Source organism: Pelecanus crispus, chromosome 1 (genome assembly GCF_030463565.1).
Source record: "Pelecanus crispus isolate bPelCri1 chromosome 1, bPelCri1.pri, whole genome shotgun sequence".
Lineage (NCBI taxonomy): Eukaryota > Metazoa > Chordata > Aves > Pelecaniformes > Pelecanidae > Pelecanus > Pelecanus crispus.
Genome location: NC_134643.1, coordinates 57,015,753 through 57,153,415, shown reverse-complemented (window position 1 = coordinate 57,153,415; position 137,663 = coordinate 57,015,753). Strand labels below are relative to the sequence as shown.

Genomic DNA, 137,663 nt, shown 5'->3' with positions numbered 1-137,663 from the left:
GCAGCCAATCTACCCCTAGAGCCTGCATGCCGAGCAGGCTGGCATCCAAGCAGGGTTGCCCGCTGCCTGCAAACCACCCAGAAAGCTGATGAAATCTCCTTTTCTTCTACAAGGACAACGTTTCAACATAGAAACAGAGGATGGCTAGTGGGACATTGGCAGCAGGAGCACATCCACTACCTCCTCTACCGGCTCTGCCCCATGCTGGGGGACAGGCTACTCCAGCAGGGATGTGGAGGGGCTCAGCACCTCCCTCCTCTCACAATAACCCTTCTCCAGCAAACGCTAGCCCCAGACTTCCCACTCGTGCCCTTGCTTGAGGTGCAAAGGGGTGAAAAAGCAATCAGGGATGTGTCCTGAGAAAGAGGGGCTTTGGGCAGGCATCAGGGAAGGCTCATGAGCAGTATGAGGTCCTGCTCATGAGCAGGAGAGGTCCTTAACTAATAGCAGGGAAGGGGAGGGGGTGCCCAGCAGATCAGGTTTGCTTTTCACATGGCAGAGGACGAGGTTGAGTGAGAAGCTAAAGAAAACATGGTGGTGCAGATGTGCTGCCCCCTCGCATTGCCTCTGCATGGAGCAGCGTGCCACCTTCGGGACCATCACCTTCCTCCGGCCACCCTTCTCTGGGCGCATGCCGAGCTGCCTCTTCCCCTCTCCATCGGCAGACTGTGGGCTCTGTTTGCCCTTGGCTTCCGGAGAGTGGTCCTGGAGAGGATGTGCTCACCCTTTGATGTCTCTTTTTCCTGGATTAGAGAGGAGAGAGAGGGCTTTGCTACCAGACAGCTGGCTGCAGGCAGAGCTCGCTTGCCCACTTGGGAGCCTGCTGGCTCTTGAGCCAGCTTGTTTTGGCTTGATTCCTCCTTTGCGAGTGAGACCTGCTGAAGATGGCCCAATCCTATTAGCGTCAGGGATTTGCTTCAGGTTCCCTGTCATTAACCCAATGACATTTCACTGTGCAAGAAGCCTTTGTCTTTTGGGAGGCTAAAAATCAAGCACGCCGCTTTCCCCCGCGCAGGAATCATCCCTGCGCTGTGCCGGCACAAGCCGCGCTGCGGCAATTGGGAGTCACCTTGGTGTTCCCACCGGATACGGCATTTTCCTTCTGCCTCCCAAATCTCAGCCCGGGGACAAGGACAGATGCCACCAGCAGCAGGGCTCTGGTTGAAACAAGTCTTATGTTTGTCACCCAGGGACACCAGCCAGAGCTGTCGTGGCTTTGAGCCCCTTGGAAGGAAGGGTAAGAGCAGGCAGCGTCAGACCAAGGGGTCGTCCAGCCCTGGGAAGCATCTCTGACAGAGACCAAAGGGAGATGCTGAGGAGATAGTAAGAGGGCAAGTGTTTAATGAGACTTTCCCAGGCTGTCTCCTCTCCGCCAGAAGCCTGGGGCTGAAGGACTCCTGACCCAGGGGTTGTTTCTTGGGTTTGGTACGTCTCAAGGGTTTCTCCTTCCTGAACTTGTCCAGGCTTCCTTTGAACCCAAGTGAGTGCTCATCAGCTGCAATAGCCAGGGGTGTAAAGTCCCCGCTGCCGAGCCTCAGCCACCCGCTCCATCCCACTCCTCGTTGCTGTGCACTGGGTCAATGCAAAATATTCATTATACCTTCCTGAAACTCACTGTAAAATGGAATTTGCCTGCTGCCTTCTTGCCACCATTTCTAAAGACAGCAGAAGAGCCTCGGCACTGGAGCTGGATTGACCCTGTGCTTTGGAGATCCCACACCCCTCCTGTGCCCCCCCGTCTCATCAGGCAGCAAGGGACCGTCCCTCGACACGTGTGAGCACATCGCCTGCACAGCGTGCCAGGAGCTCACCTGCTCCCGTGCTGCCAGAGCATATGGCAACTGCAAGCTCATGGAGTGAGATTCAGTTTAAGCAAATATTTCTGGGTATAAAAAATCCTATATAAAGCAAGGAAGAGGGAAGGCTGGCACTGCTTGGTGCAGTCTGGAGATGAGAGCAGAGCAATTAAGTGAGCAGTTTTGAGCCAAAGCAAAGGGCATCATCCCCACCCTAAGGAGGCAAGGGACCAGGTGACGAGTAGCAGCAGAAACTCCCATGACCAGGGATGCAAAAGGATCAATGGAAAATCTTGGGGAAAAGAAAGGAAAGAACAGAAGGTGAGATACTGACTCCCAACAAATTATTTCTGAAGATCTATGTGAGGTTTGCAAAGTGCCAAGACCAGACAAGGGGCTCAGTAACAACTTACAGCTCCACAAAGGACAGTGTAAGAGGGAAAATGTGTAACAAGAGGAATAGGACTAAATTAAGAAGAACAGGAGACAACCTGAAACTTCAGACAGTGAGACGTATGTGGCTACAGGAGCATCTCAGGCTGGAGGAAGCCGAACATCATTAAAAAGCGTGCCAAAGCAGCAGAGCGGGCTCAGGGCGGGAGGATGTGACAGGTCTGCTCTCACTTCTGCAACCGCCCGAGCACGGCGACCGAGGCGGCTGGGGCACGTGCCCACGCACGTGGGATCCCGCTGGCGGGGTGTGGGACGGTGAAGCCTCGCCTGCGCCGGCTCACATATCGTGGGCAGGGAAGGTGTGCCACCCGGCAGGGAGAGCTGTGTTTGAGCCTCCCATGCCTTCTGCAGGGGAGGTGTTAATCCTCGCCCATTGCTCCTCTCAGAGGACTAGTTCATGGTCTAATAGCTGCTGCAAAGAGAGATGTCCCTGATGTCCCCCCAAATGGGGCTCTCAGTGATGGACATTCATCTCGTGACAAGAGCCCATGGACACCCCGTGCGATCACCCACTGGTGCCGGCGTTGGTCTCGCCCTTTTCTTTCTGTCCCCCATGCTGTGTTTCGGGATGTGCCGTCAGCCTTTTGCGGGCAGAGGATGATAACGCTCATGCCCTGGCTGGCAATGAGCTTAAATGCAAGGTTGGGGCTGCTGGAGCAAGGGGTGTAAATGCAGGGTTGCGGCTGCCCTGCTAATTTTTAAAGCTTGCCAGTATTTGTCACAACCAACGGAGGTAATTGCAAATGTGAGGAGAAAAATAAGCACTTGGCATCCACCAGCAATGAGTTTCCCTTCTACCGCCAGTGGCACAGAAAGCTCAGCAGTCTTGGGCCAGGTCTGAAATAGGTGTAAAAGCTCCCAGCCATCCTTTTTAAAGATGGAACAGTCGGCATGGTTGGAGCAGCTGGGGAAGGGGAGGCTGCTGCACGCCGAGCCAGGCTCTGGGAGAGGAGCTTGGCCAGAGGTTCCTTTCAACAGGGTCCTGCCTGGGAGGTGGGAAGGGGGAACCAGACCCTGGGCAGAGCAAAGCTGGCTGAGAAAGCAGTTCTCTGCCATGGCCCAGAGCTGCTGCGTTATCCCAGGCACATTGCTGAGCCCAGCACAGCCAGAAGCATCTCCTGATTTCTATTCCCTTGGCATTTAGGAGTCTGAGACAAGACCTTGGGCCCCTGACTCTGGGAGGCGTGGAGGATGCAGAACACTAAGCGTTTGGAAATATGGGAGCTCTCTTGCCCCAGTTTGCCCCTCTTGAGTGAAGGCTGGAGTCCCCGTTTCATGGGGAGGGCTGACAGGTCAGGGCTGCTCTACCTAAAGTATTTCCAACCCCAGACACCTGCACCATCCTGCAGCAGGGAAGTGGTACGTTCATCAGAGATGCCTCATAACAAAGGGCTCTTTGCAGGGGCAGGGGAGCGTGGAGCTCACGTTTAGGTGTTTAGCTCACGTTTCCAGGTTGTCCTTCAGCCCCAAACAAGAGTTTGCTGGCTGCATGGTGATGGTGGCCACCATGAGCCTGCCCTCAGCAGGCGGCAGGACCAGTGGGAGAAGGGGCGGCCTGGGACGGCGGCAGCGGGGAAATGTCATTGCAAAGACAAAAAAAGCTCGGTCTGAAAAATTAGCAACACCTGAGCGGCCCTTCTGCTGTCTTCCACATCATCGCCAGAGACATTTTCCCGTTGCACCGGCTTTACCTCAGGGGACGGATGCCTCCACGAGCCATGCTGCCCTCGCTGCCGCTCTTGTGCCATGCCCCCCTCCTCTGCCGTGTGAGGGGGCTCAGTGGCTTTAGAAATCGAAGGGGCTGGAGCCCCAAAAGCCCTGCCAGGTTTCCCACCCACACAGGTGCCCATAGAGCTCTCTCTTCAGTAGCAAGATGTGGGTTTCTAGTCCTCCGGCTCACAGAGAAAAGCCTCGCAAAAGTAAAACGAGCATAGCCTGGAGGCTTGGGAGCTGGAGAATAATAAGAAAAATCTCAACACTTTGCTTTTTTCCTTTTTTTTAAAATCTCACCATCTTTACACCAGTTTTTGGCATTCCACAGGCCTGGCTCCCACCTCGAGGTGCCCGAGGGTAGCACTGTGCCGGGGCCCCCCAAGATGGCTGCTGGTGGCCTGGGAGGACTTTGCAGTCTCCTCCTGCAGCAAAGATGCTTTCCCATCGGAGTGGGCGAGCCAGGCTGCCAGCACCCATCCCACCCTCCCTGCGCGTGGCAGGGGTCCTGGGTAGGCTGCTGGCCCCCCGCTCTTCATCCAACTCACACCAGGGGATGCACCCCCATCCACATGATGTGCCTGGAGCTGTGGCTCCTCTCCAGGACGTCTCCTGACAAGCTGGTCCCCCTCCCCTTGCCTATTCTTTGGGGTGGCCGTGCCACATGGCTCTGTGCAAGCACAGTGGGAGGACAGATCTGAGGAGACAGGAGGAAAATGAACGCCCTTAAATGTGGTGGAGGTTACTGCCTGGTTCTGTCAGCCATTTCCCCCCCCCCCCCCCCCCGCCAATCCAGCTTGTTTCCTGCTGCTTTTCTCTCTCTCTGGGTATAAGATGTCACAAGGATTAGGCCCAAATCTCCCCTGGGTGCTGCGGCTCGCCCCCTGCACATCTCTTGACCTCAACTCCACCTTGGAGGCTAGCTCTGTCCCCTCCAAACTGCAAAGGTAACCACAGTGGAAATCGCACCCTCGAAACGCCGGGCACAGGCAGACGTGGAGTTCCATTGTCAACCCTCATGAGCAAACCCTTTAAAATGCCCTGGCCCCAGGACCAGCTCGTGTAGCCGCTGGAAGAGGGATGCACTGCTCGCAGAGCCAGCTGGGCTGTGCCAGGGCAGCGGGGCTGGAGCAAGGGCAGAGGGAGATGCTCAGGCACAGCCCCAGCTCCAAACCCTCTGAGGTTTCCTGCACCTCCTGGGTGGAAGCAGGAAGTGTAGCCAGACGCTATCCCATGAAACATGGTGCCCAGGCAGGCTCACCTGAGCTGTGCCAGCACAAGGATCACGAGGCGTGCAAGAACACATAGCAGAGAGCACTGGGACTTGCAGCAGTGAGTGGCACCATGTCCCAGGAAGATCACCATCATTTTGGGGTCATTGATGTCAAATGCTGTTACAGCCTTGCTGGCAACAGATGCAAATCTTGTGGGCTCTCCTGGTGCACCTCATGCCCTTCTTGAAATGACTCAGTGGGGCCGTACTTGCCGCTGACACACCAGGGCCAGCGCTGCCTCCCTGAACCCACATGTCTGGACACTCCGGATGGACGTAGTTTTCCTGCTGCCCCCTTTTCCCTATGCATCCATCCGCCTTGGCATGCTGCCTCTGCCACTGTCAGGCTGGCCACCTTCCTCCCCGCCATCCAGCCCGTGCTGTCCTGACGTGCAAAAACTCTGCAGCAGGGCTGCCTTGCCACAGGGCTTTTAATGAGGAGTTAATTGCAGCTGACACTGCCTGAGTGGGGAAGATCTCTCCTGGGTCCCTGGATCCATGGCAGCACTTGGCTGGGATGGAGAACAAGAGGAGGGAGCATCAGTGCTGCCCATAAATGTGCTCCAAGACAGGCAGTGAGGGAGCAAGGGCTGCGACATCTTTATTCCCTCTTGACCCATTTAAAGCAAACGCCAGTGACTAAGGGAGCTGGCAGGAGGATAAAAATACCTCCCACATGTTCCCGAGGAGGTCAGGGACAGAAATAGGGGTGCCATCACCTCTCCAGAGAGTGGTTGGGATCACCCAGTATTTTGCAATCCCAAAGGTCGAGTCTCCTGGTACTTCTCACAACAAGCACGACCACACCGGGGGCTCAGAGCCTCCTGCCACGTGCGGTCCCAAGAGCCAGCTCCCTTGTGCCCTCCCTTTCCTTCCTTGGGGCTGGAGCAATTGGAAACTGCCCCCCAAAAGCGGTGGCTTTCCCTTATGGACAGCAGAAAAAGGAAAGCATCTTGCAAGGATATGTTCCCTGCAGACCCCGTTCACCGTGTTGATGCCAAAATGCCTCTCATCACACTGCTTGCCCCACTGGGGTCACATTCCTGCATGGGCTGTGGTGGCCGGAGGGATGGATCCTGGGGCCCTGCTCGCCTCCCTGGCCTGAGCTGCTCCAGGCGCTGTATTGCCATCTCATGGGAAAACGCACCCAAATTTCCTGCGCCTCTGTGCAGAGCTATTCTCAGCCCATCAGCGCCTTTCAGGAAGACACCCTGTGCTCTGCGTGGTGACCTTGTTCACTCAGGGAGGTGAGCCAGGCTGGCCCAGCTGCACAGTGCAGGGTGAGACCTGGTGGCCTGGGACTTGTCCTCTCCATTCCCCCAGCACCCACTGCCAAGCAGCAAGTGGGTGGGTGAGCTGGCTGTCAGCATGGGAGATGATGGCGGTGGGATGTGCGATGGAGTGATAAGCACAGGTCCCACGCCTTGGCCGAGAGCTGTCGTGGAAAAGGTGGTTGCTGGCTGTGCAGCAGGGTGGCTTGATACATCTTGCAAGGCTTGCTGCTGGATTGCTCCGCAGCCCTCAACTGACCGCTGGGTTGGGTCTGGAGACCAAGGGGGTCTCCCCAATGCCAGGCTGCTGAGGAGACCGGCCTGGACAAATAAGACCCTTCCAAACAACATGATTATGAACAGGGCACGGTGGCCACCAGTCCCAGATGGGAGCCTGCTACCTCCCTCCCTGTCCCTGTCCCACCATGCCTGACAAGGAGGGGCAGTCCTGGGCTGGTGGCAGGGCAAGGTCTGGGTTGGTGGTGGGGATCTGGTGGTGTTGCCTTCCTGGCCCCTCCATGTTGTCTTTTGCACTTGGAGTGGGCTCAGCACACCAGTGCTTTGCAGGCAAGATGCTGGAGACCAGCAACCGCACCTGGTATTTTATTCACTCTTCTTCAGATCATGCAGCCACCTGCTGCTTTATTAAACCTTGGAAAACATCTTCTGCAGGCAGCCACAATATAGAATGAACCTGGTTACTTAGCAAACCAAAAGGTGTTAAACCAAGAAAGCAGACTGCAGCAGATACCCTGGCCACTTGAATGCAACTAGCAGCTCATGGGGGAGGAAAACCCCGTGCAGGAGGATGCTGTGGCCTTCGGGCAGGCTGCCCAGGCTCCCGGACGGCAGCAGGTCTCCTCACATGGGGTAGCGCAGAGAGGTGTCACGGGGAGATATCAGCCGCTTTCCCTCCCTGGTGGGTGCAGAGCCCACCGGCTGGGCACAGGGATGATGGCCAGCGCAGAGCCGGGCATGGTGGCCGAGCCCCCTGGGTTCAAGAAGGCAGCACTCAGCCCTTGCGGGGTTTGTTAATAATTTGTCCATAAAAAGCTGGGGGCTTGGGGCAAAGGGCCAAGTTACAGCAAGGAGCTGGCAAGTTGAGGGTCTCCCCTGCTTCCCACTTGACACAGGCTCCCTGCCAGGAATGGAGAAGGTTTGTAAAGCAAAGAGAAAACAAGTCTCTCCTGCCTACAGCTTTCATGGACCGATATATCTCCAAAATCTAGGTGAGCGTTAGCAGGAGGCTGAGCGTTGAGGCAGAGGTTTGCAGGCACTGGCCGGTGGTGCAGCGTGCTGAGTGGGCACCGCCAGGAACCCAGATGGTGCTGCCCCTAAAGGACTTGCTTGCTTAATATCTCCACCCAGATGTTTCACCAGACTGTATGGGGTTCTTAATGCTAGTGAGGGTGTAAGTCAGTCTCCTGGAGCATCAGAGTTATTGGGAGAGCAGTATATGCTGAAATAGGCAGTCCTGTTACTAAATCTGTAATTCCAGCTCTCACTATATTTTCATCTTTCTAATAATAAGTGCAAATATAGTAAGGATGAATCACAGGCTACAGGCTTCAGGGTTTTTTTTCCCCCCTCCTTTCTCTGCAAATCTGTCATGTGGGGGAGAGGGGCTGGCGTAGAAAAGGAGCTCAGACCTGGGGGACATCCTGTCCCAGGCAATTCTAAACCCATCCCCTTGTGCCTCTGTGCGCTGTCAAACCCAGCCAGGAGCCAGCGGTCCCTCCTGCTCCCACAGCCTCCACCATTTCAGCCCACCAGCGTAACACTCCTGCCTGGGGATGTTTCCTTCCTGGCACACTCCCAGACCATTGCCCAAACCAGTGAACCTGTCCCATCCCCGTCTGCATCCCTGGGCTTGTACAGCCCCACATCTGGATTTGCCTGCAGGAATGTTTTGCTTTGTTGCAAGGACCTTTTGCAAATGTTAATGCTTTCCTTTCGCTGGAGAGCACTTCGGCTGATCTGCCAGAACACATTTCACACGCTTCTCCTAAAATTATGCCCTTTGCTTTTCCCAGCGTTCAAGCTGAAGCAGAGCCTGGCGTGCCGGCGGCATGTGGGGAGAGCAGCTCGATGGCTGTGCCCGGCTCTGGAGGCGGCGGAGCAAGGGGTTAAGCGCTGCCCAAGTGAGCATTCGCTCCCGCTCCCGGGGCAGAGGACTGGAGAGGTGGGAGGGCTGGGAAGTGCAGAGCCGGGGACCTGTGGGGTGAGAGCAGGGGTCTGTGCTGGACTTCATGGATGCCCTCAGTGGGGAGAGGAGGGTGGATCAGAAGCTTCCCTTGAAGCAAGACAGGTTTCAGCACTTTCCTTCCGCAGCGCACATAAACCCTAGTTCAAAGTACATCACAATTTAGGCACAAGCATTTTAGCTGCGGGTGGTTCTGGATTTGGGCTGAAAGCAAGGGGTGAGCTAAAGATAAGCTGCTCTTAACACCTTCCAGGCCAGCAGTTTCCCTTCCAGTTTCTCTCTGCTGGAGCCCACCCATACTGGGCTGTGCATACTCCCTGCACAGCCTTTAGCCATCTCCTGCATTGCCACCACCACTCTCCAGGCCGGGAGCGGGGACACGGGACGTCGTGCGAGAGGTGGTGAGCAGGGGGGTCCCACAGAAAATGACCCCCAGGGGCAAGGGAGTCTCTCCTGAGCATGGGGTCAGTGCCCAGTTGGTTGCGGTGGACACCCACCATCACAGGGAGGTGGCGTCTATGGGGCCCTTTCGCTGCTGCCCCCATGGCTGTTTGGCATTGGAGCAGGGATGGGGCTCCGGTGGGCAGGGGAGTGCTGGGGACAGCTCAGCAGGGCTCCAGAGGAACTGGCCTGGCACACACCCGGCTGCTCTCCAAGTCCCTGGAAAGGGCTCTCAACAGCCCCCTGACACAACGTGCCCAGGCACATGGGCATCCCCCCAGTGCAAAGCCCCCTGCACCCCCTGCATCCCCCCAGTCCCCTCCATCTCCTGCACCCCTGCATCCACTGCATCCCCCACCTCCTACCACGTCCCCCACATCCCTCTGCATCCCCCTACATCCCTCTGCATTGCCCTGCATCCCCTGACTCCCCTGTATCCTTTCATCCCTCATATCCCACCACAGTCTCTATAACCTCCCACATCCCCCGCATCCCCCCACCCCAGACATGTATGTGGGTTATGGGGAGCTTACAATTACCCCCCAACCACCCTAAACTGTAAATGAGGACATTCAGGGTTTACCCTCCACTGGCATGACTCCCCCCAAATATCCCTGTCGGGAAATGCCACGGGGGGATCCAGGTGCAGCCCTGCCACCGGCCCTCCCCGGCCGATGCCAGCAGTAAGCAGCTAGTCATGACTATCATCTCTGTGGTTAGAGCTGATTAAATACATCTTAAATGACTCACTGGGAAATTTGTATTACTCTTTTTAATAACTCATGGTGTCACTACAGGGCACGAAGTTTGCTTCGCTGAGTTTGTTTCCCTGTTTCCTTGTGGAGATAAATAATTGAGGAGCTGAATAGCAAACCAGAAACCCAGAGAGACCGTTACCAGGAATACGCTAGGAAACGTGTCACCCCAGCAGCATTTATAGATTTCATTTTGATATTAGCAGGGAGTGGGGGGGAGCAGAGACAAGAGGGAATTTGGCAGGAGGGGATTGAGGGGGGCAGGCCTGGGGGGCCGGGGGGGCTTGGGGGTGAGCTTGGGGCGGGGGGGGCGACAGGTCTTTCTTCCCCCTCATCCCAATCCACTGCTCCAGCCCTTTCTGCCTCCCCCCAATAGGATTGCCCAGCGTCAAAACGAAGTTCCCTCTCATTTGGAATGGGAAGTGCTTTCAGCATCTCCCACTGCAAATAAGCCAGGGCCACCCTCAGGGGAGGGCAATGATGGCCACGAGGGGCCAGCGAGGGTGACTGGCCATGGCCGCCCCTCCTATGCCCATCCTTTGCCCCTGCTCTGCTCCGGGGAAGGGGACTGGGCCCCATCTGCGAGGGCTGTGGTCCTTGGTGGACGCCCTTTGGGGTGCTCACCACGTCTCACCTCTGGGGATGCTCATGGAGAAGGCAAATCCCTTAGCTAGGGAAAACAGCATTAAAAAAAAAGAAAAATTATTCAAATACTTGAATTTACCCAATACCCAAATTTACCAGTGCTGTGTTTAAAGAACCTGCTTTAAAATCACCCTACCTTCATGAAGGAATTAACAGCCTTGTAAATTTTTACCGAAAATATTATTATTATCAAAGAGTAAGAATCGCAGGTTTTTTTGGAGGAAGAAGAAGGTGCTCTTTTGCATGTCACCCCCACTGTAAACTCCTATTTAAATTGCCATCCTGAGCTTGGTCTCAGCCACAGCTTTTGACTGCAGGTGCCTTCATCCCGGAGTTTTGCCACTCCGCGAAATGCCGGTGCTTCTCAAATCAGGAAGCTGCATCTGGGTAGCGGGACCCAGTCAGACTGCAACCCCCGTAGGGAAGGAAACGAGAAAAACATCTGCATCATTGAAACCTTTCAGGATGGGGAGGAGGGGGAGAAAAGGATGGGGGAATCTCCTGAAAAATCCCACCTGCTCTTCCCTGCCCGCAGCTCTCCTCCCAACATGCCTCCTGTGGCTGTCACCCAAACCCCCGTGCTCGCCCATCGATCCGGGCTCAGAATAGCTCCCGCCAGCAGCCGGCGAGCCGCAGCCGGCCGACACTGGAGCTTCTGGATGAAGGACATGGGGCCTCACCCCCATGGCACCCTGCTGCCGGTGACCCCCCCCCCCCCTACACCCCTCTGGCTGCACCCCGGGCTCCTAGCACAGCCCCATGCTCAGAAAAAGGGGGGAAAGGGGGAAATAACATAAAGCGGGTGGAAGAGAGGAGGATGCAACACAGGTTTGTAGCAGGGGGGGCTGTGCCATGCGCTCCAGCTCCAGCACTGGCCACCTCACCGCCTGGCTGATCCCTTTTGGGGGGGTCCAAAAGTGGACCCTGGCTTTTAGATGTCTTTCACATCCCATGTCCATGTCCACAGCCCTTGGGGAATGGCACGATGGGGCAGCCAACCTCCCGGCAGGAGGAGAGCCCTGCATCCCTGGAGGTGTCCCCGGCAGTGGGGGGGTCGGTCCCTGTCATGGCAGCGCCTTGGCAGGAGCGCAGAGGCTCTCCCCGCGCAATCTGCCTGTCGCCGACGATCACTTCAGGTGTCAGATGGGGTTAGTGTCACTCGGCAGGGCTCTCCCCCCCCACTTGCTAGCTGGGACTGGGACAAAGAGCGGGTTTAAAACAGCCCCACTTGCTGTGGAAAGGGAGGGGCAGTCACCCCCCGAAGTCCAGGGGATGTGCAGGTTTGCCCTGCGCCTGCTTTGGGGCCTCCTCTTGGAGCATCCCCTGAGCAAAGCCAGGCCGACGCCATGGCACGGGGCTGAGCATCCTCCTCCATGAGGCTGAGCATCCTCCCTGCCCGGCATGTCCCTGTCCCTGCATCCCCGGGGTGCAACGGGGGACAAATGCCCTGGCACCCTGAGAGTGTTCGGGGCAGCTGCTGGGGGCAGGAGGGGGGTTTCCCCTCACACCCCCCACATGCCCCCTGGCCCTGGGTGCACCCGCAGCATGGCAGGTGGCTCTGGAGGCAGGTGCCATCACCCCGGGGCTCAGGGAGGGAGCGGGGTGAAGGGTTTGGAGGGGTTTGGCTGCAGGTGGGTTTTCACCAGGGAGGAGAAGCTGAGGGCATCGCAGTCCCTGCCCGATCGCTTTGGTCCCCAAGGTAGGGTTTTGGGTGCTCCCCTGCAAACCCCGGGTTGGTGACCCTGCTCCGGGGTGCCGGGGAAAATGTGGGGCTGTCCCTTTACCTCCTGAAAACAGGGCAGCCCTTTCTGCCAGGGGAGCTGCTGCCCACTCACCACAGCCCCTCAGGTGGTTTTTGGCTGTCCCCCCTGCTTATACCCCTGGGAAACTGCTCGCCGAGCACGGCCAGCAAAGCGGGGAGCAGCGGGGGCGGCCCCAGGGGAGAGCATTGGCCCACGAAGGCGGCGAGGAAACCACCTCCGCACAGGGCACCTGGGCAGGCACTGTGCCCCCTCCCACCGCTCCCCCGGCACCCTAAAACACCTGGAGATGGGGTTGAAGAAGGCGACCAGTGCTGTGTCTCAGCATCTCCCCAGCGTGCCCGTGGACCAAAGCGATCCTGACACTAAGCAAAGGAAAGAGCGGCTGATTGAAGCTGAGTGGGTTTTTTTCTTCTTTTTTTTTTTTTTTAAATCTTTCCTTAAGTGCGAACACCATCTGGCTCCCCCAGCTCCGTCAGCGCTTCCAGTCCCCAGGCAGCTTCACTCTTCCTAATTAGTGTCATTAGGCAGTGGGTAGTGATTAGGGAAGGATGCTGATGAGTGGCATCAGGAAGACCGTGGTCCCCCGACAGCCTCGTGCAGGGGGCCAGGCAGCCTCTTCTTCCCAGCCCGGGGCCTTTTCCAGCCGGAGAGCTTAGCAGATAGCACGGTAGTTTCTTTTTTAGTAGAGGCTGACAGGGAGGAGATGGGGAAGGGAGGTGCTGGCTGGCAGGTCCGAGTCCCGGGGAGTCCCTGGGGATGCCTGACACCATCGGCTGCTCCCGGGAGCGGGGCGATGGTAGAGGTGCTCAGTGCTGCTGGGGGAAGGAGCAGCACCTCGCCGCATCCTGTTCTGCCTCTGGTCGTCCCACCACTCCGTGCCTGCTCTGCCCACAGGTGTCCCGCCACCCATGACCATTTCTCCTGGGCAGCCCAGAGGCCGTGGTGATGGGCCCCACAGCCAGATCCACCAACAGCTGTTTCTCGCAGGCAGCTCAGAGGCCATAGTGATGGGCTGCATGGCCGGACAGTGTCAGACCCAGCTGTCACCCTTCTGTCTGGCCAAAGCAGGTCTGGCCACCAGCCTGCCTGGCCCTCCCTGGCTCCCCTTAGCAGCATTTGGGCATTCACCCTCCCGTGCAGCTCCCCTGCAGCGCTGCAGCCATGCAGGCCGGCGTGCAGTGTCAGTGCCACCTCGTGGCAGGCACCCTGGGCCTGCTGGCCTCTCATCGTCACCCACGGCCTCCCACGGGTGTACCCCCGGGGATTGCAGGGGCATCCATGTGTCCCTCTACCATGGCTGACACTGGGAAGCGGGTGGTGGGGAAGGCTCCTGTGGAGCAGGATGAGGTCCATGCCCCATGAGTGGGTGATGGGGTGGCCATGCAGCCCCGGACTTCTTGCAGCAAGTGGGGGGATCGGAGGCTGTACCCAGAGACAGGCGGTCCCTGTTGGACGTTGGCCATCGGAGTATTGCTTCATGCATGCCATAAAATGGTGCCCACCTTACCCTGCTGCCCTGCCTGCTGTTAAGGTCCAGCACCCACAGAAAGCCCATGGAGGGGCAAGCTGGGTCTGTGGGGGGTGCTTTGGGCTGGAGCCTGTGGGTGAACTATCAGGAAATTCCTCCAGCAATGGGAGGAGAGAGGAGAAAGTGAAGGAGAAGGAGCCAGGCAGGGAGGCTGGCGGAGGAAAGCCGAGCACTTTGGAGGCTGGGGAGCCTGTGGGATCAAGGAGGGTTTGGCAGACATGACTGGAGGCTGCAGAAGAAGACCCTTGGCCAGGGTACCCCTGGTGCCTCCCCTCCCTGTGCCACCATGCTCTGTTGGCCAGCTGGCTCCTGCCTTTAGGACCAGGGATGAAAACCACCCCTCATCCCTAGGGACACCAAGGCTGCCTTTCTTTACCATCAGCTTTGTTGGTGGGACTTGCAGAACCTCAAATATCCCTGTGAGCTCCATCATAGGGGGTTCGGCGGGGTTGAAATGGCTAGGGATTCAACTGATGTGGTTTTGCAGCGAGGAGGGTTTTAAGCCCAGCTCTTTCCTCTTGTCCCGGGGTTTCCTCAGACTTTCCCCTGGTTCTCTCCGAAACCCTACACCCCTTCGGCCAGGTGAAGCCCGGCCCCACCAGCCTTTCTAGGCAGTTGTGCGGGCAGCGGGGCGGGCACCGGGCCAGGGAGGAAGCACAGCTCCTGCCTCGCAGGGGGAAGTGAGAAACTGCCGTGGAAAGTCAAAGACGGGCAACACCCCCCCTCCCCTCCCCAAAACCACTTGCCCCACTCCCCATGCCGTCAGCCAGCTCCCAGGGAGGCCATGGCAGGGATGGAGGTGGCCGGGCTAGGCTGGTCCCCAGCCAAGCAGGCGGCTGCGTGCAGGGGATCTGCTGGTGAAGCCGGTGCAGAGGGAGCCTCTCAGCTCAAGGCCCTGCTGTACCCCCCAGACCCCTAAACCCAGGGGAATGGGAACTCCACACAGACCCCTGAGTATGCACTGGCAATGGGTTCACTTTATTCTTTCATTTTTACAACCATATCTTTTGTGTCCTGCTGCCCTCCTTGCAGACAAGACTGAACCCCCTGCCCTGTACGCGAGGGCAGAGAAGTGTGAACAGAGGGAGTTGCAAATCTCCCCGAGGCCGGCAGGCTGGGCAGGAGGGGAGCACTGCCCCACCACGCTGGCAGTCAGGCAGGAAGGATGCGTGGAAGATGTCCCACATACCATTACAGAGAGGGGATCCGAGGGGCACTCCACAGTTGAGGAATCCAATGTGGATCAAAATGCCACTTCTGCAAACTGCAGATGCTGGCGACGTCCCATAGAAGAGACGCCTGGCTGAAGCTCTAGCAGAAATGAGAACAGAAGCCCTTACCTGAGCAGAAAGAGGGGCTTTTTCAACAAGATTTGTATGGGAGTTTCTTTTTCAAATCACCACGCCGGTCGGGGTGGGTGGCGCATCCGCAGGTCTGAGCTGCGGTGGTCACTGGGTGGGAAGCAGGAGAGGAGCCTGGCAGTCCTGCTCCTTTTCCCTCTCACCCCCATATCCCGTGAAGCATGTTGCTCTGCCTCCCATGAGCAGTCCTCCTTCCAGCGCCAAAACATCCCCTGGCCCAGCTTGGGCTCATTTCCCCACTCCAGATGCACAAAGGTTGCTCAAAGTCACTTCACGGGGCCAGGAGCATGGGGATGAGGAGATGCCTGACTCATGTCGTGCGATGGGCAGCATGGCTGCTGCGGGTAACGGGGAGCCTAGTGCTGGAGCCTCCACAGCTCCTGCCAGTGAGCCACGGGTGCCTGGAGCCCCAAGGGACAGTCGCTGGGCATGCGGACCTGCCCCTCCACCATCCTCAGCCCCAAGGCTGAGACGGGGATCCACCCCATCCTGGGTCATGTGGAGCATCAGCCAGATGAATGCTCACCTCCACCAGCATGTTTAGGTCTGGGAGTGGAGTTGAGGTGAGGAATTTGGGCCTTGGCACCTGTGGCAGCTCCTGTGGTTCCCCTTAAGGGACAGATGCCGCAAGCTCGGCTCCAGTGCCACGGCAGGGGAGAAGAGGGAGCGTCACCCTTCAGCAATAGCGCCTGGCCCTGCAGCCCCAGAGACAGCTCAGGCTTGGGTAGGGGGTCACCTCCCTGCCATCAGAGGGACCACTGGGTGACTCCACCATGAGCTGTGGCCCTTGGTGGCCCACTGGCACTTGGCAGCAGTGCTCCCATGCCTTGCTTGGCCACCGCTGCTCGGTTCCTGAAGCCTCCTGGGCAAGGAGGCCACCTCACCAAAGGAAGACCTCACCCGGACTGCCACCAAGATGGCACTTCATGCAAATAATGACCCCCCCGGCACTTCTAATTGCCTAACCACCCCCTCCAGCACCAGCTCTGGTGCACAGGCAAAGCCTTGAAGACACTCACATAAATTAAGTCATCCCGCCTACGCTCGCATCACTCCCTGCCTGGTTCTGCGCGGCGTGGCAACATCCATCACCAAGAGCCCTGTCATCCTAAGTGACACGCGGTATTTCTGCAGCCACCGTGAGCTGAAGTGACGGTTGTCTGGGGCCGTAATGACAAGCTCATGGAGCTGCTCTAGACCAGCAGTCTCCATTGCCTGCTCCTGGTCCTCCCTGACTTCAGTGATTGTAGGTCAGAGCAAAGACAGGTTTTTTTTCCCCCTCTTTCCTCCCTCACTCCCTGCTTGGGAAGACAGATTTGTTTCCCATCCCCTGGGTATCCAGCTGCAGAAGGGGTTCCCACAACTGCTGGTGGACACCTGCCACCACGTGAGAGTGCCCAGAGGGAGGAAAGACTTGGATATCACGGCGTGCAGAAGATGGGGGGGGCAGGACTGTGAATGGAGCAGATGCTGGATGAGCCTTGCTCCATATGGCCTCAAGCCTCCTTTTATTGAGGTCAGTAGCAAAAATTGAGCTAATGGCAGCAGTGTGGGACTTGATCCTAATGTAACTCCCCGCTTCCGTCTCCATTTTCCTTCCCCCCTCTCCTTCTGCCATTCCAGCCCCGTGTCCCCAGGAATCACTCATCCAGCAGCAAACCAGTCCTGGTGCAATGGCAGCCTTGCAAACAGCAGAGCAGCCCCTGCCACGCTCTGTCCTCACTGGCCATGTCTCCTCTGCCTTCTCTTAAGAGCATGGCTGTGGCAGCTGTTGGCAACTTGGCGTAACTTGGCATGATCCACTACGGCTTCCTCTAGCGCTTACAGATGTAACCTGGGACTCGGCACAAATGGGAAAGTGGAAAAGGGCAGTCATCTTAGATAGCTGATCTTGCTCGAGGCAAAACCCAGTCCTCAAACAGCTCATATCCATGCAAGGCTTTGCCCTCCCCGGTGACAGACTCTGGGCATCCGCAGGGAGCAACCGGAGCGCTCCAGCCCCATTCCCCCCGCCCTCAGGCTCTTTCCTCGCCGGTGCAGTTCTGGGTGGTTTTGGTGGTGACCAGGGCTGTGGCCCCCAGCTCGGTGGCGGGCAGCGGGAAGCTGTGGTTGCACTCCTCATGCCGGGGGTACACAGCGGAGAGCAGGACGATGTCGCCGTCAGCATCACCCTGGCAGCACGGCCTCCGCTTTGCCCCGGCTTTCCCGGGCAACCCTGGCATCTTCAGGCCTCCGTTGAGATGTGGACATGGGGCTGGGGTCACGGTAACATCTCCCTCTGGCACGGCAGGGTCCTGGCAGCCCGGGCTGGGCAGGGAGCTGGCAGCGTCCATGTTTGCTGGGAGGGGGCAAGAAAAGGGGGTTACGGGGCTCACAAAGTGGAGCCAGGCAGGTTCCCAGGGAGAGGCTCCCATCCCTGGGGACACACAGAGGGAAAAACAGAGCTGGAGCAGGAGGAGCCTGCAATGTCCCCAACTGCACCTCTCCTGCTGCAGAGCTCCTCCTGCTTACAACTGACGGGTTTTGTTCCCCCCTAAAAAACAATAGGGAAAGGCAGAAACTTGCACTTGCACTTCAAGCCCTCTCGTTAAACGCTGCCAGCGGCAAAGCAGCCCGGCCCTTGGTGGCTCGCCCTCCCCGACTGCCTCCTGCTTAAAAATAGACTTGTTTACACGCTTTGAGCACAGGCGCCTGCCACCGGCCCCAAGCCTCCTGCGACTTTCCATGCATCCAGTGCTGCAGTGGTGGGCTTGTCAGGGTGCAGCCCGGGGGGACGGGGGGGACAGGGACCAGGGCATGCGGCAGGGGAGCAGCAGAGGGGTGCCTCTGACGCTCTCCATCATAGCTGGACCTCTCTTGCCACTGGATTTCTCCCTCCTCTTTTGTTCTTGGTATTTTTCGCAGGCCTGTACGTCACAGGCTGTCACAGCCGCACTCGCTTTAGCGGAAAGGCCCCAGGTAATGTCCCCCCAGTCTGAGTCACCCGGCTGGCACCGCCGCCGGCGTGTAGGCAAGCTGGGGCGCGAGGACTGCCTGCCCCCGGCCCTGCCACCCCCCTGAGGGTGCCCCCCTGGACAGTGGGGCGGTGGGGGGTGCCAGCATCCCCCGGGGCAGTCCCTCATGGGGGTCCTGGGCAGCCATACCCCCTGCCCGGGGATGGGGAGGGGTGAAGCCAGGCGAGACTGTTTCTGAGATGAGCAGCCAGGGTTGAGTCAATGCTGGGATGGGGGTCCTCAGGGGGAGGAAATGGCCACCCAGCCCCCAGCTGATGCCCCAAAAAGATGGGCCATCATGAGGCATTGTGGCCTCACCTCCCACCTTGGAAATACCCTGCCAGGAAAAGCTCAGCCCCATCCCTCGCCCCCCAGCCCTATTTTTGATGCCTTTTGGGATGACCCCATGCGGTGCTCCAGTGTCCTGCCGATGGGGCTGGCCCTGACACAGTTGGGGTCTTCGGGGCACACGTTGGAGGGTGCCGGGCATCCCAAGCGGGAATAGCAAGCTGGGTGGTCAACATGGGACCCCCATTTGCAGCGTTGTGGGGAGAGGCTGCCTCTGGAGCTGTCCCCAGATGTCCACCGCTGCCCCCACGGCCCCCACTCCATCCATGGCCCTCTAGCTACCGCGGAAGAGGGAGAGGCTCTTCACCAGTGCTCTGTACGTGTCCCCCATGGAGAAGGGACAGTGCCAGCAGGTGCTTTACGCAAGCGAAGGCACAGGGAGACCCGGCAAAGGGAGAGATGGTTCAGCAGGATCGCGCTGGCAGTCAGGTGCAGGCGTGGGTTCCCAGGGGACGTGGGACACGGTCACTCAGGGGGCAGCTCAGCTGCCCCAAATGCCCTGGGGTGCCCGTGGAGCCCGTGGAGCCCATGTCGAGGTGTAGGAGCTGGCCTCAACAGGGATGTGCATCAGGGGAGCTGGTGGCAAGTGATCCCATCTGCCCCAGGGGTCCTCAGGGTGCTGTGACAGGGAGAGCAAGAGGTCCCCTACCTTCAGCCTCCTCGTCCGCCGCCTTCCTCTTCCTCCTCCACTTCCTCACCTTGCAGGCCAGGAAGCCCCAGAGGGCGGCCAGAGCCAGGACGAGCCCCACCACCACCGAGATCCCGAAGATCAGGAGGGTGCTGGGCAGGTCTACTGACAGGAGGGTGGGCACCAGGGTGGAGGTGGGCACCATGCGGGTGGGCTCTGCTGTGGGGTGAGGCGCCGGCAGTGTCAGGAGGGGGAGAGCTGGGGCAAGGGGAGGAGGACAGCAGTGTTACCCACCCATCTGTCCAGCCTCAGGGCTGCGGTGGTGGGGAAGGAGAGTGGGTCTTCACCGCTACCCACCCACCACCGCAACGAACTGTCCCCCTGCCTGATGGGACCCTCGTCCCACCCGCTGCCGTTCCTGGCTGGTGGGAGATGAGGGCATTCCGCTCTTCCCATGGTCACCCCTGGGGCAGGCAGTGACCCCTGCCCTGGGCTGGATCATCCCTCTTCTCCCTGCACCGCGCTCCCCTCACTGGAACTGGCTGCCCTCTTCCTCTCTCCTCCTCCTCCTCCCCCTCCTCCAGGTGAAGGCAGCGCTCCATCCTCCATCGCCATCCATAGGAGAAGGTCCCCTCTCCCTGCCCACTCCTGCCATGCCCCCAGACCCCTTGGCCCACCACCGCCCAGCCCCAGGGAGCTCAGTCCCCGGCCGCCCTCGTCCCCTTACTTGAGTTGTCCTTGAACAAGTCGGAGCACTTGACGCAAGACCTGGTCAGGAGGTCGAAGCACTGGGAGGAGAGGCAGGAGGAGGCAACAGCGGCTTTTCCTGATGCGGACATGGCGGAGTTGGAGTGAGAGCCCAGCTCCCGCATGGCGCAGTGGCGAAGGGGCCACCCGAGTGTGAAATCGCAGCACCCTGGGGCCTGTGTCAGAGGGAGATACAGTCTGTCAAGCTGCGTCGTCTCCCTTGGGACTTGAGATCGCTGCGCTTGCCCTGGGGCGGATCTTCACCGGGGAGGAGGAGAGCGAGCGCCCAAGCCCTACCCCTGCCTGCCCGTGCAATGCGCCCTCAAACTACCTCTCTCCTCCAAAATATGCTGCCAAAATCCCCACAGTCCCTGGTGTGCCCCAGCCATACAGTACCTTGTGCCCAGCGGCACGGCACCCCAGCTCGATGGTGTCACCTCCTCGGACCCCATCCCAGGGCCACGGATTCAGCTTGGATAGAAAAGGCAGCAAAGGACAGGAGGAGAAAAGAGTGCAGGGGCACAGAGGTTTCCCCTTTTCAAAGCTCCCACTGCCCCCAGGACACAGCCTGTTAGTGATTGCTGCGCAGGCAGGCCAACTGGTGTGTGTTCTCCACCTCCACTAATGATGGTGCTCTCCATCACCTTGCTCTCTCCATCCTCTCCATCCCAGACCCAGACCTATGGCAAGGACCCTTCCAGCCCCGTGGCACCATGTATCATTCTCCGGGATTCAGATCTATCTCTGTTCAGTAACTGCCCAGGGCATGGGCAAAGCAGGTCATCCCAAGCAAGTCTGGTCCCCATACCCTTGGAAGAGACTAAATAAACCCTTAATGGTCTTAGGTGTTCCTGATCAAGAGCAGGAGAAATGTCCTGATACTGTGTATGTCAGAATGTACTGGTACCCACACATCAAAGCCCAATGCTTGAGATCTGAAGTGGGTAAGTGATGGATTTCAGTGCCATAGGTGGCTCTTCTCCATCCTTACCAAACAAAAGTCACATCCCCTTTTTCTTCACCCCTTAGGAAAGGGACCAGCCACAGTTGCTGTCTTGGTCTCAGCTGAAGGAAGCAGCGCAGGAGACCTGCCCTAGCCAGAAGAGCCCTAATGGGGCTTTTACTGCTGGAGTCCCATCCTTGCAGCAGCTATGGCCTCTGGACTCTTTCTAGTGAGGTCTCTGCCACTCGCTGTCCTGGAGGGAGGCTGGGAGGGGAGGAGGAGAACAGCCAAAGGACGCTCTGGCTCAAGGTGACCAGACGTCCTCACTGGGCAACCGAGCTCCTCTGAGACAGGCCAGAGGACTTGGTCCCTGTATGTGCCTTCCCCTCTCCAATGGCTTTTGGGCAAGCGGAGCCCACAGCCTCTGCACCCCACCCCCCGAAGCCCCACGTGGGATGCAGGCACCAGCTCCCTGCGCTGGGTCGCAGCCCAGGCGGGGCTCTCCAGCACCCCATGCCCCACAGGGCAGGAACTGCCCTACGGCAGGGCCCTCCCAGCCCCGCGGCCGCATCTCCCTCCCTGCGGGCAGCACCCCCGGAGGGTGGCTTGCACCAGGGCAGTGCTGAAGCGGCCCCAGCACCGTCTCAGCCCTCCCCGCTGGGCATGCGGGGCTCCGGGCAAGTGAAAGTCCTGACCAAAACCGGTCGCTGCCCGCCGGTTCCACGCCTGACGCGATTTCACTTCCCTTTCCAGCCAGCGTGCCCAGCCGCTCGCTCCCTTGCCCCTCGCACACGTGCACACGCGCCTGGCTGCCGGGGAGCACCCTGCCTGGTTGCACTGCGCCGGCAGAGATGGCCGTGCCAAGCCTGGGGGGCTGCGGGTTCCTCCGAGGAGCTGTGAGAGCCCGGCCGCTATTCCTGAGCCTGTGACTCAGTTATTCCCCTTCTTTCTTAGTCAAAGTAAAACTCCCCAAGTCAGTGGGGGCACGCCAAGCACTTCCCTCTCTTGGCATGGCCCCGAGCTCTGAAGCTGCAAGCAGCCCGGCCAGCTCGGCACCCTCCACCTTGATGCTTGCGCTGAACAGGCTGCACTCGCCCCTGCACAGGTACCTACTGGGGGAGGACATCTCTCCATATCCCACCTCAACCATCTCCCTGCCTCTTGTGCACCCTGGGTGAGGAGCAGGGCTGTGGTGCAAGCACGGGAGCAGGAGGAGCATGCATCCAGTGGCAGGGTGCACCAGGAGCATCTCCGGGGGGGTCAGAAAAGCACAGCAGTGAGGGCTGAGGTGTCAGGAGAAAAAGCTCAGGCTCGTTCCAGGCCACATCTGAGCTCTACAGCGGAGAGTCCTGGGGAGGAGAGGGCGCCAGGAGCACTAGCTGTCCCTGGCAGGCAGCTCGCAGAAGTATAAGGGTAGGCACTAGCGAGCAGAAACCATCTTGCCTTGTGGACTGGTGGGGCTGGAGCCATGCACAGAAGCAGAGGACCCCCACAAAACAGCCAGTGCTCTGTCAGGACACCTGCCCCTGAAACAGCTCCCTGCTCCAAAGGCTTTGCTGTTCCTCTTGCCCCGGGGTGTTTCCACCTGCTGGTCTCCTTTTCCCAAAGGGGGATGCTCCTCTATCATCACCCTCTCACCTTCCCCCCTGAAATTGCCCCGCTGTGCTTCCCCCACGTCAATTGTCTCTTGGTGACCCCCAGCCCCTATTCCCGTGGGTCCCACTGTAGCACTGTCACACCCTGCCCCTCTCCCTTCCCTGCTTGGCTTAATGCAGGGGGGAGAGGGGGGAAGCGGAATGGGTCCTGGCATCTGCTGTACCACATTTACAGATTAACTCTGTGACCCCTCCAGTCAAATATATGCACCAGGGAAAGCCCAAACTGAGCTACCTACATGTTGCTTTTGACACAGAAGGTGAGGTTTACAATAGAGCTCAGGAGCTGATGGCTCCCGTTTCCGTACCTGGAGTGGAAACTTGAAGTTGCAAATGCATGGCAGGGAGCCTGGGGACAGCAGCTGTGATGTCCTCCTGCAAATAAAGTGCTCCCAGGTCCTGTTACGTGGAAGGATGTTGCAGCCTCATCGCTGTGATTGATCTTACCCTATTCCCTCCCATTTTCTAAGCCCTCTTTATCCCCCTCTACAGCTCTTTCATGCTCCCTTCCCGACCCATCTGCTTCCTCCTGGGCCAAGAAAACGATGTTTGAATTCACACATGATAACGCTTACTCACGGAGAAAAATCACCGCTGACTTCCCCAGCAGCACTCGCACGTGCGCCTGCTCACCAGCGTGGCCCAGGCTGCCCAGCCAGCTCAGGGCATCAGCCATCCCCCTCTTCATCTCCCCGATCTTCACCTTCCCTGCCCTTCGTAAGGGCTGTTGATCATTTTCGGAGCAGCAAAAGTTAAAGCTTGGTGAGTAGTTTCAACTGTTTGCATCTAAGACCTGAATACGCTTGATAATAGCACAAATGCATAATTAAAGAGCAGAAAAAATGACTCACTGGATAAGGAAATGTGCTTTTCTTATCTCCTCTGCAGAGGAACGAAAGCCCCAGGAACCTGGGACTCTGGTTAACTAAGTGCTTTTATTAAACAAATAAGCCTGCAAAGATATCAAATGAGCTATTTAAAAATTATGTCTTAATGCTGGAGTAAGAGAGCTTGATTTCTAGTGCTGTTTGCTCCAACCATGCACTGGGAGGGCCGGCTTCAGACAAGGTCGGCTGCTGGGATTCCCATGGAAAGCCCAGCAAGGAACAGGGCAGCGCCGGTGATCCCGGGAGCGGGGAGGAATGGCGGCATCCTGCGAGTGCTTGTGCACACATGAGCAACCAGACTCGTGTGAGCGGTTCCTCTGGTGTCAGGGGTGGGTGAAGTGACTCACGCACATGCTTGCAGAACCACCCGTAGCAGAAAATATCCACCGAAAGTTCACCTTGTGCTCGTGTGCGCCGGAAACCCAAAGGCTTGTCAATCAGAGAAGCCGTGAGGTGTTTATCAAGCAGACCCAGTTACCTTGGGAAAAACCTCTGACAGGATGCACCCGATGCCCTGGGAACTCCTCGGCACAGCTTGACATCTGCCCCGCATCCAGATGGTGCTTCTGGAAGGCTTTGGTTGCAGCCAACCCCCAAAGCGCGTTCGGCACCTCACCCCTGCGCCCCTTCCCAGCGCCTCTGTGCCAGCTGGTGGGAAGCACCCCCTCCTGAAAGGTCCCACTATGGCTCTCGGGAGCCAGTTTCTCAGGGCTCCAGCACAAACCTCCTCCTTTGGATCCACCAGGATGACCCAGCACGGCCCAGCCCCTCCTTTGCTCTGCCTTCTCAAAGCCAGCCAGGCTTAGGGACAAAATCCGGGAAGATTTTAGGAATAAGGTGGGAAAATGAAGGCTTCAAGAGATTCACCAACACCCTAAACCCGGACCCCTCCATAGGTGCTCTGCTTCTTACCAAGGATTTTTGTGGCACTGCATGGGGAGTTTGGTGTGGGGCAGCGCCCCGGTGGCACCTGCTCTGCTGAACATTGTCTCCTCCCCTTCTTGTTTAAAAGCTCCTGGAGCTGTGCTTGTCCATGAGGTTAAAGAAAAATGAGCAGGTGTCCTTAGCTACCTCTGCAAGGGGATTTGGACCTCTCCAGGGGTGATGCTGAGCACCTAAATTGGGCTTCTTCGGTGGGCTGCCCTTTGAAGACCCCTCCAGAGTTGCAGAGGGAGGGCGGTGGGTCGGCACTGCCTGGGCTCAAGCTCCCTCTGCCCATTCCCCTCCCTGCTCCAGAGAGCCCAAGAGGGACACAGCAGCACTGAGGACACAGGGGAACCACCCCCCTCCCCGATCCTGCCCTGGGGGAGCTGAGCCCTTGACCTCCCCTGCCAGGAGCAGGCAGTGGAGGGGAGCGAGGGGGGTTTCCAACCAGTGTCCTGGCTGCTCTTGCTGCTCTGCAGAGTGCGGTGGCACCCCCTTAGCGAGGCTTGAGTCCCTGGATGCTGCCCGGGCTCTCACAAGCCACGCCATGTCATGAGTGACACACCATTAGCTGAGCCCGGCTCTTCTGGCTGGACATCCCCGCAAGCAAATCCCCCGTCCCGCTCTGCCTGCAGCAGGGATGCTGTCCCCATCCCCACCCTAAGGATGGGTGGGAGCTCACACTGACCCCGTGGGTGGGTGGATGGAGGCCAGGTACCCCCCCAGCTTCACCTGCGGCTGGTTAGGGAGCATTCACGTGCCCTGGCAGTGCCGGGCAGCACCTCCAGCGCCGAAACAGAAACAAATGGCTGAAGGCGATGCACCGCCGTGCTGCAAACCTCCAAGCAGGTGGGTTCAGCTGGTTCAGGCATGCGTACGCTGGGGCAGAAACCTCCCTGGCACGCCAGGCTGAATGCAGAAACCTCCCCAGCGCTTGCAGCAGGGAGCCCCACTGCTGCGCTCCTGGGGCATGGAGGTCTCCAGCAGACAACTCCAGAGCCAAAAATGAAAGCTTGCTGAAGGTGAGGGGCTGTCTCCCTTTGAGCCCCCACCCTTTGCAGCTTGCTCCAGCAGCAACGGACAGGAAACTGGTTGGGTCAGCCTGGAAGTCAAAACTAAACTAAACAGCCCCGATTGCATTTTGCATAGTGCTTTGTTACAATGAACTACTTGCAGGAGAGCTGTAGCACCGACTCACTTACAGGAATGGTTTGGTGAATACACTTGAACAGGGCAACCTGAGAAAGTAGGAAGGTGCTTGCAAGCAACTCCAATGCAGAAGAAATTATGTTTGTCCTGATTGCACTCATTTGTTGCAGTTTACTCTGCTTCCTGCCATCCAATCACCCTTCTTCCCCGTACACAACTAACACCCCACTGCTCCCCACAATGGCAGCCCAGCCCCAGCACGGCTGCTCCACAGTCACACTCGTCAGCGCTGGCCACGGCAGCCATCCTAACGGAGATGCTAACAACCGGCAGCATGCCTGCATAACTTAAAGCACAGCTCAAACGGGGAACAGAACATACCAAAAACCCCCCCAAAACTCCTGTGGCACCTGCAGATTGCAGAAGTCTAGGCAGGAGTAAGGGTACAAGAGCCTGCATGGTTTCCAGTACTAACCACTGCTCCAGAAACAAGTTAGTTACCTGGCTTTTGTGGGTCCCTGAGCTGACTTTTGTGGCTGCCCTGCAGCTTCCCACCACCCCAGGCCCAGGCAGTGGTGGAAGGTGCAAGGCCAGCCTCCCTCACCCCCACCGCCGGGGAGCTCCAACTTTTCTGTTTGTCACCGCCAGACAATGCCCCGCGAGCGGCTGAGCCAAAGCAGTACAGGGATTTTGACTGTAGGCTGCTTGGCCGGTCAGATGCCAAACTCAAGCTGGTTTCAGCCCCGGAGCATTGAGAGGGGCTGCAGTGCTGCAGGAGGAATGAGCGGCACGTGTTTGGACATGAGTGCAGCCCCAATCCGGGATGAGAAGCAAGGAAGCGCGTTTCCGCTGAGCCGAAGCGGGCCCCGCGGCCGGCCGGCTGCCTCCGGCAGCGAGCTCGTCACTGCTGCGCTGTCGGCTGCGAGGCTGCAGCTGACAGCCTCCCCTCTCCTCCCTCTCCAGCCCAAGCACCTCCGTGCTGACAGCGTTTCATTAGTCTGCGGGGGCATCATCGTGCTTGCCAGTACCTCCACACCGTTCTCCGGCTTCTCACAGACCTTTGGGTACCAGCCTGGTGTAAAAAAGCTGGTTTAAATGCAGAATAACATTAGGAATTTCAATGACCGCATTAAGGATGTGATGTAGGAGAGAGCTGACAGGAGGATTTGGCTGGTGCCCCTCCTCTCCTGGCCGGCACCTGGGCACGACGCCTCAGCCATCCTGCCAAAACCTGGAGAAGCAACAGGGGAGCGATGCGCTGGGTGGGGAAGGAGAGGAAGGGAAGGGTGACGGGCTGCTGTGGGTGTAGAGCTGGGGAGGTGGAGAGGGACTGCCAGCACTCCTGTGCCGTGCTCACCCCCCGGCCTCCAAGGGACCCGTGGGCAAAGTCCATCGATTCCCTTTCAAAGGGAGGGTCCTCCCGACAGCTCACAGGGGCTCCCCCTGTAACAGCCCCACCGACTTCTGAGCCTTTGGGGCCTCAAAGGCTCTGGCTGAAAGAAGGATGGCTTGCAGCGGCACAGGCTGCCACAGGAAGGGAGATGCTGGGGGGGTGAGCAGTACTGCTGAGGCAGGCGGGCATAATCTCCCCTCCGAGATCCCTTTCCCCATTTCCTATCGCAGTGAGGGCACCCATAGGGGAGCGCTGCCACAGTCCACCGGGGAGGCTGCCCGTCCTCCCCTGGGGAATGTCTGGCCAGCACAGCTCCCTGGCTCACACTTGCCTTGCCCCTCCACGCTACACCCACGGAGGGCTGGACCACCTGAGGATGCAGGCAGGCTTCCGAGGGACCGTGTGGCAGCATAGCATCGCCCATCACCCAACCTAAACCCACACATTAGAGGCTGAGGGCAGATACAGCTTTATAGCCCCTAATAATCTCATCTCTAAGCTAGATAACTAGGACTGTAAATCCCTGGTGATAATCACAGACACCATGCCTGCAAGCTCTCCCCTGGCCCATTCACTTGGCTTGATGATGCTTTAAAGAGACATCTAATGAGGATAATCTGATTCAAATCCCCTCTGCTTTTGGGCAGCAGAGCAGTTCAGTCCCCCTCAAACCCCTTCTTCCTCCATGACTGTCTTTATTTCCCCTTCTCATATGAATCACTCCGGGGTTTCCTTTGCTTTTTGCATTACTGTTTTGATTCTTTGATATGACCACTGTGATCAAGATTCACTCCCTTTAGAACCTAATTAGCATGAAATCAGACTCACTTTTTACTCATAGTCTCATGGTAATAGAATGCTGGCCTATGCTTCAGCTCTCACTTCGGGTGCAAAGAACATTGCAGCCTGCTTAAAAAATTCCCTCTTTACCTGATTCAATCAGAACCACTTACGGGAGATCCGCACACATTTCAAGCTTGGCAAGAGAGTCAAGCTTTGGGAAGAGGGGAAGGTCTCAATCACACTCAGCTTTCAGCGCAGAGCAGATGGCAAACATACCGACTATATAATTTATAGGACACCATCACTACGTATTAGTCCCATGCAGTGGCTGAGCTCAGCCAAACCACGGCTCACGCACATGCAGAGGGGGCTCGTGCAGGTGATGCTCCACGTGCAACCTGGGCAAGAGGGAAGAGCCAGGTTCTGGAGAAAGCACATGCTTCACGTTTCATCTCCTTCATAACACAAAGCAGAGGACACAGTGCAGCAGCCCTGGCCCTGGAGGGGTTTTCTCTTCCCTGCAGGCCAGGAGAACGCTTCCCAGCCCGCAAACTTGTGTTCGAACTAGGTCAGTATTATGCAACATCTGTGCGCAAGCAACTCCCCTTCCCTTCCCCGGGAGCAGCTCATGCATGGCGGCACGATGGATGCCAGGCAGCCCAAGGCCAGGTGTTGGGGTTTCTGTGCACTTCTTCAGGGCCACCATGCCGTGCCAGCACGGCTTGGCGTGTAGGGCGCTGGGGGTCACGAAGCCCGAGGGGGACATGCACCACCACCGCAGTTCTATTTCCACAGTGCCTAAGCCTTCCTGCCCCTGCCTTTCACCTGGATGCCCACGCCTGCCGCTCAGCACAGCCAAGCAGCAATTCCAGGGAGGTGTGAAGGATCTGTAGGTGAGAACAGGAGGGAGAATTGCTCAGGATGGCCAAGTCAGGTTACAATGAAGGAGCAACAGGATGGAAAAGATCAAAAGGGAACAAGAGGTAATAAAAAAAAAAAAAAGCAAAAGCGAGGTGAAGGCAGCTCCAGCCCTGCCTCTAAGGAGCAGAGTTTTCAGCCCTTCTTTGCGTCGCTTAAAAGGAGCCTGGGCAGAGCCCTGGAGACAAGTGTGCGAGACCGAGACTACAGGTGCCCGGTGTGCCGGCAGAGAGTGACACTGTGCTATCCCAGGGCTTCCCCAGCTCCAATGCTTTTGATCCTCTGCGGCTTGGCATAACAGCACGAGGCACTGAGTCAACCCCTCAGTCCCACGGGGGAATGAGGATTAATTAGTTGATGCTGGCACATTGCTTTGAAGAGAGGTGCTCCACTGCAGCATGAGCCACAGGTTGTTACATACCGAGCTGAGTCAAACGCAGCCCTGGCTTCACATCTGTCACCTCTGGAAGAGCAAGAAAAGGAAACATAGCAGTGGCGGGGGGGAACTGAACGCTCACGCTGGGGCGATGCCAACACTGCTGTCAAACCTAGGAGAGCGGCCAGCACAGAGGTTCAGGAGAGCTTTGAGCTGACCGGTGCAGACAGCGACAGTGCCTCAAGGACTGCCGACCCTCGGCAAACACCCAAGGTGTTTCACCGACCCAAGCGCTGCGGCAACACAGGCAGCAGGGCAGGAGCGAGGCAGGCCCAGCCGCAGCACGGCACCGTCACCCCGTCACTGCGGGGTGGGCAGCCGGTGGGACCGGAGAGCTTCCATGGGAAGGCAGGAAAGGAAAATACGCCATGCTGCCAGAAAACAGGGGAAGCCTCCTTAACGTTTTTAATGCTAGCTGGGCTTTTTAGGTCTTTCCAAGCGCTCGCTAGCGTGCCTCTGCCTCGCTCCTGCATGTGGACTGCTCTAGAGCACGGGTGCTTCAGCTGGCCCTGGCACAGGTTGCTGTAGTGCGGAGAGGGTGGCAGGATCCGAAGGACAGAACAGCCTCTGAGCGCCAGGGCCAGGTTTCCCAAGGGGAGGTGGCTTCTCTCTTTGTTTTTGTCCTCGCCCCACCTCGGTGCTCCTTCCCGTGACGTGCAGAGCCCACGGGGCTCTCGCACCCAGCCCGCAGCTGCACCTGGGCCGGCGGCGAGGAGGCAGCCTGCGCGTATGTAAAACACGGGCTCTCTTTCACACACCACTGACTTCCTTCGGCAAAGGAGGTTGCAGGGTCGGGGGGGACAGGCACGGTGCCTTTCGTGGCTCCTCGCAAAACGCCCCACCACACAGCAAGCTCGAGGGGGACAAGGGCTGTCAGCATCATGGCATGCGTCAGCTCCCACAGAAGGAGCCCAGGGCAAGGGAAACATGTCCCAGCGTGGGCCAGGAGCCCATGCTACTCAGCTGCCAAGGAGTCTGAGCAAGTCACATCACTCCCAAGTCCCCTGCGCCGAACCTGTCTCGTGCACCGGTTCTTCACAGCCAAGACGGCCCCTCCTGTGCAGAGCTGACCCAAGGGGATGCCATCCTGCCTAGCATCACCACACCGTATTAATATTTAACAGTGAGGAAGAGATCCAGAGACTTTGATTTCTCCCACTGGCCAATTCAAGGATAATTGAACTGTGCAGGGAATTTCAGTGTTTCGGAGGGCGGTTTTGTTCCAGTTCACAACAAAACCCAATCATGCCACAGCGCCTTATGAGAAGGATCGCAGCCCAGTTTCAGGCAGCCTCCCTGCCTGCACCAAACACAGCCGATCTCAGGAGATACCTGGCAGGCAGGTCCCACCAAACCCTCCTCCCCTAGAACTCAGGTAAAAATCAAACTCTGCTAATTATGAAAAAAATGGTTTCTTCTGGATGTTTCTACCCACTTCCAGATTTGTGACCCAAACAAATGTCAGTTCGCCCTCATCACACCCCTCCAGCAGAGGCAGCTCCCCCTGTAGAGGCAGAGCAATTGAGGCATGGTGAATTTTAACACACGTGCCTAGGGTCATGCGAGAAATTGGCCACAGAGGCAAAACGAGCTCAGCGTTTCTGGCTCCCAGCTCTGGGCTGTGCCAGCTATTGCTTTCTCTTGCATATCAATCACTTTTCCCCACCAGTGAAGGACAGCTGGTCACTGAATGGAAAGTGGCAGTTGTTCAGCAGCCCACAGCAACACTGCACACCAGCTTAGGGTGGGAAGTGGAGAACACTCAGCGTGCAGCAGAGACTGCCAGGGGATCTGGGCCAGCTGAATGAAGACAGAGCAGCTGGAATCTGGCCAGAGCAAAGCCCAGTGCTCCTGCAAAATCAAGACAAGTTAAAAGCCCCACCAGAGAAAGCGTCTCCCTTGCTTTTGCCAGTAGAGCAGGTACCTCTGCCACAGCTCCGCAGGTCAGCTCCAGGCAGCAGAGAAGTCCCTTCTTGTCCGCTGCTGCTGTGGACAGTGGTCACGATCAGAGCTACCAAGCGGCTCTTACAGTGTGACCACAGCTGCTGACCTACCCAGCCAGCCCCATCAAACTACAAGTCTTGGCAAGCAGAGACACACAGTTTTAACCAGTCCCCAAAGCAAATATTAGAGGCAGCCTTGAATCTAAACCTCTACCACCAGTTTCAAGGTTTGGAGGGACAGATGAATCCCCAGGGCTGGATTTATCTCTGATCTTTGTTCCAGGACAGTGAGACCTTTTATTATAGGCACCGTACTGGTACACAGACTTTCTCTCCTGTTAGCATAGACCGAGCATATCATGTCTTATCACGCTTAAAAGTTGGTTTGATTTAACTGCTGGTGTGGCAAAGGCAGCAAAAAAACCCCTTCCCTTGGAAAACCCGGGCTAGCAGAGAGCTATAATCCCAACAGGTAATGCCAACCAAGCTGTTTTGTGCTGAAATCTCTCACAGAGCACCTCCGTGAGCAGCTCAGCTAGCAGGCTGAGGATACAAAATCTTCAAGTGATTGGGCTGAAGGCAAAATCCTGTGGGTGAGCCTGCCATAGCAGAAGAGACCCTATTACAGCATCATTTAGTTCCACCCAAAAAAAAAAAAAAAAAGCGCTGCATGACCAAAGCTTACACCAGTGCAACTGGTGCAAGGTCTTCTATACTAATTAAGCTGATTTTACACTAATTTTGCTGACATAGCTGACAAACAAAAACACATCCACAAACTGAAACAGTCAAACCAGCAACGCTCATGGGTACGGGTACTTTTGCCACAGAGAAGGGGATTTCTTTCTGTAAATCTCCGCAGGGACAGGGAACTGGGGCAGAGAGAGGAAGAGAAAGCAAGTAACTCCAAAACATTTCTGTTAGTTTAGATTTCAGCCAGCTTGGCAAGCTCTTTCATGATGTTTAAACACAACAGAACGTGAATCACTAGCTTTAATTCATCTTCAGGCCTTCCGTGCCTCTGATCCCAATCCAAGTACTACTTTCACAAGACCTTTATCAAACATTAGCCCTGGCTACTCCATCCAGATGAAAGATATCCTCAGCTGCCTTGTCTTCTCTGGTAGGGGCAGCGTTATGGCCTATCTAAACCAATAGCTGACAGTTCCTAGAGGTATTTACATAGTTGAAGCTGTAGCTTTAGATGTGTCCCAACTACTTTCAGTTGTAAAACATGATGGACCTTAGACACAGTGTCATAGTCTTAGATATGCTCCACTTCCCCTGCCAGTTCTAGTAAAGACTTTTTCCTAAGAGTAAGAAAAATATTTGCCCCAAGGTGAAGAGAGATGCTGCTCTTAAGGAACTAGTTTTTCTTTCGTTACCAGCTGGGATTCGGCCACCTGTAGGAAGTACAAACAGCATCTTTCTTCTTTGAAAGTAGTAGAAGGAAAGAAATACTGCATCTGAAACATAGCAGTGGAAAAAAACCCGTTTGAAGGTTCAGGAATGCACAGTAGCACGTGTGGGTTGCTACAAAGCATTCTGGGTGAACCAAAGAAAGTTTCATTTTCACCAGTTAAGAAAGCACAGCGAAATTACTCGAGGCCGAAGGGATTTTACCCGAGTCCAATAGTTATTAGAGGCAACTGGAGAACGACGTAGGAGACGGAAGAGTCTCCTTACCTTACAGCAGTTGTGGAGGACACGAAAGAATGGCTCATTTCATGCCGCAGCCCTTCCTTCCCTCCCCCCAGCTGCACCTGCACATCAAGAGCAAATCGAAACCAGTCTATTCTAAACCATGGTCTCATTTATTTTGAGGGACCCAAAGCGAGAGCGAGGCTGAGACAGCATAACCAACACAGAAACTTGTTTCTCAGCGTGATTGCTCCTCTCTGGTGGCAAAGTCCTGGCTAGTACCTTCAGGATCACAAAGCTAGCTGAAAGTAGGGCACGCCCATTGAGCTCCCAATCCTTCTACATGGCTACGAGAGTTTGCACATGTCTTTCTCCTTTGGGTTTTAGCCAGAGTCCAGCCCTTTTGGGCACCATAACACAGCTGAATGCTTTAGCTCCTTTTGTTCCAGCTGACAAACAACCTAGCCCTCCCCCGCCAGCAACAATACAACTGGAGCTAGGATTTGTGTGTCCTCTGAGCAAGGATACAGGCTTTGTGCCTTGCTGAGCTGTCTTTGCAAGGACTGCCAATGCTCACAGCTGATTAAGCCTGCAGTGCTGCTTTCTGCTTTTTCCTGCTCACAGACAGATGTCAGAAACAAGCTAAGCGAAACAGCACACGCAGTTAGAGCTCTGCACCTAGGAACATTAAAGCAGACTATTAGGGATTAAATAAATTAAACCAGAGGGGAGCTTAACACATCCTCTCTAGGCTTCATTTCTACCTGGCATGCAATTCTGGGTAAGAAACATCCCAGCGTTTCAAGAAACACTCCGTTCCGGAAGGAAGGTGGCTCAACTCAGTATGCAGGAAGGATTGTAATCTGGAAAGCTTTTGCCACCACCACGTGGCTGAAACAGTGAGTGCAGCCCACCAACTAACAAAAGTTCAAACAGCCAGCAAGGACCACCAGCCTTGCTGCCAGGGCAAACTGGGGCAGGTGGTCGTAGGTTTCAGAGCCTGTGCCACATACCTAAACAAAGAGCATACAACTAATTATTAAATAGCATACATTTTATTAAGTTAAAACTCCAAAACACACTACTGATTTGCAGTAAGAATAAGGCATGAATTACTATTGCTTAGATCCTTTTAGTTAAGGGACTATACACAGCATACACCAAATTTTCGAGAGACATGTATTTTCTCTATGTTGCTGTAGTCCAGTCTGCTGTATTTCATCTCTGGTCAGCTCCAAAGGCTGGGCTGTTAGGGTTATCCTGGGCTTGATAGACTAGGGTTGCCTGTTATCCTGGGCTTGATAGATGAAGCCTTTTTCTTTAAAACTCTAAGAGAAAGCTAAAGTGCTAGATTATCTTCTTCAGTCCCTTCCTCCCCAATTAGGTGTCAGGCATGGAAATACTGAGCCCTTCACTGGGAAGATGCTCACACAGCTGGGTCATTAACTGCCAACTGCAGTCTATCAAGAAGCTGCAGGACAGCCTTCCTTCCCCATTATTCTCTTGGTGGGGAGACAAAACCTGGCAGCGAGGTTTCACATTAGTCCAAGGTGCTGTATTTCATCTGAAAGGAAGCAGGGGCCTGCTGCCTCTTTTCTGGTACTTTGGGGACACAGAAACTAAGATACTCAACCGTGACATGCAGCATTTGGGATAGTGGCCTGTTCTTCTGATATTCTCTCAGTAAAACATGTAGCTCCTGGCCACTGGCAAAGTGGGTGAAACTCAGACTTAATCAGGAAATGGGATTCAGATGTAATAATGGATAGGAATCCCCAATTCAAACTCCCCTTCCCCCAGCACCTATACACTATCCACTGAACAGGAATCAAGCTTTTCTTGAGAGATTAGCAATGAAGAACAGCTCTGGATGAGTGGTCATGACAAGTCAGGCAAAAAAGCTTCCCAATGTGATTCCAACTGCAGCAGCTTGAATGCCTGAAGTGAAAAAAGCTGATGAATGTGGCTGAATTCTCACAATGAGAAGCTAGTCATCAGCAGAGTTCCTCATCAGTGAGCTGAAGGACAAGGCAGAAACTCCTGGTACGTGACCAGCACAGATCTGTAACATCCGGAGAAGTCGCTGAGCAGTGGCAACTCGTATCCCTTCCAACTGGAAACAAAATGGAGAAATTATTTAATCAATAGAAAAGCAGTGCTAAGCTATGACAAAAGAAAGAACTGGAGCAGGCATTAAGTATGGTTCGGAGCGGCTAGCTACCAAAAACCCCAAACAGGCCCATTTACTCCCCTAATACTAAGGAAGGTACAGTGTCATCAGCTGAAAACCCCGAAGGCCTTGCCAAAGGCACAGATATTACCTGCTGGCAGGGAAGCAGTCCCTGAGGGTGGAATGATAAGTACATGGAAAAGTGAAGTGTGCTACTGCTGAATGCCAAACTCTCCCTCCAGCTTTTCAGACCAAGCAGGTAATTGGAAAGAGTGGCGTATCAGATGGCAAAACAGTCTGTGAAGCAACAAAGCCTGGCTAACAGGAAGAATTACGTGGGCAAGAGAGTCACATGGCAAGTAACAGCTCAGGGGCTCCCAGGAAGAGAAAATGCCTCAGGGAACAAGCGTACCAAGGCTTTGCATATCAGAGAAGTCTTTGTTAATTTAGTCTTGGCTTCCTGAAGAAGCAGGTAATCTAGAAGACTCATTTCAAGGACAGTCAGACTCCTGTACCTCTACTGTTCTTGTAGAAAGAGTCTGGTCTCTGACACGCAAGACAGCAGCGTATGTACGTATATTTATTGCTAATGTAATGATGTTCCTAAGGATCAGAGAGCAGTGGAATTCACAAATCCCTTCAGACACCAAATAAGCACCTTACCTCCAGCTCACACAACAGCACAGGACTGCAGTAGACTTTTCCCAGTTTCCAGATGGCATTCATCTCTACGCTGCAGTAATTCACCCTGCCAACTACAGAAAAAGTTTTCCCACATTACAAGCCCCATAATCAACATTCAGCGAAGAAAAGTACGGGGAAATTCCACATCCACAAAATGATACAGAGCTAATTTTGAGAGCACCACAGAAAGTAAGGCAACAGTGAGCAGTACAAACAGAATGGTACGAGATTTGTGACAGAATTAGCACAGAAGTTGTTCATAATACTGACAGCAGGAATAGTATCGCCACATTACTGAGTACTGCAACATTAACATTCTGGATAAGGGATCAGTACACTATCAGCAGGGGCAGAATCTTCTACTCATTAATCAGAAGCCCTCCTGCCTCATGTGGTATCACAGGGTGATGTCTCCAAGGACTTCACTCTATCAGGAGAGCCATAGCACAAAACAATGCCACGACTCTTCTCCACCCCAGAATTAGGCCTCCGGACCCCCAAATTCCAGGGACATAGCACCTCTGTTCCAACAGTGAGCAGTATAGGCTGGCCCCTCCAGTTTCTCAGAGCTGAAGTAGGGAGGGTATGCAGGGAAGCACCCCCTCTGCTTTTTTGGGCGGGGGGCCAGGAAGAGAGATTAAAGGCACAACGGAGCCAGACAGCACACAGCATGGATACCAATCTTGTATTAAAACTATACTTAATAGTTCAGTAGCTCATCCATTTAGATTCATTTTATTACCACAGTATCACATGCTTCTTACTGCTCATTAAGATTATCATTAAGAGAGATCTGCAAGAGCAGATAGAACAGACTTCTGCAGTGCCACAGGAAAAAAAAAAAAATCAATAACACGAATCATATTCAGGGATTAGGGACACAGAAGAGAGGTCTGGCTGGCAAAAACAAAAAGGGAGAGCAAGTGAGCATGAGAGAAGAGAACTGTGTTTTGTCTAAGAAAATAAAAAAAGGGATATCAGTTCAGATACAATTTAAACAAAGCTTTTGACAAAGCCGCTTGTTTGTTTTGTTTCAAGTTAAGTCACTGCCCTGTTTTAAGGAAAGCAACAGTGATTTGTGCTGCTTGGAGAGGAGGAAGGCGGCAGATGCCATACGTACCCCCAGTGACAAGAAAGCACACTTTCCCCAGGAAGAAGCTGGCATCCACATGAGCTAGGGAAGCTTCGACATTCTTCAGGCTGTCAGAAAAGCACAGACAATCCAGTTGGACAGGGAGGTAAAACCAGTGCAGAATAAGGACAAAGGGAATAACTTTCAGAAGCACAATTAGAAAACCAGTGATGTTAACATCTGCTGATCTGTGAGCCAGCAGAGTTATGCTCTATGCTAAAAGCATGGCAGCAGAGACCTCTGCAATACCCACAGCTGTTTAATAATCCATAATATATCCTTTTTACCCAAGACTCAACAGTTAGACTTAGTCCGAGTGGTGTCCTCCATGATTTGCAGACACTAAGCATTGGAATTCATTAACATCCAACGAGACTTCAGCACTACTTCAGCTCTTTCAGAAGAGCTAGCCCACACATCTCTGCAGCACCATCTGTGCTGTAAGTATGCAGCTGGGCCTGTCATTTTTGGTAAATGAGAGCCCAGGATCATCAGTCACAAGTTAAGTAAGTAATAAAATGCTGACTTTTGTGCCTTAGCAAGTCTTTAGTTATGGCCTGGGGACACAAAATCATTTCTACAAAGATGAACACAAGATGAAAGAAAAGGGATCAATCCCTGCAGATCTTTCTCTTTTGCCTAGAGACATCTGCAGTGCTGATCCCACTTGACTAGCAGTATCAGTGAACTAGGGACACAGACACAGCAACTGGCTGGTTATCAGGCAGCACTGCCCAGCGCGCACCAGCCAGCTGCACATTACAGAACTTAACACCACCACCATCATTCCCATCTAATTTTACAGACAGCATCTTTCCAAAGCGCAGTTCATATCATCCCATGTCTGGATCCAGGAATAAATTCTGCCTTCTCTGCTATGGCAATTTAGCGCACAACAGGCATGTTATTGGACAGAGCGGTTCAGTCCTAATCCATTGCTGGAGGCCAGAAAACCACTCATGTACTACTGAGCTCTCCCACCACAGCAAGTCTTGGGTTTGAAATCCACTATTCAGTGATTCTGACACAGTAAAAAAATGTAGATTTAGCCATTGATCCAAGAAAGAATATCTGTTCCCCCTCTCATATTTTTGCCCTTCTTTTACCTGTATCTGTTCTTGATGTCAATGATAAACGCAATCAGATCTATCCTGGGCCGAAGGTGATCCCTCTCTGAAGGTAAGGGGAGGGATGTAGCAAGGTGACTACAAGAAAGATAATAAAGGTGCTGGTTTAACCGAATAGCTTGGCAATGCAGTATCCACTTAACCATAACCACATAACCATTGCAGTTCACCATGTAGCAAGTTACCAGGAAGCTCGGTAATTACTAAATACGTGGGCACTGAAGAGACACTGTGATTCTTTAAGTGGTATTCTCATATCTTAGGCCTACTCATAGTTGCTGACAGCCACGATGATACTTGCTAGACAAGGTTGTTTATAATGGGAAACTTATTAGAGCATAACAAGACTCACAGAAACATCTTCTCCGCACAGATCTGTATGGCAGTCATTTTATTTAATTGTGAAGAATAGTCCTTTCTAACAAAGTGAACCCCAATGCTTTACTGGTGTATTTTGCTGCCAAGTTTCAGTTAAAAAGTGTCAGTGCTTTCCTGTCACATTCCAGAGATACTGCTCATACACAGGAGAGGCTACCTTCTCAGGTGTCTATGTTACAGAAAGGTGTGTTGTATTCACAAAACCTTAAGCCAGAAATTTATCACTAGTATAAATTTATAGATGAAGTTATAACTCAGAAGAGCTTCTATTACACCATTACCCCCCTTTTTATCCCTTTCACTGTGTCAGGAGTTACTAGGTTAGTTTAGCCATCCCTTCTACATAATACCACCACTGCTGATACAGCTGTTGGAAGAAGAATTACAGGATGGAAATTTTTTGTGTCTCTTCCCACTACAAAAAAAAACCCAAATAAAAACAAAAAACAAACAAACAAAACAGGCTTCAGGAGCGTATATCTGGGCCTTCCACAGGGAAGAATATTAGCAGCACCATATTTTTGGAAGGTCACCTGAATGAAAGGTTGGACCAACAAAAATCCCAGTCTCTCTCAAAATCCACTTCCTCTCTGGAAGCCAAGAGAGAAACACTGATTTTGGTCTCCTTGGGGAATATGACTTCTAGTAATTATATCTTAAGGACTTAACAGTTTTCCTTGGCAGCCACAGACCACAGGACACATTCCCTTCTATTAATCATATGCAGTTTGTAGTTTTGTCTGCCAGTCCCCCAAAAAAGGTGTTTTGTTTCCTATAAATAAGGAAGGCATGATTTAACAAAAACATTCTGAAACTAACACAAGACATGAGCAAAGTGTGCTTGAAAGACACACTGCAACACAAACAAGCTTATAAATTTAAGGTGAAACTTAGAGAGAAGCTGTGGTGAAAGGACATCAGATCTCATTGTTGGGGGGTGGGGTAGACCAAAAAAGCCTCCATGATTTGGAATTCTACTATATTTAAACCAACATCACTAGATGATATCAGCAGCTTCCAGATATGTGCTACAGAAGCCTTTTTTTTTTTTTTCCCCTAGGGGTAAGAGACACAAAAACCCCAGCCCTGCAATTCTTCTCCTAACAGCTGTATCTGGCAGGTATGCTTGCCAGACAAGATACTATATTTCTTTGTAATGTGTATAATCCCAAAGCAACAGAGTGGGAAAAAACTGTCATGGACTTCTGCTTCCTCATGGACTTCTACTTCCCTAGTGATACTAGAGCAGGGACTTATCATGCTCTGTAGTAGAGCATAAGTTTCCATGCCTTTGGGTAGTTACCCAGCTGTAGTACCAGTAGCCATCTAGCTATGGCACTCCACAGCTCAGCAGATGCTGCAGGATTTGCATAGAAAATTGGGTAATTAATTTACTGTTAGTTAGCACAAACATCCAAGATGCCAAGATCAGAGCAGTACAGTTGCTCTAATTGGCTAGTAGAACATTAGCCTGGGTTTGCCTTTACTCCGTAGCCTTGGATTACAGCAGCGAAATAACACAAACACCTTCTGAAGGGCTAACTAAACTCATTTAGTCTTGGCAAGAGAGCTGTCAAGGACATTATATCATAAAAAAGTTAGTTAATCAAGCTTTTAAGACAGGACTTGTCATACAGCTAAAGTCAAAATTCCAAATGCATCTTAATAGCTTGAGGAGGAAAAGCACATGCATGCATATAAACCAGAAAACAGCTATGAAGAGCACCAAAAGTAATGGACATCTTTCAGGAAAACTTGTTTGCTTTCAAGTAGTTACAAGCATTGTACTTGTCCCAGTTCATCACAGGACGTTTAATTCCTGTATAAGTCTCTCTCCCAGGAGGGGAAAAAAAAAAAAAAATCTGTGCTCCTCTCATACCCTTGCACTTTATTAATCAAACACCTGTGCAACGCGCAAAGTGCAATGGTATGTGCATAGCGAGCGTGCAGAACGTGAGAATTATTTCCAGTCCTATATCTAATCACGCACAAACTGCTTGCCCCGGACACAGAGCGGTTTGCCTTCTGCAGATGCCAGCCGCATCTGTGCAGCAGTGCGCTCTGGCGTTCACAAGAGCAAGTGGCTTCTTTGAAATGAACGCCCCGCAGTTCCAGCTACCGCCACTTGGGTCGAAGCCGCACTTCTAAGCGATTTCGGTGCGTGCATTTCTGAAGCAGCAGCTTTGCGTCAAATCGCATGCCAGCCGCTGCTTTGGCTCCATCTCTTGGACAAAGTGGCAGAGGGCCCCTGTACGGACCCGCGGGCGGCGCATCCCCCTCCCCACCACTCACATACTGATCGTGAAGTTCTTCTTCTCTCGGAGGATCGCCTCCGCCAGCTTCTGCTGGAGGCCTTCGTCCGAACCCACCAGCTGCGCGGACAGGAGGGAAAAGCAGGGTGAGAGGCCGGCCCGGCCCCGCGGCCCGGGCCCCGCTCCCCGCCACCGCGCCGGGAACCCCGCGCCCACCGGCCCCGGGGGGCGGGGCCAGCCCCCGCGGCCGCATTTGCATATGGCAGCCAGGCGGCCTATCCCCGCGGGGGGCGGGGCCGGCGCGGCCGTTGCTGCCGAGGCGCGGCCGTTGCCCCTGAAGCGCGGCCCGCGGAGGGTGCGGGACAGGCGGACGCCGACCGCAGGGCCAGGCCCCGGCAAGGGCCGGCGGGGGCGAGGGGCGGCGAGGCGCCGCCGAGCCTACCAGGAAGACGGCGGAGTTGAGCGCCGGGAGCTTGTCGAAGGGCCGCACCACTGCCATCTTCGCGGGACACAGCACCGCCCGCCCGCCGGCATTCAAACCGCCGCCATGCCACGCGTCGCGCTGACGTAGCGCGTCGGGGGCGGGGCCTGAGGGGAGGGGCGGGGCTGCCGCCGCGCTTGCGCGTTGGGCCCGCCGGGAAGCGGGCGGGGGGGGTGCAGCGGCCTCGGCCCCCTCCTACCCCCCCGGGCACCCCCCCCCCCTCGCCCCCCGGGCCGGCCGGCCTCTGCCCAACCCGGCGCTCCCCTGCCCGCGATCCAGGCAGGGAGGAGCCCCTGCAGAAGCACTGCAGTTATGGATGTAGGCTGAGCTTTTCTCACTGCAAGGTCAGAGCGGGAGGATGACATGCAGTGGTGTAAAGCCCTCGGAGGTGCGATGTCTCCTCGGTGGCCTGTGGTCCGCCTTGCTGCATCTCTTGCGTTTTGCCTCGTCCCTGGGTTCGGCTCCAGGTCGGTGTGGAGGAGGGTCCAGGAACCCCTCAGCTGCCCTGGGGCTGGCTCTCCCTGCCCCTTCAAGCGAGGCACCTGGGCTGTGGACGTGCCAGGGCGAGGAGGAAGGCCGCAGGAGGACGAAGACACGTCTCCCCCTCGAGCCGGAGAGGAGAGGCGGAGGGGAGAGAGGGGGGGTTTAATATAAACTGGTATCACATGGCTGCTGTGGCTTTTTTGATCTTGACAAAGACAGACGGTTCCGCTCGTTGCCAGCACGAGACAAATTACAGGTGAAGCAGAAGAGATTATAGGATATTTCTGGTTGTTGTTGAGTTTGTCGGGGGGAAGGGAGGACGAATCCAGGGCAGACGTGTCCTAAAGATGGGAGGCAGGTGGATGCGGTAAATAACGAGCCAGCTCCCCGCTCGGCGGGGCATAGAGAGCAATTTGGACAGCCTTGCTTTTGGGCTGCTGAGGGTGTAGAAATACACTAAAAGCTGCAGAACCCACCTAAAAGATGTTTCTCCTCTTTCATCCCCCTGCTACTCCCTGTTGCCTGCTCTCCAGCCCTGCAGAAGGACCTGGATGACTTCAGTGCCCGTTTGGGGACATGCTTGCTGTCCCCTCTGTCGCTGCAGGCTTCTGGTGACACAGGTGCCTGTTGAGGTTCAGCGTGTCCAGATGAGCTACCACCGATCCCACAGTTATTTTTCTTTGTCCCCAGCAGGTTTCTTGGCTGTCCCTCGGCAGAATTCCCTCCGCAGGGCTGACCCCCACCTTCCCATGGGGACACAGAGATTCACCTCACTCCCTTCTCCGCGTGGCCCACCTTCATTGTGCCCTTTCGCCGGGGGGGTGCTGCCCTCTTAGCCCCTTACTAACAAAGGACCCTTGGGTTCACCGCCCACCTGAGGGTGGCTCGGAGGCAGGCAGTGGTAGTGCTGATGGTCCCTGCCTGAAAGTCCAGGCTTTGGCACAGTCAATTTCTTCTTGGGATGCAAAGCCGTTGCCTGACAGCTGGCACGGTGAGCTGTGCCAGGCAGATTCACTTTGCTTTCCTTCCTCTTTGAAATGCAGGCAGGGATGCTCCGCAGGGGGATGCAAAGCCTGCAGAGCAAGCTCAGCTCTGTGGGGAACCAGGGGAGAGAACAGGAGTCAACATCCTGCACCCTTGCTGGCTATTTACCCATGGGCCAAGGGGTGTAAACCAGATCCAATGTCAAAGGGTAGCATTTAAAAACTGTTTTTCATGGTAGAGGATGGCATAAGGAGGTGGAGACTCAGGCTGGCAACATGCCTGCAGCACTTGTCTAGATCTGTAGCTCGGCAGGGAGAGGAGGGGAGAGGGATGAGACGCGCTTGATGCTGGAGGCTGGGGTGTATTTACTTATCACTGTGTGGCTATGTCAGGCTGTTTCACCTCTCTCTGCCCTGTTTCCAGTTTGCAAAGCGGGAATAATGAATCGATCTCTGCTTCCGAGCGGTGCAGGAGAGCTGAAGCAGGGGTGTCAGTGCACTGGCCCCTGGTGCAGGCAGAAGGGCAAGAGCAGGGCATGATATGGAAGGGGAGAGCTCCTGATTTCACTCTGTGGGCCACTGTACATTGCTCTGGTAGCACAAACCATTCAAAAAATTAGTAGAAGTGTAATGTAGCCCCTGTGAAGATGCTCTGGTGCTGTCAATGAAGGCAATTAGCGTCAGTGAGACTTGGCCTGGCCATCACCAGTGCTTCCTGGGAATGGTGCAATCACTTTTGCAGCAGGACAGCAGTGGCCACTGCAAAACATACTGTACAACAAACATTGCCCTTGGATATCCTTGGCCAATTTGCTGTGTGCTTCATCCACCGAGTTGGTGACTGAATCTCAGGATATTTTCTCTCTGATTTCTCTCTCGGTTGTCCCTGAGCAGCCAGAGGAGCAAAGGAGACAGGCTTTGGAGATGGTCTCGGGAGCAGCGCTGACCCCAGCATGGTCCCAGTTGTCTCAGCACCCGCTCCCAGACCTCTTGGCAGTGGTGGCTTCATCCCAGCCCTGTTCAGCACGAGTTTTGTGAGATGTTGCCTGGCCATGCGTTGCTGGCTCCAGGCTGACCTCTTGCAGTGCTGCCCGGGAAATGCGCAGAATACAAACTCATGTGTATTTGATTGCGCTTGTTCTCTCACCAATAGACAAAAATTATATCATTTGCAGCAAATGCAAATTATTAGGGAAACTAAATGACATTTCCACATATGTTGCTGGCAACTTCAGCTTCCTTTGGCAAAGGCTCTCTCCAGCTATTGTTAGACCTAAAATCAGTCAGCTTTTCCCATCCTGCTCTTTAATTTAACTCACCATACACATTTCCTTAGCTTTTTGATCAACTTGGCAAAGCTTCTCAAATGGGTTTCCTTATTTGAAGCTGCAGTAGCACCCAGAAGGTAGGTTACTCTGCTTTCCCACTGGAGTATCCGACTGATGTCCTGCCATGCATCCAGGGTGCCTTCTGCATCCTGCAGCAACTCCCTCACCTCCGGCAGCTGAGCAGGAAAGTATCTCTGTGACTCTTGCTGGAGTTTTGTCCTCTACTGTGGACCTTGCAGGAGGCTGGTTTGATAAAGTCCATCTTCTCCCATGCCTCTACCTACCTTGGGAGAGTAGTATTTGGGGGATTGGGATTGCCTTAAAGACAGGCAGAGACTTGTGTCTGATCATCTCAGAAGATGCTGGTAAAAGCCTAAAGGACACTAAAGAACAGCGAGGAAACTTGTTAGGAAAAACTGGAATAACAATCAGGCTTGGGATTAAGCTGAGCTCAGTATGTCATTCATGCTGTGATTTATGGGCACGTTACAAGCAGAAAGTGTGTGCTTGAGGTTGCCCAACCACCTCCTCTTTCTCCAGCCAGGGCTTTTGTCTGAGAAGGGTTTCATGATTTCTGCTCTGGCTGGGTGGCCCTCTCACGTCAAACCTGACCCCACGCTCACCTTCTTCATGCAGGTGAATTTGTGGCTGCCTAGAGATATGGAGGGAGTTGGAGGCTTGGTGGTGGGCAGCTATCTTGGGGTGAACAGCTTCAGGCAGCTCATGTGTGCACAGCCGCTCAGAGGCTTCCTTCAAGCCAGGTGGAAGGGGCTGGAAGCCCCCCAGGCACTGGGCAGGATGATATGCATGCGCTTATGCCTGGAAGATGCTGAGTGGCACACAGCAGCCTTATTTGTAGTGAAAGCTGAACTGCAGCTGAAGCATTTCCATGTGGTTCGAGCTGTACGCAGCACATCAATGCCTGGAGCCGTCTCGATGCCGCAGCTCTTGTTGGAAACCAAAGGATGTGACAGCACCTAAGAGCCCTGTCGCAGGCAGCAAGCAGCTGCCGTGGTGTCAGAGGCAGCAGGTCTGCAAGCATATCCCAGCTCTGGCAGCACGAAGCCTGGTGCTCATTTCCTGCTGCCTCCAAGGGTGCTTCAAACTCAGCTGGGGGCGGTTCTGGTTGAAGCAAGCGAGGCTGCCATGTCATGGCTTGCACAAGCCCAGCGGTGTGGCGGTGGCTGTGGAAAGGTGATCCCCATTCCTCGCCGTGCCGTCTCCCAGTGCTTGCATGGCAGGGAAGTGAGCCAGGGAAAGTAAATGACCCCATGAGACAAAACTGTTGCTGTTCTGGAGTTTTGGCTGCATGAGCAGCATGCTAGCATTAAGCCTGAGCTTAAACCCGGGGAGAAGTTGCAGCCTGATGGCCACACACTGGCTCTGGTGTCCCCCTGGGGTGACCTATGACAGAGAGCTGGGGTGGTTGGCTGGGGATTGGGGGGGATCTTACACGTTTTGGCATGATGCCCTTGAGGACGTCCGGTCCAACAGGCCCTACCGGGGTGGCCTGTGGCTCCAGCACTGACCGGTCTCCTGGAGAAATGAATAGTCTCCCACCTTGTGCCAGCCACCACTGATCTCCTTCTCATTTTCTTTGCATACCTGGAAAGTGGTTTCCCTTCTGTCCTCTGAAATGTACTGTCTTTGCCTGCTCTTAGGGTTTGCTCTGGGAACACAATAAACAATATCCTTTCAATGTTATTTTTAAAAATCTGTTTGGCTTTTGGGATGTCCAAACCGCATGTTTCTCTCCCAGTACAGTCAAAACCGTGAGGCTTGTGTTTTCCTCCCTCTGCAGTGGGTTTAGTGAAGCAGTTACTGTGCTGATGGTCCAGGTAGGTATCATGGCTGAGCTTCAGTGAGGTTAAAATTAAGGCACGATTGCAGGCTCCTCTCTGGAGGCACATGGCAATCATCTGGAGTGCCCACCTTGCTGGAGCAAACCAAGAAGCAGCTAGCTAATGATAATGGATCTGATCCTCCATGCACATATCCTGCTATGAACCAGGGGATCGCAAGCCTATACTCCATGCTTTGAAACTATTACAAAGTTACATCAAGCAGAAGTGGGGCTCGGGAGGACAAAAGGAGGATGAGGAGGAAATCACGGAGCATGCCAGCCAGCTCCCACGGCTCCCAGTGTCTCTGTGCTGATGGATGAAACCCCGGCACAGACCAGGTGACAGACCCCTTGGGAGCATTATCTTTGGAGCCCACAAGCGCACGTGGGCTCTGTCACCATCCACAGGTTGGCTTGGGGAGGGGACAAACCCATTTGTGCCTGAAATGCAATCTACTGGGAAGCCAAACCTCGCACCTTGCAGCTCCTGGGGCATAGGCATGTAGCGGGCGAAAATTCGGGGCTCAGACAGTTTGGTGGATATTATTAGCCCTGCAAGCCTTTACAACCACCCCGCAGGGTGCACCTGCAGGGCTGTAGGTGTCAGAGACGAAGTGGGCAGGGCTGGAGAGTGCAAGCAGGAGAGCAGGCAGCTCTCAGGGCTGGAGCCAGTTGTTTGATTGATTTTGTTAAAACATTTTTGCGTTAAGCGACTTCTGGGTCATGGTGAAAATTTCCCTGTGTACAAAAATAACCCAATGAAAAAAACAAAACTGTTTGGTTGATCCTATTTCTGTGCTGCTGAAAAGCTGAAAATGTTTTAACAAAACCTCTTCCGTCAGCAGCAGCAATGACAGAGACAGGTATGGATTCAGGAAACAAGGTATTTCACTGAAAGCAAAAATAGTACTTCAGACAGCAACGGTTTTCTGTTTTCTGCTGTAAGATACTTTCAGTCAAAGTGTTGATTATTTTGTTTTTGCATAAAACCCCTAAAGGGAATACTAACCTCCCTCCCCTTTCCACCTCTCCCTCTCTCTGCCTCTGTCTCGCTGCCAGCAAGCCACCAGCCCCCAGAGCCTGGGGTGGGTGCACAGGTAAATCTGTGGAGCCTTAAAATCCCATAAATCTCCATCAGCCCAAGCTCACAGATGTCTCCCCCAGCATTTCTCCTCCTCCCCAGCCCCATCCTCCCTTCTCAGCCCGTCGGGGAGCCGGTCCCCCGGCGCTGCAGCCCGGGCTGGGGATGATGCGGGAGGAGGGAGAGCATCCCTTGGCCGCCTCTCCCGTGGCTCTCGCCCGGGTACCATGTGCAGCTGAGCTCGGGAGGCCCGTTGCCATAACGACCGCTGCTAAAATGCCCCCCCCCGCCCCCGGTGCGGGGATGCAATTGGTTGCAGAGGGTCCCTCCTTCGGGGTGGGGGGGGTGGGGGGGAAGGCTGACAGTGGGGTGCCCTGGGGAGGCTGGAGGGGGGCTGAGGCTGCCGGGGGGGCGATGGGGGAAGCCCCCAGGAGCCCCGGTGGGAAATGAGGCCGTGCTGCCGGCTGCCTGTCATCCCTGCGTGCTCCCGCCATCCCTCCCTCCCGCCCCGCGACTCTTGCCTCTCGCTGTGGCCCAGCTTTCCAGGAGCGGGGTCCCTTCTCCCCGGCACTGCCTGCCTGGGGAAGGAACCTGACTCATCCCGGCCAGGCCCCGGCAGATGCCGGAGGGAGCAGCTTCGTCCCCTCGCCCTGCGCCCGTAGAAGGAGGTAGGTGGCACGTTGCAGGGCAGGTAGCAGGTGCTTGTCGGGTCGGGGATGCGATGCATGGGAGTGGGGTCGTGTCCGGGTCCCCAGCCATCGGCAGCTCCTTGCCCCAAGCTGCAAGCTGCACCGGGGTGCACAGTCCTGGGGGGATCTTTTGTGGTTGGGGTGAGCCCGTTGCTGTTAACACTGCAACCTGGTTTGTGCTCCTGACCATGCACACAGGAGGGGTTTGTGCCCCAAGTCAGCTGTGTCCTGGCACTCTGCACGGGCACCACTCCTGCCTGGTCACGGCTGTGTGTCTGTGTCTCCTGCAAACCCCCTCTCCCTGCTCCTGGCCTCCCCCGAGCAGTTTCTGCCCTGTCACTTGCAGCGTGCCCCCCGGGGTGCTCATCACAAGTGTACCCAGGGCACCTTGGGGGGCAGTGGGAGGTGGCACGGGGCATCCGGGGGTGACATTGAAGGAGAGCGGCTAGGGTGACACGTGTAGCATAGGTTTATAAAGGGTCAGTCAGCTTACCTCTATGAGATGCTGTCTCAACTGAAAAACCAGGGACTCTTTCGTGTCTTTGGGGGGACCCAGATGTCCTACTGCAAAATGGGGTGCTGAGATCAACCAGTCCAGCAAGGGTTAAAGCACATTTAATATCTGCAGAGCTGCTCTGGAAAGCTGGCATCCTTGAATAAAACTCCCTCTTTTCAGCATTTGCAGCCAAAATCTGCTCACCCACCTGACGACAGCAATTGCTTCACCAGGCCAGCCCTGCAGAGGCTGAGAGGGGGGCTCTGACACCTTGCCCAGCGCTTGGCTTGGCCATGGCGAGGACCCTTCGCTGGGGGGGCAGAGACGGGCAAGTGGTGAGGGGACGCGGCATGAGGTGAGGGCTGCATAGCAAGTAGACAGAAGAATAGGCTGCTGGCAAGGAGCTGGGAAATCCTGGCTCTGCTAGTCATGGAGAACTGGGAAGTCTGTGGGGCTGCTTTTTATTGTAGTGCTTTTTGGATGGCAGCTTCACTCCCAGGTTTGGAAAGCAGATGATCAAGGAAGGAAATGAGGTTGCTGGTTTTCCTCCTGTCACCCTAGGGGGTCCAACCTGGAGTCACCTTCCCAGGCTCCCTAACCCTGCCCATTGCTGTCACCAGCTGGGGACGGGTATCAGCTGCTGGGGCACCTCTGGAGAAGGTGTTTGCAGCAGCTTTGGCCCCCCAGCCTGGCTGCGGCAGCAGCTGGGGGTTGCAGGGGGTGCACAGGAGCTACTTTTGCAGAGCACATAGAAAAGCTGTGCTGAAGGGCCTCTGGCCAAAGCTGGACCTCAGACCCAACTCGTCAGGGAGGAGGATTCGTGCCTAATTCTTTCCACAGTCTCTCAGGACGAGTTGAGCGAGGGAAACCCCACAGCAAGCTCCCTGCTCCCCACAACACATCTGCTACATTATTGCATGCTGGGGCAGGGGGGATTTCTCCAATGCTGGCAGTTTCTTGCTTATGTTAACAAGAATTGCAGCTCATTTCAGACCTAACCCTCTGAAAAAAAAGGTGTTATTCAGAGGGTAGAGATGAACATCATGCTTCCTGCTGCTAAGTCTCGGAGTGAGCAGGCAGGGACGTGCTCTCCTGCTGCAAGAGGTGTCCAGCAGATAAATGCTGCTGGGTACATTGGAATCAACTGATGGCTGTGGTATTAAAAAAAAGCTCAAAAAAGCCCAGCCTCTGGTGTGGGAAAGGGCAGCAGCCTTACTAGCCCAGAGTGGGGAAGAGGATGAGGATGCTCAAAGCTCTCCCCAGCCTCCCTTTAACTGCCCCATGCAAGGGAGGCCAGGGACACGTGGTTATTATCAGAGGGGTGACTCGGGGGACAGTCACAGGTGGCAGCTTCCAGGTGTCTGGAAAAGCAGGAGCTTGACACGGGCACAGCTCTGCCCCAGCTGTGTCCCCACTGAAGTCAAGGGGCATTTCATCACCCCCACTGAGGGGCGAGGGTTTTGGAAAGCCTCCCTTCAGGATTGCTTTTGTGCCTGAGCCTGGCACCATTGTGTTTTTCCAAGCCTGAGGGTCCCCAGCCTAATCCACCGAAGCCTGTGACAAGTGGCATGCTCACCGTGCAAAACCCAGCAGCCCTGCCACCTGGGGCAGGCCGTAGCTCTGCTTTTTTGGGGGGGAACGCTTCTTGATCCCCTTTTCTGCCCCTGCATGACCCACACCCTGGCAGGTGTTTCGGTAAGAGCAGGCAGCTGGGAGTCAGACAAGTTGGGCACTGCTGCGGGTTGCAGTGTGGGTTGCTCCCTCCCTCCCAAAGGATGGAAATAAAGGATGGGCACAAATGTGGCTCCATTACAGCTTTTAAATAGCCCCGAGTCAGGGTGTATGCCCTGAGCACAGCATCAGCAGGGCCATAATGGTGGGGAGGGAGTAGGCCAGGGCACCAACAGGTTGTGGGGCTGCGACCCCATCTGTCCACCCCTCCAGAAAGCTTCAGCCCTGACAGCCGGGCAGGGAGATGTTGCTCCTTCCTGCTCACTCATTTTTAGCCCCGGGTTGACAGTGATCATGCAGCACATTGTTTTGTGTTCCCCAGGCCAGCACTGCTCCAGACTCAGCACCTCGCGCCTGGGTGGCAAGGGGCTCCTGGCACGGCAGATCGGCTGCTCCCGGTAAGTGGCTCCCGCTGCCCAGCAGCTGATGTGGGGCAGAAATCTGGGCTCCCCTCTGGTGCATGGCAGCCGGCAAACTGGAGATCTGACTCAAAAGGACCCCTCAGCAGAACTCATAAATGTCATAGGCAGCGATACCTACTGGGGAGGGTTGGTAAACCCAGTCAGTGCCTCCTGAATATTGCTGGGGAGAAGCCTAGGGAGGCTCAGGAGCATGTGGGAAACTGGTGCAAGCCCAGGCTGGGCAAGGCAGAGACCAGTGCTCAACCAAGAGCTGCAAGGTCCTCAAGCCCCAGCAAAGCAGGACACTAAATAGGGGTGCAGCAAGGGAGAGCTCAGCCCTGAGGTAGACCAACTCAGACTGGGAATTCAAAGGGGCAGTGGAGTGTGAGGGGAAGGGGCAGCAGATTCTCCCCCAGGTGGGAGATGAGAAGCAGCTGTATTTACCTACTGCAGGAGCTTGGCTTAGCCAGGCACTCGCTGCCTACCTTTAATCGCTGGCAGCAGGGCTGGGGGCACAGGGGCTTGCCCCCCTCTGTGGGGAGGGAGCAGGACTGCTGCTCAGTAAGGGGGTCCCAGTGATGAGCCAGGGGGATTGCCCTATCCTGAAGACTGAGGTGCCTTGGGGTGCAACCAAGCACGAAATGGGGTTCAGCAGGGCTGTGAGGAGGGGTGCAGGGAGGCTGGGCACTGCTGATGAGACCAATGTCTTGTGATGAAGGCCGGTGGAGGTTTTTTTTTGGGTGCTCCCACTGCACAAGCCTTTTCTTGCCTTTTCTCTGGCAGCCATGCCCCACTTCTTGGATTGGTTTGTGCCAGTGTATCTGATGATCTCCATTCTCATCCTGGTGGGCTTTGGAGCTTGCATTTACTACTTCGAGCCAGGACTCCAGGAAGCCCATAAGTGGCGAACGCAGAGGCCGATCATGGAACGAGACCTTCGGAAGACACTGATGATTCGGGACAACCTGGCCTTTGGGGTGCCCGAGGTCTGACACCCTGCCCATTGAGTCCAGAAGACCCTCTCCTGGGTGGGCAGCAGTTCACATGCTTCGGTAGGGAAGACAGTCCTGCCCTGTGCAAGTGGGGCTGATTGTCATTTTGCTCTTTGCTATGTGGGTCTTGTACTCACCACTCACCTTTCTGCCCCTTTGCTGCTTAAGCAAGGTTTGTGTGGCACTGTAGACTCAGGGCTTCCCATGCACTCACAGCCCTTCACCTAGCCAAGGACTTCTGCTCCTCCCCATGGCCGAGACTGATGAATCACTCAAATGGAAGGCCCCTTGTTAATTACTTGAGTTTCAGCTGCCTGGCATCTTGACATGACCCTCAGTAAGAAAGGTCTCTGCAGGGGTACCAGGCTTGCAAAGGGATACAGAGCCTTTTACTCCTAGTCACTGGGTGTAAATCTAACCCAGTCTGTTTAAGTCCAGGGGGTATTTTGGGGGAAATAAATGGGATTTCAACCCAGATCGTTGCTTCAGCTGAGGTCTTCACAGCACCCACCCTTGGTGTTGGGATGGTAAGCTTGCTGAAGCTCTGTACGGAGGGGCCAAGGGCTCAGTGAGCCCCAGAGACTGAATGCCTTTATCCCTGCTAAAGGTGCACTGCTCCTCTGTGTCTGTTTGGGAGATGGAGAACATCCATCTACTCATCCATCCATTCCAGATGCACTATGTTCAAATTAAAGATCTTTACTAAAGAGGTTTGTCCAAGTCCTGTGTCAAGCTGAGAATATTCTGCAGCTCTCCATGAAGGGGTGCTGCCAGACTTATCACATGAGCCTCTCCCGATCTGCCTGACCTTCTGCACCTCTGCCACGCATGAGATGGGAAAGACTGGGAGGTAGCTTGCACTTGCTCAATCCCCTGCACCCCGGAGTCCTATGGCATGGATGGGCTCTCCCTTAACTGTCATCCCAGCGAAAACTGTGAAGCATCCCTTCACCCCCTTTCCCTGCATGTCTCTGAGAAGGGACACTGAACCTGTTGGTGAAATGGGCCCATTGCACCACCTCTGCTTTCTGGACCCAAGCCATATAATGTGGGTCTGGCACAAAATCCCGTGTTATAGGCTATCTGCACTTTTCTGCACTGCCCCGGGGCTGATCGGCTACCGAAGTGCTGTATGAAGGCATGATGCTGGGGCTAAGAGGGACATTCACATCTCCTCCCTCCCTGCCAGCCCAGTGCAACGTCCAGTGTGTAGACACAGGTTTGGGGGAGCTCTGAACCCGTGGCAGAAGGTTCTGTCAAAAGCCTCTCCTCGCCTCTCCTCCCACCCCAACACCATCCTTTGGATGCAGTAGGTGCAGCGGTGCTACCTGTGAGCGCTCTGGACACAGCAGGTCCTGTGTGCCCCACTCCTGCACGTCCCAGGGAATGTCGGCCGGCTGCCACCACCCCAGTGTGCACGTGTCTGTGCATCCCATGCTGTCACCTTGGTCTGTCAGTATCGGGGCGACCCACATCCCCAGTGTGCTCCTAGGGTGCCAGCTCTGTGCCACAGTCCCCAATGGCTCCTTTGGGCAGCAGAAGTCCCTCGGGCCAGCTGCCCAAATCTGCCACAGATCCCGAATGGGCTTGTGTCACTCAGCCTCTCCTGTGAACCTGTCAGGGGAGGTTTTCTCCTCCGTTCCCAAAGAGAGGAGAGCGCACTGGGCTGGTTTGAGTGAGTTATGGTCCATTGGTAATTCTCTGGGGAAGAAAGTTAATTTTTAGCTCTAAGGGTTTTGGCTGAGGAAGGAATGGGTCAGGACATCCTGTAAATATCCTGGGTCTTTCTGGGACATTTCATCCATCCAGATTGCAGTCGTATCACCATTATCTTCCACACCAAAACCAGGCACGCTGGCAGGAGCTTTCTGGCTCTCTTTCAGCCAGAAGACAAGTCGAGAGTCTTTCCATTCAGCCAAAAAACAGAGATCGTGATATGAGTACCCTAACTGGGGAGTCTCGCTTGGCGGGGAAATGAAGTGAGTGGGATTACTCCTGTGTCCAAAGTTCCACTTGCCCTGGCAAGCAAAGGCTCAAAGCACAACCTGAAGCAGGTAAATCCCGTGAATTTTTGTGCCTGGTGATTTGGGGCTGCGAAAGGGAAATGCCACGGGGCTGGGCTGCATGGTCTGATGTACCACGCTCGGCTGCATGGCTCACATCCCCTGCCCTCCGGCACAACACAGCCATATCTCCAAGCACCAGCTTGGAAACCTGCTGCTTTGCCTCGACTTCCTCATAGCTGGCTCTGCACTGCAAATGGACCCCAGCTGAGCCATGGGGTATCAATAAAAACCTCTGTACTGGAGTTGAGGGCCTTGGAGCAGTCAGGGACAGGTTAAGTCATCCCTGTGGGAAGGGGAGCCTGGTCCCCGCAGCCTGCACCAGTGCAGGCTGCTCTGCCATTGCACCTCCTCCAAACCCACTTTCGCCTGCTGAGTCAAAAGAGAAGAGGGAAAACCACCAGCCTGGTAAAAACGAAAGGCTGGGTCTGCCACCGCCGCTCTCGGCCAGCTGGCATCTGTGGTGCGATGGGGTTCCCCGCGGGGGTCCCCTCTCCCCTCCTCTGCGTCCTTCTCTGCACGTCACCCTGCCCGTTTTCACCTCCGCTCTGCCCATGACTCGCCACAGAAACCAAGCAAAAAGAAGACAACAAACGGGTCACGGCTGGACTAGAGAGAAACTAGTTGTTCATCTCCTCTGGCTTACGTTTTGCACTGTTTAGTCCTGGTGCAACCAGTATTAAGCCAGGTACTTTCCATGGGTACAAAGGACTTTATTGCCAATGCTGTCAAAGCCCTCCCCAGTGGAATAAAAATGTGTGACAAACCGTGTGGCTGACGCTTTATTTTCCTGTTGTTCCCGCCGTGGGAGCTGCCTCCCTCCAGCTCGGGGCAGGCAGCAAGGACCAGTCTGCACGAGGTTTCCTTTACAGCAGGGTAGGTCTTCATCCGCCTGGTTTCTACGCCAGCTACGCTGCGGGTCTATCTGGGAATAATTAAGCCAAAGGCAAATGCTGCCTGAAAACTGAGACTGTTTCTCCCTTGTGGGACCTGTGCAGCCAGAGAGACCTCAGGGGAGAGGGAAATAGTCACAGATACTGAATTAAACTGCATAAAGCATCAGAGAAGACACTGAGTGCGAGAAATACTGCACAGCATCAGGTTGGTCTTTTCAATGTTCTCTGTCTTTTTGCCTTTAAAGAAGCAGAGAGTTACACCACGCTGAGCCTTGCCTTCCCCCAGCACTCCCCATGGCTCGCTGTGGGTCACAGGACAGTGGTTCCCCCTCCACCCCTCAGCCCTGGCCACCTGAAGGCAGGCGAGCATCGCCCCTGCCACGCTGCAGGTGCTATGGGTGCCTGGCTCTCCTTCTCTTTGCTCCTGCTTGCCCACCAAACCACACATATCCTCGTCCCTCCCCACCAAAACACCTTTTCCTTCCCTCTTTGGTTATGGTGTTGCCCTTCAAAGTCTCTGTTATAGTGAGGAAGGCATAGAGCGGCAGGCTGACTCCCTGTAGTGGATGCCCTCTTGACCCTGAAAATGCCCCGAAACCGGCAAAAGTAAGAAACAATCAGAACAATGAAGCAGTGAATGAAAATCAAAATAAGGGAAAGAAGCATCAACCCAGATGAACACCCGACAAGCAAACACTGAACTTCCTCAATGGGGCATAAATTGTTGAACTGGCATCTGCCATTTGAAGGAAAAAAAAAGAAGAGGGGAAGGGAAAACATTTCAAAAATTCAGAGATTTTAATTTTTTTTTTTTAAATGGCACCCGTTGTCCTCAGGAGCAGGCGGCACAGGCCTGACTTAGTGGGTCTGCACCGCTCCTCCACCTCCCACCGTGGGAGTGGGGCAGGGGCATGGGGCTGCCCGTGGCGTGGGGCTGCCCACGGTTGTGGGGCTGCTGGCGGCGGGGGCCAGGAAGGCTCTGGGGCAGGGGGGCAGGAGCGGCCGCGGCGCCAGGCGTGGGAGCATGCCGGGCAGGCCACAAGCGCCCCATTGTCCCGGCCGGAGGCGGGCTGGTTGGCCTGGCAGGGCTGCCAGCGGGGGCTCAGGCCCATGGACGACGGCGGCTCCAGGGAGCACTGCGTCCCAGGACGCCGCGGCCCCGGCAGCGGGGAAGGTCTGGGGGTCCCGGCCCGGCCCGGCACCTCCTGCCCCCCGCCCTCACACCTCTGCTTCCAGCCCGCCGCCGCCCGCCATGGAGGAGGACGTCGCCCCTCACCGCAGCCGCCTGCCCGCCCTGGGCGGCCCCGCCGGCCCCAGCCGCATCCCAGGCCCCCCGTCACGGCGGGATGGCCCCCTCAGCACCCCTGCCGCCCCCACGAAGCGGAGCTGCCTCTCGGTCACCCTGCGCCGGGCCGGCGGGGGCGGCGGGGGGCCCCCCTGGGAGCGGCTGCGGGGCCCGGCCCCCGTCACCCCCGTCCCCCCTCGCCCACGGCCCACGGTGGCCGAGGGGCCCCAGCGACGTGGCAGCCCTGGAGGGGCTGAGGCCGCCCCGGCGGTGAAGATGGGGGTGCCCTGCTCCCCGCCACGCTCCGGTGGGTCTCCGCTGCCGGGATGGGCTGGGCAGGGGGGAGGGAGGCACCGAGGTGTCCCTCGAGGTGCCATGGGGCTCGGTGTGGGGCAGGACCTTTTGGGAGCGGCGGGGGGACGTGAGGGAGGACAGGGGCTTCCTCCCTGCTTCGCCCACACCGGGAGTGGGTGGCCAAAGGTGGGAGGTGAGGCAGTGCGGCGGTGAGTCCAGCACCCGGCGGCGAAATGGGCGGCTGCGGGTGCCACGTCAGGAGCTGTCGCGGGTGCTGGGATTGCTCGTCTGTCCGTCTGTCCCAACACAGCTGGCTTGTCGGACCACTCAGCCTAGCCTGGGTAACTTTTCAGCGCTGACAGTGATTGTAACTCACAGTTTCCTTTTTTCCCTGGGGCGCTGCAAAAAGAGCCACCCAAAACCCTTGCGGAGTCTGCCAGGCACCCCACAGCCCGGCCCCCACCCAGGGGGCTGCCACATGGTGGGGGGACACATGGGACCAGTCCTGAAAGGATGTCAGAGGGCCAGGGCAGTCCCAGATGTTCGTGCCCCAGCACAGTGTGGCAGGGCCATGGTGTGTGGGGCCGGGGCTCAGAACCGTAGGAGAAGGAAACGCAGAGGGAGGAAGGGGCACCGGCAGCCGGGGGCATCTGCACGGCTCTCCAGGCACAGGCACATCCACTGGACACGCGCAGGCGGGCACTGCCAGGCACGGATGCCTGCCCGGGCACGCGGGGATGTGACCTGTGTGCCCCAAGATGGCCCACGGGCAGCACCTCTCCCTGCTCCCCACAGGCACGCACACACGTGTGTGCACGCACACACATACACACAGAGGGGACGGCGCTTGCTCTGCCTCTGCACTGTGGGCTGACAGCCAGGAATTGCGGTGCCGGAGGAGGAAAGGTTTCTCACACCTCCGCAAGCAGAGCTGAAGGGCAAATCACTTTTGATGAGCCAAAATGTTCCCAGTTTCCTCCCTCCGGGAAAGCAGAAGGAGGCCTTGCAGTCCCCTGAACCCAATAAATACCTACAGGGAGAGAGTGCCCTTTCTCAGCCCTGCTGGAGCAAAGCTACAAAGGGTTAAATATCCTCCTCCCTAAACAAGCATAGATGCTGAAACCGCTGGGGAACTGGGAGGGAAAGGGGCAAGAAAAGGTCTGTGCGGTGTGCAGAGGGAGGAGGGGTGTGGGTGTATAAGGGGGGCCCCTCCAGGACATGGGGGGCCCGTTGGCGGTGGCCACTCCGTCCCCACGACCATGCCCACCCAGGCAGGGAGGCTGGCGGGGGCCTGGGATGGAGCCGGGGGCCTGGGATGGAGCTGGGGGAGGGTGCGCGGGGGGAGATTTTGCGGCGATGTTTAATATTCAGGTCACATGACGATGGCAGCAGGAGCAGCACCAGCATCCCCGCTCCGCTGAAATAGCCACTGGAGAAGGAGGGCAAGAAAGGGGGGGGGAGAAGAGGACACAGGGAAGAAAGAGAGAGGTAAAAGCCGAGAGCCTTGTAGCCCACCACACCGTGTCAGCATCAGGCTAGAAAAGTGGGGGGAGACCCACCCCCTTGGGAGAGGATTCGGAGACAAAGGAAGCTTCATGTTCAAAGGTAGGATGCTCTGGGCTTGGCAGGGCTGGGCGATGCCAGAGGGACGCCAACGGGGCTTTTTGTGCAGGCACCCTCCGCCATGCCCCCATGCTGCCCAGCTCTGGCCATGGGGGAGGAATAACCCTGAAGGGCAGCGGGGGAAATCGGTCCCGGCTTTGTCTTTCCTCTTTTTTTTTGTTTCAGTGGCAGCAGTCTGGCATGAAGGAGAAGGAGCGGGGCTGGTTGTGGTGCTGATGGGGAGTAGTGGGTGCCAGGGGCTGTTCTGAAAGAAAGAGATAATCCCAGCTGGTCCAGGGCTGGGGAAAGCCCACAAGCTGTTCCACGACTGGCTTGTCCCTTGCCAGTGACAGGCAGTCGCTACGGGGGCAGTGGGGATGTCCTGTGCTGCTCCCCGGGCATCTGCGCAGGAGCTGGCAGGTGGGCAGGGGGACGGGGGGAAAGGCAGCTGCGGTGGCACGGGTACCCTGGTCCGGGGATGCTCAGCATCCTCTCGCCTTGTGATACAGCCGTGCCGCCCAGGCGGTGAGCCGGGCTATGGGGTGAGGACTGCATGGCCGGGGAGCGGCACCAAGGGTATGGCTGGGGCTGAGATGAGCATCTAACCCTGTGGCGGCTGGGCTGGGGACGTGCCCAGTCCCTTCACCTCCAGCTCCTGCATCTCCAGAGAGGCTTCAGCACACGCTGCCCTAGATTTCACTGCGGCCCCGGCAGAGCCGGGCTCCTGCCCAAGCCCTCTGCAGAGCGCTGAGGAGAAGGAAGGTTGCTGCCGGGAAGGCTGCAGCAGCCCAAAGGGCTGGGATGAGTTTCCTTGCCTCGTTCAAAATGCCCGGTGATCCTCAGGCCAGGCAAAAAGGTCTGGTAAGAAGAATGGCTCTGTTCTGCACCCTGAGGTCAGGCAGTGCATCCGGCAGGGCTCGGCCTTTGCCCTGCACAGCTGGGAGAAATGCCCTGGGGTCATCACAGAAACTGAGGGGGAAGGATTTTTCCAGTGGAGGGATTCGCAGTCCAGCACCTCTGCAGATCTGAAGCAAGGAGCAGATGCTAATGCCTGCAAGCCCCAGGGAGGCTGTGCTACTGAAGCAGCTGCTTGCTTTCCTTCCTAGGGACCTGCGAGGGCCCGCTCCTGCCAGCTGCCTTCAGGCTCTGAACCCCTCCCTCCTCCCCATTCCATGTCTGCAGGGAGTGGGACTGTGGGTCCGGGGCCACGCGGGCAGAAGATGCTGGGGTGAGAGGCATGTGTGGATCACTGTCTCCAGCCGGAGCGGGACGGCCGTCCATGTGTTACGTGGGCGTTAAATAGCCTTTCCTTGCTGGAAGCTGGGTTGTGGTGAGCGACTGTTTGCAGCCCTCCCTCCCTCTTGCCACTCAGACAAAGGATGGGAAGGCAGGGGGAGGGGATGCGAGTGTATCTGGGTTATGGGGACAGAGTAGATGTTAGTCCCTGCTACCTCAGCCCCTAAGGGACCTGCAGGGCCACCTCTGTCCCCAGCTAGCTGCTGCGAACGTCAGAGGCAGGCGGATGTGAAGGGTGCACTGCGGTAGCAGTGTCTGCTGCTGGCCACGTACACCGGCCTTCCAGGGAGAGGTTTTGGGGTGGATTGGTGGGTGTCAGAAGCAGGAGTTAGCTGGGACCGCTGGGACCTCACTGGGCACCCATTGCCCTTCTGATCCTGCCTGCCCCAGCCCCAGATGCTGCACCTCTCCCTGCTCTGGAGCCGTGGAGCATCTCCTGTGAGCCAGAGATTATCTCCCGGCAACCCAGCCCAGACCACCTCCCACTGGGAACGGGGCAGCAGAGGTATCACCAGCAACTGCCCTCTTAAATGAGCTTTGCTTAACAGAGAACAAAGCAGCAGGGAAAAGGGTGGCAATGCAAGCAGCGGATGTAAGTGGTTAACCTTGGCTAACCCTTTATTCATTATCAGCTGTACTGGCTGTAGTGCCCTATCATGTATTCATTACAGGGGACAGCTGGAGGGGCTACAGGATGTGCCTAGGATGCATAATGCTACCCCTTGACCAGTCAGTCAGGGCTCTAATGAGGCTTCATAGCAGCATTAGCATTACCGCACATAAAACAGAGCCATTCCCAGGAGAACAGGTAGACAGGTTTCATGTCTCAAGGTGCCTCTCACAGCTCTGGCCCCGGTTTTGGACACCCTGATCTCCTCAGCAGTCTGTTCCTCAGTTGGCTCATCGGATTCCTCTGTGGGAGTCAGGAGGTGGAAAATCATGTGCAGAAAGCTGAGCCCTTGGGTACCTCTTTGCAAAATGGGGGCTTCCCTTCCTGAGGCTGTATGGGAAGGCGCCCCACACAGAGAGGAAGGCAAGTGACCATGAGGAGAAAGGGAGGTTGTCTACCCTGAGACCTTGAATGTCCAAAATCAAAACACCCAGAGTGACATCACTGATATAAAACCCAGGAAATATTTAAGGAGACTTCTGGACATCTTTTCTCCTGGTCACAGAGCTTTTTATAGGTGTTCAGAAACCTGCCTCTGAAATATCTGCTCCAGCCACTGCAAGCTCCTGGCTCCAGCAGTGAAGCCTGCAAAGGGATGGCCACACATGCGATATCCACAGCAGTGTTAGCAACATTTGCTGGCTCTGGGCAAAGCATCCCTTGGTGAGATTGAGGGATGTGTTATAAACCTCTTACTGAGCCTTGAGGTTGGCTGCCAGCAACTTCCCTCCTTCCTCCTCCCTGTGTAAGAGCAAGGAGTCAAAGGAATAAAGGAGAGGGCAATAGACTACCTGAGGACAAGCTACTGCCCAGGCAGCAAAGGGATTGAAGCCCACATGGCCCAGGTCCTGTACCCATCCCATTCAGCTGCTCGGCTGGCCTTTCTTCCCACCTCAATCTGTTCCCTGTCCACCTCCGGGGTTTGTTTGCCCCCGTTACTGCAGTTGCCAAGTGCCTCAGTGGGGCCACAGCCCCCTGCCCCACATCCCGTCATCATTCCCTGTCTCCCTCTCTTCTCTCCCACTCTGGGGCAGGCGGGACCCCAGCAGAGCTGTGTGGGGTGCTCACTGGAGGATGCTGCAGCAGGATGAGGGGCACGGCACAGCCACACGACTACGGTACAGCTGGCATGGGACAGCCTGGGAGAGGACGAGCAAAGGGCAGCGTGCAGGAGAGCCGGCTGGCTTGGCCCTCCGTGCTGTGCCAGAGAGATGGGCTTTCCTGGCTGGCAGCAGCTTTGAGAAAGCTGGAAAAAGACAACAGGAGCCTCAGGGGATGCTTTGTCAGCAGGAAAGGCACAGACTAGCTGTGACGGGTGTAAGAGCGGATTGCAGCTGAGAAGCGCTTGGCTCGGCAGGCTGCCTCCTCCGGCAGCTGCCCGTCAGCGTGAGGTGCTCCGAATTGCCAGCCTGGCTCAAGCCAATGGTCCATCTTGTGCTCTGGTCCCTGCAGGGTGCTGCTCGCTGCTTCAGGAGAGGGTAATGATAGCTCAGAGTCCCCTCGCTCCGTGGGGAAGAGTGGGGTGGGGGGGCCAGGGCCATCCTCCGGCAGACCTCTCCCCCGTAAGCAAGGTAGAAGAGAGGTGGTACGAGACCCTTCGGATGCTACCCACGGTGCTGTGCACAGGTAGCTGTGCTGCCGTCTTCTCAGACGGAGGGAAGATCCCTTCTCCCAGTTTAACATAAAAGACTTCCCAAGCGGTGTAAAAGGAACTTGGTGGAGGCACCCTTCTCCTTGCCAAGGGTGGCCCTTCCACAAGGTTTACCCCTGGTATACAATAGTGGGATATTAAAACTTATATATAAAATGTAAATTTTTCCCTGTGTAGAGCAGTCCTTTGTGTCTGCACAGGAGCTTTGATGTGGGAATGCTAGGCAGGGTCACCAGCCAGCCATGCAGTCTGTTGCAGCCTAACCTTGACCTTGAACAAAATCTCTCTGACCTCTCCCCAACCCCTGTCTCTGCCTGGCCTGGCTGAGCTGTCACGGGGACCCAGCACTGGTGCTGTCAGTGTCCCCAGCCCAGTGACGTCTGAGTCTTCTTCCTCTCCAAGAGGCATGCGTCACCCACCAAATGGCAGTCGCCTGCCCTGCCGCTCATGTGCTCCTCTGCAGCCAGCAGGTTCTGCTGAAAGGAGCGAAAAACTCCACCGAAATGATGGAAAAGGATAATTTAGTGTGAGATAGTTGAACTGAAGTGGCATCCAAAACAAGCGGAGTGCTTACCAAGCAAAATCACGTGTTGTCCCTGTCCTAGAAAAATAACCATCTAATGAGACAAAGCATGGTGGAGTCAAGTAATTAGAGTGGGAGAGGCCCTAGTTTGTAGCTGGTTTGTATATGAAAGGTATTTGATTCCCATCCCCTTCATCCTCCTTTCTAGATTCATCCCTCGTGCCTCCCTTCCCCACCAATTACAGCTTTTCTTCCGTGCCCTCTCCTCTCCCAACCTCCGGCTTCCTCCCAGCGGGCGGGAGCTGCTCACTAATGAGACAAGAGAAGGACATAAATGGACGAGGCCTGCCCCAAGCAGTGTGTGCCATCACCCAAAAAAGTCAGCGAGGCCAGAAAGCCCACAGGGCCTTTCTTTTTGCCCATTTGTTTTACATGGAAGACACAAGGAGGAGGAGGCGAGGAGGGAAAGGTGCAGATGATTGGTTTATTGATCATGATTAGTTTCTTGAGCATGACAAAAACCGTTGATCTATGGGCGGGAGGCAAGTGCAGAAGTTGTGGCCATGCTTTGCATTTCCACCGCTGCCCTCCTCTGAGGAACTCAGCCTGCAAAGCACAGCCAGTAACGCAGCCGTCCCTGGCAAGGGCCAAGCTTGCAAGTCCTCATGGTAAATCCCAAACTCTCTTTCAATGCCAGGACTTGACACATGATAATTTTTGAAAGTTTCTTCCATTGCAAATTTCCTGCTAAACTTGGAGGGACAAAATACTCATGATCCTGGTGAAAACTGGGAGACAAAAATGAGGAGACACACACAAAGCTTTGGGCACCTGATTAGGAGCCCAGGCAGCTTCACTGGGTCTGCTCCTGCTGTTTGGAGATAGCCATCAAAACATTGCATGCTCAACAAGCCCCACTTCTCCACCTCCTCATCTGGAGTGGTACATAGAAGAGTGTGCTGGAAATTCAAATAGATGTTCCTCCATAAAAAGCCTTCCTGCTAAAATCTTGCTGTTCAGTCATCCTTAGTAGCCTTTGAATTGGATGCTCAAAGTTGCCCTCAGCCCTGAGACAGGTCAGCAGGGAGGTCCTCATTACACCTCAGTGATGATTTTTCAATCTTTCTCCCCGTGCAGGGCCAGTGGAGAGCAAAAACGAAGCAGCCATGTCTGAGCTGGTCCCAGAGCCGCGACAAAAACCAGTTGTACCAATGAAACCCATGGGCATTAACGCCAACTTGCTGGGCTACATCGGTATTGACACCATCATTGAGCAGATGCGCAAGAAAACCATGAAGACAGGTTTCGACTTCAACATCATGGTTGTAGGTAGGCAAGGACCAGCTGAGGTACTCAGAACGATGGCCAGGGACTGTCCTATGAGGCCAGGTGGGAGAGCAAGTGCTGCAGGGAGGGCATAAAGGAGCAGACAGTGCTTGCTCTGGGGGAAAGGAGAGCCTGCATGAGGCAAGGAGACACCTACAGCCCCTTCCCCTGCCAGCCTGGCTCCATCCCCTGGGCCCGTTGTCATCGCCAGGCTGTGGCAGATGTCACAGACTTCCTCTTTGCAATCCTCAGGTCAGAGTGGACTGGGAAAGTCAACATTGGTGAATACCCTCTTCAAATCCCAGGTGAGCCGCAAATCTTCGGGCTGGAACCGGGAGGAAAAGATCCCCAAGACAGTGGAGATCAAAGCCATTGGGCATGGTAAGAGCCAGGCTGCTGGGGTGGAGGTAATACTGATGCTTCAGCACAGTCTTGCAGAAGACCCCAGTAGTCTATACAAACAGTTCTTTGCTGTTAGGCAGCCCTTTCTCCATGTGAAGCTAAAGGACAAGTGCCTGTTTTAGATGGCCTCAGACACAGCCAAGGCTTTTCTTAAACAGTAATGCCACTGATGCCACAGCCAAAAGTGAGGGGTAGACAAAGAGGTAATAAGTATAGGTATTTCTTCTGCCAAGACATTAGTCTGCATGTGTGGATTAAGCCTTGCTGTAAGTCATTCCCACCTGCAGATGCTTTAATGATCTATACAAATTGCATCGGTGGGTCCCATACCAAGCCTGGTAGAGCACATCTCCTCATGGCAAAGCATCAGCACAGCTTCTACAGCAGTTAATGCTCATTAGCATCATCTCAGATTCAGGATGATGCGTTGGAGGGGAGGACAAGTTGTGTAAGGTAGGTACTACCTCTGGGACGCAGACTGAGCACAAATCCATTTTCCTGCAGCAGAGTGGTATAAGGTAGCTTTGGTACAGAGGTTATCAAAATTTGGGGTCGGAAATGCAAGTGGGGGTCACAAATGTTGAGGCATGACCCAGCCTGGTCTGGTCATGCTTGCTGGGCAGCGATGAGGGCAGAGCACTCTTGTTCCCTTGTAGGGCACAAAGACATGTTTCATGATGCAACCCAGGGAGGCGTATGATTGTTTGCAATTTCTTCCCCAGTCATTGAAGAAGGTGGTGTCAAAATGAAGCTGACAGTGATCGACACGCCGGGATTTGGGGACCAGATCAACAACGAGAACTGGTGAGTTTTATATGGTCAAGGCATTCTGTCCCAGAAAGGGCTGGAGTTAAGATGGTATATGGAGTGACTCTCATCTTCTTGGCCTGGAAAGTGTCTGGCATCCTATTGCACTCAGGGAGCTGGTAATGAGGACATGGAATTGTAAACACCATGAGTCTGTGTGCATGCTTGGGGGTATGCACACATTACATAGGGAGTGCCTATTTCTGTGCCCAGTTACAGAAACACTTAAACATCTTTGCTGATGGTGAGATGCTTGTGGTGGATATTTTTTATGCCTGAGCCTGCTTTGCTGCTGTCAGAGCCAGGAACATTGTAGGCAGGAACATGAGGAGATTTGAACCTATCTATTATCTCTCTCTCCCACCTTAACAGCTGGGAGCCTATTGAGAAATACATCAACGAGCAATATGAAAAATTTTTGAAAGAGGAGGTGAATATTGCAAGGAAGAAACGAATTCCAGACACACGAGTGCACTGCTGCCTCTACTTCATCTCCCCCACGGGCCACTCGTACGTACACAGTCCCTCGTCCTTCCTCAAGCCCTTGGTGCTGCTGTGCCAGATATATACCCTGCACTGCTCCATCTCAGCCACGGACCCAGAGGTCCTGCCTGCAGGGCTGGCCACTGTCTAGCTTAAATTCGGGTGCTGTGGGGCTTGAAAGGGTCTAGGATAACAGGGGCAGGAGAAACACCACTGTGTTTTTTGGGAGAGGGCAGGATGGATGGGAAGAAGGAGATGAGAGCACGGTGGCAGCAACCAGGGTATGTACAAGGGAGGTTTCATTGATGCCCTGATGCTGGGAGAGTCACTAGGATGAAAGGCAAGGAGGGTAAAGGGACCCCTTCCATCTTGTTCCCTCTTGGGCTGCAGCCTGCGGCCTTTGGACCTGGAGTTCATGAAACATCTCAGCAAGGTAGTGAACATCATCCCGATTATTGCCAAGGCTGACACCATGACCTTGGAGGAGAAGATCGAATTCAAACAAAGAGTGAGTACCTCCTCTCCTGCATGGGATCCTTCCCTGCCCCAGCTTGGAGATGGAAGAAATGAGCGGTATCCTTCTTCCTGGGATTGCAGTGCAGTCCCCAGGGTATGCACAGAGTCCAACACTGGGTTGGTGGGTAAGTCCTGAAGATGCAGCTGTTTGTGGCTCTAAGGGCATCTGTTAGAGGGGGAAGAAACGTGTGTATCACCATGACATCTCGTGATATGCTCTGTCATGGGAACTGCAGAGCCAGACAAGTAACCAGGGTTGGGGAAGAAAGACTCATCATTGCTGCCATGCATCCTCACTTTGCTGCACGCTTCCTGGAGGACAATCCCTCCAGCCCCTGCCCACTGGAATGATGTCCCAGATGTGTTTGCCTGGCTGTCCCACCTGCCTGCCCTTCAGGTTTGTGTTGCTTTGTGTTCCAAAATGTCTTTCTGCCCAGGTGCGCAAAGAGCTAGAAGTAAATGGGATCGAGTTTTACCCCCAGAAAGAATTCGATGAGGACTTGGAGGATAAAACAGAGAACGACAAAATCAGGGTAGGGAACATTTTATTGTGGGAGGGGAAGGGGGGATGAGGGTTGGTCATATTTAACGAGCGTAAACCAGACATGTGTCACTAGAAGGCTTTAAGTCCTTCATCGTCCCTGAATGAAAGATGCAATGGATGTAAGGGATGGTCATTCCTCCTTCCCAGCTTAATTTGTCCCCGTCATTACTACAGGGTGCCAAGAAGGCTGAGTGAGGAAGGACTATGTTTCACCTCCTCTTGCTGAATGCTCTGTTTGGCCACCGTTAAGGACCAAAGGGGCCTTGTGTGTGGCTGATGTCCAGCCTCTGTCCCAAACAACTGCCCCATGAGCCCTCTCATCTGCTGACCAAACTTGACCTGAAAAGCAGTCTGGTTCTTTGCTCCCCCAGCCCCTGTGAGAAGACTTGTCCTATCCTTCCCTCCTCAGAGTGTTAGAAACTGTATCCTAATTTCCACCCTGTGTTTGTTCATGGTCAGGTTGTACCCAGGATTATATCTGTGTTCTTGTGCCAACACTGACTCAAGCAGTTCTCCTACCTAGTGGTCCCTTCCACCACTCAAGGCATGTATAGAGAACAGTATTATCCTTTGCTGACCTTCTGGTCAGCTAAAGGAGGCAAGCTCCTTTGGATGAGCTTCCCATTCCTCAGTAGTCCATGCTCCTAGTCACTTTTTTCTGTGCCTGCTCCAGTTCAATTTGATTTTCTAGCACTGCTGCTGGTACCCCCTGCTCCCCCATCTCTTCTGAGATCTGAACTGCTAAGCCAGTGGACCACATGTGCTTTTTAAATGATTGCATCACACTGGTGGCTCATGGTCATCTTGTGACTGACTAGCATGTGGGGTCCTTCCACTCCTTCAGTCACTGCTTGTTCATGAGCTCCAAAGCTGTAGCAGAAATTCTTTATGTTATTCTCTAAATGCTGCTCTTTGTGCCTCAGACTTACATTTTCCCAGATAATAACCTTGTCTGCCTTTGTACTGACAACACCTCTTGGCCTTGTGATGCTAGCGCATTTAATTATCCCACTCATCATTTTTGTGGCTAGGCCATTAATAAAAGTAGATGCCTCCATGGCAGTCCTCAAGAAACTCCAGGAGTCTTGCACTGCATCCTGATACTTGCCCTTTCAACTCCCCTAGCTGTCACAGCCCCAACAGAAATTCCCACCTTCCCCACTTTAATTAGTCATTTCCCATTTGGCAATACATCACACATGCTGGAGAATACTAGATGGGTTTTGCTTCTTCTCCAAACTGTTAGTGGTTTTGAGGAGGGCACCACATTTTGTTCTGCACTTCAGCATCATTGCCCTAGGTTTGGATAGTCTCACACATAAGAAAGAAACTGCTTTTTAATCTCCATTCCTGTGGTAATTGCAGTCCCTCCCCAGGCCCAGGGACATCTATAAAGCAGAGTAAATCTATGAACATCTGCACAACCTTATGGACAGCAGGGTCTCCTGCGCCCTGTGCTCTGGAAACGGATGGTTTCTCCCTGTGCTTAGAGACATTTGGGTCCCCAATAGCCTCACCTACTGCCCTACTTCCCAGGAAAGCTGCAATCCTACTCCATTTCTGGCCTTCCTCAGTACAACCATTTCAGCCATTAAACTTGTTGAATGTTCATGTGTTTTATTGGGGAGGATTATTTTGAGTCCTCTCCTTCTTCTGGTGAAGAACTACAAACTTGGTGAGAAATACTCACTGCAAACTGTCCATATAGGCAGCCCTGGGCTGACAGACCCTCTCCTGGTTATGCCAAGGTACTTCTTCTCTGGTCATCCCCCTCTTCAGAAATGCTGGAGATGGGTGCAGAAGAACTCTGCCACCAGCTCCAGAGCCCTTGGCACTGCTGCAAGCTACCCACTGAGCTTGTGGGGTGCAAGGACACCTGTAAAACAAGGGCCCAAAATGCTAGGGATAGCACTGACAGGTGAAGAGGACAGCCAGGGAAATGTTGCTCTGGAGAACCTTCTCCCTTGGAGAAGTCCTTGTGTTTGGTGAGCTGAGAGGAGGAAAGGTGGATGGGGAACAGTGATGGTCCTGCTCTCTGGAATGGGTTCAACAGGTCTCTCCACATGTCTCTCCCCAGCAGGAAAGCATGCCCTTTGCAGTAGTGGGCAGCGACAAGGAGTACCAAGTGAATGGCAAAAGAGTCCTGGGCAGGAAAACACCTTGGGGAATCATTGAAGGTAAAAACCCCCTTGCTTCTGGGAGCTGAAAGTATCTCTGCAGGCCCCAGTAATAGACAAGGGTCCAGATAACATGTCCCATGGTTACGTTCCCATCCTTTTTGTGATAAACTTTTTGAAACCAAGCAAGAGGAGAATTCTCAAATAGCTCTCCTGGGAGGGAACTGCCATGGTCAATGTGGTACCACTACCACCAGCTGGCAGAAGCTGGAGCCACTCCTAATACCACGGTGTGTGAAGCTGAGCTCCTGAGGTTACCCTGGTTTCCAAATGAAAACTCACATGTGACTGCTCAGGACCTCTTAGCGTGTCTCCTCAATGCCTGACAGTGTGGCATTCAGACAACTGTCTGTCCTTTCTGAAGTATGCAGGCTCTGCCCACCTGGAACCTGCCCCATGGCAATGACCTTCCCATGCTCTGTAACCACAAAGGGGTTGTTGAAAAAAATCAAGCGTAACAATTGCGTGCTTTCTTTTCAGTGGAAAACCTCACTCACTGTGAATTTGCCCTACTTCGAGATTTTGTCATCAGGTAAGGCCATGATCACACACCAATTTGCTCTTGATGAGCAGGGAGTCTTCCTGAGACCCTCTTAGAGTGAAATAGCCCCTATGGAAATGAAAATAAAGTACATTTCAGGCAGTGAAAGCTTATGTGGGGTAGGGCTGGATTGAGTTAAGTGGTCGGTACTCTAGTGCCTCTCTTAATGACATGACCACTATGTCAAGTAGGTGCTAGTTTTCATGTATGAGCTGGATGCCTGGAGAAAAGCAAGGTACTACCACCCTCCTTATATCCCATTAAGGATATTAGGTGCAACAACTTCTATTTGGTGCTGACAACAGGTCTGGGCTGGAGTCAGTGAGAAAGAGGCCACTACCACATCCTGGACCATGTGTCCTACCAGGTTGAAGGATGTGCTGGAACATATGACCTGGAAGTGAAAAGCTCCATATTTCATTCAGCTTTCATTGTCCTGTCTTATTTCTACTCTGTTTCATGAAGTTGTCTCAGCACAAGTGATATCTGCTCCAAATTCTATAGAAGAGCTGCAGATCCAGGGTCACCTCTGTTCCCTATAAATACAATAAGGTTTTAAAACAACACCAAAAATAAGGGAAACACACTTCAAAGCCAGAGCTCTGTAGCTCATTCCACCTGTGGGTATGGTGGTATTGAGACACTTGGCCAGGTACAATGCTGTGACATTACCCTACTGCCCTCTTTCTGTTCTGCGATACCTTCTGCAGCAGACGTGCTTTCCCCAAGTCTTCCAGTAAAAACATCCTAACCAAGTGATCATCACAAAGCATATAGCAATCCAAGCCTACAGGCTTTCTATGGAGGTTAGGGACAATGCTCACAGCAGTGTTCTGCAGGTTATGGTCTGCAGTGGAGCTGAGATACCCTCCTGGTGCTTCCTTGTCTCACCACCGCTTCAGATGAGATAAGTCCATGTCTGCTGTGACACACCAGGATGGCCAGCAACTCTCCCACTGGCAGAGGTGTGAGAGGAGCAGGACACTGGCAAGCACAACCAGGGATTTCAGCCCATACGCTGCATCCTGTGTATGTGTTCTTGAATGCTGATGCTCCAGCTTTCAGTTGTGTATTAAGGCACCTATGTCACCCATGCAGAAAGAGGAGTATGGTCATTAGCCAGACTGACTGAAGAAATCTTCCATTTATCTCAGGGAACAAAACAATCACTAGAAGATTAATACTGACTGTGCTGATATTGGTTACTGTCTTCTCTTTCCAACCCCATCTTCACTTTGCCCCCACAGGACCCACCTTCAGGACCTAAAAGAAGTGACCCACAACATCCACTATGAGACCTACAGGGCTAAGCGGCTGAATGACAACGGAGGGCTGCCCCCCATGACTGTCGAGACAGAGGAAAACCACGAAAGTAACCTGTGAATGACACCCCCCCACCCCCGCTGTCACCTGTTGTCTCTGGATATGACAACCCACCCCTGCTACCCTCGACTCTACCGTGGGCCTGTCTCTGAAGCATGTGGCACATCCTCCGTGTGCATGAGAGGACGCGAGCGTGAGTGCGTGCGGGTGTGCGTGCGCCTACCTATGTGCCGGAGAGGGACCAAAGGCGTTCCCCCTGTCCTTCCCAGAGTGCCCTCATTCTCGGTTTGTCTTTTGCACAGCGGACTGTCCGTCATCTTCCTTTCTCTCGTTTCTGTGTCTCAGCTGTGTGTCTTGCCTGGGAGAAATAGGGATGGGGGCGAAGGATTTCTGGGAGCAGGAGGGCTTTGGAGGTGGGAGGTGTGGGGCATGCTATGGTCCTGTTTTTATCACTTGGAGACATGTCAAGGAGAGACTCCAGGAGAGATGGTGGAGTCGGTGCATTGTCTTCAGGTGATGGCAGCAGAGATTTCTCTTGGCTCCTCAGTGAGTGGGAAGGCAGCTGGTTGGTCTGAGGGCATGGTGGCCCAGCATTTTATCCCCATTTCTTGCTGTGGCTTCCCCAGGGGAAATGGCAGCTTGGGAGTGGATAGATGGGAGAAGTGACAGACTGACATGTTTTGTGGTTCAGGGGAAGTGACCGGTGGGAGGAGACAGTATTAGTTCTTGGGCTGCAGCATCTATTTGAGAAGCATCAAAGTACTGGGGAAAATTTTTCAAAAGAAGCAAAACCCAGAGGAAAATAATGTGTTCCTGCTGCAGAGGGTGCATTTGCCCTGCCCAGCGCTAAGATCAAAAGCCATGCTTGTGTCACAGGCTTTTGATCCTGTGCAGATCAGACCAAGCTGTCCTGAGGTCACTCCACCTCATCCCCCACTGCAGCGGTCTCTCTCCACCAGCACTGAGCAGGTCCCAGCCGAACCTTTCCCCCACAACATGGCCCCTCTGCTGTGGAAGCACAGGGAAGACAGTGCCACGGGGGGTCCCTGCTGGGAGCTCCCCCAGGTACAGCCCCACTCGGCACAGGGCCTTCAGGATCGTGGAGGAGTGCAAAGAGCCGTGGATTGAGAAGCACTGGGCCAGGGTGTCTCCCTGGGTCTCCACTGATGGTGGGAACACAAGAGATACCTCCTCCTCACTGAAATGGCTGCGTTTGCTACTCCAGCAGTCTCAGCTTGTGCTGCTCCTCTGCCCTCCTCCTGCCCTCCCAGCTTCCATGTCCTCCTCTCTTGTGTTTTTGTCTTCATTCCCTTTTAGCCCTCCATAGCTTGCTTCCTTCCTTCCTTTCTCTACCTCACTTTCTCTGCTCTTGACACTTTCTGTCTCTCCTTCATTTCTCCGAGTACTCAAATCTTCCTCTTCTCCAGGCTGTTTCCTCCCTCACCTTCTCCCAAGCTCTCACACCTACTCATCAATGTGCTTTTGTGTCCTGTTGAGAAGCTGTCATTCTACCTTCCCCTGGAAGGGATGGGGAGGGAAGGTAAAGACCCAGGAGCAGAAAGAGGCACAGCTTTACGGAAGACTGTATGCTTGTGTCTAGTCAGTGTCAACTCTTTTCTGGATGTCCCTGAACCAGGTGGAAAGCATCAGGGCTGGCTGGGCAGAAGGGAGGAGGGGAGAAAATCAGATGTCCTGAGCTTGGCAGTGTCTGCCTGTCACCTAGCATGTCACGTGGCTGGCAGGGGTTGTCACCTCTGGGAGAATAGCCGGTTGCACTTAAAATGCACGTGCAGAATGCCATGGCACGGGATGGCAGCGCTGCAAGTAAGGGGAAGTGTGGTGGGTTTGGGATGGGCCTTGCAAAGTCTGGCGCAGGAGGGAGGAAGAGGTCCTAGCGAGGGAATGGTAGAGGAGGACTCAAGCCAGGACTGAGGTTGGTTGACAGAGCTGTATGGGGGCCAGGCCTGGGAAGAGGGTGCTCCAAGCCTTAGCAAAACCGTCTAAGAGCATATGTCCATCTTATGGCTTTCTCTGGTGCTGTCACTGCAAAGCAAAGGTCTCTTCACTCTCGCTCCCACCTGTCTGCACAAATCAGCCGCTCTCAGGACTGCTAGGACGTGAGGGCCATACCGGCCCTTCACAGTCCCTTCACCACCCACATTCATGGCTCCTGGTGTTCCAGTATGCAGCGTGTGCATATAGCCTTGCACCCGCCCTCCCACCTGCACCAGGCCTCCTTGGCCCTGCAGAGAACAAAAGCCTCGTCACTGGTGCCAGCAGCCGTACCACAGACCCTGCAGAAATCATCCTGCTACGCTGCTACCCATCCTGCCACCCACACTGGCCGCCCACAGCCCAAAGTGGGGTCAAAGCCTCCTCCCAGTTTGTCTTCGCCAGCCGGCCAGGCATGGAGGTGTCCCCAGCATCACCAGCTGCCAGAAGCATCTTCTCAAGTCTACTCAGCTGTGGCTGCTCCTGCCTAGCCTCTACATAATGTTTTAAACTCAGCGCAATAGGAAAGACTCCCTCAGGGCTCCTCTTCTTCACTGCACTGAAGCACGAAGCCGCGCTCTGTCGCCTTTAGCGGGGGCGTGTGCGGGCGTTCCCTGCACTTGCTTTCTCACACAGCTCTTTGGTGGCCATGCAACTGCTCTAGAAGAACTCTCTTGCCACTGGGCTGCGTCACCCTGGGCTGCGGTGTGGCCATTTCTACGACTTTTGGGCCCAAACAAGGGTTATGGCAGAGAGCCAGCGCTGCCCTGCTTAATGAAAGCAAAGCAGACCCCACGCAACAGAAGAGAGAGATTTTCCTTTGCCTGTAAGCAATGTGGATTGCAAGGACAAGGCTGTGTGTTTTGCCCTCTAGGTTTAGGAATTTTTGTTTGTTTGTAGTAAGGTGGTTTTTAAGCTCTGCTCTGTAATTTCCTGTCAGATCATGGACTACTTCTAAAGGATCCATAAAAGCTTGCTGAGAAAAGCAAGCTCAGGTATTCCTCACTGCCATCCACTCATGCAAATATCCTACTGGTACCTGCATATCTACCAGAAAGTCTACAAATGGCAAATATAAAAAATTTCCCATGTTGCGTGACAGCAGGAGATACTGTTGGGAAAAAGTCTCTGCCAACGGATAAGCTGGGAAAAGCCTGAATGGATCATAGCTCTCGTGTGCCACCAGCTGAGTCCCAGGATGACCACAGCACGTCAGATGTTCCCCTCAGAGATATCACTTGAACGATATCATAGGGGGGGTAGAAGCTGAATTTTACACCAGAGGTACCCGCTCAGTGCGTTCAGAGACTCACAAACTCTTCACCATATAAGCCATTCACCGGAAAAATTTTGCACTGCGTGGCAAATCCCGAACAGCTTTTTTTTTTACACTGGACAAACTCCACATAGGCTAAGACAGTAATGAACATCACAGCAGGCGTGGTTATGCTGCCAGCAGAGAGCAAGAAGAGCAAGCAACGCTACGTGTAGGCACTAAGTATTTGTGGCTAGTTGCGAGGACAAGTTGATTATGGTTCACTACGGTTTGTAAGCAGGCGTCTCGGGGGAAAGGCTGCCGAAGCCGCCCTGCCAGCACCTTCCCCACCCCAGCAGAGTCTCGGAAAGCGGCGCTGCGAGGGTTACGAGAACAGAGGACGGCAAAAACCACGCTTCGGCCGGACACCGGGCCGGGGGCGTTAGGGAAAGCGCCTTCCCCGGCCTCCTCGGGCCCCACTGGGAGCCAGCCGCGCCGCAGGCCTGCGGTGCTGCCGCCAGGCCGGGAGAGGAGAGGAAAGGCCAGGCCGGGCCGGGCCGAGGCCCTCCCCGGCGGCCGCGGGCGGGCCTTGGGCAGACCGGACACCGGTGCTGCCCCGCGTCGCGTCGCGGGGAAGATGCGGTGCCCGGGGCGGGGCGGGCGGTGCCGCCAGCTGTAGCGTCCCCTCCGCCGGCGGCCATTAAACCAGCCTCGCCTAACGCCCGCCGCCGCCTCACTTCCGCCTCGCGCCCACCGGGAGGCGTCACCGGGAGGGGCGGGGCGTCGCCGGGGGGGCGGGGCGTTCCCAAGGGGCGGGGCGTGACTGGGCGCTCGGGGCTGACGTCACAGGGTCAGAGGCGGGGCCAGCGGGGGCAAGATGGCGCTGAACAGGAACCACTCGCAGGAGGGCGGTGTCGTCATCCCCAATGCCGAGAGGTACCGGTGGGCGGCTGCGGGGCGGGGGCCAGGTTGGGGGGTTCCTCCTCACCCTCTCTCCTCGCAGCAGGGCCGGGGGCCGGCGGGGCCCGGGGGTGGGAGGCAGCTCGGCCCCGCTGGGGCGGCGCGGCCCGGCCTGGCCTGGCCCGGCCCGGCTCGGCCCGGCCCGGGGGCTGTGTTATTGAAGTCCTGCCTGGCAGCGTGGGAACGGGCGGGGGCAGGCGGCGGGGAGCAGGCCTGGCTGGAGCCGGCAGAGCTGCCCCGTCTTCACTGCTGAGGCTCGGCGGTCCTTAGTGCCGCTCCAGCGGGCGTCCTGGGTGAAGAGAGAGCTGCCATCGCCCGTAAAAGACAAGGAGTCGGCTTTTTTTTTTTTATGTCATTGTTGTGGTTTAACCCGGCAGGCAGCTAAACACCACACAGCTGTTTGCTCGCTCTCCCCCTCCCCACTGGGATGGGGGAGAGAATTGAAAAAAAAAAAAAAAAAAAAAAAGTAAAATCGTGGGTTGAGATAAAGACAGTTTAATAGGACAGAAAAGGTAGGGAAAATAACAATAATACAAAGCAAGTGATGCACAATGCAATTGCTCACCACCCACTGACTGATACCCAGCCAGTCCCTGAGCAGCAATCGCTGCCCCTCAGCCAACTCCCCCAGTTTATATACTGAGTATGACATCATATGGTATGGAATAGCCCTTTGGTCAGTTTGGGTCAGCTGTCCTGGCTGTGCCCCCTCCCACCTTCTTGTGCACCTGGCAGAGCATGGGAAGCTGACAAGTCCTTGACTAGCATAAGCAGTACTTAGCAACAACTAAAACATCAGTGTGTTATCAACATTATTCTCATACTAAATCCAAAACACAGCACTGCACCAGCTACTAGGAAGAAGATTAACTCTATCCAGGTTGAAACCAGGACAGTCATGCAATTAGTCATGTCAGAGAGGCAGAGACCACTTAAGGTAGGAGTCTTAATCACTTGAATTCAAAGTAAGGGAAACTTGTCGTCAGAGGTGAGGCCTGAGCAGAGCAGGTCCCATCCTTGGCGCAGGAGGAGCACCTTTCTTCATGAAAGCGTAGCCAGCTGCTCAGTGCCTGCCCTCGCCCCGAGTGGGGATTGACAGACCAGCTTGACAGGCTTTGGCTCTCCTCTGATTGTGTTCAGGTGCTCCTGGCATCCTATTCTAGAGAAATCCTAGAAACCAGAGACTCAGTAAAGGAGCATCGAGTTGGCTTGGAGCTGGTAAACAATAGGAAAAATATGCTCAAAAACTATGTTCCAAATAATGTTGAATTTGTAACTCACTGCTAGTACTTCAGTCAGGGTAGTCCTTTGACATATGGAGCTTTTGCTGGTTTAAAGGAGATCTCTGTATCCTTAACCTCAAGCCATTCTTTGAGGTGCTGCTGGGTGCACAGCCCTGGGCAGGCATGCAGGTGCAAACCAGTTCAGCAGCCTAATTACGCCCAGTGGTGGTGGCTGCGTGTTATTTGCTTGTGTGAGTAGCTGGGAAGGAGTAAGCATTAAAGTGACTATGTAGAAATTCTTCCCAGTGAGGCAGACTGACGTGAAGCGTTGCCACAGGACATGGTTGAGGAAGTGTTCTGGTAAGATCCAAACTGTCAAGGAGTTGGTTTTATTTAACTTAGAAGAAATGTTTCCCCTTTGCATCTTGGAAATGGAAAGAGCTCTGCTGCCTCGTCAGTCTGTCCCTCAGCCAGTCTGAGAATCTGCATCTAGATCAATTATGAAGTAATGTCGCAGTAGAATTTCTTGGTCAGGATTTTTTTTTTTCACATGAAAGCTAGACCTTTTTAATGTCTTCCTGCTTGGATAGCTACATTTTTTCAGATACATCTATACTGTTATGGGTTTTTTTTTTCCCTAGAGAGCACACGACCTGAATCTACAGGGCTTTTGGTTGTTTTCCCATACGCTGGCCCTGCTGCTTCCTACCTTCCCCCAATAATTTTGAAATTTCCTGACTCCTTACTTGATCTGACTTCTACAGTAGGCTGATCAGAATATGTAAGGGTAATTTTAGATCTGGCCTCTTCAGGCTTGTGTTGGGTTAGGGTTTTGGTTTCTTTTTCTATGTTCTTGAGCCATAAAAGGCCTTGGATTCTTCTGGCACTGTAACACACTGCAAACTTGTCACTCCCAAGGCTCTTTTGTTTGTTCTGCAAATTTGCTTGCTAGGTGGTATGTTTAGGGTCTGCCCTGTAGATTCAGTCACACTCTTTCCCAAGTTGACTCTTTAATTTTTCCGTCACCTCCATACCCCTGACCCTGCAATGTTCACAGTTCTCATCTGGCTTTGGTGTCATTAACAGACTTTGCTAATGTCTGACTGTCGTGGTTTAGCCCCAGCCAGCAACTAAGCACCACGCAGCCGCTCGCTCACTCCCCCTACCCCGATGGGATGGGGGAGAGAATCGGAGGAGTAAGAGTGAGAAACACTCCTGGGTTGAGATAAGAACAGTTTAATAATTGAAATAAAGTAAAATAGTAACGATAATAATAACAATATAATAATGATAATAATAATATACAAAGCAAGTGATGCACAATGCAGTTGCTCACCACCCGCCGACTGATACCCAGACAGTTTCCCGAGCAGCGATCGCTGCTCCCTGGCCAACCCCCCCCAGTTTATATACTGAACATGACGTCATATGGTATGGAATAGCCCTTTGGTCAGTTTGGATCAATGATTCTGGCTGTGCCCCCTCCCAGTTTCTTGTGTACCTGGCAGAGCATGGGAAGCTGAAAAGTCCTTGACTAGCATAAGCAGTACTCAGCAACAACTAAACCATCAGTGTGTTATCAGCATTATTCTCATACTAAATCCAAAACACAGCACTATGCCAGCTACTAGGAAGAAAATTAACTCTATTCCAGCCGAAACCAGGACACCCCCCAGATATCCAACAGTAATAACCTTATTGCTGACATTACTGGCTCCTTGTTTTGTTCCGTAGCATGGTGCTGTTTATTACAAATATTTACTTAAATCATGTGAAGGAGGGTCACCAGGGAGGGTATTAGGGAAGCAACTTCCTCAGTTTGCACAGTGGATGCAGTGTTACAGCAATGCTGTTTTCCCGTGTGGTGGCCAGTCCTGGTTTTGAGCATGGACTTGGAGAGAGAGGCTTGCTTTGAGGTGATACCTTGGTTTAAAGGGGGGTGGTTTCAGACACCTCACCCCTTTCTGTGCCCTGACCTTTGGGCTGAGGCTCTTCTCATGTGGAGAGAGGAATTCCTCAGCCTGATGGTTTGGGAGACAGAAAGAGAAACTGTCATTTAAAGCTTCCTTTTGTGGAGGAGGAGCAGGGGTTGTCACAGGTGAGAGGATGAATTGTTCCATTCTGCATAAATCATCCCTCTCCATTCAAAAGAAAAATGGCAGGGTCCACGTCAGAACTGAGTCTTTTGGGATAATATTCAGAGTTTCTGGTGTGCTATCCCCCTCCCTGTGTGATGTGTGTGTGTGTGTCAGAGCTGTCGCTGAGTTTGTCTCTGCAATTTGTCTGATTTCCTTCTGCAGTGTTCTCAAACAGTGTAAAGATGTGGAGCTCTCCTTCAGTGACGTGACGGGTAAGCCTGAAGCCTTCAAAGGCACCAAGAAAGGGATGCTATACCTCACTCCTTATAGGGTAAGTCTGATGCCAGCAAGGCTGCTTCTTTCTTAAGGGATCTTGTAGACTTTAGACCAGAAGCCTAGTTGGTGATAGAAGAAGTGATTTTTGTTATGGGAAGAGCCACTGAGAGTACTAGGTAGGAGAAAGGGAAGGTGGAAATAGGATAGTTCATGGCTGTGTCAGAATCCCAGTTCCCTACAAAGGCACATGCAGTCCTGGAAATCACTGTCTAGAGAATATATTTCATATAATGTGTCAGTCCATATTACTTTCTTTGAGAACTGTTATAGTGTATCCTTAAAAAGCAGAGCAATAAAACTCTGTAAAGGTGCATGTGTGTTTTAAGTGGTGTATTATTTTGCAACATTCATGCTTCAGGCAAGTGAGCCGTGTGCCATCAAATCTGTTTGGGATCTCGCAGTATTAAAGCTGTGAAATAACACAAAGCATACTGATACTAGGAGTTGTTACCTTCTTTTTGGATGCTGCTACAATTAGAACTCCATGACCACCCTTTATATCTAATTCAAGTAATGCAGAGGCATTCCCTCCTGTCTTGCAGATGATTTTTGTGTCGAAGGGCAAGGATCCTATGCTGTCTTTCATGATGCCGTTTTATTTGGTGAAAGGATGCTCAATTGAGCAGCCTGTTTTCTCTGCCAATTACATCAAAGGACAGATTCAGGCCGAGGCAGGAGGTATGTGCCTGTGCTTTGTAGACTGAACTCTTCCCAAGTGTCACAAGTCCTTTTATCTTCTGGTGAACATCAGATAGATGGCTTATGTGCACAGGAAAGGCAGACAGAGTAGCTACAGTAGTATAGCTAGCATGTCCACACTAAGGTAACCCGTGTCTTCTGAACTTTAAGTCACTGCTTCAGTGTTAATTTCTGCCCCCAAAGCTAATAAGTTACTTTCACAGGATGGCTTTTGTTTAATCCTGTAACTTCTCACTGTGTATGTCATGTTTCCTTGGTTTCCGCATGTGCTTGTTTTCCTGTCTTTGACCTGGAAGGGTGGGCAAGTGACCAGGTCACCAGCCATTGGTATTGATAGACAGAATTAGCAACCACTTTTGTTTTCTGGAGGTCATTAGTCACTTACCAGATTGGGTACGTTTGCGTGCGTCTAGGATGCTGCTGTATATCATTGATTTAGCTGTGTTCCCAATTTGATGATGAAACTGTGGTAAGACTTGGTCATATGGAACTGCAGAAGGTAAACAGGGATTAAAAACAGCTTCTGGTTCAAATTTCTTCCCTCTTCAGCCCTAGAACTACTTTATGTGCATCTTGATGGCATCTGGAGAGCTTATGCTTTTACTTCCTGTTCCTAACAATGTCTTAAAGTGACTGGGTCCTCTGGATTGTGGGTCAGCCCAGTTTCTCAGGCTGAAATCATACTAAGACAGTGATTTTTTTAAAAAGGTGAATCTCCAAGGGGATGACTTTATCCATGGTGGATTGTTTTGTTATATTTCTGTCCTTTATGTCTACTTTGTCCCCAAGAGACTCTCTCTACTTCTACGAACTTCATTGTTAGTCAGACAGATAAATCGCATTTTATGACATTGTTTATTTAAAAGACACCTTTTTTCTAAAAAAAAAAAAAATCCCCCACACCCCCCGCCCTCAAAACCCCAAACACAACACCAAAAATCCTGTACAAAACAAAGCATTCTTATCCTGCAATGTCATCACCTACTTGCTTTTTTTCTGAAAAAGTGCTATTATACCTAAGCATTTATAATCTGTCTGAGTTTCTGTGGGTCAAAGTGATTAAAAATGTTGCATTTGATTTATATCCAAGCTTGAGTTGCAGATCCTGATCTGTAGTCCACTGAGGTCAGCAATAAAACTTCAGTTGAGGGCTTTCAATTCAAATCCTCAGTGAATTAAGTGTTCTTTCTTTAGACTCTGTTCACTATTAGGTTCTATTAAACCTTTCAGGAAAGGACAAAATGTCCTAGTATCTACAGTAGGCTGCTTCTACATAACTATAGTGGGGATTGTCTTTTAAAGGGTAAAGAAATAAATTCCTGATCTTCTTGAGATATTTTGGGGAACATCTGATAGCAGTGCAATGATTCTTCCCCTTGGCGATATGATGCAAAACAGTTTTGTAATAAAGAAGAAAAAAATAATTGGAATATTAACTGTTTTGCTGGCTTGACTGCTACTGAGGAGGTTAATAGTCTGTTTCAATTCTAATTCTCTCTCCTAGGTGGCTGGGAAGGGCAGGGGACATTCAAACTGACTTTCAACAGTGGAGGAGCCATTGAGTTTGGACAGTTGATGTTCAAAGTTGCCTCTAATGGTAAGGGATCTTCAGAGCCTGCAGATCCCCCTGATTGGCTGAGCTACTTAGAGAAAAGTGCTCTTTTTGAACTTCATAGGCTGGGGGAAGAGGGATACTCTATGCACCTTCTACAGCAATGTTGCGGGTTTTTTTTCCAAGGGAACTTTTATTTTTCCTTCCAATCCTTGTTCTTTAATTCATTGTAACGCTCCATGCAGTCAGAATATTCTGGAGTTTGTGCTTATAAGGTGGACCACCTTTTTCTACAGAACCTTATTCCTCCTGCAATAAAGTTGAAATACGTGATGGTGAAAAATTGATCCACTTACCTACCCTCAGCTCAGTTCTATAATAGTGGAATAAGAGGGGGGGAATTAACATGTCCACATTTGGAAGAGGCAAAAATACATTTAAAATAATAACTTCTATTTAAAACTTTCAAATGGGGAAAAATGTACTTTTTTTTTCTGACACAAAAGTTTTCTTTTTAAAGAAATGTGCACTTTAAAATGTACTTTTTTTTTCTGATAAGAAAGTTTAAAAAGAAGTAAAAACCACCCTACTGATACTTGCTTTAGGATGGTCTTTCCTTCCAGGAGCAGGAGCTCTGTGATTGAACTGGTACCTGATAGCTAGTATTTTTGCAGCTGGTTTCCTTTAGCACCCTGTCAACTTACAGCGAGGAGGCTAATGCTTTTCAAGCGTAGTACTTTGCCAGGATTGTATCGTGAATTTAGATGATGGGAAATGGTGCTGCATGAACAGGACTATTTTCCTTTTATTCTGTATGTTTAATTGTAACAAAAGGATGTCTGGCTTACTAAACCTGTGCTCCTTAGCTTCCAGTGGTGTTCCTCTCCAGAACCCGGGCTATGGCTATACACCTGTGCCCGGAGGGTATGCACCCGCCCCGCCTGCTCCAGGGGGATATTCACCTGCGCCGGGGGGCTACGCTCCTCCTCCACCACCAAACGGACCATATCCTTATGCGCCACCTCCGATGAATGCCTATGGACCTGCTCCGCAGCCCATGGGATATCCATATGCCCAGACTCCAGGTTTGGAAGTTGTGTAATGATGACTGGCAGGGTGTGTTTGGTGTTAGCTGTAAAGAAATCACAGTGGTACGGTGAAGGTTACTGTAGTTTTGTCTCCATCAAGGATCCTTGTCCTTGCAAAAATCTGTTGCGTGCTGTTGATCTCGCCCGTGTGTCTCTATAGTTGCAGCTGAATGGGAGGTGAAAATGTGGTTTGTAAATTGCGCTGCTGCTTGGCAGAGAATTGTTGCCTGCTGGTATGACAGGCATTAGCAAAATGTCAAATCCCTGCTGTCTGCATCCCTGCAAGCCTGCAGAGCTTCCTTGACCGCTGCTCTTGTCCAGGGCTAATGTGCTGCTGGGCCTGTGAGCTCTCTTCCCCTCTGTCCCATTGCCATGGTCCAAAGTATCAATCCAGTGTCATCTTTTTCAGGTATTTACCCACCACTTCCAAACATGAACCCCGTGTATGTGCCACCTCCTCCCCCCTACTCTGGGCCATCTCCTGCAGGACCCTCAGCTCCCTCAGCTCCCCCAGCTTGGATGGGCCCGCAGGTGCCAGGTAATGGGACTGGGGAGCTGCTAGGGTCCGGATGCAAAAGGGTGCTTGGGGGCTTGGGCTGTGGGTGTTGTTGGGGGCACAGCGTGGGGTGGGGAAGCTGTTGTTGCAGGAGCTCAAAGTCATCTTGATCTATTATTTGAGATAACAGGGTGTGGGGGAAGCTGCTCAGCTCTGCATTGCACAGCTGGTGGTCAGCTCTAGCCAGCTTGCAGCTTTCCTGAGCTGCTCTGAATTCAGACCCAGCTTGCTGCGGTTGCTGCAAGCTCTTTGGACATTTGTCAGCTCCTCAAAAGAGCTATGGCTGGGCAGAAGGCTCTGGGGCTGGGGCCACTGCCTAAGGCACATGGATGAGCGTGTCCTACGCTTGTTTCTTCCCTTTCCTTTGTAGGGGGCAGTAAGGCCATGGAAGCCGCTTCCAGTGCATATTACAACCCTGCCAACCCACACAATGTGTACATGCCCATGGTGAGTACTACGCCTGTGGCCTGCGTATGCCTGCTCCCTCTTCCGTCACTAATAGAGACAGCGGTTTGCTTCCCTAGCAAAACCTAGCGTGCCTTCATTTTGAAAGTGCACAGAAAGTATGCATTTTCCTGGGAGGTGTGGATGATAGTGCCATGAAGGAGGCTTGTTAAATCCTTAGTCGGGAAAGGAGGAGGGGAGGGCCTTAGAGTAATCCAGTAACAGCCATTCAGTACGACAGAGCTCTCTGCTTCTCTTGGGCCTGAAAGTGGGAAGAGTTAAAGAAGAGCAGGTCACTGAAGGATGAGAGCATATGGGTTTCATTTTCATTTTTTTCTGGGCTGCATGGAGGTGGGGAGGTCTCTTACTGTTCAGTCAGTGGCAGCCGGTAGGTAGGCTGTAGCCTACGGCTGGTATATGACAGCCAGTCTGTCTGTACCCTTCACGGCCTCCTGTGGCAATCTGGTGGGTTGGAGACCGATGGAGCAGCAAAGCTGGCCCTCAGCCCAGGGGCTTGCTGTCTGCTGGGTCGGAGCTGTGAACATCAACAGAGATAAAGCCCTGGAAGTGAAGGGAGGGTGGCGATTAAAAGAGATTAAATGGTCTGTTTGCAACAGACCATTTGTTACCTGGTTTTGAGGGGACCTTCACTAGAAACATTATGGGAGGCAGCATACATCCCAGAGCATAACTGATACTAGAGAGGAATGGTGTGCTGAAATGACAGCTTAAAACACAGCACCTGGCTCTGTCTGTAGGTCACTGAAGAGCAGTCATTTCTTGTAAGCCAAGCCTGGGAATGCCTGCGAAGAGCTCATCATAAGACGAGCTGGGTTGTTGACTCTACTGTATCTCTTTCCAGGATCAGCCACCTCCTTATGCACCTCCTGAGGATAAGAAGAACAACTAACAAAAGGAAATTGCAACCAGCCTCCCACACTCTCTCTCCCTGAAGACAACTTGGCTGTTACTACCCCTCGGGTTAGCGTATCTCTAGGTCTCTTTGTATATATACAGTATATGTAGTGCTGGGCAGCTGAGCACCTGCCCTCCTTAAACATTAAGTCAGTGGCAATACAAGGCGGAACAACAGCACTTTCCTGCTTATTTGCTTTATCTCATGGGGTCGAAGCACTAACCTTTTGCTCTGCCATTGGCTTGAAGAGAGAGATGGACTTCTTATTAAACCACCAGTAGACCACATGAGTAATCTAGGACTAAAATATGAAGGCTCTGTGATCTCGGAGTAAAACTACTTGGAATGCCAAACTTTTGACTTCTTCTGAAGCACCATCCAAGAGGAAAGGTGTAGAGAGCCATGAGGTTCCTTGCACAGACCCTTGGGTGCCCCAGAAGGGTGTTAAATTTCCTTAAATTCTGGCACAGTTCAGCGTGAGATGGGACTCTGGAAATCCTGTATCGTGCTGGAAGTGTGTGTTTCATGTCCTGGACTAACAGTCATGGGGTGATGAACTTGGGAAGTACATCTTAAGAGACATTGAAGCATTTGGCTACGCAAGAGGGAAGGGGATTGGGCCCCATTCAGCCTGCCTTTGTAGACACTGAATAGAAAAGCAAACAAAGGTGTGCTGCAGGGCAGTGAGCTGATAGACTGGCAGGCGTACGCATCAGTCTTCCTTTCCCTCTCCTAGAAGCAAGTCCCATGTCTGTGCAATGATCCTGTGTCAAGCAGCCGTTCTTCAAGCGTAATGGAGTCAAGTGCTGCACAGGAGGCTGCTTGCCTTGGAGCAAAATATGTTACGTTAGGAAGATGAGCTGGCACCAGCCTTGTCAGGAGACGGGTCCCACAGCCCTGGCTCCTTCTGAGCAAGCTCGCGCTGTGCGCTCGCTCCACAGGGGAGAACTGGCCTTCGTCTTTTCCTTCAGCCGCCGCTGCAGCCAAGGCGCGTGTACCCGCATCTGAGCAATGTGGGTGGGTGGGCGCTGTAATACCGGCGGTGGGTTGCTTAGGGGTGCAGTGCCCTCTCGCAGCTGGGAACCGCTGTCTGGTGTGGATGTTACTAACACTCGGCTCTCTTGCAGAGCCTCTGGCTGCTCAGCCACAATCTTTCTTCCTTCTTCCTTAGGACATAGTGCCATTAAACCTGCTCTGAAGAGAGTCTCTCTAGTCTGGTGGAGACCCTTGTGATCCTTTACATATGGGGTGATTGTACTTCTTCCTACAGCCTTCCTACCTTCACAGTGAAGGGGAAGGAGCATTTTCCCTCTTTCTTCCCTCTGTGCCAGGGCTCTCCTGTAAGTCAGGCTTGCATGACTTGCAAGTGTGAATTCCTAAAGCAGCCCTGCATGGGGGTGGGGGGGAGTAAATTTCCTTATCTATAAACACCATTTAAGGCTGAGTTAGAGATATTCTAATAACTCTGTATTTAAAAAAAAAAATCAACCATGAATGTTTGTAACTTTTGAATTGCACTTTAATACAGGAGTGTTGATACCTTTAGCTGCCTGTTCACTGGTGTGTGTGTGTGTTGTGTTGACCTTCATTCCTGCCTACTGCACAGAAGGCTGGAACAAACAACCACCACTGATGGTGGTCTCTCGGGTGGGCTGTGGGCCAGTCCTCCTCTCTCCCTGGTGCATGACTAACATGGATTTGGAATCAAGTAACTGGGGGGGTGGGGGGGGCGGGGCTCATCCTCTTACTGCCTGGAGAGGGTGGAAGGCAGGTGTGTGCCTTTGCTCTTGCCCAGATATCCAGAACCGGCATGTGTTCATGTCCTTGGGGCAGGCACCACACTGCATTTGGCAGGGGCAGCGTCGACACCCTGCCACTCACTTAAGGCTGTATTCTTAGCAGCTCTCCTGTGTACATTTACATTTACTGCTTATCTTTAGGCAGTAGGAAGGGCTATCTTTAAGAGGAAGTCCTCTCTAGCCAATTTTTTTCCAGTGAGGGAAAAACAAATATATGGTAAAGGAAAATGGCACTTAACTGGGGACTGTACAGTCTAAGTTTCCCCTTGTGCCAAGGAAAGCCGGTGCCCTGCTGAACATGGTGTAACTACGGGAAAGCAGTTTTCTGCTCTGCATCAGTCCAGCCTCTACAGGAAACCAGTTCTACTTCTTAGCATAGTTGTTCCTGTTTTGAGGTACTGACCCTGTAATCCTACATTATCAAGTAGCTATACACAGCAACACTGAATAAACATGAAACAGAGAGCCTGTGACCTGCTTCCCTTTTATTTCAGTTAATTTGTCTCAATTGCTCACCAAGAACAAAGCCAGCTTCTGTATACAGACACAAAATGCATTCATCCTTTCCTGTTAGCAGTGCAAGCATTGTGTTGAGTGCTGCTGCACTCAGAAGAAGTTTCTGGAAGTGGCCAGAATCAGACATTTGGTCCTGCAGGAACTGGCATGGCTGCCGAACCCTCCTTCATCATCTGAACAGAAAAGGGAAATTTTGGGGGGGGGGGCACAGCTAATCTAAAATGTGGTATTTCTCTGGTCTGAGACTGAATCTTGGCGGTCTCCCTGGGCTACAATCTTCAGAGGCAAGCTTCACAAATGCTGCACCCCTCTCTAGGACAGTTAGGGCAGGCCCCATCTCTGCTAGAACTCCGTAGGATGTGCACTGTATGAAGGTGAATCAGCTGAGGCCTCTAGAGTCTGTCCTGCCACTCACTTCCAGTTTATTAGATGGGGCTGTGGATGTAGCTGCCCTTGGGAGAAGGAGGAGCCTTTCCCTGAGAAACCCTGAGTGTTCAGCCCACTGGAGAAGGGCCCGAGCCCCCTTTTAGCAGGAAATTTCCTGCTAGAGCAAGAACAGGATGCAGCGTGCAGCTCAGAGGCACCATCGCCCAAAAGACCTCAACCGAGCATCAGCATCTTCCCAACACCGCTCATGTGCGCAACACACTACGGCTCTGCAGTTTTTGGTGCTGCACCGCAGCAAGGCTGCTAGGAGTGTGCATTTGAGGTTTTTGCTCCGCTGTAAACTGATACCAGAGGGGCTTTAATCCAATGCTAGCATGCACGCTAGGCTGTAGTAGTGCTAGCCTGCAGGATCCTAGCAGCAGGATCAGGCCTGCCAGCAAAGCCTCTCTGCACAGGACCATCACGATTCCAGGAGCTCTTGGTCCTGGGGAGGGTACATGGGAAGGCTGCAGCCCTAGTGACATCTCCTTATTCTAAGCCAAGCTGATTATAGCAGAGGAAAGGTGGCCAGGTCTGATCCTTGAGGCTAATGCCATCACATACAGGGCGGGGAGGGAAGGGGGTGTCACCACCCTAGAAGATACTAAAGCATCCCAGGCATTTCTACATGCATCGTTCAAGCAGCCCCTGCAGCAGTTGGTGCTGCTCAGTTCAAAGCACTCAGGTGTCAGAGCTGACGAACACTGCTTGTATGGCATCTTCCACAGGGGGATCTCGAAGGGCTTTGCAATCACCAAGGAATCACACTCTGCACACCTTTAGGAGGTGGGTAACAAGAATTCCTGCTTTACGCAGACCGAGTACCAAGCTGGTACCAGAGGAATGACTGGATGGTCGCTTCCCAGCACTGCTGGGCATGCCAGCAAAAGGCACTTGTGTAATGAAGAGCCATGTGCCCCAGGGTCTCGTGGCTCACCCCACCGCTGACCCACAACCCCTGTCCTCTGAGCCTCGTCACAGGAGAACCGGGTGGAAACCCTCGCTGGGGGCTTGCTGTCTAACAACGTGCCAGGGCTGTGCTGGGAGCCCTATGGGATAGAGATACCACATCACCACCCCCGAGGGGTTAATAACGACTGAGAAGCTGTCTCCTGTCTTTAAGCCACTGAAGACCTTCCCACTGTACACGTCTTGTACCTGGAAGAGAGAGAGATGGTGGTGACCAGGATTTCCAGACCTTTCACCTTGAGGTCCAGCCATGGTCACTGACATGGCATGGTGGGACGGGACACAGCCGTAGGCAACAGGAGGGCAACCCAACAGGCGGCTGCCCCTTCGTCCTGGAGGCAGGGAGTGGGAGTCCTTCCCCACCAAAAATGCACAGGGTGTCAGCAGGGAAAGCTGGGAAGAGAGGGATCCAGGTGCCATGGGGCTGCCCCGCCATGCAGCACGCCAGTGGGGCTCACCTCATACATGGCGTCCTCGGGGAAGTGGAGCTTGGCCAGGCTGGTGGTGTAGAGGAAGGGCATATCTGTCCTCCGGCTGAAGAAGACGAGGGCGCTGGCAGCCTGGGACAGCGGGCGCAGGAACACCTCGATGTGTGATTTCTCCTAGGGGTGGGGATGGGTGGGTGAGGCAGAGCTGCCAGGACCAGTGCTGGCCCATAACTTCTGACCTTGCCCTGGGGGGCTGCTATGCCAGCAGGACCCCAGCTCCCAGAGCTCTCCTGCTCGTGTTTCTCTGCATCGTCTCCCTCTCCCTCCATATTGTGACCCCCAGTGCTGCTCCCATCTGCTCTCCCAAACACGTCCACCTTCCCCCTAACCTTGACAATCCTGCGCCCCTGGATTCCCAGGGGGTCCTGGTTGATCTGGATCATCAGGCGATTCTGCAGGATCTCCTTGGCGCTCGGGGAGATGGTGCGGAGATCCGTGGACATGAGGAGCGGAGCTGCCATCACCGTCCACAAGGCCATTTGGGAGCGGGACTGCTCATGGCTAAGGCCAAAGTTTCCAATGATGAGCTGGAGGGGAGAGGGGGAAAAGACAGGAGAGGCAGAAAAGGGTTAGAAACTGGTCTGCTTGCCACACTTGGTGATGCTGCAGCTTGCTGGGGGGAAGCACACACGGGAAACCTCCCACACACTTTTGCTTCCCCTTGGTAGGCTTACCACTGCCAGGACGTCCCACCCCTGCTAGGTGCTGAGCTGTCAGCACGCATTCAAACGCACTCACTAACACCCTTCGCTTCACCACTGTCCCCCCTCAGGCTGTGCAGGGAAGGACAGGGGTACCTGGACAACAGGACAGGTATATTCAAGCGGTGAAGGGTTCGTTTCACAGGCTTTTCCCACAGCTTAGCCAAGGGCAACACAAACTTTGCCTCTCTGCAGCAAGAGGGCTCCTGCTCCTGGTACTCTTCCTTCACCCTGCCCCTAGAAGGGGATCCCCGGAGAATCCCTGGCCCTGGCCAGGGTCAGTGCACCCACCACCCAGCCGCACCATGTCCGGGTCATTCCAGTGGCCGGGGCCAGCCGCCGGCTGCAGCACATCCTGGTTTGCGAAGAACCAGTCCAGGATGGAAAGCACACTGTCCCAGGAGTCCTGGATGTCGTCGTAGTTACGCCACAGGTTGCAGACCTCTGCCAGGACGGTGTAGTTCACCTGGAGAGGAGCACAGGGTCAGGCAGGAGGGAGAAAGGATGGGGTCTGCAAGCTGGGGGAGAAGGGGCAGCCAGACTTGTTGAGAGCTGCAGCATCCAGATGATGTTTGGTGTTTGCAAAGCACAGGGATGTGTAGAAGTGCAACATCATGCAATGAAGGAGGACAGAATCATATCCCACTATGACTGGGCACATCCCTGTATGATAGGTGTCTGGCAAAACAACCACAGAGGCCATGGGGAATTATCAGCTGCAAGAATGAGGGCAGCTGAGGATTGACTCAGAAGGTGGAAAAGGAAATAAATAAATGCAATCAATTCTCAACATTCCTAGGAGGAATATCCTATTTCAAGCACTTAAACCAGACAGGACCCATTTCTGACCCCAGTCAGAAGAACAGACTGCCAGGCTCAACCCCACACCAGCTGAGTGGGGTGGAGAGGGCACGCCCCAGGGCCTTCTTCCCCCCAACTCCCATCACCTAGCCACACTGGGAACCCCAAGTGTCCCCAGATGCCTGGCAGGGAAGCCACATCCCCTCCAGGGATCTGCAGCCCAATCCTATCACTGGTGGAATGATAAGCGGAATGCAGCACCCAGCTCCTGCAGCTCCAACAAGAGCTCCCCCAGGGCACAGGGGACACAGGAAAGAGCCACTGGACAGGACAACCCTCACCTTGGGGGGAAGACCCCCCTGATAAGCTGGCCAGCTGCAGGAGTAGACGATGGGGCGGCCCGTGGCGTTCAAGGCCCTCGCCATTTTTGGGTAGCCTTAGGGAGAGGAGAAGACAACTGGTAAAGGAGACGGGTGGCGGCAGCCTGTGTCCACAGCCGGCCCAGTCAGGGGGACCCCAGGCCAGCCTGGCCTCCTGCATTACACAGGCTCTAGGGCACCCAAACTCCCTCCTCTTTGCCCAAGAGCTGCAACAGGAGACACGAGGGAAGAACCGAAGCTGGCCAAGTGTTTCTGCAGACGGCCAGCTGTCCTGACCGAAGCTGCAGTGAGGGGAGAAACGCCAGCCAGCCGGGGAGCCTTTACCCTCTGCCTGCTCCTCTGCCGACGAGTAGCACCCATCCAGCTTCAGCATGTCCACACCCCACTCCGCAAAGGTCTGGGCATCCTGCTCCACACAGTCCAGCGTGGTGCCCGGGTAGCCCCCGCAGGTGAAGATGCCCAGGTCACCATAAATGCCCAGCTTCAGGCCCCGGGCGTGGACCTGCGAGGAGAGGAGAGCTGCAAGGAGGGGATGAAGGGGTCCAAGGTGCCTCCCAGGAATGGGCGGCGTGGGGACATGGAGACCCCCCTCCATCCCCAGCAGGCACTCACGTAGTCAGCCAGGGCCTTTATCCCCCTGGGAAACCTCTCGGGATCGGGAACCAGCCGTCCCGCCGAGTCCCGCTGCTTGGCAGACCAGCAGTCGTCGATGTTGATGTACTCATAGCCCAGCTCCTTCCAGCCGTCCTCTGCCAGGCGGTCTGCCATCTCGAAGAAGAGCGTCTCGCTACGGGTCGGGGGGACGGGGACATGGCAGGCTGAGCCCCTGTGACCTCCATGCCCCGCTGGCAGGCAGCCAGCGAGACTTCGGGGCTAACTGGGGGCTCTGGAGGGTCAGTTGCTGCAGGGCTGGCCTGGGCCGTATCGCAGCATCTCCAGGGCTCCCTTTTCAACACCATCCATGTCCCCTTCATTGATCTCACGGAGCGGAAGCGTTTCCCCGACATCCCTCAGCGCCGGGGGCTCTCCAGCCCCAGCACCGGGGTGCCTGAGCCCCCCGCCTCCCACGCACCACGCTCCCCGAGATCCCACTGCTGCAGGGCTCGCCCCAGGGACACCGACAGTGCCAGAGCCGTCCCGGGCCCGCTGTCCGGACCCGACCCCTTCATCCGCCCTCCCCTGCCCCGCCATCGCCCCGTCCACCCACACACCCACCCGGGGCAGAGCCCCGACGCCAGCCCGGCCTTTCCGAGCTGGTTCCCGCGGGGAGGGGGCACGCAGGACAGGTCCTCCTTGCAGCGAAGGGGGGGGGGGGATGCCGAGCCCCGAGGGGTTCGGCTCCCCGCCCCGCTGACCTGATGCAGTTGCGGGGGTCCGCCCGGCAGTCCACGTTGCAGCGGAACCTCTCCCAGGCCAGCCAGCCCATGGGGGGGGTGAGGGCCAGCCCGTTCTCCAGGGCCAGGGCGGGCAGCGCCAGGGCCAGGGCCAGCGCCAGGGCCAGGGCCGGGGCCAGCCCGCTCAGCACCGCCGCTCCCATCGTCCCCGCCGCCACCCAGGGCCCGGAGCGCTCCTCCCCAGCCGGGCCCGGCCCCGCTCACATGATGCCGCCCGCATCACCTGACCGCCCGCCCCCGCCTCCCGCCCGGCCCGGCTCGGCCCGGCCCGGCCCGGCTCGGCATTGCAGCCAGCCCCGCCGCGCCCCACAGCCACCGAGCCCGCCGGCGTCGCACCCCCTTGCTGCTGCAGCCCACGGCCGTTGCGCCCCACAGCCGTGGCACCCTGTTGGTATCGCCCCCCTGCGCTGCTGCACCCCCCTCAGTACCAGACCCATTGAACCCCGCAGCAGTTGCACCCATTACTGCTGCACCCCACAGCTGTCCCACCCCGTCAGTATGGCACCCTATCAGCATTGCACCCAGGCGGCACCCCATTGCCATTGCACCTAGTCAGTATTGCACCCCATTGGTATTGCACCCTACTGCCGCTGTACCCCATAACTGTTGCACCCTATAAGCATCGCACCCAGTCGCTACTGCACCCCATGGCTGTTGCACCCCACTGCCATTGCACTCCACTGCTGCTGCACCCCATCAGTATTGCACCATGCCGGTATTGCACCCCATTGGCATTGCACTCTGCTGCCGCTGTACCCCATAACTGGCACCCTATCAGCATTGCACCCAGTGCTGCACCCCATTGGCACGGCACCCCACTGCTGCTGCACCCCATCAGTATTGCACCCAGTCAGTATTGCACCCCACTGGTATTGCACCCTACTGCCGCTGAACCCCATAACTGTTGCACCCTATAAGCATTGCACCCAGTCACTACCGCACCCCATGGCTGTTGCACCCCACTGCCATTGCACTCCACTGCTGCTGCACCCTGACGGTATTGTACCCCATTGGCATTGCACCCTACTGCCGCTGTACCCCATAACTGGCACCCTATCAGCATTGCACCCTGCTGGTATTGCACCTCATTGCCATTGCACTCCACTGCTGCTGCACCCATCATTATTGCACCCAGTCAGTATTGCACCCCACTGGTATTGCACCCTACTGCCGCTGTACCCCGTAATTGTTGCACCCGATAAGCATTGCACCCAGTTGCTACCGCACCCCATGGCTGTTGCACCCCATTGGTATTGCATCCTACTGCCGCTGCACCCCATCAGTATTGCACCCTGACAGTATTGCACCTTGCCGGTATTGCACCCCATTGGCATTGCACCCCTACTGCCGCTGTACCCCATAACTGGCACCCTTTCAGCATTGCACCCAGTCGCTACTGCACCCCACGGCTGTTGCACCCCATTGGCACGGCACCCCACTGCTGCTGCACCCCGTTACCAGCACCCTGTCAGCGCCACACCACATGGCTGCTGCACCCCAAAAGTTACACTGGGTGTGTGTGTGGGGGGTGGGTCCCCCGGACGGGACCCCAGGGGTACCCGAAGGGGTGCCGGGCGGAGCGCAGAGGCCCGGGAGAAAGCAGCTCCAGCCGGCTCGCTGCCCCGCCGGCCGCCCCCCGCTGCCGCTGCCGCCGGCGGGGCGGTGCTGCCGGCGCGGCGGGACGGCCCCGGCGGCCGCAGGAGCCCTCCCCCGCCCGGCGGCGGCCGGCCCCCGGCTGCCCCGCACCGCCCCGCCGCGCCGGGAGCGCCGACGAGCAGGAAGGGCCCGAGGTGAGCCGGGCCGGGCCGGGCCGGGGCCCGCGGTACCGCCGGCGGGGCGAGGCGCTGGGCAAGGGCCGGGGGGGGGGGGGGGGGGTGCGGTGCGGCGGCGGCGGGGCGGGAGCGGACGGCGGGGCCGGGCCGGGGCCGCGGGGGTCCGCAGGCACACGGGAGACACACAGACACGGGGAGACGGACGCGGCCAGCCCAGCGCTGCACGCACAAAGACGCGCAGCCCGGAGTTGCACCCACGGCACGCAGGGACGCGCAGCCCAGCTGCACACGCGTGCCCCGCACACGGCGCCCACGGCACACAAAGACGCAGCCCAGCTGCACACGCGTGCCCCCGCACACGGCGCCCACGGCACGCAGGGACGCAGCCCAGCTGCACACGCGTGCCCCCGCACACGGCGCCCACGGCACGCAGGGACGCGCAGCCCGGCTGCACACGCGTGCCCCGCACACAGCACCCACGGCACACAAAGACGCAGCCCAGCTGCACACGCGTGCCCCGCACACGGCGCCCACGGCACACAAAGACGCAGCCCAGCTGCACACGCGTGCCCCCGCACACAGCACCCACGGCACACAAAGACGCAGCCCAGCTGCACACGCGTGCCCCGCACACAGCACCCACGGCACACAAAGACGCAGCCCAGCTGCACACGCGTGCCCCCGCACACGGCGCCCACGGCACGCAGGGACGCAGCCCAGCTGCACACGCGTGCCCCCGCACACGGCGCCCACGGCACGCAGGGACGCGCAGCCCGGCTGCACACGCGTGCCCCGCACACAGCACCCACGGCACACAAAGACGCAGCCCAGCTGCACACGCGTGCCCCCGCACACGGCGCCCACGGCACGCAGGGACGCGCAGCCCAGCTGCACACGCGTGCCCCCGCACACAAAGACACACAGCCCAGCACTGCACACAGGCACACGCAGAGCCCGATGGCACGCACACAGAGCCCAGCTGCACACACACACACGCACGCACGCAGAGCCCAGCGTTGCACCCCCTCACACTCACAGAGCCCAATTGCACGCACACACACGCCGCCCATTCGGACCACGGGACCCCCCTCACGGCAGGGCTGGCGTGGGCCACCCCGGCTGTCCTCAGCCTGAGCGTGCAAGGCTGGAGATTCCTCAGGGTGACGCGCCAAGGGCAAAGCACCCCCCGGGAACAGCGTTTCCTTACACCTGATGGGATTTTGTCCACTTTCCAACTGGGGTCCTGTGCCCCCTTGTCCTCAGAGCCCTGCCCCACAAGCGCTGATGGGGGAGAAGGGCTCCGTGAGGGATGGTGGAGGTTGCTCAGCAGTGGGGAGCTTTCCCCCGCCCAGATCTGGCCGGGGAGAGGTGGCTGTGGTTTCTTTTCTGCATATTTCTTTATGTGGAGTTTTAGTGGTGGGACATCCATTTGCAGTTGTTTAGAAGCGCAAAGGTTGCACTTGCCACGTCCTTCCGTGGGACCTGCCGGCTTGCTGAATTGCCTGCCGCCGGGCCTCCGCACATGCTGCAGCGACGTGCTTCTACAAAAGCCCTTTTTCTTTTTTTGTAATAAAACCAAAACAAACCTACAGGAGCCAAAAACCAAACCCACAGGAGTGCTGACCTGGGCTGGGCGGGGGCTCAGGCTTTGAAGCCAACGCAAGTGCTCTTGGTTTCGCCACCCCCGTTTCCAGAGCCGCCTGCCTGCGGTGCCTGGCCCTGGCCGCTCCCGTGCACTGAGCGAGGGCCCCGGCTTTCTGGGGTGGGAGCGATGCAGCTCTTTGCTCCTTCACTCCCAAGCTGTTCTGGTTTGTGACTCCCTCTATGCCCCCTTTCCTCCAACCAGGGATGGGGCTCAGCACGGTGAAGCTTTGGAGGCCCTCGGCGATGGAGCAGCCCGCCCAGGGAAGACAGCAAGGGGTTGCAGTCTGACCCGCACAGCCGGTACGGCACCTCGCACCCCGCTGCTGGTTAACCTGCCGGAGCCGGGGGTGCTGCTGGCAGGAGGGCTGGTGGGGATGGGTGGTCCTGCATGGAGACGGGGAGCGTGGAGAGGGTGCTCAGATGGAGGTCCCAGAGCCCTTGGGTCTGAAAATACCCTCCTTATCCTGCCCTATAATAGAGGAGAGAGCAAAATGAGTGCCTCGCAGGCACAGAGGCAAATTTCTTTGATGCGTCCCATAAAAAACCAGCAAAGTAGGTCACTTGTGGATTAAGAAACGAAGCAGCGGTGTTGTCATCTCTGGAGAAGGCAGGTGTCTTGGTGGTGGGGCTCTGGTGATGACCTCTCTGCAGCAGCAGCAAGGAACCAGCCAGCCATTTGCGGGGGTACTTGCTGGGTTAGGCACTGTCCTGCAGCGCTGGCTGCTGGAGTCGGGGCTGCTTTTTCCTGTGGCGGGCTTGGGGCAGGATCAGGCCTCTCCTGGCAGGGCGGGTGAGATGTTCCTCGCCCCGAGCTGACTTCCTCCCCCTCTCTTCCTCTGCTTCTAGGCAGGGCGATGAAGCTGAACGAGCGGAGCGTGGCCCACTACGCCACCTGCGACTCGCCCGCCGACCATGCTGGCTTCCTCCGCAAGCGGGTGGAGCGGCACCACCACCATGCCCACCACCACCACGCCACCTCCTACCAGCGCCGCTGGTTCGTCCTCAAGGGCAACCTCCTCTTCTACTTCGAGGAGCGGGAGAGCCGGGAGCCCGTGGGGCTGGTGGTGCTGGAGGGCTGCACCGTGGAGCTGTGCGAAGCCGCCGAGGAGTTCGCCTTCGCCATCCGCTTCGATGACGCCGGCGCCAGGGCGTACGTGCTGGTGGCCGATGGGCAGGCTGCCATGGAGGCCTGGGTAAAGGCCCTCTCGCGGGCCAGCTTCGACTACATGCGGCTGGTGGTGAGGGAGCTGGAGAAGCAGCTGGAGGAGGCCTGCAAGAGCTTGGCTGCTTGCCGCAATTCTCCACGCAGGTCCTCCTCCTCCGGCAGGAAGAGGCACCTCTCCAACCCCGCCTTGCTGCCTCTCCAGGAGAAGCCCGCCGTCCTGGAGAATGGTTACTCCACGTGGGGTAGTGGCGCTGGCGTCCCCGGGGGGGCCGCCTGCCCCGACCGTGATGGGGGGCACGCAAAGCCCCCGCCCCTGCCTCCGCGCCGGCGCTCGGCCGCCAGCAGCGCCGCCGGTTCCCCGGCACCCGGCCTCTCGCCGGCCATGCCGGAGAGCCCGGTGTCACCGGAGACAGCCTGCTTCTCCAAGCTGCACAGCTGGTACGGGCAGGAGGTCGCGGCGCTGAGACGCGAGTGGCAGGAAAGGCAGAAAAGGGGACACCCCTGACCGGGGGCATGGGGCGCGAGCCACCGGACAGCCGATGCCCGGCAGCCTGTCTCCCACGCAGGAAGAGCGAAGCGAGGGACGCTGCTTGCCCCCTGCCCTGGTCGGTGGCCAAGTGTGCGGTGTGCGTGTGCTTCACAGCGTGTGTGGGAGGGAGCCGGGTCTTCCCCAAACCTTAGGTTTAATTTCCATGAGGCTTTATACAGTTGGAGAGTGTCTGGTACCAGGGGAGCTGCCTTTGAACTCTCCTCTGCTGGTGCTACAAGGTGTGGAGGGGGCCCAAATTGGCACGTATTCAACGAACCTCACCCAACGGGCTTGGCCCCTTGCCGTCCTGGCGTGGTGGATGCTCCAGGTGCTTCATGGTCTGCCTCTCCTTCACCACTTCTTTTTTGGTTTTGTTTCTCAGCGTGGAAGTTTGCACAGGTCAGCGTTTATTATTGCCTGTGGTCTTGCGCCGAAGTCCTTCTGCCTTTGCTCTTTTGCCGCAGAGAAGGCTGGGCCCTTACGAAAAGCCTCTGACGGGCCACTGGCCCTGGCGAGTGCCTCCAGCCTTGTGCTTCTCTCGCCACGGGACACATGTGAGCCGCCATGGCTGTGGCTGGCCCAGCAGCCAGGGCAACGAGGATCAGGCTCACGTGTTGTTGGGTTTTTTTGCCTTTCATCTGCACTAACCCTCCTCCCTGCTAAACCCCTCAGGATGTGGATTTCATGGGCTTGCGTCCGTCTCTTTGGGTGTCCGAGCTCAGCAGCGAGGCTGAAATGGAGACGCTGAGCTTGGTCTGTAGCAACAGCGAGGACCAGGAGCTCCCTAGGGCTGATCTGGACTCTGTCAAGTGGTAGACAAGCCCATTAATGTCTCCAGCTCAAGCCTTCCACGTTCCAAAACAGGGACACTAAAGCCTCTTTGCCTTGCCAGGGGTGAATTTATCAGCTCCTGTGCAGACTGTAGCTCCTGCGAGGTGCCATATAGGGCTCAGCTGGCTCGTTGGGCAGCTTGCCCGAGACGGCATCCAGAGCCCCACTCTTGCAGAGCCTCTCTCGCTGTTGTGGCTCTGCCCAGCTCCTGGCAGAGCTGCACAGCTGGAGGAGAGGCTGTGGAGGAGCGGGGAGGAGGAGAGGGCTGGCCCTGGGAGAAGAAGTGAAGGTGTGGGAGTGAGTTACAGGTAGCACTGACTGACTGCGTGTCAGCAGTGTCTGGGCTTGCCCCTCTAGCGTCAAAGCCATATCGCTGCCTTCTACCAAAGCCAGTGCCTGCCCTGCCGGCGCTTCCCTCCAATTTCGTGTCAGCATCACTCGGCTGATCTCCGTAGCACATCCCATCTTCCCGGCGGGTGAGGAGGGCTGTGGGGAGGTACGCCTGTCACCTCACTACAGAAACAGGCTTGTCCTTCGCCAGTAGGTCAGGAACCTTGGTCACGAGGCAAATGGTACAAGTAGGTGGGTGCTGAGTCCAGGGGCTGCAGCACCCTGGAGATGGGTGTGATAAATCTTCTCCCTTATCCTCTTGGCATGGGCTATTTTTCAAAGCAGAATACATACACGAAGCAGTCTTGTTCTTCCTATCTAAGTGTTAAACCTGTTTTTATTGCCCTGTTTTATTAAGGAGCCTTGCTAGGAAAGCAAGAGGCTATTCCAGGTCATGACTGGTAGGAACCTATTTGATTTTCTGGAGTTGAATGCACTCAGCTTAATACTTTATAATAGCCAGTGGAGATTATCAATGCAGAAATCAAATAACTTCCATTAACTTTTGGTGCCTTTGCAAATATATCTCTGGTAGTTTTGGATGACGAGCTTCCAGCCTCCTGCCTAATTATGGCTCGATGGTATACTAGAGGAAATCAGATCTGAAATCAGATCTTACAAATATGACTTTGGGCAGTGGGAGTGTAACCTTCACATACGAGTGATACAATCCAGTCCTTTCCATTTAGTGTCTGTATTTCTTCACAGTAGGAATCTCCGACTCTGGGAAGATTATTTTTGTTCTCCTTTTTAAGTGAAAGCAGTTCGAAAAAAACAGGAGCAGGTGGCCACGGGCCAGTGCCCAGGCTCCGTCAGCAGCCCAGCTGGCTGGACTTAAGGCCAGCTCTGCCCCCCTGCCTGCTGCTTAAAATTGTTCAGTGCTGCAGCATTCCTGGCTGGGAACCTGTCTCCTTCCCCATGGCAGGGCAGCAGCATCAGGGGATGGCACTACCTGGTGCCTCCTCGCTCTGAGCATGGGTATTTTGGGGCCAGGGTCAGATTTGGCAAGCATTTTTCTTTGTTTGTTTTTTTTTTTTTTAAATGTAATAGAGAGAGAAGGATATTTCTGTTGTCTCAGACTTACATAAGGGAGTTTGACACTAAAGATTTAACTTCCAAAATAAATCAAAATGTAATGGCATTACCTATGTGAGACCCAAGAATCAAGAGTGACTTGAAAGGAAAAATAAATTAGCAAAGCCAGTTCTGTCAGAACTGGAACTGAAACAGTATTATTCCTTTAAGGGCAGTTTCACTTTTAAGAAGCTTAGTTTGCTTTAATAAGCCAGGATTGTGCTAGTAACACTACTAAAGAGCTTATATTTAATGCTTTAATCTGTCCCATTCAAATGGCACAATTTCCACGCTACCTGCCTTTGCGTTAGTACATAGCCCAGCTAAGTCCTAAATCCCGCAAATGAGGAGCTGTGCTCTGCTTTCTGTCTGATCGCATTTGGAGTAATTTTGTGTTTTATTCTGCAGTGCTGAGAAAAAAATGGCTGAATCCTGAACAGTACTTGTGCTCAGCCCAGCTGTCTCTGCCTGGGCTTTGCTAGGTCTCCAAAGCGCGGATGCGCTTGGTCAGAGTTTCCTCACCATCCCGCTCGCATAGCAGGGATGGCCCTTTTGTGAGTAAATAATTGGAGCTATGTCCAAATTTGTATGGGAGCAGAGTTTTTTTTTAATGACCACCATCGCTTGCTTCATTAGGCAGGAAGCACCTGGGTGCTCTGCCACCTCCTCTGAGATGGAGGCCATCAAACCAGCTCGGCTCAGGATCAGTTGTGCTGGCAGCGCCTTTGAAGCAACCCCCAGGCAGAAGGTTGGGATTTCAGCTTCCTGAGATTGCACATGTGGCTGGCTAATGGAGCGTCCTCGCTTTCTGTCTGCAGGCAGAGATCATTACAGGAAAAGCAGAGAGTTTTCATTGTTCCCTACAGCAAAATGAGACTGATTGCCACACACTGTTTTTTCTCTGGTCATTCAGGTTTGGACTGTTTCACCTCCTGCCTTCACTTTCCCTTATTATTTTTTAAAAATAGGAAATATCCGGGCAGCACAAAAGAGGTTCCCTAGCAAAGCGGGGGCTGAACACTAAAGCTGGATGGCTACTTTTCTTAAAAGTACTGAAGCCAAATCCTTTCTTTAGCATAATAACGCACAAGCGGTGAGAGAAAAATGCTTGAATCTGGATGCTTGAATTTAAAGGAAATTGAAGACTGAAAGAGGGAGGGAGATTCTGACATGGCCTTTGCATGCCATGCCAAGAAGGGCTCCCAAGCCTGCTGAAATAGTTGCCAAAATCCTTGCATTTTTCTGAGGCTGGGATTTCAGATCGAGGCTCATAACGTATTATTTCTGCACATTTATCTTTTTATAAAACGATTGTGGTGATGTTTTCCACTGAATCCAGGTAAGATAAGAGTAACCTAAAGATTCTACCCGTGGCCACCGCTAGCCATTTGGTAGACACTCACAACTAAGGCCATTTTCTGTTACAGTAGCTACCGCATTCATCGTTTGGGGGTGGGTAACCCCCCAATTTTACCCTTCTCAGCTGCCTTTGCAGAGAAACTTAAATAACCCCTACTGAAAGGGACAGGGAACGTGCGCGGTTTCCGTGTCAGCAGCATCCTTCACCAGCACCGAGCGTGCTCGCTAATCTGCACAATTACCAGGCAACACTACGAGCAACCTGCGGAAACGCTCCTGCCCTTCTGAAGCGCTTATCTTTTAGGTAGACGACGTGTTCTTTCCCCAGAGGCGGTTTTGCATGCGCCGTTGTTTCACACGCGGAACTTGTATTACACATTTCAAGACATTGTTAACGTTTGTATTTTATGCCGTGAAGCCGAATAAACCGTTCCGATTTGTAGCCCGTGGCCTCGCCGGTGGAGCTGTGAGCCCCTCCCGCCCGCGGGAAGTGGCTGCGGGGCCTGACGATTCCCGCCCCGCCCGTTTTTAGGGTCAGCCGGCCCGGTTTTCCTCTGCCGAATTTCAACGGGCCCTTTGGCGGGACGCGGTAAAAGGCTGCCCGATTCGTTTCTCCTCCCGGTTGCGGCGAGAGCGGCCGTGCAGCGGGGCGGGCTGGGCTGGGCTGGGCTGGGCTGGGCTGGGCTGGGCTGGGCTCGGCTCGGCTCGGCTCGGCTCGGCGGCGTGCTGGCTCCGTCCCCCGCATGCGCACTGGCCACCTCTCCCCCTCCCCTCAAGCCTCGCGAGAGCCGGAGGCCCCGCCGCCCCGGGTGACGCCTCGGCCGTTGCAGGAGTCCGGCGAGGGCAGGCGGGAGGATGGCAGCGGCAGGCGGGCGGCTCCTGGCGGCGGCGGCGGCTTGCTCGGGGCGGGCGGGTTGGGGCGGGCGGCGCCGCAGCCCGGCCGTGCCGCTTGTACCCTCCCGGAGCGCCACCGTCACCCGCAGCGGCGCCATTTTGCCCAAGCCGGTTAAGGTGAGTGCAGGGCGAGCGGGTGGGAGAGGCAGCCAATCGTGGCGTTAACGGATGGCAGCGGTGGCCAATCAGTGCGGGCGCATTTGCTGCGGGCGGGGCTGGTGGGGTTGAGTGACAGGCGCTAGGCTAATGAGCGGCTGCGGGCGGGGCGAGGATGCGGAAGCGCTCGCCAGCGGGAGGGTGACGGGAGCGGCCCTGAGGAGTCGGGGCGGGCGGCCTGTGTCCCCCCGAGCGGGGCGGCCCTGAGGGGTCGGGGCGGGCGGCCTGTGTCCCCCCGAGCGGGGCGGCCCTGCCCCGGCGAAAAGGAGGCGATAAGCACCCGCCTGTACACAGCCGTCTCTCACCGGCAACCGCTCTCCCGTCCACTACCGTTCCCTGCCCCGAGCTCCCCCCGGGTTCCTGCTCCCCCGGTGCTGGAGTTTAATATAGTATAATAAAGTGGAGTATCGGAGTATAATAAAGTGCGATGCGGTGACGGCGGGTTTGGCACTCGTGGCGGCGAACCGTTCACCCCGCTGCTCCCCGGGTGCTCTGCGCCCCTGCCGAGCCGCGAGTGCATAGGGTGAGCCAAAGCGCGACTTGCTGGTAAAGATCAGCCTTTTCCAATCGACTCCTTGCAGACGCCCTTCGGCCTCCTCAGAGTATTCAGCGTTGTGATCCCTTTCCTGTATGTCGGGACTCAGATCAGTAAGAACTTCGCAGCCCTACTTGAAGAACATGATATCTTTGTCCCAGAGGATGACGATGATGATGATTAAAGGGTACGTCATTAACGTCAGCAGCAATCTAATTATTTGTGCCTCCTGTTTGGCTTGGGGTAGGGAGGAGAATCTCGGACTAGGAAGTACAGACAGCAACAGCTCGAAAGATGCATTTGCAGACAAACACATGGACACGTGCAGCTGTATTCCCTCTAGCCATGAACCTGTCAGTTCCTTTATGCCGGGGTAGGCCAGACTGGTATCTGAATGTGAAAACTCCACAGCATACGTTCACTAGAGATCGTAATAAACTGATGGTGTTTTAGATCTTGTCACTTGAATCAGAAATAAACTGTAGTCAGTGAGGGTCTATACTGCAGACAGAAAAGAGGGACTTACTACATGTTTACCTGTTTAAAAGTCTTCTGCTAACTCACAGAATGACTATTTTTAAAAAGAATCACTCATTGTATGAAATTCTGATATAAAGTGAACAATTTGAGAGAATTCCAGAACCCATCAGATCAAACTGTCAGGTGGGTGTTAACAGCGCTGATCTCTGGAGTAGCTGGACCACTGAGACTCATCGGATAAAGGAAGAGCAGAAATAATTCACCTTTAGCTACAGTACACTACACTACACCACATTTTCCTCTGTTTTATGTTATTCCATTTGGCTTGCCCTTGTGTAAAGACTTGAATTTGGGTGTATTTCTTTATAGAACAAAGAAGTTGTTTTAAAGAAGTTGTTGTAAATAGTGGTGTTTTGTAATCAGTTTGGTGGATGTATTGCATTTGATAAAAGGGATTTTCCAGCATGCACTGTGCAGCTAAAACCAGAGAGTTAAAAGACTACAGTGGCCTGTTAGAAACTTCTTCTATGTAAACCCCCACCTTGTGTGATTTGGGCAGAGGGTACAGCCTGGAGCTCAGTACAGTATGTCTGAAGAGTAACGGCTTGTTAATTCTGTTTGCAGAACTGTAATGGAAGAACAGCAGGGAGAAAAACCATTGACAAAGCAATGGTTCCAACACCTGTGTTGTCACCTGTGTTTTGTCCTTCCTAAACGGGACGGGGGGCTCTGTATCCCCTTTGCCAGCCAGTGTCCTGCGCATGTCTGACTATGATGGAAATCTGTAGATCAGGGTTGAAGGACGTGCTTGATAGGCCCTGCATCTTTGCACACACACACTCACCTCATCAAAGACTGCTTGGGATTCCTTTTATTAGCAATATAGGAAAAACTTAATTAAAGATCAAGAGCTTGAGATACATGACTTTGGTCTTGTGTTTTTATAGATTATGTGCCTACAACCTAGCATGTCTGTATTAACCTTTCTACCTCTGTATGTCTGTACCAGTAAGGAGGCTCTCTTCACATGCTTCCTCTTACGAGTCCTTTCTGTAATTCACTACTCATCTACAGCACATGACAGGAATCCTAGAGGAAGCAGGAGCTTCACAACACAGCCCCATTAAAAGAATGGAGTTCATACTGACACTGGCACTGCACTTCAAATCATGTTGATTTACAACCTAGCATTAAGCAGGTGTGTCTGGTGGAGACTCTATCATTAATTTCACCTCAGTGAGGATTAAATACAGTATTATCATTGCAGAACTAAAAGTTTGGTAAAAGGTTAAGATCATGAGTGGCAAATTAACTTGCTGATGTGTGTTACAGCATTTAATCTATGAACAGTGAAAATCTCTGAACACTCTGGCTCCAAGTACCAAGTATTTCCTAGGTAGCTCAGTACTTCCTTCTGCACGAGCCCTAATACATTTATTTTGTTAGCTGTGTATAAACTTCAACTCTTCTTTTTACAAAGTGTTTACTATCACAATTAAATCCTTGCATAATAGACTTAAAAGGTCTTCTCTGCTGCTAGGGCATGTGTAGAATATCTTCAGTCACATCAGACCAGCTGTTTTCTCAAATACCTTGAAAGGCTGAAGTAAATTTTTGGGTTTTTTTGGTAAGCCAGCATTGCCCTGGTGTCTCTCTCATGGGTTTCTGGTCACTAGATCTGGCCTCTTCACTGCCCACTTTTCCCTTCAGTATTCATGTGGCTGTTGAAAAGGTAATGTCACACACAGCACAGCATATAGTTCAAACAGCTACATTTGCTCCCTTATTATTTGGCACTGCTTTTGATGTTTGCTCTCTAACTCTCCAGCATAGCTGCTGAGAGAAAAGGGAGCCTGCGATCTGAATAATCCCAACAGCTGTAGCTGAAGGCAGCTGGCAGGTTCTTGAGTCACTCGGTATCTGAGTTGCTCCGCCTTCCCCAGGGCCTCCTGAGAAGTGGTTGCTCAGTTCATCTGTTCCTGGGAGCCTGACATGTCCCTGCTCCTGTGTTCTATACTGCCACGCTCCTTATCACTGCTTTAATCCCACCATCTCTCCTGGCCCCTTCCTGGCTGTGTTCCTTCTTCAACTCTGTCCTTAAAAACACCCCACTCCCAAAGTTCCTGGGTACACATATGTACACATCCCTGAGGAGTGCTGCTTTACAGTACCCATATGGGGAAGAAGGCCCCAGTATTTAGGGAAGGATAAAAAGAAGTTTGAGCGTACTACAAGGATTCAATGCTGATTACACATGGTGGAGCTCCAGCACCGAGTTACCTGCTGAAAACATGCTCTGACTGGTGAAAGAACAAGTTCTTCTTACCCTTCTCAAAAGGGAGCTAGTAACTCCTGCTTCAATTAAGGAGGTGATGGTAGGACACCATCTTCTGCTAGGCATCACAAGTTCTTACAGAGCCTCCGTGTTCTAGGCAACAGTACAAAACCCCATTTTTCCACATAATTTAATTTTGAAGCAGGGAAATGGAAATCTGCTGATCTTTTTATTGCACAAAGGGCTTTATTGGCCTATTGGATTTTACGTCATTCTCTGCGAGGAAGTAAACAGAGAAGAGCGTCCAAGTAAAAAACACAACGTCAACAAAGTCACAGCATGAAATTGCAAAACACTGCATGAATACGGATGGGCCTCAAGCACAAGAATATTTCTGTGACTACACTGGCTTTTCTGCTTTCTTCCACACAGCTAACACCCGCACACAGGGCTGCAGCCTAGGCAGAAAGCCCCACAGCCAGGCTGTGTTGTGGTTATTCAGCAGATGCTCCAGGGCAAGCGATGGGACAAACTCCATACACTGAAAATAGCAGATTGGCAAAAGCTAGGAAATCACAGCTCTTCATACAGATCATAACAACTTGCACACACTCTGGATTCAGAGTTAGTCATTAGGCTCCTCATATGCTATACAATCTTTCTGTACAGATTTTTTTTCTACCATATAGAATTTTATTTGTAATACAAGGCAGGAAGATACAGAGTCAATCTCTCAGGGATCGTGGCCCGCATAGAATTTGGACAGAAAGTCTTTAGGTCGTGGGGTTTCCGTCTCATGGAAATACCTCATGACATGAGTCCTCTGCTTCCATACCTGAATGGTTTCTTGAAGCTCCATTTTTCCCTGTGAACAGATAAAAGAATTTTAGACTAGTTCTCAGTTAGAGCCCGAGTCTTAACTATACAGCACTATTTGAGTGCACTTAGAAACACCCTTAAGACAGCTGCATCAACAGTTCTGTATTCCCGAAGACTGCTTGCATCACCTATATTGTGACACAAATATATACACTGTTCCTGCCTTGTGACTTTACTGCTTCATGTCCTATATTAACAAGTCACTTGTCTCTACAGCACAGCTTTCCAGCCCTGTGGAATAGGTGAGGGACCCTGCCCCCTTCTTAGAACCTACCTTGTTTTTCTCATGACTGGCACCCCCCTAAAATTCTACATAACATTCCTAACTTCCATGCATCTCTATTTAATTTTTTTGAATAGCAGCAAGTTAGCTGTAAAACTAAGTAAAATTGCTGCTAAGTGCTTTCCACCAGTATCCTCCAGTCTCTGAATTGTTGTACTGATTTCAGAGGATGGCAGCATGGGGCAAAATGAGACTGCCTGGATTTGTCACCTACCGTATTATCTAGGATTCTGCTGACAAATTTTTTTCATCACGTAAAGACAGACTAACTGTCTTGAAATGCAAGAAACGCAACAGGTGAGCACAGCAGTCCTTGGTTGGAAGCCTTCTAATACATTAGAACTGCAGAGGTCAGTTATTGTTGCTCAGACCCATTTGGAAGCCTTGTCCTGCTCTTGGTAGTGCTTTAAACTAGACAGGTCTCTCGGGCCCGAGACATAACTGGATGTGTTACAGAGTTGGGGTGTTCTGCCACCCAAAGCCAGCCTCCCACCAAGTACTGCCACTCTAATGTATGTTTCAGAATCGGTGAAGAAAACCACATCCCAATCTAAGGAAGTACTGTAGGGAGTAGAAAGGTAATTTTAAAAGGTCATTTTAAATGGTAAACTAGTTAGCAGCATCTTCTTCCACTTTCTTTGATTGCCACTGTTTTCTAAAAAAAAAAAAAAACCCAAACCACCAAACAAATCCAAAACATAGTATTTAAACTACCATTTTGCTTGCCATATGCTTCCTTTTTTAAACATCTGCAAACTGGAAGAGCCAGTGCACTGACTGACAGAAATCGATATTCTAGCAACTCTTGACTTAGGTGAGTTAAGACCCTATTTCTCTGCATGCTAAGCAGCTTGATCCCTTATCAACAGGTTTGTTGACAGAGATAAACCAATCTGGATTGCAAGAGACAACTCCTTCATAGCGCAAGCTGAAATAAAACTGTCCCTCTCCCCCACTACACTCACCACCAGTCTCACATTCTCTGCAGCTTCAACAAAATGGGAATAACTTGTCTGTACCTTAATAACCAGCATGTCTATCACCCGTGGATCTGTTACATGGGCATTCTTCATGAACATCTCCCGCACCTTGTTACGCCCCTGTTTCACCGTGATGTCCAGCTGGTATAGGTGTACTACGAAAAACAGCAACACCCACAGAGGTCATCGACATTGCTTTTCTTTTTTTCCACCGACAACGTGCAACTCAACCCTACAAAACACTACACAGTCATTTCTTCTTCCGATGTCTGCCAGCTTCGCTAATGCAATTAATTTAAAGCAAATAAACAACGCAGCCATGGTACGAGTCCCCGGGCAATTTTAAGGAGGCAGACAATCATGCCACGCATCCCTTTTCTGGAAAATTAAAGCTAGATTTCTCTTCTGTAAGAGAAGAGAAAGGTAAGGCCCCGAACAACCGCGTTCACCGGCCCCGCACGCAGCGGGCCAGGCCGGGGAAAGGGCAGCGGCGGGGTGAGGCAGGGCCCGGGGGTAGCGGCACCCCCAGACGCGCCCTTTAAGAACCCAACGGCTGCGCGGTGGCCGTTACGACCTTGAGCTCGCGCTCCCGCCCGCGCATGCGTGGCCGGCTGGGCGCCCCCTCACCCGTGTTGGGCACCTCGCGGTACCAGGCCCGGTACAGCTCCCTCACGCGCCGCTTCGCCTCGCCCAGGTCCCGGCTGAAGATCGGCTTCACCGCGGCAGACACCGCTCCTTTGCCCGCCACCGCCATCTTGTTGCAGGCGCCGCCTCCGCGGCGACCCCTCGGCGCGGTGCGTCCCGCCCCTTCCCCGTCGCCGGTGGGAACGCGCACCGCCACGGCGACCCTCTATTGGCCGGCTGCGCTGCCACTCCAGCCTTTTGGGCCTGGCAGATAGCGGCGGCCGGCGGCCTCCCATCAGATTGGTCGGGAGAAACGCCAGTCACCGGTGGCTGCGAGGGGAGGATCAGACCGGGTGGGCGGGGCCGTGGCGGGGCCCGCCTCCCGGGGCGATTGGGCTTGTGCCGCCCCTCAGGGCCTGCGCCGCTCGGGGCGGTCCTGGAGGCGGGGGGAAAGCCGGGCAAGGGGGGCGGGGGTACGGGGACGGTACGAGGAGGGGCGGGTTTAGTCCCGCAAGGCTCACCGAGGCGTGGCCTTCAGGGTGCCGCGGCCTCATGACGACCTCCCTGGAGGAGGGGACGGCGAGCGGGGAGGGCGCAGCAGCTACCGCAGGCCCCTGGTCAGCCCCGCGGTCCCTGCCGCCGCGGAGTCACCTGCAGGTGCAGGCCCCGAGCCGATGGGTGACAGGAGGCAGCAGGACGCTTCTCAGCAGGGCCCCATTCTCACAGTAGCCCCCTCCTCCCAGCCGTGCTGGCACGGCGCCTGCCCCCATCTCCCAACAGCAGCAGGTTGGCTTTCACGGCAGTTTTTCGCTTGGAGATGCTTTCCCCTTCCCGATTATCAGTGCTAGATCTGTATTTTGCCACCATCTATTTGTTCTCTTTTGCCTCCAAAGCGCTACACCAGCTGATGGTTTGCGTATGCTGACTGATGTTCTTTCAATGCATTCTTGCATGCTAGACAGGCAGTCCCTATTCTAGCTATACCCACGCTTTTTATCCAAATACATGATTGCAGGAATCATTTCTCTTTAAAGTTCAGTTCACTAACAGCTTCTTTTTAAAAACACTTCTGTGTGCTGCTAACTATAAAACCAAGGATGTTCAGTTCAGTGTCATTGAACCAGCCAGAAAAGGAACACTGAAAAGATCTTGAAAGAAAGAGGTCGGGGGCCAGCTATAAGGAGAGAATTGTCAAGTGAGTATCTGAGGCAGGTCTGTGAGACAACCACAAAGAGGAGGGGCAAGAAAGCTTTTCATACCACTTTTATTCTTTCAGATTATTTTGTAGATGAAAAGCATAAATGTACAATTCCTGCTGAAGTAAAAACCTTAACGACGGTATTAATAAGTATTTGCATAATTCAATAGCTTTCATAGCTTCCAAAATTACTATTAGAAAGATAGATACGAATGTGTGCACACACATGCACTCAGTTCCAGAGTTTTTTTTTTTAGCTGTGATTATGTGTAGCAGCTCCTTTTTGCTATGGTCTTTTCAGCCACATGATTAAAAGGTAGTTACTACTAATCTAGACATCAACATATCTTAACACCTTGCAAAATAATGTCAGGAATCTTGCAGGAAGAAAAGAGAAAGGTAGCTCTGAAATCTACAGCTGTACTGTTTCAAACTGTCTCCATCCCTCTGTGGGTTCCAAAACTGCCCAAGAGCTGACTTTATGTAATACTGAAAAAAAGCAGTTTTCAGGAACTGTTTAGATAGGAGAGGGTGAATCTAGACACCAGGATTCCTCTTAAAATACATTTATACAAATTTCTGTATTTCACAGATTACCTGCTTCTGTGGCCGTAATACCATACGGATTATTTATGTACTGCTCCTTGGTATTTACTCCTACTGGAGGCACAGTGTGACATACGGGTTGTCAGGCATTTCTCTGGGTTAAAACTTACTTTCTTTGGGGCCATAAATGAAGGCAATGCAATATGTGTGCAATAAGCTGGAAGGAATGAAGGGGATATGTATTGGATGGTAAGGTTTTTCAGGAGCACTGCTCTGAAACTGCATTTAAGTGTCACCTTGTTGTCTGAGCTGAAGCTCTCTCCCTGCCCACTGGCGGCACATGCCAAATCAGCTGACAGGACGTGGATTGTTTTTGCAAGAACTGAGCCAGAGCTGGACTCCTCTGAGCACCAGGCAGAGGCACACGCTGCTGTGGGGCGGCAGGGCATGGCTGGATGTGCAGCGGCGCTAACAAGGAAGGGAGTGGGCCAGGAGTACCTTACAGATTTTTCCAAGTTTTTCTTCTCCTAAGATTGCAAGACCCCAGGCTTGTTTTTTAGCCAGGATACCCTTGTATTTCAGTAAACTAATTCAGGACTAATAATTCTTTCAGTAGCTGTGTGCTCAGTGAACTCCTTCTGCAACCGATGAGAGCCCAAAGTACAGTGGAGCTGGCTGATGAGGCATATATGTGCTTGCAAACTTGATCATCATTCCTAACTTGCTATGGCTGTCTAATTCAAGATCCAGGACTGGAATTAAGCTAAACTATGTATTGGGCCAGATCCTTACTTTACACAGCTGGAGACATCTGCACAGCCTTGAGAGGTCTTGAGTGGCACGCGGCATGATTCTACCTAGACCTGCAACGTTTCTGACCGAGTTTGCATTGGTGGTGGTCTCTGAGTGAAAGGAGGGTGGTGTGCACTTATCTTGGGATAGCTCGCAGCTGGTATGGGTGTGGTGAGCTCGTGAGGGCAAAGTGGCCATCCTCCCGTGGCCTGGGCTGGTCCTCAGGGAGCACAAAGGTGAATTTCTGCAGGAGAGTGGTAAAGAAAATAAAGAACTCCATCCTGGCCAGCTGTTCCCCCAGGCAGGCACGGCGACCTGCAAGAGAGGGAGTATAAAGTTTCCATGAAAGAGGACACTAAACCATGCTGGAATCGCTGTGGGAGGCTGCTGCACCTCTGACTTTGCAGCTGGGTCCTCCCCTCAGATTTACCTGCTGAGAAAGGCAGGAAGGCCTCTGGTTTCACAAACTGCCCATTCACATCCAGGAAGTGTTCGGGATAAAACTCATTTGGCTTCTCCCAGACTGCCTCATCCTTCAGCACGGAAGACAAGTTGGTGATGATTGTCGTCCCCTGCGCTCCTCCGCAAGAGGAAACAACTTACGTGAGAAGAGCATCATTATCTTGGCACAACAGATCAGTGCTGGTCCCTCTTTGGTCTGTGTCTCCCATCTAATAGCAACCATCATTCAGTGCTTCAGAACAAGGCACCGATCCCTTCTTCTGTATCTTATTTAAAACAGAGGTAAAGCAGGGCACTTTTCCAGTGACATACGGTGCCTGCCCTATGCTCTGAAGCATCTGAACTTTTTCAGTTTGTATCCTTACAAAGGCTATTGCATTCAAATGCCAATTTCATGGTTACACAGTGGAAACGGCATCTGCTTCTCAGATCCTCCTGGACTTGTTTTATAGCTGGAGAGAAAAAGCTGACTGACAGACTTCAAAGCCCAAGTTTCGCAGGGGCCGTGGGAAATTGCAAAGCTTTCCTGTTTCACATGTCAGTGTTCTAAGCTAGAGGAGATACTGCAAAGCTAAAAAAAAAAAAAATCCCAGGTTTGCATTGCCACCAGTGCTGCCAGGGCAGCTGCCTGTGACAGTGGCAGTGGACTGAATGACAGTGGCATTTGAATAGCTTCAGAGATCAGAGTTTTAACTACTATCATGTAATGATATGTGAGTAAGCTGGTGAAAGTGTGTCTCCAGAGAGCCTGTTAGGCTCCATTACTTTCTCCTTCTAACACAGGCAGGGCAGTGGATGTCACAGCTCATTGAGAGGAAAGCAAACCTTTGCACTGAGCTGCCACTGCAGTTGGGTTCCCACATAACCAGCACAAACCTAGAGCACAAATGTGACTGCCTGCCTGGTCTTAGCATTTCAAAATGTCCTACTTCGGTGCTTGCCAGTGACTGATTCAGGGCTGGAAGTGCAATGCTGCAGAGTTGCGTGGGGTCACCCCACACCCCAGGCCTGGCGTCTGCACAGGGAGAGGATGCTGCATTGCCTATCTGGCCATGGTCACCTTGGGAATGAAGAAGCCTTGCAACTCGGTGTCCCGGTATGTCATGTGAGGTAGTCCAATAGGAACGACATCCCCGTAGCGTTGCACTTCATGGATCACAGCATTGGTGTAGGGCATGCTTGCTTGGTCCTCCATGGTGGGTGATCTCTCTCTGCCAATCACCTTATCAATCTCTGCTTGGACCTTACCTGAAAGCAGCACAGCTAAGGAATTAGAGCGCCCTTAGATAAGCAGAAGGGGCTGGTACAAGCTGTAGGAAAGCCAGTGGCATGAGATCAGTAGACACTGGGTGAGAGCTGGACAAGCAATTAGAGAAAGGAACAGAAACTAGAGGGGAATGCATTTGTTTTCAGTTGCTCAGAGCCATCTGTATAACTATTCTTTGTGCATGGTGTCTTTAATAAAGGTCTTGTCACTCAATATGCTACCTTACCCCTCCTCTATGCAGCTGAAAGGGTACCTGGACATGCAGTATTAGAGAATTAAAACAGATTTGGATCTATTCCAAATATAGGAAGGCAGGTACTCTGGCCACTGGAAGTCCCCAGGTAGCCTTCAAAATGAAGGAGAGTGTGAACTTGCCCTTCCAACTCTGCTCTTTTCATAGAATCATAGAATCTTAGAATCACAGAATCGTTTAGGTTGGAAAACACCTTTAAGATCATCCAGTCCAACTATTAACCTAACATTACCAAGTCCACCACTAAACCAATTAAGGGTAGAGTAGCGATTTCATGTTTCCTGGCTTGGTGGCTGGATTATTTCTAATGAAAGTAAAAACTAGGAATCATGAAGATTGGAAAGGATCTCTAAGATCATCAGTCCAACCATCAACCCAACACCACCATGCCCACTAAACCATGTCCCAGAGTGCTACATCTACCTGTTTTTTGAACACTTCCAGGGATGGTGACTCCACCACCTCTCTGGGCAGCCTGTTCCAATGCTTGACTACCCTTTCTGTGAAGAAATTTTTCCTAACATCCAATCTAAACCTTCCCTGGCGCAGCTTGAGGCCATTTCCTCTCATCCTATCGCTAACTACATGGGAGAAGAGACTAACACCCACCTCACTACAACCTCCTTTCAGGTAGTCGTAGAGAGCAATAAGGTTTCCCCTCCGCCTCCTCTTCTCCAGACTAAACAACCCCAGTTCCCTCAGCCGCTCTTCATAAGACTTGTGCTCTAGACCCTTCACCAGCTTCGGTGCTCTTCTTTGGACATGCTCCAGCACCTCAATGTCTGTCTTGTAGTGAGAGGCCCAAAACTGGACACAGCAGTTGAGGTGCAGCCTCACCAGTGCCGAGTACAGGGGGACAATCACCTCCCTACTCCTGCTGGCCACACTATTCCTGATACTTTCCTCATATTTTCATCAGGGATTCCTCCCTGACACCAGGCCCTGCCAGAATAGCTATGTTTGGGATGTGTTTCTGCTGGTTTCTGCTAGACCAACAGTCACCAAAGTTGTTCCTCATTGCAAAATCCCCAAACCAAGGAGAGCAGATGTCAGTCTCCTCACAGAAAAATAAGCTTGGAGGGAACATGCCACACCTCTGTCTGTCCTCTCACTTACTCTGTATTTCTGGGTGGAGAAGCATGTACAGAAATGCCCACCGGAGAGTGGTGGAGGTGGTCTCAGAACCAGCTGCAAACAAGTCTGCGGTCACCAGACGAAGGTTGTTATAGTTGAAACCGCTCTCTTCAGCCGCCTTACCCTGTGGAGAGCAAACAAATAGGTGATTTGAGCTGGGGTACCTGCTGGGCGAGAAGACTGTTGTTCCAGAGAAGTGCTGAGAAGCACTAGATCTGGTTTTGCTGACCAAGCAGTTCATTGGGAGAGTAGAGCACAACACAGGCAATGGTCTGTGTATGACTGATGTACTTCAGTAACCCTGTTACCTCCTGTATTTGAATGTCATCAGTCACCTCCCGTATCCTGAGATATGAACGTTACACCTGCCTTCAGGACAGCAGTGAATGCCTTGTGCTCTCAACTCGAACAGACAGCACACCCCTGCCACTTGCCCTAACAGCCTCCCCCAGAAGAGGTGGAACACAGTTATTCAAGTTTGATCAGATCATAAAACCCACACAGTAGAGAGGAGGCTGCATTGATGTGGCAAATGCAAAATTAACAGTATTTTGAGGGAGTTATCTATAGCTCTGCGTTACAGATTCTTGCTGTTTCTGCCCTGCTATTTTCTTAGAATCAGGGAAAAAAAAAGATCAGGGTATCATTGCTGCCTATTAAGTCTGCAACACCAATTTCAGCAAAACTGGTCTCTCATCCAAATGCTAATTGAGCTCAGATTTGTTAGCATATGAGATATGACAAGCTCTCTGCATGAGTTCATCTGCTTGTCTTTTCTAATCCTCTTTATACTTTCCTTTCCTAGGGACTAGCTTCTGTTAAGTTACTCTGTATATTTTGATGCTGTTGTAATATGGATAGCAATTAATAAGGCATTTAAGACTCAACTGTTATTCCAATAAAAGATCTCTGGCAAGGGAGCTATGGGGCTGACCTGACCAAAGTTAACCCAGTAGAGGGATTTATCGACTGGCTTATCAGTGGACCTTAGTGAACAGAAGAGAAATGTCACAAGAGGCAACATGGTCAGGCTCACATCCACCCCCAAATAGTACTGCTCAGTGCAGAGTGACGGAGGTCACGTTGCTCTGCCCGTGCGGGCTGAGGGGGCTAATGCATGGACTGGAGGTGCCCAGCACCTGCAGCACGGCAGGGTTCGTTGTGCAAAGCAGCAGTCCAGCCTGAGGACTCGGCCGGCGGAAGAAATTTGCAGGCAGAATTTGCTATTAGTGCTCATCTGGCACTTGGAATTTAGTGAGTCCATGTGCAGAAACATATGGTGGATTGATGGGCTGATGCAAGTACCTTTAAGTCAGAATACTGACTTCATACCTGACTGAATCAAAGGAAAGACTCCTTTTAATTTCAGTGATGTTCAGATTTAGGCCTTCATCTGTTCTGTAGGGAACTCATTCTTAGCAAGCAATTCAAAGACACACATCCCAAAGGAGATGCTGTCTTTCCAAGTCATAACTTGGTTTAAAGGCAGGCTATGGACTGGGAAATGATACCAAAAAGCCAGTCTGTCGCTGCAGTTTTGTAACTGATTTTGAGACATCAGTCATTAAGGCACTGACATACACAGAATCTTGCATGTTGACTTGTCCCCGGCTCAAACTTAGAAATATTAGTGAATTCTTAATTATTGCTTTTTAAATGCCTTCAAAATGGTGTAGGCTGGAAAGAAGGGAGTTGTTAGACTCTGAGGGGAATGTGAAGGTAGAAAATGGGAACAAGAACATCAGCAGATAATATGGTCTCTTAAGTCAACAAAGGAGGTTACAGCACAAAGAATTTCCTTCTTCTCAAGATACGACATGGAATGAAAAAGTAGGAAATCAATTAGTAAGAGGTTTTATACAGCTTTATGAAGAAAGTCAGCTTCTAACAGCAAGCTTAAATAGCCAGAGGAATTGCCCCTGGACCTTGCGGTTCTGCTGGTGTCACCCTACCTTCTCCATTTCCTTTAAAAACGCATCAGTGAAATCTCGGGTGTAAGCAGGGTTCCAGGTCTCCATGTGCTTATCTATGAGCACATCTATGAAGTCCATGAACGCCTTTTGTCCTCGAAATACTTTCTGTGGCACTCCAGGGATGCACAACAAAATGGGCACCACATTAAGAAGCTGAGATGTCAGAACCAGAGAGAAAGAGAGAGAGAGAGAGAGAATATCATGTGATGAAAAAAGAAAAATAATGAAAACACAATGCTCTCAAGCAACAGAGGGCAGCTTCTTACAGACCATATTATGCTCTTGGTTTACCTGAGGCAGGAATCCAGCTTCTTCATTCAGGGAGTTTTCAAACAAATGTAACATCTTCTTGAATGTCTCATCACCGTAGTTGAAACGCTCTCCATAGATGGTAGTGCAGATCACGTTGCAGACTGCATTATTTACAAGAAAACGTAAATCGAAAGGACAACCTAAAGATGGAAATGGAGACCAAGCAATGAAGCTAAGCAATACCAAGCTGTTGGATCTCAGCTGTCAGCAATGAGAATATACAAATGCATTCGTGATGCCTTCAAGAGAAAAAGCCCCCAAACACCACTCAAAGTACAAATACATCATACTAGGAAGTGAAGGTCTTCTCATCTCCTATTACTATTTGGTCAATCCTTGTTTAAAAGAGAAAACTCCCAAGAAAAGCTGAGTTGCAGGGTTGTTCTGTGACTTGACAGATAACACTTGCTTTGTGTCTAGATGACAGGCGATGTGCTGTGAACACTCGCAGCTGCAGTTTTATTGCATGTGATAATATGTTCCACTAACCTTCATAAAGGTAATAGTTACCCAGCTCTGGGAATAGTTATATTTTACCTCTTTATTTCTATTTATTTCCTATTTGTTTCCTGTTTCAAATGGATTAGTGTTACAGTAGCCTCACTGTGTAAGGTAGAAGTGGCTTCAAGGTAGAGCAGGGTCACTAATGCATATAGATTAGAAACACTGCATTTGCTTAGGAAGAGAGCACTGTATGCAAACGAGAGTGGCTATAGTATTACTTTTCTCTCTGCATCACTGTATAGCTTTTTTCTATGATTTCTCCATCCTTCTGGGTGTGACAAACCTTCTTCAGCATTGACTGCAGAGCACAGAAATCCCGCTTCCTCCGTCACTCGCTCCTCCAAGGATTTCTTTCCCATCCCAAAGTTCCTCAAGGTAGAGAGCGTGAATTTCCTTAGCTCCTTCCAGACGTGCCCGTATCTTGCTATAACAATCCCTGGAGTTATGGATGAACAAGAAATGTCAGGAGCTCTGACCCCGTACATCAAGGAAAGTTAGCCAGAGAACAGCAAATGTGAGTTTGGGAGGTACAGGTCTGTGGATAGATGAAAGAATCTGATCTTGTACAGCTTGTTCATACAGCAATTTTGAAAATGGATTACTGCACCTTCTGATACATGTGCATGGCTAGAGAATGTGGAGGGGGGTTCAATGAGAGCAACAAGTGCTGCTAAGGATAAAGGAATCACTCCCCCAAACCATTCAGCATTGCACCCTTAGCTTGTGTGAACTGGGTAGCAGCTTGTGCCACTGCACAGGAGCTGAGGATGAGATATGTGGGCTGGATGCTGGATAATACTCTGTCTTGGAAGAAAGTTACCATTTTTTTTGTGATGACGACATGCACATAATGTCTGAGTGTAAGCACTAATCACTGGGTGTTGGGAGCTACCAGCTCCAGCGCTGGCAGGAAAGTTGTACCACCAATAGTGTCCTAACACTGCTGAAGAGGTATGTGCTTGCACCTGGAGCTGTGCTACAACCACTAAGGGGAGCCCCCTTTTCATCAAATCTGGTTTTGTCACCACCAAATGGTGGCAGACATTCAAGGAGATTGACCCAGAAGGACATGAGGAGGTGGCACCATACTGAGAAAATCTTCTATCTACCCACCATATACCCAGTCCTCCTTGTGCTACTGCCAGCAGGGAATGTCCATTTCCAAGGGACTTGCCTTCAGATTTCTTTCCGTAGCCCAGATGTTCATATACTGGAAAGTACGGCCGGTCAGCAAAGTCCTCCGATCTGTGGACCAGGGCTTCCTTCACTGTTTTATACCCGTTCAGTACTACCAGGTTGGTCCAGCAGTTCTGGAGATTGAAGACGTTTCCAAACTTCTTGTGAAGCTGCCGAAATAAAAAAGTATGTCCCTGAAAATAAGCTGAATGTATCATCAAAAAATATCACCATATCCTTCCTAGGGCCTTTGCAGCACTTCACTTTACCTGTGATTTTTGAGGTGCTTTTATTAGGAGACCTTCAGCTGATTGTTGACCTTTGTTTTTGCAGTGCAACAGCTCAGAGTGGTGCCAAACAGCAGCTGAAGCAGGGATCAGTGCTCTGTGAGTGGAAAGATTTAGAATACACCTATCCTGGCCAAACTGTTGCCATGACGGTTGTGCAACTATTTTGGATTTTGTCTGACAACACAAGGTCAAGGACCTTTTTGGGGATTTTCAAGGGCTGCATACTCAACAACAAATTATTTCCTAATACTTGTATTTGTTTTTATATGAAAGACTAGGCAAGTTTTGAGTCAGCCTGCTTCTGCTAGAAGGAAATATTGATGATAAGGTGATACGTAATGTTTTTTTTTTAATATCCATTTGTTCCTAAAGATCTACCCAGAGCCCGGTTCCCAGAAACACGGTTGGAAGAGGCAGTTCCACACTGGAGTTTCAGGTCAACTTCCTCCCTAAAAGGGGCATACACATCCAGTAAGACTGGTAACTGGCACACGCCCTACATCTGTAGTGATCTCTAAGAGACATAATGCTGACAGCAGGATGGCTGCACAGGTAAGCCTGTCAGCCACACATTCACCATGGGAGCTTGCTGTGGAGCTAAGTCTCCTCCAGGTAGACAAGTTCTTTGACTGGACATATACCCCTGGGAAGGCAGGTCAAAGCTCCCCTGCCAGTCAGTAACACTCAACAAAGTGCTCAGGAGCATATTGTTGGAAGACAGGGCAATAGTAGCCACACCCCACAGACTGTGCTCTGTTTTCTTTTTCTGTCTTCTTTTTTTTTATTATTTTTTTGTTAAAAAGCTAAGTGTCTTCATTTCTGCACTGTAGCAATGCAAGGAATTGAAGCACTTAAGACTGTATTTGCAGTGGGCTTGGAAAGGGAATTAGCACTTCACTGGCACTAGAAATACATCATTAAAAGCGATTACTGGTCAAGATTGTGGTTAGCATGACCCCGACGTGATGTGATTTGAAAATGGTAATCTTTTGGACTATATGCAAGCAAATAATACAACTACTATATTTAGTTTCTCCATTTGGCAGATTTTGGACAGACAGCTGAATAGTGCCATCGTAGAGAAAAGGCCTTTAGAGTTTGCAAACTGAAGCACAACCCCCCCCCAGTGTTTTATCTGCTGCAAGCTGTGCTGTGCTTTTCCTTTGAGAAAAGCTAAGCCCTGACTTTGAATAGAAACGCCACCGAGATTTTGGGCATTGTTGCTGGGGCAAATCCTGCAAGCTGATCTCTTTAACTGAAACTGTCACATGCCTGTAGGCATGCTTAAGTAACTCGCAGGGAAGTCTGCCATTCCTGCAGCCACATTCCCAGCCCATGGATATTTGCTTGTCTTCCCTTGTTTGTACATCTCCCTGTTCCCTTGCCCATCTCTCTGTTCCCTTGCCCCCACACCTGCCCATGTGTTAAGCTGGTGGCCAGCTCTACAGCAGAGCAAGCATCATCTATCGTTGGGGGCACAACAGCATCTCCCACTGAGCTCACACAGAGATAGGGAGATGGAGGCTGGTGAGTGTTGGTGTGTGATTATCTATTTACCTGTATGGGCCAGGTCAGTGTCCTTAGGCAGTGACTTGCTTCGTCCTGGGCTTTGGAGAGGGCATTGCCCTTCGGCTTTGTGCAAGGGTAGATCGTGCCAGGGCATCCCCACCCCTCCTGGGCCCACGGTCGTGTGAGGGGCGCTTCATCGTGGGGGCCAGCACTCACCTGGTTGAAGGAGAGGTGGGGGTTGCGGAAGTCAATGTACAGCATGGTCCCAATGAACGGCAGCGACACTGGGCCTGGCGGGGTAACGGCTCCACTTCTTCCTGCGCTTCATGAAGTCAAGAAGTAAAGTAAAGACTGTAAGAAAAACTGCCAGTATAGAGATGTTGCTCCAGCAGGATGACAGCTGGGACCTGAGCCACAGGAGCAACGCCATTTCATAGCCTGTCTACTCCTTCGTCTTCCTCTTTTGACCCAAGACTGTTTCTGCCTCTTCTCTTCTCTTCTCTTCTCTTCTCTTCTCTTCTCTTCTCTTCTCTTCTCTTCTCTTCTCTTCTCTTCTCTTCTCTTCTCTTCTCTTCTCTTCTCTTCTCTTCTCTTCTCTTCCTCTTCTCTTCTCTTCTCTTCTCTTCTCTTCTCTTCTCTTCTCTTCTCTTCTCTTCTCTTCTCTTCTCTCCTCTCCTCTCCTCTCCTCTCCTCTCCTCTCCTCTCCTCTCCTCTCCTCTCCTCTCCTCTCCTCTCCTTTCTTCCTCTTCTCTTCCTCTTCTCTTCCTCCTTTCCCCAGGGGGCTGTCCTCTTTTCCTTGCTTTCTCTTCTTCCCTACACTCTCTTTTTCTGTCTCCCTGCTCCTGTCTCCCTGCAGTTGCTGGTCTGTGAATGTGGGACTTGGCTCAAACAGGAAGCTCCTCCTCTGCTCAGCTCAGCCTTGGGGGAGTGGTGATAAGGGTCATCCCTCCTCTTCCTCCTCCTCCAAAGCCAGAGCTCAGAGGCCGCTTTGTCCCTGCTGCCAGGGGCAACTCCTGCAGTGGTGCCCTCCATGGGGCAGGGCTGGATGAGGTCCAGGTGTTTGGGTGCCCTCTCCCACAGCCAAGGTGGGATCGCAGTTCACAACAAGCAATCCGGTCTTGCTGCATTCTCGTGGGGTGATTTTGAAAGAGTTTGTTTAAATCTGTGTTGTCTTCTTGTTTGTAGAGACAAGTCAAGGAAGAAGCAGCTCCTAAACAAAAAACATCCAGGTTTCTGGTTGCAAGACTGAGTATTTGTTCCACTGGAGCTTGAGAAAGCTCAGGTTAGGTCAAGCTTCCCCTTACAGAAAGCACTTGTTACAGAAATTAGCCTAAAATGGTGACCTGAGACTTAAAAAATAATTATGTTTCTGGGAAAAACAATCTTTATTCAACTCCAAATTCAGTCAGCACGATGACCTTGATTTTTGTAGAATGCAGCTTAGCTACAAGGGAGAAAGCACATATATTGCAAGGAGCCTCGAATTTCCAGCCTTTGGGGCAGCAGTAATGTAAACACAATTACGGAGATAGTCAGAGTATTTCCTAGAACAGCACAGCTATGTGCTCCTGGCATCACTGCCATCAGAGATCAATAAAGCTCGCTCTTATGACAGTTAGTTCTAGCTAAAAAGAAGCAGTAGACCCATCACAGTTTGATCTGTGATCTCAGCGTGATCAGAGAAAAAGCTCCTAATAGAGCAATTGCTGCAACAGTGATGGAGAGCTCAGACTGTAAAGTGATGCACCTGCAAAGACTGTGCAGTCAGCTCTGGTATACAGCCAGGACCTCAAAAATGCCCCTTGCCCAAAAAGGCACCTAAATGCTCATTATCTGTGTGCAGAGGTCCCCTCATTGGAGTCTCTACAGCATGACCCTGCATGTCCCTTTTCAAAGCATCATGACTCAGGGTTCATCTCCAGTATCTGTAAACAAACATATGCAGCATGGGAAACAACTGGGGGAATCACTAGCCCCCATACAACTGCAGAATTATGATTTCTGTTGGATTACAGAGGCACAGTGGGATAGTTCACATGACTGGAGAGCTGACACAGATGGACATAGGCTTTTCAGGGAAGACAGGCTTGGAGGGGTGAGGAGTGGTGGTGCTTTATGCAGAGGAGAGCCCAGAGCTTTGCCATGGGACAGGTGCTGAGCCAGTCGAGTGCTTCTGGGCAAGGGGAAGGTGGCAACGCAACACAGGCAATGTTGTGGTAGGGACTCACTGCAGACTAGCTGATCGAGGAGAGCAGGTCAATGGGAACACCTCACACAATTACAGGCCTTAGGACTCACGGGTGTACTTTAACTGGAAGGGCTATATGATTGGTCACAATCCAGGTGGTTTCTGGAGTATGCTGAAGACAATTTCTTGACATAGGTGATCGATGAGACAACTAGGGGAGATGCTCTGGATTTGGTATTCAGAAACAAGGAAGAATTGGTCCAGGACATGATGGTCAAGGGTGAGTTTGCCTGCAGCAACTGTCACACCATGGAATATTAAATCCTGCAAGAAGTCAGCAGGACAAATAGCATTACTGCTCTTGCCTTCAGGAGGGCAGATTTCACCTCGCTCAGGGATTGAATTTTGGCAGGATCCCAAAGGGAGCTGCCCTGGAGAGCAAAGGGGCCCAGGAGAGCTGGTTGTTCTACAAAGGCAGCCTCCTCAAAGCATGAAAGCAGTGCATGTCATTTATTACCTGGGCTTTGGCCAAAGCCTTTGACACCATCTCCCACAGTATCCTTGTAGCTAAATCAATGAGATACAGACTGGCAAGGTAGATGATAAAGTGGGTGGAAGATTGTTCAGACCGTGGGGCTCAAAGAATTGGGATCAGCAGTACAGAGTCCAGTTGGTGGCTGGTCACTGGTGACATCCCTTAGGTATCCATATGGGGCTGATAAAGTTTAGCATATTTATTAACAACCTGGATGATGGGACAGAGAGCACTCTTAGCAAGTACAGCCTGGGAGAGCCAACAAGAGCTGAAGTATGTTTGCAGAGTAGTTTGGGAGTTTGTTGGCTTCTAAGTACCCACCACATTTCGAACAGCTCTACTGCGAGGTCTTAGGAGACAGAGCTGTGATAGTCCTGCACTCAGTGGACTTGCTTGAGCAGGAAATGGCCGGATGCTAAAAAGTGATCAAGGGGTTCCTCTCACACCAATTTTCATGACCTATGCTCTCAGATGACAAGTGAAAAGATGGGAAATGTGGTCTCAAGAATGACAGTGGACTTTCCCTGATCGCCGCACTGGTAAAAGGATATTACCCTGCCGGTTTCAATTTATTTTGAGCTCCAACTTTACAGCTTCAGCTGAAAAATATCCACTTGGGTTCTTTCCTTTTTGCTCACCTTGGCTAGAGCCAAAGGCTGTCGGACTTCCATCGCTCACCTCCAAGCTGTCAGAAGGATGGTTGATTGGAATTTGGGAAGTGGATTTACTTTTAATGAACATCACCCTGAAAGGCCATTGGAAGAGTAACTCTCCAGCTGCTCTTCTTCCTGTGGCTTGGCCTTGACATAAAGCGGCAAAGCTGTGACCTGAGAAATGCACCAGCCTGAGAACAAAAACACTTTCTCCCCTGCTTCTCGCCCCGTACACCTTTCTAAAAGGTCTGTGGACAAATGATCTTTTCCTCTACCCCCTTCAGGTTGCAAACTAGACAACTCCTCCACCTTTGGTTAGTAGCTTGGACTGCTGTTCCTGCAGAGGACTGGAGCACGCTTAGATAATTTCAAAAGAACAGTTTTCAAAGCAAGCAAAGAAACAATAGACAACAAATCTCTTTCTGAGAGAGAGAAAGAGAAAAGGGTAATTATCCTTCTGAAGAATGAAAGATGTTCATTTGCATTTCTTTTCAATAAAGTAATATTTTGAGTGATTTTCAAGTCAGACAAAAAAACCTCCAAATCCATACATATGAATTTTAGCTAGCTGCAGCCCTGCTGTGCTGGGTGCGTGTCTTTGCACACAGTCAATTAAGAGACGAGCTAAGTGAAGTTACAGAAGCTACATGCAGACTTTACACTTCTTTAACTGGGCAACCTGCGATACAAACAGAAAGGCAGCTTTAAGAAAAAGCTTGTTGATATTGCAAAATGAAGCATCCAGAAATAAGGTAATGCAAGAATTGCCTGCACAATTTTAACTGAGCCTTTTGGTCCATATATTCCATCAGATCACCTTTAATTACAATCTTGTGCTATTTTTCCTTTCTGAAGGACCCTCCCTTTGTTCAGTGCATGGGATAGATGATGATCATTTACTAATCCTGTTTTAATTATAGCATTTGGCTTCAAAGCCTATTTTGCCACCTGCTGTTTGCACCCTGCCCTGGAGGGTGTTTTAGTTGGGCTTTTCCCCAGTAGTCACCAGGGACTGCAAGGGTTCAGAGCAGGCAGTCTTTTGTACTCACAGCACCCCTCTGAGGTGCCACCAATGGAGAAAATGGAACTGTAAGTCCAAATGACCTTCTAAGTGCTGGTACCTAATAGGAACAGCCTTGAAGCTGGGTTTGACGGCTCCTGAACTGCCACACACAGCTGTCCAGGACCCGTGCCCAGTTCCCGGCTAGAATTACAAGTGGCTTCTGCAGATCTTCCTGCCGGAGCACAAGGTTGACACCCCAGACATAAAAGTCACAGATTAATGCCTGTTTATGAAAACTGCTGTTTCAGTAATTACCCAGCATCACATACTCATTCCTTCGCAGAGATGTGAAAATCTTTCAATGGCCAAAGAAACACTCTTCCTTCTCTCCCTCTTTGCTTCAATACTGGAGCCAGCTGGGAAGCACTGGTCACATAGTATGAATATTTCCTGAGCTTTCAGAAGTTTTTTATCCAAATCCCAACAGGATGTCTGCTTTCCCCCTAACACCATTAGATGGAGCAAAACCTCATCAATGTTTGATTCTGGAGGAGCAAAGCCTCTTGCAACAGCACAAATGGTCAGATTGAAGCCTACAGCTTTCATTCCCTGGCTGTCCATCTCCCAGGCTGAGCTGGGGCTGGTGGAGACCCCAGAAACCTTTCCTCTTCGGTGGCCTCTTCTGAGCCCAGAAAACGTGGTCTTCCACCCAGTCCCAGACTTTTTTGGTCCTTCCTCCACCTCCTTTTTTCAGTCCACCATCTATCTTCTGCCTGTTTTGCCTTTACTCGGGCGGCCTCTCCTCCCGACCATTTCAGTGCTGGAAGGGGGCAAGGGGAGCGCAGAGGAGACCAGCTTCGCACTTGTCATTCTCCCTTGCCAGCCTCCGGCAGCCAGCAGTAACTACCACCTGCTCCGTTCAGGCGTCTCTGGGGAATTTTAGCTGAAAAACTGAGAACTCCATCAAGCGCACGCAAACCGTGTTTTTAAGTGCTTGTAACATGGCCAAGTTTGAGCACAGTTTTAGAGAGCTGGTGCAATGTGTCTTCCTAACAGAAAGCTGCCTCCTGCCAAATTTTGCGTGTAATGCTTCAAAGCATTAAACTGAGAAAGGAAAATATCGCCAGAAATTTTTCTAACGGGTTAGGAGAAGGTCAGATAAACAATGGATTTCTAAGAACGATGTCAGCCATTAGAAAGGGATTAAAAAATTTTTGGCTGAACGTTCCCAAACAAGTTTAGCCCAAGGCACAACCCCAACTCAGGAAATTTTAGTCTCAGCCAGTTCATTGTGACTTTTCTTGGCCTTCAGATGGGGTTTTATACATTGGAAGTACTTCTACAGCCTTAAGATGGACTGTGCTAACAGCTTGTTCATAATAAAACAGTCAGCAGAACTGAAATAGCCAAATCTTTCATAGTTACCGTTACTATGACTTACTGCCAGCCTTCCCACATTGCAAAGAAATCTGTTCTTCAGGCTTTTCTTCTTTAAATTTCCTGCGGCTTCCTACTCTTTTTCCTACATCAATCACAGCAGCTCACCTATCCTCAAAGAAGTCTTAGTTGGGCTTTGCTTCTTTCACCCATCCCACCTCACCCCACCCCCATGCACATCCCTTGCTCTTAAAAAGCCACAACTCTGAACTTGATACCAAACGTGAGGTGGGTCTTGGGCCTCATTTTTCACCCCAGAGAGACAACTTTACGCTGGTGCTGTAAGATGTCGGGGAGTCAGGCTCTAGTGACTGCTGCGAACAGCATGGCAGTGCGAGCTATGTAGTCGCTGCAGGCGTCAGCGTCCAGATGAATAAAGCAGCTGCTGAGATGAAGTTTGTTTTCTGAAACAAGTTACCCCCAGACAAGCCTCAGATACTAAGGGCAAACTGAAATAAGAGCAGAATGGCTTTATCTTGGCTTGATACTTCACATAGCTTGAGATGATACTGAACTGATCTCGCACATACACGTAGCACTGCCCAAAGGGTTTTGCCAGTTCACCAAAAAGGTTCTGGCAGTTGTAAGCCAAACCCCAGTATCCTCATCATGTTAACTGGGGTTAAAGCAGAAATCAAAACAAGCTGGCTCATTTTTAACTAGGCTAATCACTGAATTCAAGTTCAGATTCTCCTACAGGCCTTAATTCCTCAGGCTAAGATGTTCCCACTGTTACTTTAACCTGAGTTAGCCAAACGGAGCTCAGCACGTACAATTTCTAACCCCAGGATGGAGAGAGAATGAAACGAAGTGCTGCTTTGCACGAGTCATGGTACCAGCACTGGTCTAAAATGCCTCCTGAAGATACTGTTAAACCTCTGTGATGTGGCCGAGCTCTGGGAAGACACCTGCTCGTTCGGAAAATGACTGGCAGCAGTTGCCTTGACTCACACTCTCCTGTGAAACTGTCAGAAAAATATGGCTTACGCCCCCGATACCATAGGCTGTTGATTTGTCTCAGCTGCTGGTTTTGGTTTCTTGTTCTTTAAGCTTCTTGAGAGCTGTGAATATATTGTTTTTTTCTTTTCATTTTTGGTTTAGTACTGATACCACAGGGTTTTTCTTTGCTGTAATGGGAGTATCCAGGGGAATTTTGGACGGAGATACTGGCTAAAATCCTGATTTGCTCTTGTTTTTTTCCCAGAAGAGATGCATTTCAATTCATATGGGGAAACTCATCCTGCTTTCCTGAAGTATGAGATCAGTCAAACACCTTTGAAAATAATGAGGTGATTAAATCCAGGTTTGGAAGCCAAAGAGACAAAAGCATCTGGTTTAGTTTCTGCCATTGATTTGCCCTGTGAGTTAGAGGCAAGCACTCAGCTGGCTGCTAGCTCAGTTTCCTGGCTTGTAAAATGTGTTTAATGGGGCTGTTTACCCAGTTGTGATAAAGCATCTACAAATCTAGGTGCAAAGTACATTAATGAGGACTGATGCTTTAATTATTACATAGCAAAGAGGCGGATTGCCAAAGATTTCAGAATAGAGGTTAAAAAAGATAAAAAGTTAATTTGAAGACTCACTCTTGTTCCAGGAAACATCTAACTCTGATCTTTTTCTTCTGGCAGAGGGAGTATTGCACAGGGAGCATTTTGCTGCTGTTTCCGTGTGTTGGAAGGACAGTTGGGGATGCTGTTTTTTCATAGTTAGGTCCTCAATTCAGTTATTTATGAATGAAAATAAAAAGGGAAGCTAATCTGGCTAAAAAGAGAGTGGCATTTTTCTCCTGTGCTTATGGCACTCAGGAGCAGACAGAATAACGTTGGGTGATGCTGTCTCCTAGCAGGTAAGTCAGATTTCAGGTTTCAGTGATAATTCTCTCTCTTTTCACTCCAAGCTTATTAGCCTGTTTCTAATGGCTCCTGAGCGTCCCTGGCTTCCCAGGAAAGCATTCAGAGCTGCGTGTGCTCCGCATATCTCAGAAAGAAGAGATGAAGAGAGGCATTACTTCTAAAACATACTTGCTGTTACAATTTCCTTAGAGTCAATAAAGGTAGAAGTGACTATCTCTGTTCACATCACCTTCCTCCCGGCTTGGTGGCTGTGATTGTTCCAACAGCGAGAGTAAAAATATTCTTGTTCTGGTAAAGCGGTGCATTATCTACTTTGTCCATTTAAGCGCGTGCCCAGAGTGATGCCAGAGTGGTTATTTTGCAGCATGCTGTCAGCTCCTGCCTCATTTCAGTTACGCAGCCATATTCAACATTGTGAGCACGTGCTGTCGCTCAGCTCGGGATCCCTTTTCTCCCCTCGTGCTGCCACATTTGCAGAGCTGTTTTGCATAGAGAAGCTTGGTGTTAGCTGACCTGCCACTGTATGATAAGGCGTGCAGACATTAGCCTCTCAAACATGGTCTGTTTGTGTGTTTGCCTTAGGCTAGGTCAGGTAGATCAGTGGATCCTACAGAAACAGTAGAGCTGTACCTAGTCTGGGGCCCTGCTGTACTGATCTCTACAGAGGGATGACAGCAGGTATCTGCTCCCCAGGACTTAAAGTAAGACAAAACTGCAGGGGAACTAAAACACAGGACATCAAACACAAGTATACGCCTGAGCGAACCGAGCCCAGTTGCTTTTGCCAGTCTGGGCTCAGACTGCCAATGCAAGGGGTGCAGACCACCCTCTGCGGCACTAGCAAAAAAGTGCAGGCAGAAGCGGCACTGCAATTTTTCCTGGGTTTAAAGGACCGTAAATGCAGGCTCAGTGCATTTGCATGAACTTGGATGTTTGCTGTAGCTATTTATTGACCTTACATAGCACCAAGCACAGGCATTCGCTGCTGTGCGGCTGGGCCTGCGCCTCGCAGGTGGTGGGACGTACCTGCAGGTTGGCACGTCATGGGCACATGAGAGTCGCACGGCAGGGACAGCACTGGGGAGGTGGCTCCCACTGTCACAGTAAAAGTGACATGAGTCCAGCTGGCACCCCACGGCGGGTGCTGACCGGAGAGTTTTCCATCCCTGCAACAGGCTGACAGCAGGCTGCCAACGGATCCTCCTCCAACCACTAAAAACTATGGGGCTCCTCCTGGAAATCTGCGGAAACCAAAAGACACCTCTGGCTTTGCTCACTAACAAACGGGTGTAAATCCCAATAATCTCAATGCTCCTGTCTTACTCCCAGGAACCTGAACAGCTTCAAGGGGTAGGAATTAATGATAAGATAGAGGAGACCTTATCGCTCTCTACAACTACCTGAAAGGAGGTTGTAGTGAGGTGGGTGTTGGTCTCTTCTCCCAAGTAGTTAGTGATAGGACAAGAGGAAATGGGCTTAAGCTGCGCCAGGGGAGGTTTAGGTTGGAAATTAGGAAAAATTTCTTTACGGAAAGGGTGGTCAAGCATTGGAACAGGCTGCCCAGAGAGGTGGTGGAGTCACCACCCCTGGAAGTGTTCAAAAAACGGGTAGATGTGGCACTTCGGGACATGGCTTAGTCTAGTCTACCCTTGATTGGCTTAGAGTAGACTTGGTAGTGTAGGTTAATGGTTGGACTGGATGATCTTAAAGGTCTTTTCCAACCTAAACGATTCTATGATTCTATGAAAAAATAATGACCGATAGAGAAATCCAAGGAGAGAAGGGAAGCAATGGAAAAGACAGCAGGGTCTGGAGAGCAGACTGTTGCTGGCAAAGGCACGTGTACTGGCAGGCCACGCTTAACTGCAGAAGAAAATGTGACTGCTGCTCGCTGGGTACACATTGATGATTGTTCTGTCAAGCAATTCACAATCTCCTGAATTCTGCCCTTTGTTCAGCAGCCCATTAAGGCAACAGAAGATGATGAGCTGAAGAACTTACAGCGATTCTATTAGGAAACTATAAATAACTTGAACAGCAAAAATAAAATGTGCATTTGTCCCAGCACTTTTTGCCCAAATGATTATTAATCCACTTAAAATGAAAATACTCAAACATACAATTTTGATGATCTAAAACCTCTGTTAATAATTTCTGAGAGCATAGTGTGCTCGTTGGTAAAGCACAGAGTTTATTTTTGCTATTTTCATGAATAACGCAGTGTCAAGCTCTCGTTAGCAATTTTTCATGGTTTTATCTGCACTTTTTCTGTCAGTATAAACAATGGCTTGAATACAAGTCAGTGTTTAGAAGTTTTTATCAGCGCGCTGGAAACAGATTGTTGTGTGTTACTAAGACTGTGAAACAGGTTGTTTATGTTTGATTTCTGCGTGATGCTCCTAATGATAGTTTATGCTTCATAAATCCAAATGTGCATTGGAAATCAGAATGTATATATTTTTTTTTTATCAATAGGAAGCCCACAAATAACTGCTTTGGTTGGAAACATTGGCTCAGTCATGCTCACAGTTTAATTAATAACACTGAGAGCATATGGAGTAAAATAGAAATTAGAAATTATGAAAATGCAGGCAAGATCTTACTACGGAGTATTTAGCTAGTCGGTTACCTTTGGTACTCCATCCCAAGTGATCTGTAGGATGCTTTTGCCAATAGTAGTTGCTACATTCTCATAGCAACCGTACATAACAATCTTATTTTTCTGTGTTCATTTTTATATTTTCTACAGCTATGTAATTGTGGTTTTGTGTTAACAAAAATTGCATCAATGAAAATACCTGCACTCTTTTACCCAGGAGGTAAAATAGCTGCACTCTTTTACCCAGCAGTGATCTTTCCATGAGAAGGAGGAAGGACCAGAGGTGGTGGCTGCAAGGAAAACTGAGAAGGAAAGTATTTTCTCTGTGTTTTTTAAGCTGGTCAAGATGACTGAATCGATGCCTAAAGACATGAGGCTGCCATGCTGCAGGTCATGAGTGGGAGAGAAATGACACTGGAGGCGTCGGGGCCTCCAGTGGGCTGACCCTGCTCCACTCCTCCCGACAGCAAAACACCATAAATGTCACCTCCTCACCTGCAGAGAAACAGCAGCTTCCAAAACCTGCTGGTTCCCAGGTGCCATGGGGGCGGCTGCATGCCCGCACACTCGCAGCTCAGAGCGAGGCGTCGCTGAGCACCAGCAACATGCAGGCTCTTGCTGAGCTAGCTGGGAAAAATGAATGGTTTTGTGGTAATGACACTTTAAAAAATGTTGGTTTGCTTAAAAAAACCCTGAAAACTTGGAAATTTTGAAAGCGATGCCACATCTGGAGATGACAAACCTTGGTCCTCCTATGTAGTGAATAAAGGCACTACGTATGTGAATTAATGCCTTTCTGCAGCTCCCTTCTGATTTGTGTTACTTCAGGATAAGACACACTGATTCATATCCAGAAAGAGGGAAAGGCCTAAGACAAATCCTTAATTACTTTATACTCTTTATTCCCTATTCCAAAGTCCAAAGCTTTTTGATTTGTCTTCACTGTGTTTTGAACTAAAGCCTAATATCTGGGATAGCCTTTGTACTCAGGATTAAAAATTCGACAACTATTTCTAATGTTACCTGTTTTCCTGTGCAAGTCTTATAAATTTGATAGTGAAGGGCACCTCCTGTGGTGAGAGCTTCGTTGGCAAGGGGATCCCACCACCCGAGTGCACCTGTGGAAACAGAGTCCACGTGGGTCCCCATACAGGCACACCTTGCTGCTCGTGGTGCCTGGAGGGAACAGCGGTGGGGGAAAAAGCTGCCAACCCCAGCCAAGCAGTCTTCTGTGGTCTCTGGTGTGAGGGTGAGAGCTGCCACTGACCACGCTGTCTTCTCCTGGCTGGTTGCTCCGGGGAAGCAGCTTCAGACCCTCAGACCAGCGGTGCCCACTCTCGGGGTCACACAGCGTAGGAGTTTTCAGCCGGGAGCACAACGGGGATGGAAAGGCTGCAGATCACAGGAGAAGTCAATGCACAACAAAATTTGCCACCGAAAAGCATTCGGAGCGCAAATGCAACCTGCAAACTTATTCGCACCTCTTTTATTTGTTGCGGAGAGCTGATGAAAACAAACGCCAAGCCCCAAGCTTTGGGGCACAGCCCAGGCTGGGGGCAGCAGACAGGCAGCGGTGCTGCCACCCACCCCTGCCAGAAACGGGTGCTGTAAAAATATCCTCGGAGAGAAACTTTAATCTTCTGCCTCATCTGCTCTGACTCTGCCCTGCAGATTATGAAGGGTAGTTTCTCATCAGCCTGCAAAATCAAGAGGTGCATGCAAAAAAGACCTTGGCTGAAACCCCTCTATATTTTTCCACGAGAGCCAGTGGAGCAGCCGCAGGGCTCAGTGAGAGCAGGGCAACCGCTTTATGCCATCTGTCAAACTGCTAGGAATGGCCTTTGGTCAGTGCCCAGCTCCTCACCCTCTGTCCCCCAGCTTAATTTGTGCATGGGTTTTGTTGGAGTGAGAATTCGAAGCCTTAAGGTGGCAGCACCGGACAGCCCTCACGGCTGGTACCCCAAGGGCTGGGAGCCCAAGGGCTGGGAGGCAGCAGCGATTCAGGAGCAGGCAGAGGAGGGTGCAGAGAGAGGTCTGGGCTGTAAGAAGGGAAGGTAAACGCCTTCACACCCAACGGGCCACGGTAAATTTTGCACCGCATAGGATTAGGTGAGGTGGGCTGGGCCCTGCGGCTTCTATGCGAGGTTGAGATGGTTCACCAGCCTGAGGAGCACCCGTGCTAGCAGTGACAGAAGCCACTGCTGCCTGACATGCTCGGCGGTGTGCATGGCCTGGGGTTTTGGTCTCGCTTCCCTCAAGCGGGCTAGGCTTGACTGAAGTCAGGCTGAAGACCTCTGGTCTCCAGAGCATCAACCTGAACATCAGGATTGCTAGAAAACAGGAAAAAAGGAAGCGGGGAACAAGCAGGGAGTTTCAGTTAGAAAGAAGTTTCAATTAGAAGTAAGGCTTTGAAGACAGAGACTCTGATAACTCTTTTCCAAAGGCCTCATGCAGGCAGCAGTCTGTGCTCCCCTTTCCTCCTGGCTGTGGAGGGAGGGATCGCGGCACAGTTCCCTGCAGGAACCGGACCAGAATAACCACCCACTGCTGCCGCAACTCCCCGAGCTGCTCTGGACAGCCGCACCAAAGCCGTGCAGCTGTGCTGGATTTCAAGATTAAAACCACTGCTAAGCATTTTCAGGGATCCATGCAGCCTGGCTGCCCTAACTTGTCATACCACCGTGAACTGCTGCACTTAGAAGCAGGATGGAGCCAGATTCTTCTCCAAACCGCACGGCGACAGGCCAAGAGGCAAGTCACAAGCTGCAGCAATAGGAATTGTGACTAGATACAAGGAGGAATTGCTGCTCCAGGAGAACGGCTCAGCAGAGGAACAGGGGCCCAGAGAGGGTGTGGAGTCTCCACCCTGAAGGTTTTCAAACCTTGACTGTCCAAAGCCTTGAGCAACCTGGTATAGTTCTGAGGCTGGCCTTCACTGAGCCAAGCCACGAGGTTGGACCGGAGACCTTGAGAGGTCCCTTGCAGTCTGTTCTACAATAGGATTTCTAGATAGCTTTAAAATGTGAATGTGGATGACAGGTAAAAAGGTCACGTGTCCAACAGTCATGGTTGCTGGACCGGGATTCCTGATCATAGACACAATTTGAATTCTTATTTAACTCTTGATCTAGAGCAGATATACCTTTGCGAACAATAGAGAAGATTTCCTCAGTTTGGGAAAAGAAAAAAGCAAAGCTGAAGAAGTCTGGAATAGATTTACTGATTCTATTTAAAAAAAAAAAAAAGAGAGAGCGAAAACGGCAGAATTTCAGGACTTCTGACCTGCCCAGATGTTAAGGACATGCCATAGGCCAAAAACCCAACGGGAGAAGTTGCTGAAGTGCAACAGCACTGAAATAGCCACCAGATACCAGGGGAGTAACCTCTGGGTGAGCCTGGAGGTGCTGGGGCTTTCTGTGCCATCTGAGTAATGGAGACCAGACACGGATGCTCTTGGACGCACCTCAGGGTGAGAGGGAGGGCTGGGAAATGTGAGCTCCTGCATCCCAAGTCCTTTGGGCTACAAGTCCAAACCACAACCCTTGAGTGACTCCAAGATGAATTATGAAAACCAGGATAAGTTACCTGCCAGCAACACAGATGTGCAATACACAGATTACCTGAAAGTAATGTAAAAGATGGAGGAATGCAATGATCGAGACTCCCGTAATCAATGGAAATGAGGACTGAAAATGTCTCAGCCTGTTCATGCCTGTTATGAACTCTCAGGTGCTTTTTGGATCATAGTGCCACAAGGCTTTTCAGAACGACTGGGGATACTTGTCTGCTCTGGCAATTACAACAGCCTGAGCTGCACAGGCTGCAGCAGCAATCAAGCTCAAATGCTATCAGTTGAGGCAGAAACGAAAACAACAGGGAAATACAGGACTTAGCAGTTTCTCTATCCTCTAACATGAGTTGCCATGTGGTGTGGCTGTTAGAAGCTTATTTCAAGGACGGGCACTTAGGAAGTTGTGGCCTGAAAGTATAAAGCGTGGTTACTGCAAGGAAGGATTTTCTTCTTTCACGAACGCTGCCTGTTTGCTTGTGCAGATGCACAGTGTCTTGTGGGAGGCTTTGAATCGTGACGTTTAAGTTGCCAAAGTGCTCCCTGAACTCATGACGGACCTTAGCTGTGGTTTTTACCGCTCCCACCCAACGTCATGCAAGCTGGTCAACAAACATAAACATTTTTTCTCAGCTATTGAACCCTTGTACTCATGTATTTCCAGACATACGTATACACTTACAAATCAAAAAGGAAAGTACATACAGTCTTAAAAACCGCAAATCGGTATATCCTTAATGCACTTAGTGAAGAAAAAAGGTGGGTCAGAAGGCTGTTGCAAATAGTCAGGTGGAAAGGCTGTTCAGACAAGCCCCAGACTGGTCTTTCTCTTGCATTGCAAAGGACAAGAAGGGAAAGTTCCACCAGACCCTTTGCTGAATACTTGACTGCAGACTGGGAAGGGTTGTTTAGCTTTTTGATCAGCTACTCTCAAAGTCCAAGTAACTCAAATAAATGCTAAAAGTACGGGGCGAATCTCTCTCTGCAGAAATGGTAAATACAGGTTGCGCAGATTTCTGGTGTCTCCCTGTCTCAAGTAGCTCTTTTAATTAGCTCAAATGAAAGCCTAGAAAATGAACATCAGCCTTCATGTTCCACAGTTTCTGTGGGTTGCTGTCAACTGGAGGTAGAAAACCAAGATGAAGTCTGTGTGCTTTGAAAAGGGACCAGCCAACCCAGGTGACCTGGCCAACATTCCCTTTTTAAGCGCAACAGAGGCTATCCTCTATTTGGAACAACCATTTGGATGCAAAAAGGTTGTTCTACGTTAGAGAGTTGATTTCAGGGCCTGTTGCTGTGTAGTCTAATAAATGGTACAGAATGAGTTTGGTATGGTACCTACCTAGACTGTTCTTCCAAAACTCACACACATGCAACTTCACACGGAAAAGGTCAGCAGGAACAGCCACCTCCACCAGTGAGGACTCCAGGCTTGCAAGCGTCTTTCCACTGGTGTCAGGTCTCCTCCTCTCATGTCTTAGCATTCCCTAAAAGGAGCCCCAAGAACAAACCTTCCGTGACTTCTACTGACCTGTTACTTCTCCATGGCGCTTTCACACAATTAGGCCACTTGTAAAAGGTTTTCTCACCTCTCCTTATTTTCGAGAAAAACTTTGGACCGTAAAGCTGCAGTGCTGACTCTCAGCTCAGGGGTAAATCCGCTAAATGTGGGTGATGAGCAGTGTTTCAGGCCAATGAGCCACGCTCCAAAGCAGAATTTGCCCCAGTTACTGGCAGTCTGCAGTCGCCGTTGCCGATTATTAGGGATTGGTACTAGTCTTAGTGATTTCTGCTTCTAATTTGTTCATTTTCTAATTTGTTCATCTTCTAGACTGCAACAATTCTGCACAGTCCAAAAGATGCACCTTCTTTCCCTCTTCTTCTGAAGCAACAAACCACAAACTTGATGTTCACTAAGTCTGTCTTTCACATGTGTCATAAGGAATGCTTACATTTCCGCTGTAACAGCATCTTTTCCAAGTCTTTTGTGTTCCTGTCACATGCTGCTGCTGTTTTTAATAAAAATGAGTTGTGTGGCTGAAGTAGGCCATGATGACCGCAGCCATCAATGCCCTCTTTAAGGCTGCAAATGCCCACTTCCATCTCATGGCTCTGGAAACTGCTGCTTCTCCTGGCACATTTTCCTGCCCTGTGAAGCCCAGAATGTTTCATACTGGGAGCAGAACTGAACACAACCCTGGAAATCTGCTTACAGTCTGGAAAATGGGTCCATTCTGTATGGCCTCTGCTTCTGGTTGCTGGAAATGTCTTCATCAGCGGTGTTTCACGAGCTTTACTTATTTTCTTGCAGAGTGCAGCTCTTTGGTTTCATTTCCAAATGGTCACTTGCTAGTTTTGCCACCTATCACCTGTACAGGTAGCAATTCCTCCTCAGAAGTTTTAGCGACAGCAGGACACCACGTGAACAGACAGGCTGCAACATCCATTCTATACAGTAACCTCCTCATCTTGGTTCCAAAGCAGCAAAGATATTACACAACCCAGAAGCATTACGTTAAATCGCAGTCTTTGTTCTGCTTATACACACAGTCCTTTCTTGCCTCTTTGAGATCCATTTCCACCTGCCAATTCCTAATTTCATCACACAACACTGAACAATAGTTTCTCTGCTTTTCTGTATTTCTTCAAACTACAAATGGGAACCATGAGATTTGTCTTACTCATAACTTTGACACCGGCTGATTAAAAAGTGCACATGAAGAAGTAGATACTGTTATGCCCCATAATCCAGGTCGAATATCTATTCATGATAATTCCAACAGTCCCCAAAATCATGTCCTCAAAATAATCTACAATTTGTAAGAATCTAATGATTCCACCTCTCTTCTACGATGGAAACACAGCTCAGGTGCAGGAACTCAGGTGGAAGTCCAATTAAGTTTTCCTAATACAAATGCCATAAAATGTACAGATATTTCCCTTTTTAATAAAACCATTAGATGTGATGCTTCTTTGATAAATTGGCTTAAGCTCACGCAACTCTCGCTATGCAATGCAGACTTGTCTTTACAACTCTATACTTTAGTGTAATGCAGAGCGCCTCTCAGCTCCATCCCTGAAAATTTCTCTGCCATTTTTTTCTGCCCCCCACTAAAAGATGTGGCACTGAAAATAAAACAATTTCAATAAAACTCAGAAAACCATTGTCATGATATACCTCAAAGCCAGGGAGCACCGACCTCCAAACCCACTGCGACCTCCAAGTTCAGTCGTTAGCAGGTCTAGCTGCAACCCAAAAGCCACTAATGTAGCACAGGTAGTATTCACAGATGACCTGGATATGTTCACGTTCAGTAGCATGTGCACGCAGGTTTTATCACGCAGAAGAGTACACAGTTGGTCTGAATCCCAGTCCCCAGCTAGGGTGGAAGATTTCCTTCACAGGAGGTTTTCTATGAGCTAAAGAGTATTTTTCTTTTTCAAATTATTTGGATGGGAGATAACTCTCTCTAGGGCTGCTAAGAAATACCAGCATTTCTAAAGCTAGCCAGGTAAAGTAAAAAACCTGAAACCATAGCATTAAAACTGAGTTAAGCAGGAAATTACTAGAAACCTCTAGAGGATGAGGAGGAAAGGCAAGCAATCTTGGCTCTCAGTGTAGCCCCATGAAAGAAGCCAGCAAACAAACAATGCTTTTCCTCTAATTCAGGCTCCCTTCTGTAGAGGTACTATCTAGGATATGGGTCTCACTAAAGAAATTAAATCTTACAAAAAGATTCTGTAAGCAGCACTCTGTTCACTTTTCAGCTGGATGACAGAGCGATCTTTTGGATCCGACCAACAGTACAGGCAGAGCAAAAAACTGAACACTCACGTATGACAGCAACGGTTTCACTGACCTTTACGCTGTAAGGGAAACCTCCTTCTTTCTTTTACAGCTTTATGTAGTAATTTCTAGCTGAATAGCACAGGTCAGTTTGGGAGCTGATAGTGCAGGGTATCCGTATGGAGGTGATTTTTCAGCGATGTGCATTAGCCAAACTCTCTTCGGCATGCAGCAATGCCATGGAGAAAGTATCGGAGAGTTACTGGTCGCCCACAACTTTCTAATAATTACTTTTGCCCTCTACCTTTATTGACTAAATTCTCTGATTCACAGTATACTGCAGTAGCTCTACCTTAAAAAAATAAAAAACCACAAACCAAACAAAAAAAACCAAACCCAAACATGTTTGTTTGAAATATTCCATGGCTGAACAAGAATTTCATTCTGTCTCACAATAGAGACTTCTAACCCCAAACTAAGATTGTAACTATGCTTTCAACTTCTCATAGGAAAGTCAGTAGAGCCACAAAATATTTGTCATGTCTTTGTATTTTCTAGATCTGTAACTGAACCTGGATTACCTGTACTCTTTCTGTTCTTTCTCACACAACTTTTAATCACTTAAAAAAAATCCAGACCAGTAATGATTTATTCATCCTCAACCATCCAGATATCTTGTTCCACTTCCAAAGGTCTGATATTTAAACTCAATTTTCTACATTTTTAAATAGAGGACTGCTTCTTCCAGTCATTCTGATAAGCCAGGGACTAGGTCAGACAAACTGATTCTGTGTCCCTCTACCAAGTATTTCTACCATGTCCAGGATAACCACTGCACTCAAGACAGCATAGGCAATTCCTGATGTAGTAACACTGTTATTAGGCATGATAATTTAGAAAGTTTATATCCAATTCAGTCCCAAAGCATTCTCCCTGTAACTGTACCAGTTAATTAAAGGTATTATTTTTCCTCACATATGTTTTTATGTACTTTATAGTTCATACTGCACATTAAACTGTCAAAATACCAGAGCCGTCATTTAATTGCCCATATCTTGACAAACTACTTTTTTTTTTTCTAATGCACGTCCCACCAAAAATGCTTTTCTTTGGCTTGGCATTAGCTGGATTCCATGAACTAGATGTACAACATTCTTTGGCAGATGCTCTGCCCTGAACACCTTAACATTTTTTTTATTCCAATGCCATTACACATCATCAGTTTGTCTTGTTCCAAGACCGATTCAAAAGGTTCAAGAACATCACAAACCCAGGTAAAATCCCCACCCATACCTACGTCATACACAGATTAGTGATGATGGCCACCACCTTCCGCAGTGGCAGCTGAGACAGCTTTCTGCTGTGCTGCACAATCTCGCTATAAACTCCACAGTAGTCTATGCCTTGGATTTCCAGGTGTAGATTTCACATGCAATAAAAATCCATGATGGATATATCAAACAGCAGCTCCTGGTATGGAGATATGCTTCCTATACGTACCCAGGGCCCCTATCAGTTCCTGCAGGAGGAATTCCTTTATCCTTATCTCCAGCTGAACACTAATCAGCTCATATCGATAGACATACTTTACATGTTGAATCCATTGCATATCCTTTATGGAAAAACGTCATCTTTTTCTTTGACCTTGTTTGGCAGTGTTGACTCACTCAGGTTAGTTGTTGGAGCTTCCTTTTTAAACGGCAACCATGCACTTTGGAAACATTGTTAAGCCATCACATATATTTCCCAGGAAGCAGGTGTCTCTCTCCTTTAGATCCTGATGGGAGTCAGTGTGGAGAAACACTTCGAAAATGAGCTGCCTTATCCAAACTCTCTTCAGTTCATTCCTCATCCAAACAGGTAATTCCCAAGTGGCTGGCAGGCTACTCATTTTCTTCTTGACACAATCTCTGTGTTTTAATGTTCCGGGGTGGGTCATTTCTGCTCCACAAATTCTAAATTAGCCAAGATCTCCAAACCTTTTCTTTCTTTCAAGTTTGTGGTATCCATGATATCAAGCTGTTACTTGCTTTTGCAGGATGGAGCTGATAAATGTTTTGTACAACAGCTTTCAGAATCTACTCACGCACTTTGTATCTTCTGAGCCAAAAGAAATTTTTATTTCCAACTGGATTTTATGACTGCTCCAGATCATTTCCAGGTTCTTCCAGGTTCTCCCAAGAAGCCATTACATGTTATTTTAGATTCCTCCTGGCTTGGTTTTAGAGAATCATGGCAGCTCTGGTTTCTGTAAAGACTTGACCAACAAAGATGACCAACTCACAAGACCTCTCTCTCTTACTAGAGAGCACACTCCTTGCCCCCAACAACAGCACTGACGATGGACTAAGCAGCAGCTGATTTGAAGGGTTTTAAGCACTCCCCACTGAGAAATATTTCTCATGGAGTCAAGTGTGGTACCATTTATTTATTTGCTCTACATGACTCCCACTACTTTCCAACCACGGTGTACGATGAGCTATTGTATCTCCACAACAATTGCCATGAGCACGCACAAGGAAAACCTCCGAGACTCCCTCCCAGCTACCCAAAAGCCTTCTCCCTCCACTGCGTGACACCATGCTGAAGAGCCAAAAGTATCAAATTCAGCAGCTTCACCACACAGTCCTCTGCTGTCATAGTACTACAAAGCTGATTCTTCACCAACATAAATCAATGCAGTAACAGTAACTTTTTTTTTTTTTTCCAGAACAGGTAGAATAGAACAGACACTAGGAAAAAAAAAAACCAATTTTTATTCAGTTGAAAAGAAGTCATTTACTCAATCACATTAACTATGCTAAAAATGATTTTTTCTGACTACACCAGCAGTTAAATATTTTCAGCACCAATTCAGGACACATTAGTGACATTTATCACAACAGGTCTATTTCTTAATGTAGAAGGACATACTAACTTCAGTAGCTGCTACTGGGAAAGGAGT

The 137,663-nt window shown here is 52.3% G+C and overlaps 10 protein-coding genes across 10 annotated transcripts; 5 read left to right on the top strand and 5 right to left on the bottom strand.

Moving 5' to 3' along the window:
* Window positions 1–17,214: 17,214 nt before the first annotated feature.
* On the bottom strand, window positions 17,215–20,040 carry TNFRSF13C (TNF receptor superfamily member 13C). Its single transcript, XM_075727991.1, has 3 exons — window positions 19,896–20,040; window positions 19,190–19,426; window positions 17,215–17,537 (listed from the first exon to the last, which is right to left on the bottom strand). Exons 1-3 carry the CDS (start codon window positions 20,038–20,040, stop codon window positions 17,215–17,217), a joined length of 705 nt encoding a protein of 234 aa, XP_075584106.1.
* Window positions 20,041–33,714: 13,674 nt separating this feature from the next.
* Window positions 33,715–40,829, bottom strand: CENPM (centromere protein M). Its single transcript, XM_075722511.1, has 6 exons — window positions 40,773–40,829; window positions 40,371–40,450; window positions 37,680–37,778; window positions 36,562–36,641; window positions 35,421–35,512; window positions 33,715–34,700 (listed from the first exon to the last, which is right to left on the bottom strand). The coding sequence occupies exons 1-6, from the start codon at window positions 40,827–40,829 to the stop codon at window positions 34,575–34,577; spliced, it is 534 nt and encodes a 177-aa protein (XP_075578626.1). The 3' UTR covers window positions 33,715–34,574.
* Window positions 40,830–47,148: 6,319 nt separating this feature from the next.
* SMIM45 (small integral membrane protein 45) lies at window positions 47,149–50,838 on the top strand. The gene is made up of 2 exons (XM_075727032.1): window positions 47,149–47,197; window positions 50,630–50,838. The coding sequence occupies exons 1-2, from the start codon at window positions 47,149–47,151 to the stop codon at window positions 50,836–50,838; spliced, it is 258 nt and encodes an 85-aa protein (XP_075583147.1).
* A 6,133-nt stretch (window positions 50,839–56,971) lies between these two features.
* Window positions 56,972–69,297, top strand: SEPTIN3 (septin 3). The gene is made up of 10 exons (XM_009488247.2): window positions 56,972–56,981; window positions 62,256–62,447; window positions 62,697–62,825; window positions 63,569–63,650; window positions 64,026–64,163; window positions 64,527–64,644; window positions 65,090–65,185; window positions 67,274–67,373; window positions 67,854–67,905; window positions 69,162–69,297. Exons 1-10 carry the CDS (start codon window positions 56,972–56,974, stop codon window positions 69,295–69,297), a joined length of 1,053 nt encoding a protein of 350 aa, XP_009486522.1.
* Window positions 69,298–73,348: 4,051 nt separating this feature from the next.
* WBP2NL (WBP2 N-terminal like) lies at window positions 73,349–82,359 on the top strand. Its single transcript, XM_075704896.1, has 8 exons — window positions 73,349–73,420; window positions 76,968–77,076; window positions 77,624–77,759; window positions 79,285–79,377; window positions 80,199–80,417; window positions 80,830–80,958; window positions 81,347–81,423; window positions 82,283–82,359. The coding sequence occupies exons 1-8, from the start codon at window positions 73,362–73,364 to the stop codon at window positions 82,328–82,330; spliced, it is 870 nt and encodes a 289-aa protein (XP_075561011.1). The 5' UTR covers window positions 73,349–73,361; the 3' UTR covers window positions 82,331–82,359.
* A 3,608-nt stretch (window positions 82,360–85,967) lies between these two features.
* Window positions 85,968–89,953, bottom strand: NAGA (alpha-N-acetylgalactosaminidase). The gene is made up of 8 exons (XM_075704882.1): window positions 89,772–89,953; window positions 89,029–89,203; window positions 88,741–88,918; window positions 88,378–88,472; window positions 87,540–87,701; window positions 86,864–87,061; window positions 86,505–86,648; window positions 85,968–86,235 (listed from the first exon to the last, which is right to left on the bottom strand). Exons 1-8 carry the CDS (start codon window positions 89,951–89,953, stop codon window positions 86,053–86,055), a joined length of 1,317 nt encoding a protein of 438 aa, XP_075560997.1. The 3' UTR covers window positions 85,968–86,052.
* Window positions 89,954–93,387: 3,434 nt separating this feature from the next.
* Window positions 93,388–94,896, top strand: PHETA2 (PH domain containing endocytic trafficking adaptor 2). Its single transcript, XM_075727578.1, has 2 exons — window positions 93,388–93,526; window positions 94,073–94,896. Exon 2 carries the CDS (start codon window positions 94,081–94,083, stop codon window positions 94,894–94,896), a length of 816 nt encoding a protein of 271 aa, XP_075583693.1. The 5' UTR covers window positions 93,388–93,526; window positions 94,073–94,080.
* A 4,533-nt stretch (window positions 94,897–99,429) lies between these two features.
* On the top strand, window positions 99,430–101,555 carry SMDT1 (single-pass membrane protein with aspartate rich tail 1). The gene is made up of 3 exons (XM_075724789.1): window positions 99,430–99,585; window positions 100,206–100,346; window positions 101,264–101,555. Exons 1-2 carry the CDS (start codon window positions 99,430–99,432, stop codon window positions 100,341–100,343), a joined length of 294 nt encoding a protein of 97 aa, XP_075580904.1. The 3' UTR covers window positions 100,344–100,346; window positions 101,264–101,555.
* A 1,049-nt stretch (window positions 101,556–102,604) lies between these two features.
* NDUFA6 (NADH:ubiquinone oxidoreductase subunit A6) lies at window positions 102,605–105,841 on the bottom strand. The gene is made up of 3 exons (XM_075713964.1): window positions 105,684–105,841; window positions 105,096–105,211; window positions 102,605–103,779 (listed from the first exon to the last, which is right to left on the bottom strand). Exons 1-3 carry the CDS (start codon window positions 105,808–105,810, stop codon window positions 103,648–103,650), a joined length of 375 nt encoding a protein of 124 aa, XP_075570079.1. The 5' UTR covers window positions 105,811–105,841; the 3' UTR covers window positions 102,605–103,647.
* Window positions 105,842–108,352: 2,511 nt separating this feature from the next.
* Window positions 108,353–117,526, bottom strand: CYP2D6 (cytochrome P450 family 2 subfamily D member 6). Its single transcript, XM_009487111.1, is given in 10 exon segments — window positions 108,353–108,531; window positions 108,647–108,788; window positions 109,739–109,926; window positions 111,315–111,456; window positions 113,285–113,458; window positions 113,597–113,757; window positions 114,405–114,557; window positions 115,296–115,467; window positions 117,313–117,393; window positions 117,395–117,526. Coding segments are annotated over 10 exon segments (1,524 nt in total).
* Window positions 117,527–137,663: the final 20,137 nt, after the last annotated feature.

Coding starts and splice junctions, on each gene's coding strand:
- SEPTIN3 (XM_009488247.2), top strand. Junction 62,448..62,696: donor CTTCAACATCATGGTTGTAG/GTAGGCAAGGAC, acceptor TGCAATCCTCAG/GTCAGAGTGGACTGGGAAAG. Junction 64,645..65,089: donor AGATCGAATTCAAACAAAGA/GTGAGTACCTCC, acceptor CTTTCTGCCCAG/GTGCGCAAAGAGCTAGAAGT.
- NDUFA6 (XM_075713964.1), bottom strand. CDS start 105,810: ATGGCGGTGGCGGGCAAAGGAGCGGTGTCTGCCGCGGTGAAGCCGATC. Junction 105,212..105,683: donor CCGCGAGGTGCCCAACACGG/GTGAGGGGGCGC, acceptor TGTTTTTCGTAG/TACACCTATACCAGCTGGAC. Junction 103,780..105,095: donor TAGACATGCTGGTTATTAAG/GTACAGACAAGT, acceptor ATCTGTTCACAG/GGAAAAATGGAGCTTCAAGA.
- WBP2NL (XM_075704896.1), top strand. CDS start 73,362: ATGGCGCTGAACAGGAACCACTCGCAGGAGGGCGGTGTCGTCATCCCC. Junction 79,378..80,198: donor GTTCAAAGTTGCCTCTAATG/GTAAGGGATCTT, acceptor TGTGCTCCTTAG/CTTCCAGTGGTGTTCCTCTC. Junction 80,959..81,346: donor GATGGGCCCGCAGGTGCCAG/GTAATGGGACTG, acceptor TTTCCTTTGTAG/GGGGCAGTAAGGCCATGGAA.
- SMDT1 (XM_075724789.1), top strand. CDS start 99,430: ATGGCAGCGGCAGGCGGGCGGCTCCTGGCGGCGGCGGCGGCTTGCTCG. Junction 99,586..100,205: donor TTTTGCCCAAGCCGGTTAAG/GTGAGTGCAGGG, acceptor GACTCCTTGCAG/ACGCCCTTCGGCCTCCTCAG.
- TNFRSF13C (XM_075727991.1), bottom strand. CDS start 20,040: ATGCGGGAGCTGGGCTCTCACTCCAACTCCGCCATGTCCGCATCAGGA. Junction 19,427..19,895: donor CTTGTTCAAGGACAACTCAA/GTAAGGGGACGA, acceptor CCCTTGCCCCAG/CTCTCCCCCTCCTGACACTG. Junction 17,538..19,189: donor GGCGGACGAGGAGGCTGAAG/GTAGGGGACCTC, acceptor GCCCCCTCCCAG/CAAACATGGACGCTGCCAGC.
- CENPM (XM_075722511.1), bottom strand. CDS start 40,829: ATGGCAGTGGTGCGGCCCTTCGACAAGCTCCCGGCGCTCAACTCCGCC. Junction 37,779..40,370: donor AAGAACTTCACGATCAGTAT/GTGAGTGGTGGG, acceptor TCTTTCTTGTAG/TCACCTTGCTACATCCCTCC. Junction 36,642..37,679: donor GACATCAAGAACAGATACAG/GTAAAAGAAGGG, acceptor CTTTTCTGACAG/CCTGAAGAATGTCGAAGCTT.
- PHETA2 (XM_075727578.1), top strand. CDS start 94,081: ATGAAGCTGAACGAGCGGAGCGTGGCCCACTACGCCACCTGCGACTCG.
- SMIM45 (XM_075727032.1), top strand. CDS start 47,149: ATGCCGGAGGGAGCAGCTTCGTCCCCTCGCCCTGCGCCCGTAGAAGGA. Junction 47,198..50,629: donor CCCTGCGCCCGTAGAAGGAG/GTAGGTGGCACG, acceptor TTTCTCTGGCAG/CCATGCCCCACTTCTTGGAT.
- NAGA (XM_075704882.1), bottom strand. CDS start 89,953: ATGGGAGCGGCGGTGCTGAGCGGGCTGGCCCCGGCCCTGGCCCTGGCG. Junction 87,702..88,377: donor AGGGGGGTCTTCCCCCCAAG/GTGAGGGTTGTC, acceptor GCTCCTCTCCAG/GTGAACTACACCGTCCTGGC. Junction 86,649..86,863: donor AGGGGCGCAGGATTGTCAAG/GTTAGGGGGAAG, acceptor CCCCACCCCTAG/GAGAAATCACACATCGAGGT.